Here is a 140231-nt window from a genome sequence, read left to right on the forward strand (position 1 = left end):
TGAAGAGCCCGTAGGACCAGGTGCGCAGGGCAAGGTCAGCAAGATCCTCTGTGTTTTGTGACTCCAGTCAGAGATCGGAGCACAAATAGCTAACAGCACCCAGATCTGGGTGGATGCACACTACCCAAAGCATCGGCCATGCTGGTGTACATGGCAAGGCTGCTTTATACCCATGTGTTTTTTTTGTTGTTGTTGTTGTTGTTGTTTTCTGCAGGCGTGTAAGATAGGAACAGCATACCCAAGTCCTTTTCCTGGGCCTGTAACTATAAGCTAACACAAACAGGATGCAATAGGTCACATGAAAAATTTACCAGCTATGACTGTCATATGGCAAACATGACCAATGGTCATATGGAGGGCAAACTGACAGGAGTCTTCTGTACAGTGGTGAATTTTACACTGTAAAATAGTGTAATCTTTAATATATAATTGTAATAAATATATACTTCTACAGTGTAATATTTAAGGTATGTTATACAGTCCTATACAAATGAAGTATTCTATATTATGCAGTGTACTTGTAAAGTATAATAGTCTTAAGGAAAGTCCTACCTAAACTCAGTACTTCAGATTACATGCCTGTGAATTTCTAGGAAAAAAATAATTAAATGAGATAACTCCAAAAGTGGTATACAATCTGATTAAATCACTTTTGTCCATTCTCCACTTGCATGGCACAAAACATTGACCTTGTCAATAAGCCATTCAAGACATCTAATTGCTATAAACATTTTCTTTCACTGAACTCTAAAAGACAGTAATGGTTTTGCTCTTACAGAAATTCTACATTTTCCTAATTAACTTATAAAAAATCTGCCAGTTATATGCCTTCAGCAGGTTTCTGCTCTGTTATTTTCAAGATCTGTACAAAAAAAATCATAGAAAATCTTTTTTTTTTTAAAAAAAAAAAAAAAGTCAAATAGCAGCAATACAGCCCCATCTAAGGGAAAGGAACTGCTTTTCTATAACTTTTTTTTTCCTCCCACACTGGACAATACGGGCAGGCTGAGATTTAACCAGAGATGGGCTCCTTTTACAAGATTGCTTATATAAAGAGAAGATAAGACCAGCTGGGTTCATTTGAAAGAGGACATCTTGGGAAGAGCCGACAACACAGCTACTGGAATAAGACCGCAATGAAAAGCTGAAATACTTAATTCCTTCCTCTTTCGTAGGTATTTTGCTTCATTTATCGTAGAATGCATAGCATTATAATTGGATGGAAGTGTCAATGAAATGTACTGTAAGAGCTTTTTATAAATATATATATTTAAAAGGCTGAGTGAAAATGTTGAAATTGATTCCTTTTGTTGGAAATATTTAAACAGAAAGACTTTTTCTTTTCTTTACCTAAATTATATTTGTTACATCTGGCACTCTGCTCAGTTATGTAGATATGAGGGCAGACACCGAAGAGTATCTACAAAGGGAAAATACAAGAGCTCCAGTCCCAAGCCCACAGGCTGCTCTATGCTGGAGCGTGCTTCTGCCTGTGGGAAACAGTTTGGAGGTCTGAGGCCTGCAGTGGAAGTGGAAATTACAGCTACAAATGATGATTCTGAAAATGCTAAGCTTAGCAGTAGAGGAGAAATTGCATCATTTACCAAAACTTATCTACATGAAGTTAAGATTATATACATCAGGATAGCCAACACATAATAGTTTCAGCATTACGTTATTAAGCACAGCATGTATATTTATGGCATCATATTTCTTTTAGTAATTTCTTCTTTTTTAAAAAAAATATATATATTTTTAAATCTCCCATTGTTTAAATTTAATTTAGTTATTCTAAAGCTTTGAGTTTAGAATCTACAAGAATAAAGTAATCCTGGAATAATTCAAAGCCAGCACTAAACTGAAATAGTAAAATTGTCACAGTTGTGACACAGTGATAATAGTGGCATTGGAGATGTATGCCCTGTTAATGCAATTAGGTTGGATGACAGAATACCAGCAATGTTATTTCTTTCTCTCTGTTTAAAAGTAGATAGTTTAACAGTTTCAGGTCTTCACTGAATGTATTTTTTTTTTCCCTTTTCAGATTTAAAGACAATTTCAGCTTTTATTCCCTGAGTCCTCAGATCATTACAAGAAATGGTGCCTGTTACTATTTATCTGCTGGTCATCTTGGCTCAAGCTCTTGCAGGACCCTGCACTCCGAATAAAGCAGGTAGAATAACTCAAGTCTCTTATGATCTTTCCTTGTATTTAAGCTGCCAAAAGGTCATTTTCTATTTAAAACTAGTTTTCTTCAGAGAGTTAAACTGTTGGTTCTGGAGAGCTAATCCTTGTACATCTTTTAACAATTTGTTTCCAATTAGCACAGTAAGGCAAGGTCCTAGCCCCACAGAGAATCAGGTATATGCTTAACTCTGCAATAACCAGTGTAAGAAGGTTAGGTGCGAGCAGAATTCAGGCAAAGAAAACAGCAGAAATCAGAAATTGGCGACAATGGCCTAGGCTGGATGCTGCAGATCTTCGCTGCCCAAGATGGGCTTTAGTCCTGCTGACTGCAATCAGATGACTCGTGCTGAATGAATGTGCTGGGCTGAACTTCGGAACGCCACTGCTATATTAAAATAAATATTATAATCATCATAATTGAAGCTAAGGCCCTAATTACATCCTGATTTCTGCCTTGAAACATGAACGTTCTGGTGCCAGACAGACCTTCAATGTAGAATTCACCAAAATTAACAAACATGCTTTTGAAATGTGTTGGAATATGCCTCAATACAGGGTCTTCGATTTGTGTGCGTGGCATGTGTTTGTAAAACAGACTGGTATATGCTACTGCCACTAATGTTGTGGCATCTTACGTATTTGGCCCTCTATCCATTTATTTCAGTGCCCTCGCTTACACAAGCAGTTTCTGTGAGCTGCAGGACTTTCCATAGCTGTGAAGTCACCAGCGATACAGATCTAACCACCAACACAAAGAGAACTAGCCTGGGTTTGTTGAACAGAAAGGAGCAAGTTGTTAAGGTCCCTATTTGACTTTCCCTGTGCATTTCCTAAGATTCTGCAGACAGAGAAAGACTGAAAAATAAGGCTGTTATCATAAAAATGAAAGTGTCAGAAACTTTAAAATACACAGTTGAATAATTCTGGACAGAGGTTCTCTTTTTTTTTTTTTTAAGGTAGTAATTAGTAGTCTTTCTCAATTTTCAGTTCACTAATGGTTAGTCAGTATTTGCCCTTTAAATTCACATAAAACCCTCAAATTCACACTGCCTGTTCCTTTGATAAAAGGCCCAACTCTTCTGCTATCACAAAGCGATCAGTGTAAGTTACGATGTTGAATATTTGTGGTTGCTCTAGCAATAACCGCATTACAAAACAAGTTGTGGTACCATTGTGCTATTAACTGCTGCTGTTAACAGTGCCAGGCTTTTCAGTTCATTTTTGGATCTTAGCTTTTAATGTGAAAATTGTAAAACTGTTTGCATTGGCAGTGCAATGCTAGTGCAAGGAAAGAGCAGAACATGCTGTGGCCTAGATCAAACACCACTACAAAAAGATGCAAATTACTGAAGGCTAACAAACTTCACCAATATTATTTCTACACAGTCAGTGGCATTACACCAACAGAAGTCATCTCTGCAGCATAAACTAACACGACAGATTTCAGTGCAGCAATTCTTCACATTTCTCAGCAGTCTCTTTGCTTCCTAATCAGCTATTCCAGAAAGATAAATGTACACGAAGTTCTGCATTGATTAGAAGGCAAAGGCAAAACTCCTTCAGGGAGGACTGAATTTAACAACCCCGAGGTCAGTTCTCTGTAGCTCATGCAGTCCCGATTCCCTTGCTCCTCACAACAGGGGACCTTCCAGCACACGTTCCTTCCCACAGGAACTTAATCCCCATGGAAAGCAGCTGTGCAGACCTGCTTCTTTGAAAGGAAAACACTCCTGAACGTCACTCCAGCTGTACTGTTTTCCTTTCAGATGTAATTCTGGTATACTGCTACCCTAGAACCATCATCACAAAAATTCCAGAGTGTCCTTATGGATGGGAAGTTAATCAGCTGGCACTTGGAGGCATTTGCTACAATGGGATCCACGATTCAGGATATTACCAATTCACAATCCCAGACCTGTCACCTAAAAATAAATCGTACTGTGGGACGCAGTCAGAGGTAAGACTATCAAGATCAACATTTCTGAAAGGTAGCAACACAGCACAGCCTGAGCTGGACTCAGCAGCTGTACTCACTGGAAAGAGCCCGTTTGCTTTGGCTTGGAGCAGGCTTTAAGTACTGAAAGAGAGACAAACTCCAGTATCAGGGCTTATTTAGGTTTGGAAGAAGGAAGAATCAAATAGTCATGCTTTGCATCTGCAGGCAAAATACTCACAGGCTTAGTGATAACCTCTGTGCTGGTCACCCATCTGCATGTGCCTTTACTACACAGAACACATATGTGTAGTAAGGTGCATATATATAGGAGGCACAGCACAGAAAGAGCTAAGAAAAAGTAATGTTTCCTTGGGGATAACGTTTTGTCACCAGATTGAATCTTCACATTTCAACATACCAGCTTGATCCTGATGCCTCAAATGCTCGCTATTGGTTACATTTCTGTTTTTCCATCTACAGTTTAAGAACCCTGTTTATCACTTCTACAACTCCATTGTCTCCAATGACACCTCGGTGATTGTGAAGAGCCAGCCTGTGAATTACTCATTCACCTGCACGTACAATGCCAACTACCTGGTGAACCAGGCTGCCTTTGACCAAAGGTAAGTCCTGCTCGAGGAGTGAGCATCACCCCTTTTTCAACACCACGGTTTGCTGTTACAGAGCTCTGTGTTTGTTATATCCCTAGGGTGGCCACCGTCCACGTGAAGAATGGGAGCTCTGGCTCCTTTGAAAGTCAGCTATCCCTCAACTTCTACTCTGTAAGTGCTCTTTGCCACCCAGCTTTTCACCTTTCACAAATTCCAGCCTAAGAGCTGGAAAAAAGGGCTGCTGCTCCTGACTTTCGTGTGTCATGGAGCACATTATTAGCCTCTAACAGATAATTACAGCAGGGTTTGTACAGGTTCTTGTTTCTACTGATTAACGGGGATATAACGTAAACTGAACAGAGCAGACACATGCCAACAGTTCTTTTAATCCCTCCACATGAGGCAGCTTTTTCTGCTGAGAAGTACATTTCTTACATGCTGACAGGTTTTATACAAAAAAAATAAAAACTTGTTTGTAGTCCCACTCAAAGAGCAGCATGCACCTACAGGCACCACTGCTATGACATTGTCTCTATAGATATAGAAAAGCTCCATGCATCTCTCTTGCAGTTTGCATCCTCTCATCTGACAGACATTTCATGTTCCCCCAAGATCTTTAGGTCACGCTGGAATTTTCTTCCCAGCATTTGTACCTGGATATCAAGCTGATCTTTTCAAACAGCCATCACCTCCCCACAGCTCTGTTGTGCTGCTGGAGCAGCCAGCTCATCATCCTTTGGTCTTTTTTCCACCAAAGCACACTCAAAAGCACCAAAGCAGCCTCTCTATTTTAGCACAGCTAGAAGAAGCACAGCTAGAAACATAATGAGTTAAATTGATAGGTCAGATGGATGGAGTATTGAGCACAAGGGGGATTGATGAGAGTTCCTCCCCTCACATGCGACATTTAGGGCACCAATTGATAGGGCACTAAATATTTTGGCAGCCCTTAGATGCTACATGAAAGCCCACGTGCTCTTGTTTTCTGACATATGGCATGCTGGTAGTATAGACTGGCAAGATCCCAGGAGGTGCCCCAATGTTCCTGTGAACTCCTGACAGAATGACTGCAAAAATATACAATAGGCAGTGAGCAATGAATCTCTGGTAGGTTTTTGTTGTTATTATTGTTTGCTTACTTGCTGTTGTTGCCGAATGATGGTTTTGTTCTAATGTCCATAGGACTCCCGGGAGTCAAGGAGGGAGCAGCTGAACTGTGCATAATACATTTTACCATTGAGAACAACAGCAGAACAAGCTCTGAAAGCCAATAGACCACTGTTTTGTTATTTTGTTCATATTTTGCTGGGGAGAAAATGTTAATTTCAGTGAAATGATCTTTTTCTTTCATGCACTATTCCAGCATCAACTCATTTTAATACAAGGACCAAGATGAGTTTTGTGACAAGATTTCTGTAATGACTCCTGTGCCAGCAGCTCAAATTGCAGGCTGAGTTTTATATACAACCTTGAGATTATTAAAAACTGTTTTAGGATTACAATACTCCTACTACTAAACACCCATTTTGGAGCTTGCAGGTAACAAAAATCCAGACTTCTGGGTCTGTCCGTCCAGAGCTGTCTGAAGCTGCCACATGCCTTCATTTTGCATGGTACTGATAGTGTCTGATGCCTTTTTCTTTTTCTCTTTCAAAGAACGCCAAGTTTTCAAGCATAAAAGAAGCCCCTTTTGTTGTCGAAACATCAGAAATTGGTTCTGACATATTTGCTGGAGTGGAAGCTAAGGGCTTAAGTGACAGGTAGGTAAGAAAGGAGAAACAATAAGTTGGCAATCAGGATGCTATGTGCTCATCTGATGCTTGTGCCTCCCCAGGTTCAAAGTTGTTCTCAACAACTGCTGGGCAACTCCCTCCTCAGAGTATTTCTACCAGATCCACTGGCCTCTCATCACCAAGGGGTAGGTGCTGGTGGGACCCAGGGAGCAGCTCTGCCCAGTCCTGCCCCAGGGACAACAGAAATGCGGGGGCCATGAGAGGGCAACCCCTGGTGCTCGAGGCAGCAAGGGAAGGGTCACGAATTGTAACTGGCACTGTGGGGAGCAGCCCCTTCCAGTGTTAGCCTTGTCCCTCTCCGCTACCTTCCTCTGCCCAGCAGCAGGCAGCACGGTGAGTTCTCAGGCTGCTGGCACAGCCCCATTTGCTCACTGGGGCCTGCTGCCCTTGGTGGCTGCCCGCAGGCATGAACCTGCAGCAGGCCCTGGGCCACCTGCAGTCACAAGAGGCGGAAAGGAAAGCAGGAGCTGGGACAACTTTGAGTGCTGGTTAAAAGGAGATGACTTGAGAATAGCTGGAAGGCTTTGCTGACCCTGCAATGCTTGTTAATCAGCCAGATGCCAAAAGGTCTTGATTTCTGCAGGCCCAAACCGTCACCTCACACAGTGTCCTATTGCTCCCCAAGTATCTGAAAGCTGAGCAAACGCCTCCACCAGACCATCACCTCAGGACATGGTTATTCACAGATCAGGGTCTGATACCGCTTCTTCACACACAACACAGGTGTGCCACGGACAACTCCATTCTTGTGCATGAGAATGGGAAGACAAGCCGGGCGACCTTCCAGTTTAACGCCTTCCGCTTCCAAAACATCCCCAAGCTGTCCAAGGTCTGGCTGCACTGCGAAACGCACGTCTGTGACAGCGAGAAGTTCTCCTGCCCGGTGGTAAGGCCTCCCTCTAAGATAAAATTTGCTAAATTTGGACAGGATGTCGAGAAGCTCCCAGGGGCACATCAGGTGGGGAGCCAGCAGCAGAGCTTGCATTAGATGGAGCCACCGCGAGGCATTAACCTGAGTGGTGGGCTGTGCACCCTGATCCCTGTCATGCCACAGGCACTGCATGCCATGTTGAGCAATCTGTTTAAACGTGTTGGGAAATAACACAGCCATTTAAAACTTGTTTTTTGTCAATATGCCAGATGACACTCCTGTTTGACAATTAGCTACAGCTAAACAAAAGCAGGAGGAAAAAAAAAGGAGAAAGTAGAACACTTCCCATTTTACCAAATACCTCAGTGCTGAGGCTCAAAGCTCACCTCAGCTCAAATAAAACCTCCTAGTCCTCCTTCCTGTAGAAGTCCCCTCAGCTATCCTGCAGCTCTGCAGTAAGCTCTGCCCTTGAAGCTGTTCTATTCTGCAGGAAATGTGCAAACTGTTACCGGAGCAGGAACTGAGATCGCAGAGAGGTTTCTGTGGCCTTAGGTGGGAATGAGGGGGGAGATGCTGTGCAGTTATTTAGCACGGGGAGGTGTGCACCAATTGCACCAACTGATGCAAGGGTAAGGGTTATTAAAGACTTCTCTGCCTCCTTCAGTAAGTCAGGGCTTCACTGTTCTTTCTCTCACTCAATGAATATGCCTTTACTCTGAAGTGAAGCTGAATGTTATTTAAGCTGAAATGAAAGCCCAAAATACTCCTTTGCCCATATCCTCTCATTTCAACAACAATTAATTCTTGCTGAAGAAGAGAAAATGTCACTCCTGGTCAAGCCAACTTTTCTTTATAAACCCCTTCTCAGTCCAGGAGCCCCTATAAGAGAGCAGTTTATTACCCAGCCTCAGCAGTAAGCAGGAGAGACCGATTTATGCAAAGCTGCAGACCTGATAGAAATGCATTATTAGAAATTTAAAAACAAACAAACAAAAGTATAAAAAATATATCTGCTTTTCTGACATTACTGCCAAACATTTACATCACCCTTACAAGCACAGGATGGAATTCCCTCCTTGCCCTCCAGGACAGGATAATTGCTCCATCAGGCCAACCTCCATGGAGTCCACTGCCAACCCAAAAATGCAGCTGGTGGTCTGCTGCAATTAAGGTTGAACCAAACAAGGCATAACTGGAATTATCACACACCAATTTTGTACAAAATGCTCACAGCTGGGGACTTGTAAAGGTCAGGGAATGGACAAGGACCTTTAAGCTAGAGCACTATGCCTCCAATACAGACCTTGTCAGCTGTGACAGGAGTCATTAGTGCTGGGTATATGATGATCTGCTTGGAAAGGTTTTGATGCTTCACGCTCATACCCAGTGGGCACCAATTACACTTAGCAATAAACAACAACAGAGGTCTTCACAGAGGTCATGGGTTAAACAGATGGAGCTCAGCTACCCCCTTGCTTCTTGACAGGAAGTTTGTGGCAGCATGCAAAGGGCAGCCCAGGAGGAGGTGTGATCAGCAAGTGGATGCCCATCTGCAATCCTGCCACTTGACAGCTGAAAAGGGCACTTAGACTGACAGCCACCATAAAAGCTGTGGCATACTAAAATTCTTATGAAATACACAGTAAAAGCTCTTGAACCTCTTCTGCACTAAGATGCCTCAATTAAAGAAAAAAAACAGTCCCTAGAAAATATGCAGAAAACATGACAGAGATTTTATTTACTTGACTGGAAATATGAGAATTGGGTTTGGATATGTATACATATATATTAATTTTGTATAATTCAACCATTATACATGGTTTTCTCTCTGATTTCTTGAGACATGCGACAAACGAAAACAGCGCATGGAACAAACCGGAGGTGTTTTGGTGGCAGAGATCTCCGTCCGCAGTAAGTGGCCGGGTTTCTGGGGTGTTTCTCCCTTTGGGAACCAGTGAACTGGGGAGAAGCCAGTGGCTGGCAGAGCAGGAGCAAGCACCGGGAGCAGAACTGCTCCCCCGTGAGAGCAGGAATCTCAAACAGAATTTGGTCTCCTCCATGTTCATAGCTCTGACAGAATAGCTCAGTAAAACTCTCCCCATTCACAAAATGAGTAACTGCACCCATTTGGCATTAAAGATAAATGGCCAAACCACTTACGCACCAAGTTAGCAATGTAAACCCTGTTCACCCGTGTTTGACCTCAGCAACAGCCCGGACAAGCTCTGATAGATTGCACGTGAATGGGAGAGAGGCCAGGCTTAGGAGCAGCAGGAAAGCTGCACCGAGGTTTTCGTTGCACAGCTAGCTGGTTCTTCAGCATAACTATAAATCTAGCTGATTAACCCCGCTTGCCTATTGCTCCTCCTACACAAATCTAACAGCCATCAGTTTTTCCCCTTACAAAGCAAAACCTTTTTCCTCTTAACTGCTGCCTCCTGGAGGCACCAGGAGTTTCTCCCTGAGCTAGTTTAATTCTGCAATCCAGCACATCTTTTGAAACAAGTCCTTGGAACAAGGTATACCTTAATCAATGCTTTCACTAAAGCTCTTTATGCTAGTGTATCAACCACATCTGCACCATCCTGCAAGCTAATTTAAAATTAAAAATACATGTAGAGCAGCATTATTACTATTCAGTATGTTACACCAGTAAAACTCCGTTAATTTAAAAAAAATAAAAGAATTGAGGATCCTTTTACAACTTCAGAGAGTAAAGCCAAGAGTAAGAAATACCCAGAATTTCAAAATGTTGCAAAAGTTAACTGTTCTGATTTTACAAAGCACACTGGTGCACTTTGCCCTATTTTAAACATGCCATTCAAGTGTTATCTTTTTCTTTTATTTTACACAGGCAAAGGTTTATCCAGATTTTACACACTCTCAGGTAAATAGCAAAATACAACAATGATTGTATCAATACCAAATAGGAATCCTGAGTGGCTCTGTCAACATCAAACCCATAGCTCAAAAAAAGACCTGGTAATTTTTATAAATTTAACAGAAAATAAAACATTTTAAAGTCTTGTATCTCAATGTTAGACATTTTGTTTTCCTCTTCTAGGCACATCCTTCACCCTGGACAATGAAATCATACCGATAACTTCCAATACTGAACATTAATTTATCTTAATTTTACATACACTTCCCAAAAAGGAACAAATGCATTCCACTGGGTTAACAGAGATGTTTGGAAAGCCCATTCAAAGCCTGTTTGCTAAAACTTGATATGGTGACAGACCCATGTTAAGGCGTGCAGTTACAATGGTAGGGATGGGAATAAAACAGGAAAGGTAAATAACAGTGAAGTACTCACATTTAGTCTTCATTTCTCTTGCAGATATCATCTTCCACCTCCTCTTCACAATTGGATTTTGTGCTGTTTTATTATAAAATGCAGCTTAGCTGGGTTTCTTAACTTTTCCCAATCCTGTTTGGACCTGGACTTCTTTACTGAAGATGCCTATTTTACAGAGAAGAAATGAAAGTCACAAAAAATCCTTGTGCACCGTTTCACCAGATAAATAAACCATTCCATTAGCTTTGTGCATCTAGTATCAGAGAACCCCAAAGCCAGTTCACCTCTCCCAGATCTCTGAAGTCATTTTACCTATTGAAAACCCCAGTTATGTATTTTACTCATGCCTTCTTTTAAAGAGCAGTGACTGCATTTGTTTTTATACAGAACAAAGAGATATTGAAACTCAGCACTTTCCAATGCCAAATTTCCCTTCAGGGTCCCCCTTTTCTGTCAGCCTCAATGTGGCACCAAACTCCCCTCCAGGTCTACTCTTGCAAGGTCCTGGACTATTCAGCTTGATCTATGGAACCTTTCAGTGCCACAAAAACTAACCTAACAGTTTGAGGATGCAAGAAAAGAGTGCCTTGTATGTAACAAGGTTGTATGTAACATGGTTGTTGGAAATACCTGACGTTTTGTTCCTGTTTCTCAGCAGTGTCTGTATGGATTGGTTGGGTGAAGTAGAGCTCAGCACGTGCTGCAGTAGGCACAACACCAACAGTACTAAGGTGTCTTGCTGACTGGACAGGCTTAGTGCTGAAGAGCTGCATGGTATGGATACAAGTTAAGCACATCCGAGGCTGGAAAACAAGGTAGTGAGCTTTAGGATACATCCTTGGAGATACAGCTAGTGTCAGGTATGACAGTTCTGTATCTGAAGTAACAAAAGCTATTAAATGCCATAAAGAACAAATCATCAGAAAGGGAAACTGTGACTTCTAAAGAGCAGGAAGTATCAGGACATAAAACAATTTCTCAGCAAGTCACGGTATGTGCCTTACTTCCAGTAACTACTAAAACAATATTCATCAAAACCTGAAAATGTCAGGTAAGAAATATTCCTAGATCATTTCCATGAAACTTTTGGGAGAGGTGACAAGAAGAAGAATGACTAAAGCTCTTACACTTAATTTTTTTTGGTCAACATTAACAAACGCAGTGGGTGTACACGTGTCCATACACACTGCAGCATAAGCACATTATAGAAATAGGCATCCAGGCACTGCTCAGCTGCATCCCACAGTTTTTTCTAGCCAGTTTCCTCCCTCCAATAGTCCAGACATGTCTAGAATGGCACAAATATCTCTGCAGCGAATGGGACAAAATGCCCAACACAAGAGGCTTACTCTGATGTAAAAAACTACAGATTGGCTTAATCCCTAACATTCCCTTCTGCCAGACCACTTTTCTGAAAGGTCCCCAAAACATTCATATCTTTTTCAAGCTGCTGTTGAGAAATGCTTATCTATTCTCCCCTCTCCCCAGTTCAGTTTTGAAAGATCTTGATACCTGGTGAACACAGTGATGCTGCCTCAGTCCCTCCCTGGCTTGAGGCAGTAAAGTCATGGTGTATCTCAGCATGTCAGCCTTCTCAGGAACGGGAACTAGGACCACAACCATTTTGAAGTGGCCTTGTTAGCTGCTCTTTTGCCTTCTTGGGTTTTCTATACTCCTGTTATCTCAGAGCAGAGTGGACTGTTTTGAAAAGAGGAATATCTGTAAATGTCATTCGACTACATGGAAACCACCAGCATATGAAACACATATTGCTATATGTTTTAGAGAGGAAACTTTCTAAATAATTATATCAAATTAAGGTTTTTCAGCTCACTGTTCTTTTCAAAAACTCATTATTATAAAGATAACGCGTTGCTAAGTTATGTTTGCATTATAGCCACACTTTTCAAATACACACAGATTTCCCTTACCAGGAACTTTATTTGCTCCACTAAGTGTAATCTCAATGTATTTTTAAAATATAGATGTATTTATAAGAAATGAAAAGAACAAGGCTGTTTAGAAATTGAAACTACAGCATCCACACTGACAGCCTACAGAACGGTCATTTCAGAAGTGCATTTAGTGGTTGCATACAACAGAGGGCACTCTCTTGACAGAATTGTATAATTTAGACCAGAGTATAAAGAACTAGATCTGTGACAAGCAATTCTGAGCAGCACAAGTGTCTACAGAAGAACAGAGCTGTTGAATGTTTTGATCGTCACCAATATTTTGATCAGAGATAATGACCCTTCAGGTGCTTCTCTGCCCTTTGCTGTTTTGCGTCTCTTTCTTCTCCCCACTAACACCCCAAATTTCAAAACAGCCTTCCTAGTGACTTTACCTTTTCAAATTCTTGGCCTTGCTGAATGATATTCACTCACTGGCTTCTTCTCCAAAGCTTGTTTCTTTGCAACAGTCACTGCTCTCCCCCATCACAGCTACATTGTGCAGAAAGTCTTGAGCTGAATTTCCTTGCCATGTTGATTAATTTTCTTCTTGATTATGCAATAAGTGTTTCTCTGGAACAAACCTTGCATGATTGCAGCAGCTGCGAAGTGTGCCTCCAGATTCCCAGGCTGCCTCCCTGCCCACCGTGGGATGAAGCCTCTGGGCATACATATCTCCCCATGCGTTATAGCACCGCACTGAATGTGGTTCATGTAGCCAGCTAGCTGTGGTTGCACGACGGGCAAAGCCCTATCACCAATCCAAATCTGGATCACTATGTCCCTACAAGAATGGTTTCTTGCTAGCAAATAAATCAATATAATAATGCAGCTCCCAGAAGTGACTGCTAAAAGATCCATCTGCCCCAGAAGACAACAACATGTGAACAGGCTTCACCTCTGGAAGTGAGCCACTTACTGTTCCTTAAGGTAGCTCAGACTGTTCATGCTAAAGAGCTCGCATAAAAAATATGGACTATCATTCCCCTCATTTTTCCTAACCAACATATAGATTTACACTATTTATTTAGCTAAATAATATGTATGTTGGCAGTATTTGAAAATGCAGTGGTTGTAAAAGATTTCAGTGGAAGCTAAAGCTTGACAAACTTCTTAATTTCAAATGCACTATAACACCGGATCTTTTTCATCTGGTGGGGCATGAAGACATTTGCCTTGATCTCTTCATCTGAAAAAGCAAATTTAGACTAATCACCAAGACGTAGGGAAAGGAAGGATAGTTACAGTGAACACAGACAATCTGTTTAGAACCTAGCATTTCTTTACCCAAAGATTGCAATTTGTTTTTGTCCTAAATCTTCCTCCTATTTGAATGACCTCTAATAGAACATAGGTTCTCACACGTTTTCTTTCTCACAGTTTGGGACTGTAATGCTGAAGCAGAAGGCCACCAAGGTCAATGCAGGAAGGAGAGCAATGAACACACACAGGTGTCAAGATAACAACACAGGTTGCAGCATGATAGCACTAGTACAGTGACACACATTTGCACAATACTTTGGTCATTAAAAATAGGTCACTCTTCCCACTTGTAAATGGTAAACACCATTAACTTAGATGGCCTTTGACAGGCACTGCGGATGCAAATAACCATTAAGAAGCTCCAACAGAAATTGTCAATGAAAGAATTGGCCATATTTAACAAACCAGCAAGCATGCTACCTCTGCAAGTTGGTACTGTCCAGCCTTGATGCTCTATGCTTGGTGTCTCCAAAAAACAGCACCACGGCATTACGATTGCTTCCACTCCTGCTACCCCAGGTCCTGCAAGGAGAAAGAAGGAACAATCTCCAAGACTGTCAAATCAGAATGGGTTATATTCAGGCATTATGCCTTATATCTCGTGCTGGGATCCCACAATTTCAAATCCAAATTTGCAAACGAATCTTCAGTAGGTGGTATCAGAGAGCATGTAAATGATTCTTGTGCAGATCAGAGATGCCAGACTAGGTCTGACCTGATATGCCCACATAGCACATCCCTTGCTAGCTTGGCCCTGAAAGGAGTGAAGCCCAACCAGGCCTGCAAGCCTTTCTGGTAAGGGATTTCAACAGCAGCACACTGAGGTAAACATTGCATACACTGCCTGAGCCACCAATACATTACACAATATAAAGACAGGTAACGCTTCAGATCCAGACAGCATGTGTAGATGTGTACAAACTCCCTGCTTTAATCCTAATTCAGACACTAACATCATCTCTTTATTCCATAAACCTATGACATTTTGTTTAAATGCTCCAGACAGGGACAAGGAAAAACCCTACTTATCTCATAACAGTATCATAAGAACCACGAATCAGTACATATAAAACATAGCCTAGAAGTTCATTGTGTGTCAATCTCCTCACCCTATCCTGAAGACCAAATCTGTCCAAGTTATCTCCATCCAAAGGGCAGCTGTCATTCACAGGTGCAGAGGAAAAAATGACTATTGATTGATTAGACCCTACAGCCATTTCACATAGCATAATATCGTGACCCTACAAAGATCAAGTCAAATGGCTTCAGAGAAAGAAATAAATCTTGCAGCCAGGCAGCTAGGCACTACAGGGAGAGACTGGGTTCCTGAGGTGCCAGAGCTGCACTGTACCCTAAAGCATGGAGATCAGCATGCTTTCCAATACACTTCCTTTTGCTATTGGAAGAAAAGCTAATATCCATCAATTCTTTTTACCCTGTTCTTCAAAAACAATTACATTAGACATTCTCCAGTTCTGAGAGAAATATTGTTAAATGTTCCCATCCAAAGCCCACCTGCAATGCAAACAGCTCTTCTGTGCTGCAACCAGTCTGCAGTCTTCCCAGACTGGTTCCCACACTGTGCCTGTGCCTCCTCTCCTGCTAAATTTTCTCTTCTCCTGGTTTCACCCACATTAACACCCTCCTCCCACAGGCTGGCTCCCTGTGGGGGTTTACAGACCGTGACAATAAACAGCACTGGCGGGGATCCCACCCTGCAAGTCAGTCTGCTTTCCTGCTTACGCTCACCTGCTCTACTATTTGGAAAATAACATTGATATTTTTCTTCCGGGAATGAACTCCATGACGTACATCAACACTCTTCAGACAGATATTCAGGACATGTATCATATTGCTCTAATTTTTAAAAGGACAATTAAGTCACAATAGGTAGCACGGACTTGTCATTAACACGGCCCTGAATTCTGTTTTAAGAAGATCTTGCAGGTTGACATCGCGCTGTGCTTTTCCGTAAGCACTTTCAGCAGCATCCAAATGATGAAGTACTGAGTGATGGGAATGGGGAATGTAGATCCTATTCATTGGTGAGTGCTAAAGCTGAGGCCTAAAGTGAGGCCTTATCACTGTGAACCGCTTGTACAGCACTATAAATTTACACAGGGCTTTAATAAGCCCTGATAAGGGCATTCTGAGTACTTCTCATTGCCTTTAACACCCAACACTTTCTATAGCACATTTTCATGAAAACCTCAAAGTACTCTAAAAACAGTAACTCATCTCAAAGTTTTATTTTTCCCTATACAAGCTGATAAAAAACTGAGGGAGAAGAAATGAAGCGAGCAGGTCACGCACAGCAGGATGACAAGTTCAATTCAAACTCATCCCAGCCAGGGGGAACATCAACTGAATAACAGAAATAGTCATCAAAGAAAGATATGTAGTCCGATCGGATGTCTGAGGTTGAATTACGAATTGAGAAAACTTGTCAATTTTGCATTCATTTTGTTTGTATTGGAAAGAGCAATTCCATTCATACAGAAAATCAAGACATCAAATGGAAAAATTCCAATGTACCATTTATGAGGTATCTGGTGATCCCCAGTAACTAACCACAAGGACCCATAGCAAACAAAAGGTAAAACTCGAAGGTTAACCACCTGGAAGGAAGTTCACCCCGACAGGTTTTACCTTGCACTTGCAATAGGTGTGTCCCCGTGCCTCAGCGGCAGCAATTGCTGCCCTGTGGTGTGCCCAGACCTCCGCCGCCAGCTCACCCCCAACCAGACTCGGGCTGTTTACCCGTGTGAAGGCCAATAATGCAGCCTCAGCTTCTCTCTGGGCACGGGGCCTATCTCAAAAGAAATCTCAGCAATCAGGAATTTCAAAGACATCATAGCTATTTCTTCACTGCAGCTGATCCCATTGTGGACGGGCTGGCTGCAAGCCACTGTATATAAGCATCACCATTTTCCCCCTTCAGCAACAAAACAAAAAAACAGCAACTATTCTTTCTAGATACACTACAGGTCAGGGTACAACTTCATTCAACTTTAGTGATTCATACTAGCAGACTAAGCATGAAACCAGGAATTAAGATGTCTTTTCTCCATTAGTTTCAGTGCTGTCTTCCTGAATGCTACTGGCCTTGGGGTCTGGAGTCAACACTGCATCCCATAGAGAGAAATGATTTTGTCAGCGTTTGGCTTTGACCCTTCCACAGGGCTTCTTCTGCCTATGCTTACCTTTGGGCTAAGTGAGGCTTGAAGGGGGAACTTTGTAAGGATTACTAAATGTGTACCAGCTTTTGAAAGTAAGTGCCATGAAATTCAGTAGGATTAGAACAATATTCTATGAACATACAACCCCATGTTTAGTCTTTGCTTTCATCATTACTGTGGAGATGTTGATTGTTTAAAACAAAAATCATTCTTCTAGTGGAAGAAATTAATTTTAACAAATTTATCAAATAAAACAGTTGAAAAAGCTTTATAATTTGATGAAACAAATTTTCAGTAGTTAAGTTAAAATATAAATAAAACTGAATCTTCACTCCCACATTGACCATCTTGCAAAATGTAAATAAAAATGGGCAAAAATAATGTTTTGAATGAACTTCTATAATGGCCTTTCATTGGTATAAACTGAAATTTTATTCAGGCTTATTCCTAGGGGAGATCATCACCCATGTCATAACTTTCTTTGGCAGATTCCTCCTCACATCCACTAACAGCCAAGCAACACAGCGTACTGTGTACACTGTCAGACTCCAGTAACTCCCTCCGGGTGGCTGGGCTTGATGGCAGGGGAAGGACTGAATTGTCTATTTTGTATTACAGGGCTTTTCGTGATTTCTCATAGTTTGATCAAACTTTGGTCCTTCTACTGGATGTTTCTGCAGAATTTAATATGTTGCTTATTACATAGTCATTTCTCACCCTAGTTTAGAGAGTAGTAAGGTAAGCTGATGGAAGAAATAACCTTGAAACACTGGTTCATCTAATTCAAAAGCCTCCCTCTGACAGTAACCACCAGCAGCTGCTTACAGAAAGCTTCAAAGCACCAGAGCATGTACAAGATGAATCTCACGGTCCCCTGTGACGATGGTGGTAACCACAGCTGTCTTGCAAGATGCAAAGCGGTAAGCTTGCAGCCTGGCCAAATTCTATCATAGATTTTTACATAATAAAATACTGAGATGTCAAAAGCAACATTTAATAACCTGAGAGGAGGGGATGGGGGGGGGGGAGGGGAGGAGGGACCATAGGAGTGTACTTTTTAGCAAGTACAGTTGCAACTCAAAAAGATGAGGTACTTTCATGCATTTTAACCTTTTATCTTTTTTCACATGTAGCAAGATTAATCTTCTCTATTTTGCTTCCAGAAGAGATTAGAAGAACATTTAGAATGAGAAGGGACAGTACTGATTAGAGGTACAGAGAACTTAACAGGAGGCACCCTGTCACCCATGGCAGCTGAAGTCTGTATAATAAAAATAATAAAATAATAATTTTAAAAAAAGGAAGAAGTCTCGTTTATTACCTGTCTAACCAACTTACCAACGTGACATCTAGTTTCAACTGTATATTACTCATCTCCATTTCCTGCTCTAAGCCACCTAACGCTGTCATGGTGGGCTGTTTAGCAGATATTATTTCCCTGCTCTAGAACAGCTGCATTTGAGTGGTGGACAAACTCCTGCATGGTCCACAGGTCTACAAAACTCTTGATACCTGTTAGGTGTAAGGTCCAGCCTATTTGTGGCAATAACATTCACAAGTGAGCAAAAAACCACCCTTCAGGGCTCGTCTTTCTCAACCATCAATAAGAAAATTAGTGTCTGTTCTGTATTTTCAACCCAACAAACTCTTGAAGTGGTGATGATCCTTTCATTGCACTTTTGCATACTGTCTGGGATGGCTCTAAGGGAATCATAGCAAATGAATCCTTTATTCTGCTGATAGTCCCTAATACAGCAGCATGATTCATCAGGATTCCAGGTCCCCATGCAGTTATTCTCATTTTAGTATTACTCAAATTTGATTGAAAAGGTGCATAAAAAGGCAGGTGTCCTTCCGATAAAGGACTGCAGCCCCTCACTTGGGAAGGTTTACAGGCTGAGGGCTGCATGCAACAGGGAACTGGTAACAATTAGAGCTGGAACTTATGGAAATAAAAATAGCAAATAAGGAGAAATTATCTTTTAAATAAAGAAACAAATGAGGAAATATCATGTCAGGGCTTTAGAGAAAATGCGGGGAAAAGGGAGACCATGGTTGCTGAATCACTTAAAAAATTGCCAAGTAGTTTTGCTGAGCTACTTGGAATTTTTGGGCAGTGGGAGGGACTCGGAGGGATGCTTGTGGTTAGGGCTCCGCTTGCAGGTTTTTGTTTGGTTGGTTGGCTGGTCTTTGTAACAGTTTATAATCAGTAATAGGGTCTCCATCTTGCATTAGAAATCCAACAAGGGACTTATTAGTAAGCTTAGTAAGTTCTATCTTCTTGTATAATATTAAAAGGTCAAAATCCATACAAGTATTCAAAGACCAAACTTCTCATCCTTAGTAACTAGACAGATACATTATTCTCTATCTACGCTTGTTTCAGGTTTCTGTGCTTTTGTGCAAGTAAGCACAGCTCCTTCAGGATGCCAATAATACACTTCCAAAAGCACTGTGTGAAAGTTCAAACCAAGCAATATTACATTCTGACAACACTGACAGCAGAAATCCCTGCTAGGTCACTTCTCCATCCTGCAATCTTCCTCTAGTGGAGAAATTCTTGTTTCCTGTCAAGCCTACACATCATCGTGGCTCTGCTACGGCTGCACAGCAGTACCCCCTCTACCTTCAGACATCTGCAAATGAGTTGGTGCCGAGGGGTACCTAAGAACACAGAGCCAGCCCTGACTTTGATGTGTAAAGAGAATAAAGAACACAAGTAGGAAACTAAAATGCTAGGAAAGATATAGGAATGACAACAGACCGCTGCAGAACTTTGTCTAAAAATAGGCTAAAGGACCTTAAATCTAAAGCTATGTTAATTTAAAATAATAATAATAATAAAATCAAGGACAAATAGAGTGTAGAGTCATGGGGAGAGCCTCTACAAAGAATGGATTTTCCACCCCAATGGCCAGAACTGAACACAAAAAAAACAAAACAAAACAAAACAAAGGAAGAAAACGGGTTCGGGTAACCACAGGCAAATAACCAGGTTAAACGTTCCCTCTGTTGACAACAGGATGACAATCCTCCTTGTGTAGTTCTGCTCTTGCAGCACTCTATTTGCGGTCAGATACCAGAAGTGACACTAACTCAGGCACTGAGCGTACATTCATGCACAGGTTTCCAGTTCAAGAGTGGAGTAAGTCCTTCACACTCCTTTGTAATTTCCACCTGAAGGCTGGGCATAAATCCCCAGGAGGCTGCCCAGCTGCTGGCATTTCCTAACATCTTGCAGTTTATAGAAGAAACGGGATTAAGATTTTTCTTACACCTCTCATTTCTAGGTACAGGGAACTGGAGAATGGCGCTATTGCAGCAAACCCCAACTAGTGCAGGAGAACACAGCCAGCTGGCTTCGCCGCCGTGTAGTCTTTGGCAGCCCTTCAGCAGATTTTCACCATCCCAGAAGCAGAGAGCAACCGTGGAACTGGTTGGATCGGCTTGTCGGGGATGGCGCGAGGTGTGGGGCAACGCTGGGCTCTGCCGCACTTGCGCTGGCTCTTCCTGACAGGGTTTCAGTGGCAGGTCTGCAAAGCCCTGCAAATCTGCCTCAACAATTTCCTGCTGGTGATCGTGGAGCTGGACCAGAGGACACCTTTAACGACACGGGCCTAATCTCTGGATTGATTTTGAACTTGCTAAAGGTTTAAAACATGCTCACAAACCTACACGCCCTAATTTTCAGGGCTCCTTGTTTCTTGAGCAGGGTTCAATTTTGGTGACTAACTCTGGAAGACAGACACTAATTTTAACCTAAGGCTTATTCCTTAAGTTCCCACTTCACTTCCTCTCCACCCCCCTGTTTTTTTTTTTTTTTTTAAATATTTTTGTAATGTGACTGTGCACGCCACAAGCTTCCGTTAGTTAACATTTATAAAAAGTCACTGTCATCTGCAAAAAGAGCAAGGCTTTCCTCACTCCCCTAAGTAGCTTGCAGTTCAGCTCTTCTGACTCTTAAACATACCCACTTGTGCCTGAAGTTTGGCAATATTCATTATAAAATCCAGTGACCTGTCTGTAGGAGGAAAGCCTCCTCACCAGCCAACAGAAGCAATTTCTTGTGTGGGACTGCAGATGCAGGCAGCTATTTAAGAATCCATTTTTAACGCCCTATAATTTTCTATAGAATTTCTATTGTAAAAAATCTATGTAAAATCTATAAAAATTCTATAAATTGTATTTTATTTTATAAACACAGGGAAAAAAAAACAAATTGCTTTTTCATCTGAAGCTCAAGACAAGTTGTTCAAAAACTAAATGTTTTCTTCCCCACAGAAATTTCAGAAAGTGGGAGACAAGCTACAGGTAAAAGAAAATATTTTGTAGATAAATATAAAAACCTGTTAAAATATAGTTCCTTTATGGATTTTTTTCTTTTTTGAGTGAAGAATACTGATAGTGAAAATTTTCCAGCAACCTATAAATTATAATTTCCTGAGACATGCTCCTCTCTCCCAGTTCAATGCACAGTGAGCCAGCAATCCCTAGGAAGACAAGGCATTTATCACACTACAGCAGAGGATAAGAGAAACACGGTCAGCCTCACATTCTCTCTGCTTTTGCTGCATGCTAAGCTGGATGTCCCCCCATTAATTTCACCTTTTTTCCTTGTAGAAATTAATCATGATCTGCAGAACAAATTCCAAACTACTTATCTGACCCTCTTCAGGTTTCTCAGGCACCATAAGAGTGAGCTGCTAATTACCGCCAGCTGAAGGACTGGTATTTTGTGGCAAGGGTTTTGGAGAAGTACATGATGGTAACAGCTCTGCTTGTGTTGAAACCAACTGGCCCAAGCCTGCCTGGAAAGAACTGATGCTGAATCAGAGTTCAGGTCCTAGTCACACCAAAGATCTTCCATGAGCTGCAGATGGATGAAGTAACTACGTGGCTTTTCAAGGGCACACTGTGCTTGTCCGTGTTCAAAACATAGGCATGTTCCAAGGGAGGCAAGCACCAAGAGCAGACTGCCTACGATGTGCAGCTTCTGTTCTCATGCCGTATAGTGCTTTGGTGAAAGCCTAACAAAAAGTACTCAAAAAGTACAAAACAGTACAGCACAAACATCAGACAGCGTAAAGGAGCCAGGAGAAAAAGCCTGCAGCTCAGTGGCCTTAGGATTTTCTTTAGGGCTTTTGCTTTCTCCTAGATTTTAGGAGCAGAGCACACCATAATCCTTGCATCCTTTCCCAGTTTGCTGCCCTGAAAGTGTAGGCAGTCCCAGTCCTGAGGCAGAAGAGTGGGACAGCATTTGGTCACCGTCTGTGTCACCTTGAGTCACACAACCCAATACGAGGGCCTGTCCCCATCGCTTTCCAAAGCCAGCACTGCAGCTGGGTTACCTGATCCATGACACGGTGAGGAGACCTGACAGGCAGATTGCCCTGCTCATGTGCTCCAAGACAAGAGAGATTGCATAAATGTTCTTTTTCTCTTCCTTATCTTGGTACCCTCCAAACAAGTAATGATCTTAGCAGAGATCATGGCTTGATCCCCAGGGCAGCTGGGCTAATGAAGCTGGTCAAAGCACAGCACCCATGTTCCCATTCCCGGGTCTGAGTAAACCTGGACACTCATCACCAAATCCTGCAGACTGCCAAGAGTCTTCCAGCAAGATTTGTAATTTGATATAAAAGGAGAGGACAGACAGATCCCTGGATAAGTTCCCCCACTTCTCAGTGGAGGCAAGGATCACAGACATTCAAAAATCATTTTCCTGGGATGCCAGGTGGGGACAGACTGCGTGCAGGTTGATGAACTGTCTGAACCACACAGGACTGGCACCAAGCCAGTTCAGCTGTAATCGGTGATGCTGCAGCTGGTCAGATTATAAAATGATTGTGCCTTACTCAGCTTCCTCTGCCTGCCTACCCTCAAGCAGAACCTCTCCCTAACCCAGCTCTCTCGTAATGACCTGGAGTTAAAAGGTAAACCAAAAGGTTATTTTGAGAAGTGTCTAAGGTAACCACATCATTTTGTCAGGACTACTGGGATCTGATTTGGAGGTACTGATCTCAGCCTCAGTTAGAGACAGCCAAAACAATACACTGGGCTACCAACTCAACATACAGCCTGCTGGTACGCGTTCACAGGTCCTGCAACCACCCCCATGGGTGCAACCCACGGGAGGATGCACGCTGGTTTAATACAATTGTACTCAACCAGGAAATTCTCATTGTATGCTTACCATACAAACAGATTTTACTGCCTTCTCGTACTGGCAATCAGTGCTCTTTGATCTCAGATGTCCTTCCTGTTGTTTAACATTTCCTTTACAGACACAGTCCCATCATTTCATATTTCCATTGCAGGCACAGCCCCAAGGTTTAACACTTACTGCGTCATGGGGGTACACAGAGTAAGAACTCACTTTAAACAACTAATCCAAACCAAAAGAGCAACAAAAACGTAGCAGTCCAGAGATATTTGATATTTGCAAATCATTTTCAGTTAAAAGTACATTTAATTGTCAATAAATTAATTCTTTTTTTTCTTTTTTTTTTTTTTTTTCCCCAAATGCAACTGTGATTCCAGACCATAATAAGTAACTGACGATCCTTATCTAAAACTAACCAGTATCATTCTTCACATACTAAGGAACAGAAATATGCCTAGAAATGCCCTATGTTATTCTCACATTGAGCTTGGGATTTCTTAGTCCCCAGGGACTGAAAAGCACGTGCAGAAACCTCAGGTGCACTTTGGCTGAGACAGCCTTATTCAGGCATGCAAATCTGGGGAAATGACAAACTGGGAAAAGGAAGAGGTTTACTTAGAAACTTAACACGTTAGGCAAGTGCTGTAAGCAGGGGGGCACAGTGTCAAACCTCTTCCTCTGAAGAAAGAGAACGCGAACGGGCTGTCCCTGTAGGCCTTTCCTAGCCTTCGTCTGTAAAATCTGAAAAGCAGTTTCCCAGGGGAACTGAGGGTGACACATGACATTTCCGAGGAGATGTCCTGAAAAACAGAAATGATGTCCCTCTTTTGGCATGCACTTAGCAACTCCAACTTTTAATCCAATCTTCTGGAAAGGGCTAGAAACTAAGGTTAGCTGACCAGTGGGTTGTGAGATTTTAATGCATTAGTTTATTTGTTGATTTTCTCCTATCGACCAGCAAGTACATAATGAAAAAGTTAAATAAAAAGTTAAGTTACTTACTGCATTGTTACAGACCTTAGACTGTTGGACAACAAAGAAAGCAATTTTTGATCAGATCTAACTTTTTAACTTCTTGCATAACAGACGACATCTGAAGAGCTGCAGATTGAAACAATGATTGCAAACGAGGGGGGAGGTGAAGAAGCACATATTGTCATTTCCCTTCCAATTTGTCATAGAACAAACAGAGCTAATATTACATTAATTGAATTAAACCGTTTGTCACCAGAGAGCAAACATTTATGTACAGAATTTAATCGCATACATGTCCCTGGAAAGGCCACTAGGCTACACAGTTATATTAGTAGGTAAACACGTATGGCTTGCTGAATACCAGTTGGCTGACAATTGGTTATGTTGATGGAAAATTAAGTACTTTGGCAGCAGCTGGAAACTGCCACCAATAATTTACTCATTACTCACTCCTGCAGGTACACCACCTGGAGGTAATGCAAGAAAAGTAGAGCATTTCATGCAAGAGATTGCCAGTTGCAGCCTTCTCTTTGCTGTACAGAAAAATAATTTCTCCCAAAATATCAAACCAAAGCAAGTGGTATTGGAAAAATAATAATAATAATAATAAAAAAAACTGCAAAAAACATTTTCTTGAGTGTTGGTGAACAGTAACCTAAATCAGCACAGGAACATCTGCAAACTATACAAAGACAGCAAGAAATAGCTTCATTCATGCTCTTGTCCTTTCTCCTCTCTCCTTTTGCATAGGAATAAATAAATAAATATTTCACTTAAAATTATAAAATATTTATTAAGACACATTTTTTTTTCTTTCAAATTTTGGCAATGTTATGTTAAAAGCTAAGAATTCCATCAATATCTTGGAATTTAACAGCTTCCAGTTTTGCAAGACAGGACTCTCTTATTTTAAAAATATGGAAGAGTGTAAGAGTGTATTTCTCCCCCTTGCAGAAGCGTGGGGATATTCAAGAAAACAGAAATTCAATTCCCTTTTTTTTTTTTTTTTTTCAAAAATTTGAGGAAAATAAAAATAATTTTCAATGGGTAAAACTAACAAGACCAAGAACAAAGTACCACCTCACACACATGCAACTGGTCAGGGAAAACATCCCAGTTTTCATGTCCAGAATTAGTGGGAATATCTATTAAAGGCCAGCACCTGATAGCCCTGGAGCAACTGCTACCTTCAGAGCCTTCCCAGGGAAGACACATCCTTAACAGGTCCAGGTTTTACTCCTGTAACTCCAGCATCTGGAGGAGCCAGGAGGGTGGAGAGATCACCTCATTACTGTGTCCATTAACTACTGCTGATAAGCAAGAATGGTCTGAGCCCTACACAGAGAGCTCAGCCGTGGTCAGCAGCCAAACAGCGTGTCCTGGAAAAGCCCAGGAGAAGCAGTGCAGCCTCCTTTCCTGCTCTGCTCTGGAAATGAGCAGGCTGGCAGGTATGCACACCTCACCCAGAACTCTTCACAGGCTCAGCCCCAGCACTGACAGCCTGTGGTTTGCTGACCACAACCCCCTTCACTTCAGCAACTCATACAGTGCACTTTCTGCCTTCTCCTCTGCCATTGATTTACTCTTGACTTGGCTCTAACCAGCCTGATGGGTGGACGAGCACACTATCAGAGTTTAGTTCCTTTTTTCCTATCTTTTTTGCTTTTACACGTGTTTTCTGACCTGTGTTCCTCTGGGGTTCAGGAAGGACAGAAAGTCACTGCTCCGATTTGCATTGTTCTTCTGAAGCGCCGAATGTGCAGTCACAATGTCATGTGTGGGAGTGACCTAGGTCAGAGATTATTTTATTCCAGCTTTCATATGCAAACACGGCTTTCCTCCCCTCCCCCAGGAAAAAGCAAAATGCTAATCTACAGCAAGTCGAACAAAGTCCTCTTCCTGCAGATTGTTCGGATGCAGCAAGGGGAAAGCAGCACATGCTATCAGCATGGTCTTGGGGCCAAGTACAATGCCAGCAAGAAGGCTGACAAAAGATCACTTTCTCGTGTACAATTTACCTAGCTATATTCAGTGGCCTGTGCTAAGTCATCTATTGCTCCAACATAGAATGACATGTCTTTCTGAGGTAGCACAGAAGAAGGCAATATATATGTATTTTAAAGAGGACATAGCAATGAGTTTGGAGACTAAGAAGCAGATTTTCAGTGATTAAAAACCTGTGCACTTGCAGGACACAAACAACAGCTTCCTACAGAGCTCAGATGCAGGCTGTTACGGAGCAGTCCTGAGCACAGACATCCTCACTAGGGTTATTCCAACAACTGCATCAGACAACCATTTAAATTCAAGAGTTTTGTGCTCTGTGGATGAATTGCCTTTTTAAGCTCTTGGATGTTCTGGATGGAGATCATAGAGAAAGCATAATGAAAAGCTCTTTATAGACTCAAAGATGGATAGAGGAATCATAGAATCATCTAGGTGGGAACTGCATCAGTATTTGGCACGCAGTGATCCTTGCTGAGCACTCTGACCTGCACGATGCTAGCAAAGCGTGTAAAGTAATGAAGAACGTACATCAAATTGCAAAGAGGTGGCTGCACTATTAATCACAATGGCACTTTTCAGCATTCACTAACAGCACAATACCTCAGCTGCATCCTAGCCTGGAGAGGAACATTTGCAGTTTATGAAGCCTCACACGTTTTCTGCAAGAGCTCGTGCTGTGGTTTGGCCCGGCTCAGCACCACACAGCCACTTGCTCACTCCCCCACAGTGGGATGGGGGAAAGAATCGGGAAAAAAAGGTAAAACCTTGTGGGTTGAGATAAAGACAACTTAATAGGACAGAAAAGGAAGTAAAAATAATAATCATGATAAAAGAATATACAAAACAAGTGATGCACGATGTAATCGCTCACTATCCACCAACTAATGCCCAGCCAGTCCCCGAGCAGTGGCCACCCCCTGGCATCGTGCCCCAGTTTTATTGTTTAGCATGACCCTGCAAGGTGTGGGATATCCCTCTGGCCTTTCTGGGCCAGCTGTCCTGGCTGTGTCCCCTCCCAGCTCCTGCTGCACCCCCAGCCTCCTCACTGGCAGGGCAGTGTGAGAAGTTGAAAAGCCCTTGACTTAGAGCTAGTACTGATAAATAAAAACTAAATATGCAGTAAGGAAACAAACACCAATTTCAACACTATCCCATTTCTACATCTCATAGCATGACAGACAAGTGCTGTGCATTACCCTCATTATTATTTTTTTTTACCTTCTCAGGTAAGAAAGGCTAAGAGTAACACTAATAAAACCGACCTGACTTGTCTTTACTGTGCTCCCTTAATGCCTTCCTGCTGAGGCTTTGTAAGAACACCACCAAGGGATTCACTGAAGAGATGAATTCAGTTTGGGAATGTGCAATCTCAGCTCCCCTTACAACCAGGGAGCTGCAGATCCTTTCACGAGGCAAACCAAGTGTTAGGCAGTTAACCTCTCTGTGCAGATGTCTGTTTCTTCCTGTTAATGACAAAGGAAACCTAGGGTGACTAAGCTTTCAGTTTAAGCAGCACAGTTAAGCACCTGCAGCTAATTGCACACGCACTGAGGCCTACAGAGCACCTGTAATTCAGCATCTTCCACCTGGAAAGACTGTTCAATTTCTCTTTGAAATGCTCATGTAACTGGGAGCAGAGATTATCCCACTTAGCTTAATAAAACAATACCAAATAGATACATCACACTCAATGGAATAACTGTTCAGTCGTTTTCCTACCTACCTTACTTAACAATGCTGTATATTTAGCAACCTGAAATCCAGGTGGCAAACAAAAATTGTATGTGAACTGGAACTTCTAGCAACAGATGATATGTACTTGATGCTCTCCTGCTGAAGGAATGCATCTTTTGTGTTATACCTGACCCTGGCAGCAAAGGTGATGTTAGCTGAGCTGATTTTCCATACAGACCTACAAATCACCTGCTTACTCCTATGCAGTAGCTTCAGGTGAGCTTCCAGGTAATGCAGCACAGGTCCAGCCAAACTACTCAAGACTTTTAGGTAATACTTTTTCTAACTATTGTACGGGAGACACAATTTTGACATAAGTGGCAGAGAAGGATATTGTCCAGCTTTGCTATCTGGTCACATCCAAACATAGGAATATGACAGTCAGAAGGCCAAAAAAGTACCATAGAGATGGTGACAAGACGACAGGTTTTTATTTTGTTTTGGAAAATAGAAAGCAAAAGTTATTCTGTTGTGCAGCTCTTAATTGTTCTATAATCCTCACTAATCCCAGTTGCCACTGGATTCTGCTTTTCATTTTACAGATTAGTTTGGCATTATTGGTTCCCAACAGTTTTCAGTTGTTTTTGTACTTCATAGCACTACGAGCAAGTTCCAAGAGAAATCTTAGACTGTTACCAATGCAGCTGTCTTACAGCTGAAAAATTACCAGATCTGTCCCCTGCTCAGGAAAGGAAAATTGCCAGCAAGCCATATACACAGATCAACCAATACAACTTGCTTTTAAATCCCATGACTCAATCATCCAGAGGCATGCTTGTACCTTCAGCAAGGAAGGTGAGCCAATATATTCAGTTGTTGGGCAAGTGGAATTGCTCACACCACCTTGTTCCCTCTGGCAGGTCTGAGCTCTACTGTTGTTATCCTTGGGCAGGGTACAGCAAGGAAATCACTCCAGAGCAGAAAAGAATAACAAAGCTTGGGGGCTTCTCAGACATAAAGATACAGACCTTCTCTTTGCTGGTTCACACAGGCTAAGTGTAAACACCCTGCAGTTTTATTCAATGGTTTATGCACTCTCCTTTTTCACCTATTGAGCAGGGTTATTTCCTATTGAATGTGTCTTTTTTGTAACATGACAATCAGCACTTTTCCCTACCTTTTTGACAGTAGAAAATGTAACTACTCTTCTATTTTGAAATCAAGAAAAAATGGATGCCTTCCTTCCCATGATGGTGTCAGGAGGATTTTCAAACAGCACTTGATAAGCTCTAGAAAAAGCTACAGTCATGGGTTTTGCCACACATAATTAACCTACACATATTGTTTATCCTCCTTCTCTTAAAATATTGCTGTTATTTATGTTATTGGAATAATACCCATATCAAAGACCAAACGTCAATGTCTTTGGCCTGACATTCATGCAGGAAGAGACCACACTGAAACCAAAGATCTTGCAGTGTAGTCAGAGGATGCAACAGATGACATTGACTAAAAACAGAGGACAAACAGAGGTAACAATACAGAATGATGTGGTACCTAGGTGACTCCCAAATAATCAGTAATAAATTTTCTCTTCCCTGCATGATATGTGTCTGTACCAAAATTTACATCCAGTACCATAAAGTGGTTGAATGAGTTTTGGCCCCTGATGGGGAAAAAAAAATGGCTTCGGAAAAAGTCAGTAAGAAATGAAAACAGTAATTAAGCAAACAAAAACTTTGCAAGTTGCAAGTTAACCATTCTTCCATAGAAGCACGACACCACTTGCAGCAACCTCATGTCGGCATTAGGAGAACAGCATATTGCTCCCTGCAGCCTGACTGGGAGCACAAGCAGGAAGAGCTGCCACATCAGTGGCTCTTGGGCATCATTTATATGGACTTATTACAGGCTCATTAAAACACTGCAACAAGACTCCCTCAGAGCAGAGCCACAGCCCACTGGCACCAACAATCACAAGAGCCCTTCTGATAAAAAAGCTATTTACTTTTGGCATTCAATTCTAAGTTGTAAACTCTAGGTACTAAACCTTCATGAGAAAAGTTTCAATGTCTGAAAAGGATACAGAAACTCTTTACTGTAAAAGTGGCTTCATTCAGAAAATCCTTTTCCAAATCACTGCAAATGTTTAATGGAAAACCACCACCAACAAAACGGAATGAAATTCTTCTCTACTTTGCTCTAGATCTTCGAAGCCATACCGGAGGTGATCTTGTAATCACATAAAACATTCTACTAACAGACTAGAGAGCCTGCTGGCAAGCAGTGTCCTGTTAACAGTGTTTTCTGGTTTGTAATCTTGTGAGTAGGCTGGGTAAATCACTAAGGTGAGTGCACTGCATAAAAACAAGTTGTTATTACGTGAGGGTGTAGCTGTCAGTATAAAAGATGGATGAGTAAGCAACCGAGTAACAAAGAGCGAGAAGCTAGCAGCAGTGCTAAGGAGGCTACAGAAACAAGAACCAACACTATACTGAAAGAGGTGAGTGACTCGGGGTGGGGGGTGGGAGGGGGGGGGAACTAAGTGATAAAAAAACGTTGCTTGCTTCGTGCACTTGGGCAAAGATTCCTAGCTGATGTTAACAGCTCCCTGCTACCACCAAATTTAGACGTGATATGGTTTATCTCTTTTGTTCTCTACTGCATGGTTTGGTCTTTTGTACTAAGCTCCTTAAAAGATGCTAAGAGTTTTATAGTTTTACATATGCTGAATATCTTTTCTAGACTATCTACTTCCACATACCATTGTTGACTAACAGCGACTATTATGTGATCACTTGCTTTGTGCATTTGCACTTTGGGGCTGGAGATGAGGCAAAGAAATGGGATGGAGAAGGGAAAAGAAGAAATGCTAACTCTCGTGAGAACTATTTTATACCTGGACATTTGTGTTGGGGAGAGCAGAAGTGAACAGATAAATGGCAACTAGGACATATGAAGAAATTCAGGTATGTGGCCTGGATAATTTGGTATATAAAGGGCTAAGGGAGATAACAAAATAATTTATACTGGTGTGTATTTTTGAAGAGTATGTTGATGTAGTGCAAGACTAGAAGAAAGCAAATAGCACTGGACCCAAATGAAAAAAAAAGGAGGACCCCAGCAACAGCATGGATACTAGTTTTTGTTTTTGTTTTTCCCTAAATAACGACATAGTAAAGTAGTACTAACAAAATAAACCATGCCAGGGACCACACAGAACTAAGTGAAGCTATTGACTGTACTACCTGGGTACACCTCACCTTTCCAGACAAACATTGTAGGTTTTTTTGTTGTTGTTTTTTGTTAAAATCAAACACATATTGCAAAATTAAGAGATAAAGAGAATGCAAATGAGGTGAAATCTAGCTGAGTGTTGCAGAAGTGTTTCATAATGTGACTTCTTGCAAAAACTTATGCTGAAAAAAAATCATTCAAAAGCACCAGTGTGCATCAGTTTTGAGTGAAAAAGAAGAGATGGAAACTAAAGAAAGATTCACCATTTCCAGCACCTGTCAGGATCTCCAGAGCTCTGGCTTCTCCCTCCAGCTTTGTTGAGAGGCTGAGGTCAATGACCTTTTACAATTCCTTTACATGTGGGACCACCTCTCATTATGTTTGGGCAACAAGGTGGCATCTGGAAGTATTACTCTCATCTGAAATAATTAGTGATATTACTTACACCAAAGGTATTACAATATGTGGGTGTTCAAAATGAAGTGTGGCATGTGACTGCATATCAAGAGGAAGTCTAACTATCATCTGTGCTCAATACCAAGGACTGAAAGACGAGTAAGCTCGGGATCTCAGCATCCAAAGGAGGACACAGCAGAAGATGTTACTACAGTACAACCTCCCCCCCCCCTTTTTTTTTTATGGCGTATATGCAGCATACGGTAATGCTTACTTTTTAGTCTTTACAAATTGGCTGAAGCACTCTGCCAAGTAATCATCAATATAATTAATGATTCATTTGTCACTGATGATGTTTTGATGTTTATAGAATTTATAGCATTTATGGCATGCTCCTCCAACCAGAGAACAGATTACATCCTATGATACAGACATGGGCTCTGCTTGGATGCCATAACTGCCTCCAGGAAGGTTTCAAGTTGGATGTTACCAGCTGTAAACAGTGATGTTAAGGAATATTTTCAAGCATTCATCTTCCCATTGAATACTTCTACCAGCAAGCACCTTCTTTGGATTGCTACAGACTGAACCAAAATGCTGTGATTGCAATCACAGGAGATTTATTTAAAGCTACAGACAGTCAGAGAAGCAAAGCTCAAGTCATAATCTTGGGACAAACCATAGCATGGCTGGTGTAGGTGGGAAAGGTTAAGAAAAAGCAGGCTGCATGCCAAAGGGCAAGCAACACTCAGGAGCTCGGAGAGGCCTTGAAGACAGAAAGGTCCCACAGTGCAGGGATGAATCTTAGCAGCACACACTTGTGTGGGTGAAATGGCTGCCTCACACTTCAAAGGTACCTGAGGCAGCATGAGGAGAGCCTCAAGTGCCATCCCTCTTTGTATGTGACCAGAGCGGAAGACACAGCCTGCTGCTGGCCAATTAAAGCACTTTTCACCTTCGTGTCAACTGTGAAAAATCATTTTGCAAAAAAGACCAAACTCAGCTGGAGAGCACCAAGACACTGTGCTTCAGCATTCTGGAAATAAAATAATGCATTTCTGCTCAGCAATATCTGTCCTCTTGCTTAATTGGTTTGAAAGATCCTTAAAGTAAACTAGAGCTCATTCAGATTTCAGCAACTGCAAGAGACAAAAGAAACCTTCTCCCCAAGCTGCTCTAGCATTGATTGCTTCTAGAAAGCACTTTGTAGGAAACACCCTGAAGAGAAATCAGCTGCTCTTTAGAGAATATGATGTATCTGACTGCAAAAAGCCTTGGCAGCGAGCACTGAGGGCTCAAGAGCTGAGCACAGCTGAAGATCACAACCTGCCTGGATTTGCTAAGTGCTTTCCTGTCTGTTAGATGTTACAATTAACAGACAAACAAATCCCCTTCCCTCCCACTTCCTAACAGAAAATACCAAACTTCACAGCACGAGCAATATGCTTTGAGACCTGGCACAGGCACAAAGCAACCCACATCAAAGGCTGGCCCCACCACGGCCAGCAAGAAGTTGCAAAAACACCGTGTTAGCACCGTGCTAACTAATGCCCAACACTTACACAGAAACATAGGCCCAGTGTCCACGTCTTACCCCCACCCAATTCCCTGCTCATTTTAGCAGCTCCTGGCAGGAGCACAGGGATCTCTTTAGCAATGACAGATGAGCAGCCAATCCTCAAGGGGAATTTGGAGCCACTTGTTTCCATTTCCAGTAAAAACGAGGCACACAAACTGCAGCCCAGATAAAATTTCAGCCTATGTTGCGAGAAACTGCACTGTGATGAGAACAAACTTATACCAACGTTTTACTTCGTTGCACAAAAAGCCTGAACAATAGGACAGCAATTAACATTTGGAGGTGGAAACATCACAGACCAGAACATTTCACCCTAAATGCTAACATGCTAAAAAAGAAGTGAAAAGCTTTTGAGAGGAAAGATCGTTTCCCTTCCCTCTTTTTTTTTTTTTTTTTTTTTTTTTTTTTTCTCTCTTTTTCATTTTCAGTACAATTCGGTCTTCCTGCTATCCTTATTCAAGAGTCTTTTCTCATTGACTTGGAAACAGATCAGGAACTTAGCTCCAAAATCTTGTTTAATTTCATTTAAAAATCATTTAACTTGCTTTAAACCTTGTTTAACTTCATTTAGTTTTCTTTTTGTATGTGCAAAATTTACTAAAAAGCCAGAAAGTTTAAGAGCTTTGAAAAGGTTAAACCTTTGAAAGGTTTTTAAAAAGCAATCTAATTTAGACCACAATATTTTAGATTTTAAAATACAGTTAATTTTTTAATGGCTGCATATGGAAATTTGACATAATTTCAGCAACCGAAAACTTTGCAGTTCAGAACACATTGATATCAAAGTTTAACACTAGGAAAGGACTTGTTCACTTTATATATGTGATTTCAAAGTCAGAGGAAAATAAGTTGTTATAATCAACAGCAAAAGACTTAACAGCGGAAGAATGTCAGTATTTTTTACTGAGGGAGAAAGTATTTGAGTATCATGCTCCGGGATGTGCACTGCACTAGTAGGTGAGTTCAGTGGCAGAAGAAATATGTCAGAGCGGATAGACCACCCTCATAAAATCCTCCTGGCTCCTCAGGACAATGTTTTGTTGTTGTTATTTTTTCTCTGATACATCCCTCCATAAAAGCCTGAAAAGGGAACCCAATATTTTAGCATGTTGACTGAAGAGCAGTGGTCAAACTGCATCTTGCCAAGGGTGATGGGCAGAACTGAGTCAGATATTAGGCAAAATCTTCCCCCATTCCAGCACTTCCCACCGAGATTGGGAAGCCATTGGTCTAAGCACCATGCTCAAGTAAAAGAACCCCAGAATCAGAGGACAGGAGAAAAAAAGCAAACCACATGAAGACATACTACATCTCAGCTGCCTCTGAACAATCTGGCATAAAAGGGATTAAATATTTGCCTGCCTAAACTGATGGATGAGGGCATTAAGAGACTTCTTGGCATCACAAACACAATCAGCACAAACAAAAGCCAGGATAAAGTTACTTAAGACCAACTGGTCTGAAAGAACTGTTGATGGTAACCACCTGCTGGCTGCTGTGTGGGCAGGAAGAATTCAAGGTGCCTGAAACACCACAGACTGGAAGGTGTCTGGCTCTTTAACCAAGACATTCAGAAAATTCAGAAGAGCAAGAGCTACGGCAGCACTGTCACAGATGGGAGTCCTTCCTTGGTACTGAAGACCTGAGACCACGACGTTACCGAGTGGCCATACATCCAAACTTCAGACATGGCACTTTGCTCTTATTCCTCTTTTTATTCTGCTGGCTCCCACTTCTTTGCCTGTCAGCAAAATTTAATTAAATAATCATAATTAAGTCGAGGATTTGGTTTTACTTTTTTCAATGACATTTTCGGTTTGGACTGAATAGATACCACAAGTCAGGGCAGGTCAGATTTTACAGATAGTCACATATCGTTTATCACACTCCGGTTGGAAAGAAAGCAAATGGATAGACATTATGTGGGATAACACTAACTGAGGGATGGGGGAAGTACTGCTAGCTGTGGAAGCATGAGATCGCCTCAGTGTTACTGTTCCTTATCTCTCTCCATCCAACAAAATATTTTGCATCATGTTTCATGGGCAGGGTGCAAATTCTCTTCTTGGACAGAAAAGTCTGGCAGGTAATGGGGGAGAATGAAGGCAATATATATATATATATTTATTTTTCCCAAGTATTTACCTTGGTTCTCCAGTGAGTACTGAATGAATAAACACACGGGGTCTGATAAATCAATGGACATTCTCCCCTAACTCAGCTTTTATCAGACACCACATGCATTCACATTTTAGGTAGGATGGTGGCTGGCTTTATTTGCTGTGAAAATGAATGCAACCAGAGCAGCCAAGGAAGTTCCAGATCCCCAGTAACCTAAGCACACACCTCCAGATACCAGCAAAAGGTCCAGGAGAAGCAGTTGGTGGCACTCAGTGTTGTGACCCGCAGAAAGGGGCTACCAATAGCTCCTGCAAACATCTACTGGATTTTTTTTTCTACCCAAATCTTTTTATCTTTTTTAAAATCTTTAAACTTCCAATGAAAAATTTACAGGTAGTCCAATACCACTGGAGACAAAAGTCACAAAACTACCAAGGTGGAATAGGCTGCTGTTCTTCTGTTCTTCTTACAGCTAACATGCATTTATTTTCTCTTCTCTTGCATTCTGCTTATTTTGTACTTTCCATCCCCTTTTTTGTTGTTGTTGTGCTTTTTTTTTTGTTCCTTTTGTTTTTTAAACATTGTTTTTAGCACTCCCTGTCTTTCATTGGACCTCAGGAGCAAATCCAGCATGGATTACTGGTTGTGACTGAGTCTCATTCTATCATGGTTCACATGCAATAGTCCACATGGCCTAAAACAAAAGATGGAACCCAAATAATGTGTGATTTAGCTTGCCCTGAATATGCAGCTGAAAACAAACAAACAAAAAAACATAGGCATCTGGCCCAGTTATGGTCTGAAATCTTCTAAGAAAAAATTAACAAGAAAAGTCAACTGCAGTGACTGCAGTGTAAATGCCACAGACATACATTAAACATGTTGCACACTCATGCATCATACACTGATTAATCAGTTAGTCAAGGGCATTTACTTACCTCATTCCAAACCCTTACTAAACATGACCCAGGGGTTACAACTTAGCCACAGGAAGTACTTGATTGCCTGAATTTGAATATCACTGATTTTTTTTTTCTTGATGTACTTCCCTGAACTGCATTTTTTTTCTTTCAAGCAAACTGCTTTTTCAAGATTAATAGCTTCAATTGGCATAAAATTGAATTTGACTATTCTTTATCTGCACAACCCTGAAAAACCACGTTCTATTAAAACCATCTCAATGTCCCTAAATATCCGACCCTAATTTTAGGCATCAAAATACAAGTACTTTTATCAGTAATAAGGACTTTCAAAAAGAGAGGCTTAGTAAAATTGAAATACACAGTTTAAAGAAATGTCTTGTTTTATAATTTTGCACTAAAAGGATTCAAAAGCCTTCTAAAATTTAGCTCCAATGACCTGTTTCAACAGAGTTCTAAAGAAATACGTACAAATACTTTGGAAATTAAAGGCCATGCCAGTACTCATCAGACAGTCTTTTAAATGCATGGGCGTAATGAACTCCATTGAATTAAATCACAAAAGCATCAGACACCTTATGTCATAACAAGCCACCTCTTATACGCAACCTGGTCTTTAGCTAGGACAAAATTAACTCAGTCAACGCTTGAGATGAAGCACAGGTAGAAAGAACAGATTTTAGAAAATTATAGGCAATCTGCATTGTTCTAATGACTGTGCTTATGCAGAAGGTCTGCTGTATATGAAAGGTTGGATGTTAGAGACAACGCTGTACTGTTTTATAACGGCACCTTATCAACATGGATAAAATTACCTCTAGATTAAAAGGAAGAACTTATTTGTTATAGAATTCCTAAATTAGATATGGACCTCCTCTGAATATCAGAACAAGAAATGAACTCCAAGGCTTATCCTTTGTGTTAAGCAAAGGTGAACAGAAGAGGTCCAAGGCACAACACATGAAGAACTGTAACAGGAATATTAGCAATTCCAATGTATTTATTCCTCTGCCATCACTAGCAAGGTATCTTAAAAAAAATCATTGCTAGCTCTCTTGTTCAGCTAAATTAATCAAATAAAAAGATTTGATAAATCAAATCTTCATGTCTACCTATACTATAAATGGAAATTGGTTGATTCAACAAATTACAGCACTGCGATAACACCTACAAGCATTCCAAACGGTCTTTAAACTTTCCTCATCTAAATATTACACGTCAGATATTGCTCCCTTTGAACATTAGCTCTTTCCTCTTTTATTAGTCCATAGATCCAAAGTCTAAAGTCACTAAGACAGATTTGCTGCTCCTTTTTTTTTTTTTTTTTTTTTTTCCTCCACTTCCAGTTTGAATGGTCAATAACCAAAGTCTCTGTTCATGAATTGTCATGACTGGTTCTCCTGCCCATATTTTACCCTGGCAGTAAGGGAGGTTAAATGCAGGAATTCTGGGGGGATAAATGTATAGGTAGAGCCAAACTATGAAAACTGCTGAACAAATTAATTTGAAGCTTCAGTTCTTGGATTATGTCTCAAGATTGAATTTGGAAGTCCAAAGAAGTTGAGGCCAAGCTCTGCGTGGACAAAACAAACTTGGGTTGAGCTTCATAAGGTCATCAGAACGTCAGCTTTAGTAGGTGCTTCTCATTTTCATCAAGAGTTAAATACCATGAAATCCTCACTGATTGCTGCCAGCTGGATCTGAGCTCTTCTGTATCCATACTGTTTGCCCATCTTGCCCGCTGTTTGAGCAGCCTCCATTATATTATTAACCTTTAAAGAAAGAAAAGGCCTGATAATTTAATCTGTCCACAGAATTTCATTACATCCTTGCTGTCACAGACATGCGGCTAGGCAGGATGTGTGCTGGATGGTCTCCGGAGTTAACATGCAATACCCAGCATTTACAGCTTTTGAGATAGGAATGGCTTTACTTTGATGGAGAGAGAACTGCAGAGACAGCTTCCGTTATTTTTCATCTATGATACTCATCAGATGGAATAAAAGTGATCAATACCAAATAGTTTTTGTGTCAGAGCTCAGAAGAACTAATCTTTTTTGGGGAAAAAATCTAATCCCAAATAGACTAATGTAAAATCCTCAGTCTGCAAGTCAAGATATAAATCCGATGCTTCCATTTCCTGCATAATGATTTGCGCCAATTCATACTTCTGCAGATTTCATTAACATCTACAGTTATCTTAAAAGTATGATTGGTCTGGCTTTGAAACTATTGGAAGTTCTGGGGACATGCCATTGATTTTCAACAGAAAAAAAATACAAAATAAAAAATCAGTTAGATACTTCAATTTCATAGAGCAGCAATACCAGAAAATAAAACAAGGGTGCAGCTGCTCTTGGGCACCACAGAGCCACTGTAAATATACAGACAGGAGCAGTCTCATTAACTCATCCAAACAGTTTAATTAAACATCCATCCCTTTTATTCAGAAGCATTAACCCAGTAAGAATGACATAAAATCCTGGCACCAAACTTTACTACTGTCGTGGCCATTATTTAGGCTAAAGGGTTAGAGTTTGTTTCATGTTTATCACTCGACAGCCTATTGCGTTTGAGTAGATTTCACAAGACCAATAAAGAAAAGGCTTCTTATATGTTACCTAGAAGAGTGATTAAACTCCAGCTTTGGGTGGTAATGACCTTTAACTCCACTCTTTACAGCTTGGACTGGTTGCACAACCTCAGCAAGAATCGCTTTTAATCAGCATTCAGGGATACCCCACGGTTATATGTTCACTGGCAGGCAAGGGAAACATGCCCAAAAATCCCACTGTCAGTAACGAAGATGGAAGTGAGCGGGAAGACACACCCCTTGCAATTTCTTGTTCCCTTTTGATGAATGCTCATCATTCAAGTGTCAAGTCTGTACAAAGGGTAAACGCTTAAATGGTTTGTGTGATATTTGAGAGGGGAGTTAAGGTGACTGGTCGTACTTCACATAAGCACAGAAAATGGATCTAATCAGAAAAAAGAAACGAGCTTTCTGTCAGCTATAAAAACTAGCTAAAGAAAATCCGGACTATCACATGCTTAAAAACCACACTAAATGCAGATGCTTCTGTCAAAAATTTATAATTCTGAATATTTTATATCATACCCCGCTCAGAGATTTCCAATTAAATTGGAATATCATTTTTTCAAGAAATTTTGAACCTGACACGGTTCATATGATCTTAGCTAGTTTACAGAGAATTTTTCATGTCATTTGTCTTCTATTTTCTCCAAAATTTAGTCCTGAGGAAAAAGATTACCAATGTTTTTATGAACTGGAAGTTGAATGATTTATCCCAGTCTCCTGGAAAACGGCTTTTGTTAATTCTGACTAGTTTTCCCTTGAGCCCCTCCTTTTCAAAACTGGGACATAGGTGATGTTTCCACAGCCTTTTTAGTCTCTCTTATGTCACTGGTTGTGTGTTTTAGTTACTGAGATCACCAACTACGGCATCACTCATTCAGAAACAACAAGGAACACAGATAACGTACACAGACAAGCCTGCATTACAGAACGTAACCCCATGGGTCTTCTGGGGCTTGTGAACCTGTTTTCTCACACCTGCTTTCAAAACAAACTGAAAAAGGTTCACCACCATTATCAATTCAGCAAGACTTTTGCTCTAGTGCCCAACCTGCGCAACTCAGAGATGAGACACTGACCACTCAGAGTTGCTTAGGACTCCCAGCTCTCTTCTTAGCAGTAAACTAATCAATAGTCTTCACTCATCAGGAAGCAACTTTAGAGGTGAAAGGTGTACAATTTACATTAATTTGTTGTTCTAAAGAGGTAAAAAGCCATGTACTTTACATACCAGGGAGAAACAGTGGAGAAGAAAATGTCGTTACCATTTAACACATACAAGTTAGCCTAGGTAATTTGCTTTGTCTCAAGTCTCCTTGCTACTCTTCTACCACATGTCTGAGATAAAAACGTATCTAGAGACAAATCCACAGCTGATGTCAATAATTCTAGCTCTTCTGAGGCAGTGAGGCAACACCCACTTACAAAAAAAAAAAAAAAAAAAAGTAGTTGGGAGGAATCTAGTGCATACCTCATACCTGCATTAAATTGACGGCTTTGTTTCCCACATGCAAGGTGCTCCTCAGACCAGGGCCAAGAGACTTGCACACTGGTAGCAAACAAACTCTCTACACCAAGTTTGGAACCGCCCCACTCATTCTTTCATCCTCCCCAAACCGACACTTTCTAAAACTTAGAGGAGATTACAGATCAGAAGGTCTAGGATGATGGTTACTGCTGCCATAGGTACTTCCAGTTTTACTAATCTGTGCTGATAGAGGCAGATTCCCAATCAAATATACTTAAGATTATAAGTGAAAAGCATTAATATTGTAGAATTCAAATATTAAATCGAAGCCAATTTACAGCACCAGTCAAACCCAGCCTGAATCAACAAAAGCTTCATGATTTTGACCCGTCCAAACAGTATGAAATGTGCAGTAAGAACTTTCATTTTATCTTTGTGAATTGGATCCTGAGGAGCAAAGTTCTTCCAGAGCTCACACCCACAACCTTCAGAAGTGAAGCAAAGGAGCTCCACCTCACAGCTGGGTCCCAGTACGTCACTGCACAGCCAAGCCTGTTCTCAATCAGCATTGAGCACAGCAGCAGGTACTCCCACTCTATAGAAGGAGGGAAACAAATAAATCCTGCTTGAAACAATGCAAATTGGTGATGGAACAGGTTTTGTCTGCTCTTGCCAGTCCAGCACACACCTTCAAGGGAAAGATGTATAATGGTAAGATGACCAATCCCCTATATATCCTAACTGCACTTAGAGCTCCTGCCATAAAGGAATGTGCTCCTTCATAGACCCCTTAAGCTGCAAAGAAAACCTATTCCTCAGCAGTCAGACATGCTTAAGGAGAGGAAAATATAGGAATATGTTTGCAAGCTCTAAGTGCAATTAAGAGGTACCTCATCTCAGTGAAACGATGCTTATTTGGTGTCCCATGCACACTCAGAATAAATAGAGCCCTGCTGAAAATCCCAGTGTGCAGCTTTTGCAGGGCTGGGGTTCACTTTCACAGTGCGCTGCTCTCTTCTGAAGCTGTTGCGCAAGAGTTGTATGTTTAACATTTCTAACCAGCCAAAATTGCTCTTTATATTTGATCAAGAATAATTTTTACCTTTGAACCTGTTGCAACGCAGGTTCAAGGGTTACCTGGGTGCAGTATCGCCTGTTTATTAAAGCCACACGCCGATGATTCGGGGCTCAGTCCTGCCGCAGGAGCCGGGGAAGCATCAGCCCTCGAGCTCCCACTTGGAGTTGTAAAGCAGAGAAGTGAAGCAGCTGTGCCAGCCTCCCCATCCCGGGTAGACAGAAGGTAAGCAAATCCCTCCTGGTCTGAGCCAGGCTTTCCAAAGCACTAGGCTTCCTGCTCCTGCACAGGAGTACTGCAAGGGGGACAACAGCCCAAATTTGCAGTGATGTATGTGCTGGGTGCTGTTAAAGGTGACAACCGAGTAGCTGGCTGCTCAAGGAGAGGGTCTGGGCTCACAGAGGCATATAAAGAAATCACGGCCAGAGGAAGTGCCTGAGTGAGAGCAACCACCTCAGTGTTCCCTGTTGATATAGCCTGGCTGGAATGGGAAACCTGACTGCTGGCCAGGCTGAAGCCATTTTCTTATCAGCATGCTGGTTTTGTCTGTTTAAAGATCCAGTGCATGGGGTGCTAGTGCCAGCTCCCATTCAGGTTCCTCGTGAAAACAGAGATCCGCAAAAGGAGCTGTCATTTGGTTCTGCAGCACCAGAGGCAGGCTTTGAAATGTTGTCAGTAAAAAACTGGATTGTTTACACACACAAGGGTATCAGCAAACCTTAGTACAATAGGAGCTTAATCCCTAACTAAAAACACAGAAGCCAGCTACAATAATTTTTTAGTAAATAAATAAAAGCACAATCTTCAGAGCTATAGAGATGGAGCCTTCTTCAAGTTTCTGCTTGTGCATGGAGCTGCAGCTGTAACCAAGGAAAGGACAGCAGAAAGAAAGGGTAACCAGAAACCAAGCTGCAAGTAAGCTGGCTAAATGTGTGCTCCTCTTCTAAGTCCCAGCCCATCATCCTGCTCATGCTGCATTCTCTGAGGAACCCACTTATGCTCTGAGATCACTTATGTCCCTGTACAGTTCGTTTTACAAAAGCCAGAAGGCTGTCCTCAAAGAAAAAAAAAAAATAGCAGGTCACTACAGAATTATTAATTGTATAGCTTTCAGAAAACAAACAGGAATTGAAAACCCCTTCGGATAGAGTAAGCCCATCCTTCCCACAGACTCACAAAATCTTGAAGTGACAACAGAGAGAACTATGCACTGAGCTAGCGCTTCTCCTTCATTTATTTACAACCGATTCTATTTGCTCTAGATAGATGGGATATTTGGGCATCTTTGGATGGCTAATGCTTGTGTTGTGCATGACCTTAGCATTTGTTATAAAAGCTCACCTTACCGCTCCTTTTGTGTCAGTGGCAATAGGAAGGAAACAAACTCTCTATATACATTCTCTACTGTGCTGATCTTAACTTACTAGTAGGTATGAAAGACGCAGGTATACATTTTATATCCATGTACAAAAAGAAACAAAGGTTGGGTTATTCATGACTCTGCTCTGCTTTATCTTTTGACAAAGAATTACTGGCAACAAAAAGATTTGTGCCTTCTTTAAAAAGCCGGGGTTTATTCAGATCAAATAATAACCCTCAACATTTTTGTGTTATTTCTTATGCATACTGGGGAAAGAGAATCAGCTCTATTTTAATTTATGAGTGTTAAAAAGTATAAATCATTAAGGAAAAGCTATCCTTCACATGGATTTTGTGAAGTTCTCTTGCCTGCCTGTGCATCTGACTGAGACGTACAGCATTGCCACCCAACAGCCAATCACACACAGACAGGGCAGATTCACTACTTTTCCTCCCCCCAAAAATAACAGCCTGAGGTCAGATATCTGAAGGGAGAAATCCTCAGAGAACTCACAGAAGTTGTTAATGCAGCTGGCTGGGCTGGGAGCCTGTCTTTCCCTTCCATTCTGTGTAAGAGGCATTGCCTTTCTCTAAGCATAATTGAACCACAATTGGTACTATTAGAGCTCAAAGTCACAACTTCACTTAAATGCCACAGGAGCAGCTCTGGGTAGGCAAAGGAGCTTTGTGCAGTACAAGCTATTTCTTTTTCACATTCATCCAAAGCTCATGACAAAATCAGTGATTTAACCCTCAGCTTCCCTACAGGTGTGCCTTGTTGAATAATGCCAAAATTGCAGAGTAAGCTAGCTTTACTTCAATAACACAAAGCTTGCAGCAGCAATGAAGACATAATAGCAATTAGCAGAAACTTAAGTTTTAGCAAGCCAAGGTCCAGGACAAGTAGAACTCTTTATGCAAGTACAAGCTGTGTAACTTCTTAGCTTTATTTTAATTTATTCTGGCTAGGTAAATTATTCTGAAGTCATACAGCATAGAAAAGCTTCCAGGTGGGCAAACTGTTAAGCAGGAAAACATTTCCAAAATCTGAGGTCAAGACACTAAAGAAGCAATTTAGGTGAAGCTACTGCCTTCCTACCTCTCTAAGCTTGCTACAGCAGAAAGCAATTTAGAATGGACTAGGCAGCTTTTTTTTTTTTTTTTTTTGGCGGGCCGCCCCCAGGAATCAGCAGAAACCTTGATGCAGCCTACCAATGAGTATGTTAGAGCAGTAGATAAGAAATACTATACTCAAACTATTTTGTTAGCACTGCAGGCTGCAAAGCTCTGCTCACCTTAAAGTACAGCACAGTTATAGGGAGATAATCCCTGGTATTGAAAGTGCAGCTTTATACATAGAGAAAAAAACAAGCAAATGGATTATAAATGGTAAATTACAAATATAAATCCAAAAGATCTCAGAATACTTCTCATCTCCTTCAGAAACGTTTAAATTTCAACCTCCTTGCTTCACCAAATAATAAAAAAAGAAAAACTTCCTCTGTAGTTTTTTTCTAACCACTGAGGTTCCTCCCTTTCATAACTTCTGCTCCCAGCATGCTTTTCTGCTTGCTGATTTATTTAAACTGGGGAGAGGGAACTAGCCGTAGTTTTAACACGATTACTATCTAATTGGTTTTGGTTTGCTATTATGCCCGTAAGGCTCCCTGTATTTAAGGAAAAGAGGTTGGCTTCCTGCCTTGTCTACAGCATGGTATGTGCTTTTGATTGCTGCTTCTCTCCTCTGTAGTTGCTCTGAGGCACTGTTAGGACAGGTAATAAAGTTCCACTTTTGTTTTATTGCTAATGGCCCTGCTGATGGTTATTCACTTCAGTTTTAGTACAAACCATGTGCAAATGTAGTGCTTAGCTATGAGGTTCAAGATAACGCGGTTATCAGGAGCCTGCTAGGAAAGCTCTGGTAGCATGCCATCAGATGCTAATCTTGAACTTAGTTAAATTCAGATATACGCTTGCTCTTTGCTCTTGGTAATACGACTGCTGTAATATGTTGTGATAAAAGACATCCATACTTAAAATTTCTCAATGCTGCCTGTTCTTTGTGTGGCTATGTAAGCTGTTAACTGATCATTTTCTAGTTTTCTGGGGGGCTCTCTATGGATTTCTAAGTTGAGCTCTAGTTTTAGGTGTTTCAGCTGTTCTGTTTTTCTGTGAGACCAATATACTTCCTGAATAGGTAGCTTTCAAGGAGAAAACCTGATATAAATTACCCCTGAAAGCTTGGCTTCAGCAGCTATCTGACAAAGCCCTAGCACTAAGCAGTGTCATGGTGTCACTGTGCTCCTGATGGAGGGGCGGTAATATAAGCGAAGTTCTTTATAAAAACGTTCTTTCTATTTTAGAATACTGAGAGCTTGAGTTCAATAGAGGAAGACCCAGAAATAGTCTGTAACATCTAGTCTGAAACCACAAGTGCTGTACTTCCTGAAAGTAAACTACAGAGGCCCTGTGCTTTCCCATGGCAGAGCGCTTCTCAGGCAAGATCAAAGGACACTTGAACTGTTTGGCCGTAGCTCTTGTAAGAAGTACTCTGAAAGCAAAGTGCATCTCAGGCTTAATGCAAGTTACTGTGGGTTTTGCTTTAGATATAAATCCGTCTGCCTCTAAACACGGTTCTGAGAAAAGCCATTGCAGCTAGCTCTGGGATCTTACTTCTCTTTACATAACTGAGTTTGTGAAGTGAGCTGTCTCCAGAGCCCCAAATCTCCCAGGTGATGTGGTTTGTGCGTGGCTCTGTTCAGCAGTTGCTGTTGAGATCTTGCACTTTAGCTTCCCTCTGGATGCTAAACCCTGCAGAACACCAGCTTTCCTTGCTGCAGCTGGAGGAAGATGGGACATAATGCTTCTAAGTATGAACTGGAACATGGCTCACATCTGCAGGAGACAGGCAAGAGCTGCACTATGAGTAAGCAAATGCAAAGGGTGAGCTAATGGTGGTTAGTTAACAAACTAGGGTAGGACCAACTACACTGGGGCTGCTACTTACTCCTGCTCAGAGTCAGTATGTTACACTACAATAAAATCTCACAGGCAGTGCTTGACCCATGCCTGTGAAATGGTGCAAGTATGAGAGACTTGCTGTCTGTAAAGAACTGCTGTGAGATAGGTAAGTTTCTTTCTTCAAACCTCTGTGCTTGAAACCACGGAGCTCAGTTACTTTCCGATGATTGCTGACTTGCAGAGAATAGAGAACAACTTTAATGCATTCCTCTAACTAATGAAGGAATCATGCTGGAGATTATGGGGGGGGGGGGGGGACACTAGAAATGAGAACACGCAGTCCTGAACTTCAGGCTGTAGCTGGAATCACTGTAATCTCTTTTGATAAAAAGGGGGTGGTGGAGGGGAGCCTAAGCCTTTGCACTCCTGATCCTGGTGCACCTTATCCCTGACCATTGATCAGGTCAGACAACCTAAGTACACTTTAACCATCTAGCATCTTATTGCACAAGAGGACTAACAGAGGTGGCTTGAGACATCCTGTGCATTTCCCATCTTTCTGGTCACAGGGGGCTAAGTCCCTCAAAACCCTGGGGTTTTAAGCACTCCAGCCTCTCTGCATGCTTAAGAAAGCCCTTAATGCTCACTCACCCTACAGTCAAAATGCCCTGGCACTGTTGCATGTTGCACCAAGCTGAGTTTTCACTCAGCCCATATAGATCAGGTATCATCTATGTAAAAGGTACCCGACTTGTGTGTTAAACTCAGGTTGTGGTTACTCTGTGGCACATATCAAGGATGGAGTGCATGGACAGAAGACTCAATAAAAAAAAGTTCCTGTCCTCTCTGCTGGCTCTTCTGCTTTCAGGGCAGATGGATTAAGTGGCATTTGAAGGATGCCAGAGGTGGTTAATTAGCAGTGCCTTGGATTTCACAGGTATTTACAGTAAGCTCCAGGAATAGCAGACAACTGGCTTAGATCTGGAAGTTGAGATAAATTTACTTATGGTTTCTTGTCACAGCCTGAATAACACACCCTGTGTACTTTGACAGTAGGGGCTAAAGCCAACTAAGCAAACACAGTTGGAAAGTAAAAGCAAAACACTGTAATAAGTAAAGGGAATTTAAAATAGCCTTTCAGGTAAGAAAAGCATATTTTTCATGTAATGTAAACAAGATCTAGGTATTTGTACTTTTGACACAACAATAACTTCTGTGGTTTTAAAGGATGTTAGGTTTTGCCTCTTGCATATACAGACATATTCAGTATTGTAAGTGGGCTAGAGATGATGCTTACTAGAAAAAAATAATTAGAAGCAAGTGAACACATGATACTTTCCAGGTTTTGGACATGAGCTTGTCATAGGATGTTTCTTTAAATTTAAAATTGTTTTGGTTGGGCTTGTAACTAGTCAAGAATAATTTTCAGTTATAGGAATCCTGGTTAGGTCACACTGGGGTAAGACTACTGCCTGCTTTCTCTTCTCTATGGAAGAGACTTGTGGAATCAATTCAACCTGAAGGCAAAAGCTTTGCTGCATTCAATCACCTTCAGGCTTCTCTCACACTTGATCAGGTGTTATCCCTAGACTTCTCTGCGCTCTCTGCTCTGAGCATCATTATCTTTCAGAGCTCAATGGTCAGCTTGTGCCAAGACATCTAGGAAGATTGCCTTGCATGTGAGCCAGCAAGATGAGAATGCCATGACTGAAAGCTTTTAGTGCCCTACCTACTGCTGCATGGAGCATTTGGGGTTAGGAATCCTTACCACAGCAAGGTTAGACAAGTGTCTTCTATTAATTTTCTGTCAAATAAGGCTATTTAAGAGACAGTAGTTCTTTGTGACAACTGCACCAATCTGCCTGATTAGGCTAATTAACACTGCTAATCAGTTACAGAAAAGAACTGTGCTACAGATATGATGAACAGTTCTCCTTATTACCTCTAGCATGATATTCTAAAGGCAACCAATCCTTCCTGGTTTCTAGGAAATAGTCCTTAAACTGCTATTAAAATGAGCACGAGAACACAACTCAGCCATTAACCCTGGTACAGCTACGCAGGCATGTGCTCCCTTCAGCTGCCTGCACATAGCTCCCTTCTCTTACTGCTCGCTGGGAGAATTTTACATCCAGGGAGGAGTCATATAAAACACATTGAGTGAAAACTTCTTTTGACCCATCTGGGGATGGAAAAAAGACTGCAGAAACTGATTGCTATGAATGAAAATCCAGGGTAACCGGACATGAGCACTCTGGTATCCCTCTAACAGGATGGGAGGATAGGTGTGCTGAGCTCTAGATTTGCCATCTTCCCACAGGCTAAGCTTCTGACATACAAGTGGTTCAAATGTGATTTGCTCTGCCATATGGATATAGCAATGGGCTCTGAGTTAAAAGGAGACCTGGTTTTAGGAGACTTGGAGACTTTTTTTTTTTTCTCTCCCCAGAGTCAGTTGATAAAAGCCAAAGGAAGGGTAGGAAGGGTATGGGGATGGGCAGTATTCTGTACTGAGGAAAAATAGGTTGACATTTCCTAGGTGTGGTATGTCCAGTGACGAGAGGTGTCATTCAATGCTGTCATAAGGCAGTAGCTCAGGCTGTTCTTGATGTAGCCCAATTTTTTGGGTGGCAGTTCTCTCAATGCATGAGATCTAGGTCAGGGATTTGAAGGGCACATTGTAACTGAAAATGAGTAGGTCTAGGGAGTTGATACTTGTCAGATACATGGGTGATGTGCTTTTGGCAGCTTGGACTTGACAAGGCTCCACATTACCTGTTCTTATCCAGATGGTGAGCATGCAAAACATCATACTTTTCTCTCACCAGAGAACATATTAGGGTTGCCAATTAACATAGCCACTGGAAACTGAGAAGTATAAACCCATAAACCTCATGTGGGTGATCTAACTCTGATCAGTCTGGGTGCAGAGACCCAAATTCTGACTTTGGGACCTGGCTGAATTTACTGTTTGAAAAATAACTTCATCTTTCTCAAGTTATTCTAATTAAAGGGTACCTGGAGCCCATTGTTCCAGAATACTTGGTATTATTCTTGTACAAGGAGTCACTTAGTTGCTAGTTGACATATCTACTGATTGGGTCCCCTCAATTGTGCATGAAGGAATTTGAAAGGGTGGGGTTACTGACCTTGCAAAGCATGACATGTCATGTCCTGCATACTTGTTTAGATATTAGCGAAGATAAATTAGTGAGATCTGAGTTCATTTTGAATAAATGCAGTCACCTGTGCTAGATCTGCCTTGGCTATTCAATCTGAAAAATACCAGAGCATTTTGGAAATTAAAATACTTCTTCCTAAGAGAGGAGAAGGAACTAAATGTCTCTTTGCATCTCTTGTGAGGAAATCCTGTATTCTCAGTTTTTGCTTCCCTTCTTGCAGGAAGATACTGCAAGATGCAAGCAGCAAAACTGCTTCTGTATCTCCCAGCCAGACTTCCGATGCACACGGTGACTTCCAGGTCACCATTTCTTTGTGCAAAATTATCTTTCAGAGTTTTGACTCGAGCTGTATCTTATGCTGAGGACACTGCCAGCATCAGAAGCACTTTCCTGGTATAGACTCAGATCTCCAGTAGGAGCAGCTGATCATGAGGACATTGCTTTTCCTGCAGACTGTTACAAGTTCATTACATCTGCGTAAGCTTCAGCAATACCTGCTCCTGTTGGACTCTAGCTGTCTTGAGGTGTTTTCTTCCACTGTTCACATCTCTGAACTATATGCGTTATAATTTTATATATACTTGAGAAATTATATACTGGCAGATTTTTACTCTTGAACAGGAAAAAAAAAATGTCATCTGTTCCTTGCTTGACATCATTGGACTTCAGCTTTTTGTGGAGGTGGATGCAGAATGGATTAAGATTTATGGGGACAGGTGACTTTAGATCTCTTAAGAGGCTTAAAGCATTGCATAAGTATGCCTTATTGTACCAGGAGTCTTTAGGGGCAAACAGCTGAAACAATCTGTAGTATTGCTTAACGAACTACTTAAGTAACCCTGGCTTACAGGTAGTGAGTGCTTCTAACGTATACCTACTAAACCTCCTGTGTGTTTCAGGTTCAACTCCGACTGCACTGATCCAGCACAATGATCTGGATACTTCAAGTCTTGTTCTCACCGCTCCCAACACCGGCATTGATAACTCTTATTGTATTTGGGGTTGTCATCTCCCTGTGGGTGATAAGCAGGCCAAAACCTGTTTTTCCTCCTGTTGACTTGAACAAGCAGTCGATAGGAATTGAGGTAATGCTTATTCTGCGTTTGGGGATGGAGCATTTTGAGAAGCTTGCCCTGAATACCAATTCATTTTGACTCTTGGCATCTGTGGGAACTCTCTTGTCTGAGATACAAAACCTGCTGTACAGCTCAGCAGTGTTGTGGGGAGAAGGGAAGTGTTAAGACAACAGGAGTAAGAAACTGCAGCTCTTGCCAACAGGGTTAGGTGTGCTTCATACCCTTGGCTGTCACTGACTTTTTTGTATGTACTATAAATGATTTGCATCTGTTTTGAGGTTGATGCTAGACTGAGACGTAGGACTTCATGTAACCATGTAAGTGGTAGCGCTTGATTTTAGTCAAGGTCTCTCCAATAACCTACAATTGAATATTAGTCTAGGCCATATACAAAATTCCTCTGCATGTGACTAGTGACTGAAAAATCAAAACCAGGAAGGAAAATGAGACTTCCCTGACAATCCAATGGCATTGAAATGCTTTAAAGGGGATGGCTGGCAGACTGGCTGAGGAACAAATGGCATTGCATCTGTTCTGAACTGGATTCATAACTGTGCTTGCTCTGTTCCTAGGGAGGAGCCAGAAGAGCTGCAATCTTGACAGATAATAACCTGATTTCTTATTACTTTGAAGATGCTAAAACCTTGTACGAAGTTTTCCAGAGAGGACTGCATGCTTCTGGTAAGCTTTGCAGATGCCAGTTAGTACTTACACATCACAAGTAAAAAAAAAAAGAAAATGGTTCCAAGCTTTTTTGCATCATTTCTTGTCTGTAGTAACAGTTAAGGTTTCCTAGACTTCTGTGGGGTGGAGTGACAAGTGACCATATTTCCCCCCCTCGATTTGGAAGCAGTAGCAGTTGGTAGATTGGGCAAGAGCAAACATTGGGAGCTTAAGGTAACAGAGTCCTGTGAAGACTTAGCAATACCAAGTGTTTGGGGGGGGAAGAGGGTGTGTGCAAATAAAACTCTGTTTTGTCCTATGAAGTGGGTGAGTTTTTTTCAGTGTAAGATTACTGCCTGCTCATAAGAATGAGTCTGTCTGTATGACTTCAGGGGTCCCAGACATGAAAATGTGATAGATCTCAAATTATTTCAAACTCAGCTGAGTTGTGAAATGGGAAAATATCACTAGATCCTGGAAGTATTGCTTATAAAGATGAAGCCATCAGTCTTAGAATCCTTGTTTGTGCAATGTACTTAACTGTGGACACTGCACACTTCCATGCCTCACACAGTTAGGTAGATGTCTGAAAATACTTCCCACTTACCAATGTTGCACTGAAGTGTGATGCAGCTTCAGTATTGAGCTCTACAGCTGCTTTTCTGAACTGTTCCATTAGGAAACGGCAGCTGTTTAGGCTACAGAAAACCCAACCAACCTTATCAGTGGCTGACGTACAAACAGGTGAGTGTTGTACATCATGGATGACTTAATTTGGGGTGCTGTTTTGTAGCACTAAAACAGGAGGAAACTTTCTTACAGGTTTTGGATAGAGCTGAATACCTGGGATCAGGGCTTCTGCAGAAAGGATGTACACCATCATCAGACCAATTTATTGGCATTTTTGCTCAGAATAGGCCAGAGGTAAGTGACAAATTGAATGTTATTTACCAGAATATTCTGACATCTTGGGGAGAAGAGGGTCTGTTCAGCTTGCTATTTAAATAGTTTGAGGTCACGTGAGGAACAACCACAACTGGCTTTTCCCCTCCTAGTTCCCTTACTACCCACTGGGCACATACTATGCTGGGCATGTTATACAAAAGATAATGATCTTGAACCCTTGATACTGTAAGAACCTCATAGACATGCTCCTTACACAAACACCACTATTAACGTGTGCATGAGCTAGTCAAGCTATATGAAGTCACTAGGTAATCCTGTCTTGTGAGCTACTATTTTTCTCTAGCTCTGTTTTCTCTCTTCAGTGGATCATTTCAGAGTATGCCTGCTACACTTACTCAATGGTTGCTGTTCCACTCTATGACACTCTGGGGCCAGAGGCTATTGTATATATTGTCAACAGAGGTAAATATTGACTTCAACTACTTCATAGTAATGATTTCTATAGGAAAATTTATTTTGAGAAGTTTAAAGTGCAAAGGAATTTGATGCAAAAAATTAGAGTAGCTTTAACCTATAGTTTTATAGAAAGTGCTTCTGTAAAGTTGCTTTGCAGGATAAGAGATTCAATGCTTAGAAGAAGGCAGTGGGTTTGGATGTCTCCTAGTGTCTTGGGGGCAAGTCCAGTGACAACCTGTTAGATTCTGTGGACCATGCTGCAATCAGAGGGGTCAACAACTGTTAGCTCTTTGAGGTTTGGCAATCTTGAACTCCCACACTGTTTGCCAAACAGACAATGCAGACAGATTTGCATGCAAATTAAGACTAGATGCGTGTCTCTGATTTAAATAGTTCTAGGAGACGAAGAGCAGAGGAGGGAAGGAGTAGAGATAAGCCTAAATCTATCTGTTTAGTTCTACAGAATGAACAGCTAGCATGCCATCATGAAAGAAACTGGAGAGGGAGCTTGAATGCATCTTCAAAATTTCTTTCCCTCGTCTGGGGGTGATTGAGGGCAAGAAGGAAATAAAAATCAACTGCTGTCACAACTATGTAGGATCCAACCTATAAACAGGATTTGCCAAACAAAAGCACTTCAACAATCATGGTGGTGAATCTTGCCAACAGTAGTTGAATCTTGCCTTAGTAGTACACAGCTGTGAGTTACTAGGTTAATGGGGAACCAGCATGTTCAGACAAATCCAATTCCTCTGCTGTCTTACTGGTAAATGATTTTGTAATTGAATAAAGCTTTCTTGCACTTACAGGGAAGTAGAGGCATTAACTCAAATTATAGCTACCTCTTTCAAACAGGCCTAAATTCCTTAGATTTAAGGAAAATTGTTTGAAGTTAACCATCAGTGAGCTTTTAGGGCAATACCAAAAGAATAAATACTTGTCTTGCCTAAGACTGAAGATATTTGTCCTTGATTCTTCAGTGTAAAGGCTTCACATTGAGTAAAACTGAGATTCTAGCTATAAAGTCAGTTGGCCCTAGTAGGAAAGAACTTTCTTAGCACTGTCAAGCCAGCCAACGAATCCATGTGAACCAAATGCAAATGGCTTTGGAGCATAACCAATATTACATTCTAAGTATATGTTCTACAGAGGTGTCACTCACTGGTGTCCCATGTCCTCAGAACAGACCTGTGATTTCTTTTCTGTAGCTGACATAAGCGTAGTGATTTGTGACAAGCCGGAGAAAGCACAGATCTTGCTAGAAAACTGTGAACAAGGAAAGACCCCATGTATGAAGACTATAATTCTTATGGATCTCTTCGATAAAGAGCTCAAGGACAGAGCAGCTAAAGTGGGAGTTGAAATTCTAGCACTACAGGAGGTTGAGGTAGGTGACTAAAGACTTCTTGATCTTGCAGAGGAATCCCTTACTAACTAGAGAACTGCACCTTCTCTGGCAACAATGACACTTTAATATAAGAATCATCCAGTCGTCACACCTGTATCAGAGATCTTAATGAGCAGTCATTTTGAAACTTGATATATTTAGCCAAGTAGACTTGCAGAGTTCAAACGATTGACTAGAGTTGTGCTCATATGCTGTGGACGCTACACATGAACCTGAAGACTTCCTTAGCATTCTCATGGTACAGTTGTAACAGGATTTACCAGGCTTCTATGCTGCCAGTTGATTCTAAATAAAACTTTAAGTGTAAATTACTGGCTGTTTTGACACCCCAATACTAGGCTTAATTTCCAGATCCGAGGTGTAAATGTGGAGTGTAAGAGATGTGGCCCATATTAAAAAAAAAAAAAAAAAAAATGAACTACCTCTATTCAGGACTTCCAAATCCCTTAAGCAGCTATACTCACTTTCTACACATTCATGCTTTTCATGGTTTCAGGAGTCAGCTTTTCCAAGTTACAAGTACTAAATGCATGAAGACCAACTTCTCTCACTGAATGAGATAATTTCAAGAGTCCAACTATAACATTACATTTGAAACCCAATTACCTATTCATTTGCTATTGCTGCACTTCTTTCTGTTGCAATTGTTAAGCTGCATTTTCTCTATTACAGGAGCTGGGAAGAAACAACATCAGAAAACCAAATGTAAGTATTTCTGTGGAATAGTTCTAAACTTGTGAAACTAGTCTCCGAAAAGACCTCTTGCCATGCTGCTAGGAAAGGAGGCTGGCAGGATTTTTTGTATATCTTGTCTTGATGTTTCCAAACAACTCCTAGTTCTGTCACCTTCAGGAAGTGTATGTAAATACTGATAACTAACATAATAATCCTTACACTGTTGACCTAATGTGGCTTTTTCCCTCTAGCCTCCTAAGCCTGAAGATCTTTGCATTGTATGTTTTACTAGTGGTACAACAGGTAAGAGAATGCATATTGTTGCTTCCATATTAAAACAATTGCTGTACTAAAAACACTAACTTTCCAGTGCAAAAAAGGGAAATACTAACAACATAAAAGAATAAGTTAGAACCAGCTCCAAGCCACTACTGAGGACACTCAGTATATCGGGACATTGTCACTACAAGTCAAGTGCACAAAGACAAAGCTTCTTAGAGCTGGGTGAGGGGAGACTAACCAAATATATGTTGTCCTACCTTGTGAAAAATACAGGGTCTTAGGGCCATAGCTGAAAGTGCTCAAGATGAGATGTATTTATGATCTCCTAAAATAATGCAAGCTATGACTGAGCCTATTACCAAGGCAGCTCAAAGTGACTGAGCCAAAGAAGACATAGGGAACTGACTGCAGCAGCAGTCACTCACAGTTGACTTTGTTTGATCTCTCCAAAGGTAACCCTAAAGGAGCCATGCTGACACATGAGAATGTTGTTGCAAATGCTGCTGCCTTCCTTAGAAGCATAGAGGTAAGCTACAGTTAACGGTGATCTCTAGGCTATGTGACTGAGTGGTGAAAATGACTTTACTGTGGGCATCTTCTGCAAACAACTCATTCCCTGTAGGCACTATCCCTTGTTTCCATGGGATAATGGTATGGTAAATAACTTGGTTTGACTTTGAATAAGAACTACTTAGAAGTTATTCTAGAATGAGTCAGACCTACATGCCAAGTGTACTAAACTACCATATTGCAAGTTCTGCTGAAATGTGAAACTAATCCTGATCCAGTGTCCTGTCTCAAACTTGACTGAGTCAGTTACAGCTGCAAGTTTTGAAGAGATGGTGGATGAGCCTAAATTGCTTCAGTCTCTTTAAAAGCATGTATTTCAAAGTACTCAAATTGATCCAAACTTACTCACTTTCTACTCAAGCAGGCATAGAGAGTGCTGACATACTTGTTTCTTTCTCCTGTAGAACACAGTTGAATGTATGCCTTCAGATATCAGCATATCCTATCTCCCCTTGGCTCACATGTTTGAGAGAGTTGTACAGGTAAGTAGACTGTGTGCATGCTACTAAGGTTCCATAGAAGACATAGGATGTATAAACTAATTGACTGTAACACCTGGTAGAAGCCATACCTAAATGGCTAAGCCCACCTACCTAAGGTAAACCTTTAAACAGGCTAAATAATGCCTAGTTACTTCTCCAACATATGGCTACCAACTTCCTGTAAGGAAGCTTTGTTCTTCAGTCCAGCTTCACTGAATCTGTGACAGCAATCTGCAAATCTGCAGGATAAATTAGTGACATCAAGCCATTAGTCATCTATAAATCAAATTATAGCAAAAACTGCTGGCTCTTATATTTCCTCAAAGTCTATTTACACATCAACAACACTATGCTTGAGTATTGGAAATCATGCTGCTTTCCACAGAAAATTATTATGGCTAACAAAGCTATGAATTATCCTTGACTGACATTTGGTTGATTTTCAGACTGTGGTCTACAGCTGTGGAGCAAAAGTAGGCTTCTTCCAAGGAGACATCAAATTGCTGACCGATGACATGAAAACCTTGAAGCCAACACTATTTCCAGTTGTACCAAGACTACTCAATAGAATATATGACAAGGTATGTGAGCAATTTTTAGCTAAATTGTCTTAACGTTCATGTATCTAAGCAAGTATGCACATTCAAATTGAAGTTGAATGCATCATAATATCATGAGGTTAATTAGTCCTTAGCAGAAGGAATTCTTTAAAATCCTTTCCCAGAAGATGGAAGATCCCTGAGACCTGGACTATAAGAACAGTGTATGCGGTCATGGCTGAGATAGGTCTGTTGCTGTTCTGAGGCAAAGATCTTGCTCACTTTCCGTATGAAAGTCAAGCAAGTGCAAAGCTAGAAGGATCGCTAGCCCTCAGAGTTGTAACTGATGTATGACTGCAGCGACACAAAACATTATTGCCCCTTGGTTCATCTCCTAGATCATGGCAGTAGTGAAGACAAGTCCTAGAACACCAAAGTCATGCATGGTGTCTCCTAATAAAGAACTGGAGGTACAGATGTGAGTTGAAACCTGAGGGTCTGATACTCTTCCTTACAGATACAAAGTGGTGCAAATACCCCAGTGAAAAAAATAATGTTAAATATTGCTATGACTGTGAAGATGGCTGAAGTAAAACAAGGCATAATGAGAAATGACAGCATTTTGGATTGGATAATCTTCAAAAAAGTTCAGGTAAGCTCTTACACTTGTAAGTACCTCAAGCAATGTAATGCTAAGAGTTTGATCTGATGGCTTCTAATTCACTTGTAGGAGACAATGGGTGGAAGAGTGCGTATAATGGTAACGGGTGCAGCCCCTATATCTCCTTCTGTCCTGACATTTCTCAGAGCAGCACTGGGCTGTCAGGTAAGCTGATTCTTTTTACTGAATGCCTATTTGATGGTCACTTGGGTGTAATCAGTGATGCAGCTGTGGTCTAGCTCAGCTTGTTCCTGGACGCACTGCTGTCACGGTCTTCAGTATTTACAGGCTGCTTGATGAGGCTTAACTGCAACAGAACAACATTTTGCAGAGCTAATTGACATCAAACTACAGTACTGGGAAACCTCCTGTATGTCCTGGGAGGAAGAATAGAGCAGCAGAAATAGAAACATGCAGTTGCCTCTGAGTTTTGTGGCTTATCTTGATAGTCAGCAAGCTCCTACTGCGGTACATCTGAGAACAGAGTACAGAGAATGAGGTAACCAAAGCAAGGTTTGGATAGCTGAACTTGAAGAGCATCCATTCACACCAGTAAGACCAGGAAATTTGAAATAGGATAATACTGTCTTGGTTTCCTCCTTAAGAGGAGATCTGTGCATGGGCATAGTGGAAACCGTGAGGTCTTTTACACCAAGGGCTTGTGTTCAAAGGATGTTTATGCTTTCTCACACAGATCTTTGAAGCGTATGGCCAGACTGAATGTTCAGCTGGATGCACTTTCTCAATGCCTGGAGACTGGACAACAGGTGTGGTAGCTGAGACTTGGAAACTCTTGCACAACTGTCAATAGAAAGTGGCACTCAAGCTATTAGTTAAATGACAGACAAATTCTGAGTGCTTAACCTCAAAATGATTCTTGGTAGCAAGTCACCTGTATGGTTAACAGGATACCAAAATATTCAGCTCAAATAAGTGAGCATCTCTTGTGTAATATGACCTAGCTCAGCCTATCTGCTATCCCATGGTGCAGGAGTGTCCGTACAGAGCTGAGCAAACTGACGAGAACTTCCCAAATGGCTTTAAGAAAACTAATTTTAGCTTGCAAATAATTTGTTTACCTCAGAGAATTGATTATAATGCCAGATAGGAATATTTTCCTGAAAGGCGACACTAACTTGGAGTTTTAAGTTTCATCTTAGGAGGGGTGTTTTTAGTACTGAGCATTCTAAATTCAAGCTTAGTTCACCATCCTCCTGCACCATAACTCCAGATCATAATGAGGATGAAATGAAAATAAACACCAGGGTTAGTGGGGGAGTTCTGTGGAGGCAAGGGTGGCACATGGTTGGTAGGATTGATTAGACCAATAAATGGCTCTAAACATTGAGACTTAACTGCTACTTATCCTGCATTAAGTGTCTGAAAAATGATTTATAATAAATAATGTTCTTGAACTTTTGGTATCAAACAGTACTGTTTCTTACTAAAGTAGCGAATAGACCCATTAGGTATCTACTATCACTAAAGTCATATGTAGGGGGACCTAGTCTTTCTAGTTTTATATTAAATAGGTCCAACTCCTAGCAGAATCAATAAGTCGACTATCTCTTTTTTTTTTTTTTTTCCTTAGGCCATGTTGGACCTCCTCTGGCTTGTAACATCATAAAATTAGATGATGTGGAAGAAATGAACTACTACTCTTCCAATAATGAAGGCGAGGTAGGTACAATCTCCTGTGTGTATCAGGAAATACTGAAACATAAGGCTTGTGACTAACAATATTCTGTGCCTGCTGTAGGTCTGCATTAAAGGACCAAATGTGTTCAAGGGTTATCTGAAAGACCCTGAGAAGACAGCAGAAGCAATTGACAAAGATGGCTGGCTTCACACTGGAGATATAGGGAAATGGATGCCCGTGAGTAATTGCTTAATACAAACCATCCCCTGGATGTGAATTCCATATTAGTTTACAACATAATGCAAAGCTGCAGAAATAAATTCTAGGATAGAAGCTTACAAAATATTTTGTTAAATTGTTCGCCATGTAACTCCAGGCAAAGGCCAGTCAGGTTATAAGATCTTGCATAGCGCCTGCTAAGTGCAGTAGTTAAGAATATGAATCTTCTACAATGAAGACAAAGTCTCTTATCTTTGTCACAGGAGAACACAGGAACTGTCTAATCATGTCTGCAGTTATTGGAGAAATTGGACAATGTGCCCTTTTAGAGAGCAAAAACTAGTTCCAGATTATCATGTGCCTTTCATTTAAAAAACAAACCATTATCTTCTGCTGCCTATAAAAGGGAGACAGGCACTTGAAACTAATGGCTTCCACCTTTAACTTCTAGAATGGAACACTGAAGATCATCGATAGGAAGAAGAATATATTTAAACTTGCACAAGGAGAATACATTGCTCCAGAGAAGATAGAAAATGTCTATGTCAGAAGTGCTCCTGTAGCCCAAGTCTTTGTACATGGGGAAAGTTTGAGGGTAAGTGATATTACAAGTGAGCATCCTGCAAGATTCCTCCCACAATGAGTTCTGGAATATCAGGACACAAACTTTAACATATACTACAGCACTTGAACAAGACCTGTTCTCAAGGGCACGTTTATAGGCATATCCTCTCTACAGCCTTCCCTCTTGACACCAAAGAAAAGGAGATCTTGGTATCAAGTTGCAAGTTGGGTAAAGGTTAATTATGTACTTGTATGGAGTTAGTATGTCAGGTGAGTTCTGTACAGTGTCTCCACTGCTTTGCCATAAAGGTGTCAGTTGCTGGAGTGGTTAGCACATAACAGACGTGCTGCATGAGCACTTGGACTGCTGCTGTCAGAACTCAGATAAGTGGCTTCAAAGTCCGTGTAGCTGCTTTCCAAATTCTGCAGATTGGGATGTAGATGGGACTTAGTACAGAGGTATTCTTGACTATCAAGTTCTCACGTAGACAATCCAAGTAACTCGAAATGCTTTGTCTTGGTATAATCATGACTCCTCCTACTTGTTTTCAGTCTTGTCTAATAGGTATAGTGGTTCCTGATCATGAGACACTTCCAGAATTTGCAGCAAAACTGGGAATAAAGGGTTCCTATGAAGATATCTGCAAAAACCCAGTGAGTGGTCTTACCTTCTTAGTGGGTTATAGGTAGATTTTTAATTCTGAAGTCCAATCTTGCATTGCTTTGACTTCATTTTTTACCCACCTTTTTGTAACTTAAATTGGCTTAATACTGGGTGACTGCGTGACTTTCAGTGACTATCATTGTTTCTCTTCCAATGAGATGATAGGCATGACCTTGTAGTGGTCATGTCACCATATGTCACCATGTTTCTTAACATGAGAAATGCTGAATGCTGAAATATATACATGTATTCTTGCCATCTCAGTTCTTATTGACTGGGCAGTGGTTGTGGTCCTGAGCCAATTACAGTATGGCAGCTTTACCCACATTGCTTCTGCTGTCTCTTCTAGGCAGTGAAGAAAGCTATTTTAGAAGATATGGTCAGACTGGGGAAACAGGCTGGTCTTAAATCCTTTGAACAAGTGAGTACTTCCAAATCCTGCTTGTCCCATGTACCTGTATTGCTAATACAATGGCTGGGAAGTCTGTTCCTGCTGTAAAACTGATTGCAGTAGGCAGGGAAGCATTACCTGGTTACCTGTCTTTTGACTGAGAGGCAGGTAGGTGTACAGGGCAACCATTGCAATTGCTATGGAATGGAGTGGAGGTTCCCCATCGGCTGCAGGAGCTGTACTGTAGTTCCAGCCTATCTTTCTCTGTCAGAAGGAGTTTGATTTGCACCAAAGAAACAGTTTAGTTACTAGAGACTGAGTTCTTGGACTAAGCTCAAGGAAGCTGGGGAGAACTGTTGTTTGTCCTCTAAGTAACTCTGTGTCATGTGCTAAATTATTTTCTTTTAATAGGTTAAAGACCTTTACATCCACACAGAGCTGTTCTCTGTAGAAAATGGACTCTTGACACCAACACTGAAGGCAAAGAGAGCAGAACTTGTTAAACTCTTCCAGCAGCAGATTGAGGCCCTCTATTCAAATATGCAGGAATAAGTGGCTAATTTAAATTAAACTGAATGGAGTATCCAAACAAATCTGTAACACTACATGACTTATGGAGAACACAAGCATGAGTGGAGGGGAGCAAGGAGAACTTAAATATATTTGTTTCTGGCATCCTGGGAAAAAGGACTTTCAGATGAAGATGGCTACTCCATGACTGGTGACTGGCAGTATAGAATCTCACGGGACTGTGCATCAGATGTCTAGACAAAGCCAGAACTTCCCTCTTCCTTGGGCTGTGAATGAAGCACACAAATACTGAAGAGCCTCAACCTTTTCCAAGTATGCAATTTCTACTGTTGTAAAAAGAGAATATAATTTTCTTGCTCCGAGTATGAACTCCATTCTGAACCTGTGGCTCGATCTGCAATCAGACTGAACTTTCGTGCAGTTGTGTTGTAGGTTCGGGGGCGAGGTAGTTCAAAGATAAAATGTGGGAAGATAACACTTCAGTTTCCACTCAGGATGATATAACCTTCTCAACACACCTGTCTCAATTTAAGCTGTCACAATATAAATAGGGGCTTAACATCTGTTCAGCAACTACAAAATGAACTTCCTGCTCCTAGCCTTGGACTGCATACTGTATGTTGTTTTTAATGAGTGATTAGTTGGGCATAAACTGGTTTATGAAATGCATGTGTGTAAAGCAAACATGTTTCAAGCTTTACTATGGGAGACACTGGATCGTTTGTTTGTTTTGCACATGTTCTCAAATGCAATGGCAATTATAAAGCCAATACACTTATGAACTTACGAGCCTAGTAACTCAAACTCTTAAGTGTCCTTCTTAAGGATATAAAATGCAATAAATTGTGACTACAAACTCAGACCAAAGCCTGTGGTTTTTTTTTTGTTTTTTTTTTCTTCTCTGCTGCAACCAGGCATCCACCTGTAGACTTATTGCTGCTTGGTTATGGATAGTTTTCTTCAGAGGCTGTGCTGTAGCTGTCTGTAACCTCATTTCCTGTGCTGTCAGGGCCTAGCTGCAGTTCAAGCCATGAGGCAATAAGCTAGCGTGAAACAAGATATTGCTCCTCTAATCAGCTTTGCTCTTCTTATAGTACGACAATATATGTCAAAGTCTGCCGCATAGTCATTCCTCTTACTCAGCTTGTCCCATGGAAAATTAAAAGTGATGTCTTATTTTAGGGCAAAAAAATGATTAGGTTCTTTAGGAAAACTATTTAGGCAAAAGAGTGCTGTCCTCCTCAATCTTTAGAAAGGGTTACAGCGCTCTGAAGAGAGAGTTAAGCCAAGTTGCTGACAATTTTTACCTGTTCCTGTAATAGTTTGAATTGGCATGTGTTTGTTTCTGTTAAAGGCAATGCAGCTCTAAGAAGGATGTAAGATAGGAGAGGAGTATATGTAGCTTTACTATATCAACTCCCCTTGTCGGTGACAGATTCTTACAGCCAGTGGCCATTTATCTTTTTATGTAATGTTCATGGTCAGACACTCCAAACTGAAACCAACCAGTTGGTCAGGAAATATTCAGCCCTTGCTGTGAGGCATCTCTAGCTTTAACTAGCTAAGAACAACCTGCTTCTGTTTGAGAAGTCTAAACCCAGTTCTGTTTCAGGTCTAGGTCCAAAGACCTTCATGCCTTTAGGTAATTTAGGTAACTATCACTTATTTTATAATTAACTGAGATACTTTGTTTTATCAACAAGTGAAATTATTCTACCACGACCTGTTTGGAAGTTGTAACCTGGCACTCCAAGGTGGGCCTTTTGAGTAGAATTATACAGGTATCCATCACCATGCTTCAATCAGTTTACAGGGATCTCTTCTTTTTGTAGTGAATGGGGAATGCCTGCATTTCTGCACTATGTCTCAAAAAGTAGTAACTCCATACAGGTCACTTTCAAACATAGTATTGATGCTTTCTCTTTTGGTACAGGAAACATCTCACTTGCTGAACTTGGTCTGCTCTTAGAGGAAATTAAGCTTGTTCTCACAGTCTACAGACTTTTAGATTTTTCATGTTTGTGGCATCTGCTAATAGCTTTTACAAAGAGTGATTTGGATGGGTAATGGCATTGTCCGAATAATAAATCAAACATAGCAATTCAAGTGTAAATTGGTCTGGTCTCCTGATGATGATTTTGCCAAACGAACTGCTTCTAGATTAAAGTGGAAACAGGAGTGCTCTAGGAGTGTTGGCATTGAAATAATGCAAAAATGATTTCAGGATATTGTTTGTGAATTAAAGAAAACTAAAGATGGCTTGAAGCACTATTACACAGAATGAACAAAGATTTGATGTATGGACAGCTACAGGTACAGTTAAGTTCAATCAGGTAACTGCAGTTTTCTTCCACTGATAAAGAGATTGGAGGTAAAAAGAGAGCTAACTACTTCCACAGTTGTAGATTGCCAGATTTAGACTCTCCAAATCATGCAAGAATTGTATATAACAATACACCTGGTTAGGCATCTTTTCTTTCCATCTCAGTGGAATGCCACCTATGCCTGCAATTCACTTAATAATAACTAGTTAGTCTCTTTCCTCTCTATCCAGAGAGGAAGCTTGGACAGAAGTATTGACTCCTAATTCATCATTTCACTTTAATGAGGTCCTTATTTAAATCAGTGCTCTCAAGGCAGCTCTAGCATCATTCTCTAATGCAGGAGCTAGGACAGTCAATTGTAAAGACCAGATAACCTGCATGTCCCTGGCTTCCTAGCTTGGTAACTTATCTTCTCCTCCTGGCCCCTGCTTCGCATGTAAAAAGCTAACTATAGGGGAGATGCTAAACCTGTTAAAAGCAGCAGCTTTTTGTTCAGGACTACTGAGGAGGAAATAACTCCTTCATCGTTGATTTCTTTTACTATTGGTAACCACGAGCGTTCTGTACAGGTTTGTCTTTAAATTTCATTCTCTGACACAGTTGTTTCCGGCACTGAAAAGACAGCTTGCATTTTTTTTCCACTGCAGGACCTCTGAACACCTTCAGGAGGTAGGCAATTTTGTTTTGGCTGATTCTTTGTAGGAAAGCACTGGCTGAGTGAAGGTGCTAGAATGGTAAGTAGAAACAACAGTTATCTGTGCTACAAAAGGGACAAGGTAGGACTGAAGCTATAGCCATGAGGAAAGAAGTTGAAAGCATTAAAAAAAAAAAAAAAAATCACATATACTTTAGAGTTCATTTCAGACTCTGAGTGTGCTTCTGAAGCAAAGCTCCTGGGCATTTTGTGGTGCAGTATGGGGTGATCTTGGTGTGCAAAATTCTGCTCAGGTAAAAGCTGAAATCCAGTTGAAGATGTTCTTCAAACACAAAAAGACATTCAGTCCCTATAAGCAGACCAGTACACATAAATTCCACTCCTGCCCCCCCACCCCTTCTCCAAATAGCTAACACTCAACAGTGGTCAGCAGTGCTGATTTGTTCAAATCATTGTTAATTCCTGCCTGTCAATATAGATAGCAGCTATTTAATCAGTGCATAGTCAACACTGACAGCTCCTCAGATGGAAGACAAGCTTATTTTGTCATCTTTCTTTGGCTCTAGACCCAACAAACACCAAACCAAAAACACTCCAGTCAAGACTAAGACTTTACACCATACAGTTCGGAGGCCTTCATATTCACTTCTAATCACATTACAAAATAGCGCAGAATTAACCCTTTTGTTATATTCTGCTGAGTTATGGCCTTTCAGCTCTTGCTAGCAGGCAAAGTAGAAGTATGATATCTTCCTATACTTCTAAAGCAGCCTGTTTCTAGAAAATAAAAGTGCATTGACTTTAAGAGGTGAAAGCAGCCTGCTTTCAAACTACTGAAACTGAATGCTAGCTTCACATTATCACGGCTCAGAAACATAGCCTAAGACTTTGGCTCACCATCAGCAGTAATGTACAGCAGGCTGAAGTAATAAAAAGTCGCTGGTGCTGGAGGTGAAGATTCTGCACAGCAGCATATAGTTGCAATGCTGGTTTGTCTGTTATGTGGTTATTTCTGTATACACTTAATATTGTCTAAGACATGCTTATCTGCCTGAGACAACTCATGCCGGTGGAAATAAACAAGGTATTAGTTTAGAACAATCATTTGCAAAAACTCTCACCTTGTGATACAGAACTAGTCTACCAGAGAACAAAACCACCTGCACAACTTAGGGTACACTTAGGAAGTTTTTAGCTGGTACAAGTTACTTTGCTTTAAGGTCTTCTTTCTAATAATCCACACTAGATGCTCAATACAAAATGCTTTAGGTAAGATATTAATCACTTAGCAGTGACTACACTTACAAAGGTTTTCACTCTAGAAGGTAGTGTTTCTTTCCAATCTAAGAAGGATCAACAACTCCAGTCCCTTGGATAAATGCTCATATATCAGAAGTATAAGAGATTAACTGGCTATAATGTTTTGCCATTAAAAACACAAAATATTTATATAGTAAGAGCTGAAGTCTTTCTAACCTAGAAAAAACACAGGTGAAATCTGTACTTCTCAATCAGTTTACATTTCCGTGCCTGTAAGTCCTTGTAGCTCTAAGAACAATTAAATCCACAATTGAATATGAATGTATTATTTATTTGAGGTGGACAATTCACATCATTAAAAGTCACAGGTAACAAATCTTATCTTGAATTTGAATCAGAGGTTTATTCTGTATTTTTCAGGGGCAGTTTCAAAGAAAGTAAAATACAAGAGATACGCATCACGCATCACAACAGATGCACTTGTGGAAAAAAAAACTAAAAGATGATTCCTCAGAATGCAATTCAAATGGCAAAAAGAAAAGAAACCTGACTTGGAATGAAAAGAGATGCATCTTGAAGGCAATCCACTGAATGGCTTCCTCATTTAGCATTTTAAAAGAATGTGAAACATGGCACAGGCATATCCAACACTTTCAGCCGTGAAGAAAAGAAAATCTTGTCCTAACATATTCATTGCATAAGTAATATACAGAAAAATTCAAGTAAAGGATCGTGGTCTGAAGTAAAAATTCCATTTTTTATTAAAAAAAAATGAGAAGGCTATCTGTTTTTCTTCTCTCCATCCACTGGTTGATCCGTTTCTGAGTCATATTGGCATTTTTCCACACATTTCCTAGGGAACCAGCCTCGTTCTCTTATTCCACCTTAAGATACGAAAAGTTACATTAACTTGGAACAGAATGTGATCCACTATTTAGGAAAAACACAGGACTGGAAGAGACATCAAGAGGTTACCTAATGTATTTTCTTCTCCAAGGCAGAACAACTGAGTCATTGTTAATGTATTTGCCTGGGGATGCATAGATTCTCTCCCACTGCCTAACCTGTTTTCAGAGATCTCCAGTATTTCCCAGTGCTCAACTCTCCTTACTATTAGAAAGTTTTTCCTAGTACCTAATGGGAATCTTTCTCTCTACAATCCAAGTTCACAACTCTCTTCTATGCACCAGGAACACAGGAAGCAGCTAACAATCTTCTCTACAACAATGGCTATTTGCACATTCATTGGCTTTTTACTTTTCTTCTCCAGCTGAGAATTCTTTCAGCTTTTCCATTTAGGTCTATTTTCAGTACTGCGATTATTCTCATTGTGTTCCTCTCAACCCTCTTCAGCTGATCATACTCTTTCTGGAGATACAGTAAACAGTTTTACTTCTGTCAGTATTTCAGACAAGCCTCTGACAATATTGAGTGGGATGGAAGGATTACTTCATACATTTGTCAAGCTAGACGCTTTCTTTTTTGCAAATGTTGACTCATCGTAAGATTATGATTGCCTACTTTTTCCCCATCAGAAGAACTGCTACTTAATCATTTTTTTTTCTATCTTGTTTTAGTACAGCTAGGTATTCCCATTTATAGAATTTTGCTATACATACATTCCTAACAAATTTCATCCTATTTTTGAAGTCCAGTTCTCCAAAATGTGTTAGTCCTCAGTCAGACCTCACTTTGAATACAACGTTCAAAAAAACCATGACAGTCTATTTAGCACAGATATCATCTCCTAATCTTCAAAATGAACACCACAATACAAGCCATTACCATACTCAATTCATTGACTTGTTTAGGTTTGGTGTTTGAAAGCACTTCTAGCTCATTGAGGTCTCCAACTTCCCATGAAAAGCAAGGATGCTTTCTAAGTAGTCACTGTTGGCTGCCTCTCTTATGTCAACAATAAATGTTCATGCAATTAATTCACAATTGTTTTTAAGAGACAACAAAATGCAATGCACCATCAATGGAAAATCTGTCAGGTAATGTTTTAGCTTAGACCTCAGCAGGAGAAATGTGAAAATTTCAGTGCAGGTGGCTACAATACTGTCTCTCTATAGATTACCAGGAGTTTTTAACTGTCTTTGATAGCTGTGTTTTCTAATTATGTAATACTTGTTGAAGTCCCTAGAATTGATCCTAAATCTAACATCTCATTTTTAAGACAAAGAGTAAGCCTAACCTTTATACTCACATATTGAGTATAGATTAGGGTATTGAGGTAGGAAGTCTGAATGTGTTTAAGAATAACCAATACTCAAATCTCAGTATTTCTCTGAATATGAAGACATATTCCCTTTGCTACTCAACCTTCAAAACCCACTACATGAATGTTATTTCAGTCTGACAAATTCACTTAATGTTTATCATTTATCAAAACTGACAGACCTACCAGATATAAATAGTAAAACCTGTGGATGTGGTTTTAAAGAGTAGAGAAACTAACATCAGTAAAGTAAGTCATTCTACACCTTGAGAAGTGAACACGTAACGACATCCACATTTCTAACAGCAGTTAGACAGCTATACAACTGATTTGCAACTTTTAAACAACGTAAGTGAAAATAACTGTTTCATACCATCAGCAGCTGAGTCAAGAATCTTCTCACCATACATCCAGTGTCTGGGGAAGAAAGTGTAACAGGTAATTAGATGCCAGAACTCATCTCAATATTTCTTTTAACCAAACAAAGTTGTGGAGCCACTAACTTTAAGCCTCTTGTGGCTAAAATCAGATCCCCTTTACTCAGTGCAATTCTAGGTTCTTCAGTACATGGTGTCGTGAAGAATGTTTTAACACCTTTAGTCACAGGGCAGCAGACACCACTGTAGTCTTCTATTGCTCGATACCGCACCTACAAATTTGAACAAAACATGGCAATATATTATTGCAAGGAGTTATGGCCCTGCTTACAGTCTCATACCAAAAATCATTTCATGAATCCCATTAGATTTGAGAATTACAACTGGCTGTCAAAGAGACTAAATTCTAAATTAGCTGCTTAACAATGAAGCACAGAGTTGTCTTTATTATCACATTTCTTATCGGGAAACTAGGGAGCAAATGCCAATAAAGCTAAATTTAAAGTTTAATTAAGCAGAAGTTGCAGTACAGTTTATGTGGAAACACAAAGTCTTTATTTAATTGCCAGGTATAAAATCACAAAAAGGAACAGCATCAGTAATTAGTTACATTTATTTAATATGGAAATTTCAAAGTGACATTTCAGATCACAAACACCCCAGATACTTACACTTCTTACTCGCTTGTCTGCTTTCTGTTTCAGTTGCTCTATCTATAAATTACAAATAGAAATTTAGGCAGTGTTTAGTTTAAGACAACTTGTGTATTCAGCACAGTGAAGTTAGGTACTGAAACCACTGAAGTCAGAGAAATATATTTAGCATTCAAAAACACTCACAGAAGTGTAACTTCTTAGTCTACCAAAAATGGCAGAAGACTTGACAGAATTCCCATTTTGTAGTCTATTTTAGTTATTTAAAAGTCTGGTACATTACTGCAGAGGAAAGCAGACAACTGGATAGTAGGGAGGATTAACTTGAGATAACACCGAAGATCAGTTACCGTCAAACTGTACTGATGACAGCCGTCTCTTACGGGCCAGTCCAGGCCATCTCCCTCAGGAATCCCAGACCATGTAAACACTTGCTTGAAGTTCTTCCATTTACTTCCCGTGTCATAAGGAAAAATAAAGGTCTCACCCGTTTGGTAGTACTGGATTCTGTCTTTGGCCTAGAAATAATAAATACAGTAAATAAAAAATATCCTACAAATTACAGCTGAGCAGCAAATATTAGGAAGGCCAGGCCATATGCCCTGTATGGGTCTGTGAACCCTACAGGTTGAGGGAAAGAGCAATAAACTCCTGCCATACTAACCCAGGCTTTTAAAACTACTTGTCATTAAATGCAACTATCATGGCATTTAGAAGTGTATCTGATTTTGTTTGTTTTCCCCATTTACTCTTCAAAAACTAAGTCAGTTGGCTATACCACTGATTAATCCACTCCATGCCTTAATTTTACTTTATGCCTTTTTTAAAGACTCATTATTCACTATTGCTCAGTTACATACAAAGACTTCCACAACTCAGGATTCTTTGTTTAATGATCACAAACGTAATTCAGTACTGTTAGCGTTTATTCCGCCTGAAAGAAATGCATATACAGGCATGCTTTAAATATCCCACTTTCTGCATTTGTGACCATTTCATTCTTTCAGTAACAGTGACATCTAGTGGAACAGTCAAAGAAAAATTTGTTCTCTGGTGCAGCAACGTTTATTAAACGTGTATTACTGTCTGTGTTCAGTCTTCAAAGGGACATATTAGTAGTATACATTTGACAATAAAAATTACAACAGATTATTCCACATTTAATTAGGTAGCTGTAAGAGTTGTGCTAATACTCAAAGGTCTAACAGGACGATGATCCAGTTAAGCTACATTCAGTGCAAAGAAAAGGCATTACAATATCTAGGTACTCGTAGGGGTTCAAGATCTTCCTGTTAAATTTGGCGCACAACAAGACAAAAAGATAGTAATGAAATGTTTGTGGCATTACACAAAATATCCCGGTGGCACTGAACTATTTTCTAAACATTAAGTCAGCTTTTGCTTCCACTAAACTTAGCTTCTGTTACTTTTGAAAACCTTTGGAAAACCTCTGAAGATACACAAATTGACAAGAAATTTAAAGAGATGGGAGTAAGTATCTTGATGTTTTCTAGGACTTTTTCAAAATGAAGGAAAATACTCCTAAGATTAATTTGAGAACTAATAAGTGAGGAACATCCCAAGAGAAGACAGACTATCTAGAATGGGTAAGGAAACTGGACAGTTAAAGACATAGACAGGCATAACTAGAAGCAAAGACAACTTAGGTTTCAGATGAAATCTGCTGATATCCCAAATAGGTATGCAAAGACTCCTGCAAGTAGGTTTTAGGGCCTCTCTGGATTTCTCATGAAAAAGAAAACAAAACAAAACAAAAAATACTATGTAGTTAAAGGCTTTCTCCTTTACTTCGGTGAATTTCAGAGACAACAAGGGAAAAGCTGGTTGTAGGTGTTAACTGAGTGCTGAATTGAAATAACACCATTGGTTTAAATCCAGACGGGTGAAACACGAAATAGACAATTTTGTAGCAATACAGAACAAGAATAGTGTAATAGAAGCTTACCTTTTCTTCAATCCAGGACTCGATTGAAGTTTTATTTGTCAGAATGACTTTCATCTAAAATAGATAAAAGCATTAGATGAAAATAGCACTGGTTTCTGCAGAGATAAATCAGCTAGGCAAAGAAAACTTCATTTAACTAACTAAATTTACTTGAAAGAAAGCAACTCTTACATGCTCAACTGAAACATGTAAAATAGTCAAATTTAAGAGTCAGCATAGATGCATGTTAGTGCTATCGTCTACAATTATACACTTAGAGGGATAACATATTTCTGTTTATGCATATTTTTCTTTCCCTCCAAAGACTTCAGACATTTGAAATAATTTATCAGGCATGGCTATTCCTGTTTTCACAGATAGGGACATAACTCCCCAAAATACCAAGTATTTTTCCTTTTCCAGAACGGAAGTGCTTTAAGCACTTTTTTTTTCATTAAATTTTCACTTATAAGTTCTCCCATGCAGTGGGCAAGAGAAAAGACAGAGAAAAGAAAATTTAAAAAGTGTGGTAACAACAGAGGAGGTGGGAGGAAATAGCAACTTAAAAACCTTGAGAAGTCATGCGGCTACATTAGCTCTAAACAAGTGCTCCTATCTCAATTCAATTCTGTTTCTGCCCTGACATCAGCAACAAGACAGGAAAAACTCACAGCACTTAATTTCCTTGTAACAGACCCCATAAGCTTACCTGGATAATAAACAGCATACCAACGGCAATAGTTGTTCCTAATGCCAGTCCTAAGGCAAATAAAGATGCAGCAAAGGCGGACAGTCCAAAAGGAATAATGGTTCGAGGATCTCTTTTGGCTGCACTCATGTCAATCTTTACAGAACTCCACCCAAAAGATATCTGCAAAAGGAAAACAGCATCGTTCAGTTCTACAACACACCAACTGCTGAAACAAAACTAGTTACCTGTAAGAAACTTGGACCTGAATGTACATCCTCAAATTCTAACGGGTTTATAATGCAAGCAGAGTAGTTACAAAATAAATACATATATAATTATATATAGCATATGTTTTATATTACACATTCAAAAAATTTTTCCTGTTCCAATTTTTCCTCTTCATATATACATTCTTTGCTATGTGTAGGCCTTTGCTAAATGGAAAGCTAAAATCAAAATCACTACCTTCCAAACATCACTAGCCTGACCTAAAATCTGTAGCTAAACCTATATTCTGGAACACTAACAAAACACATTCAACAGTTTTGGGTAAAATGTGTGTGTAGCACAGTACCCATTTTGAATGGAAATGCTACAGGTTTCCTCCGAAAGCTTTTGCAAGCATTAGTTCTCAACATTACTGCCATGCAACCAGAGCATACAACCTTCACCTGTTATGCTCCTCTGATGTTTTCAGCTTTTCATTGCAATTGCAAAAGCTGAAATCAAAGCTCAGAATCTTAACCATGGATCTGGAATGAGGGATGTATTCCAGAACAAGCTTTGTTCATTGTGACTTTGGTTTTCTCATTTTAAAATAAATTCAACATAAATTGTTTGCGGTTCCAAAATCAAAGTAGGTTAGTTTTTCCTGGAAGAAAGTGATACAGTTCTAAAAAAAGCAGCAAGCAAAAAGAAAATAAATAACATCTAACTTGTGTGTTGGAAATAAATAGCAGATACTTTCTGTGCCAGCCAAAATGCATCTTGTATGTATATAAAGAGTGCTACTCAGTATCAGTCTTCAGTGAATACAAAGCTCTAGGAAACTCCCTGTGATTATGACAAGCAACTTAAAAAAAAAAAAGTATTTTTCTGATTCCTTCAACAATTAATGAACATTGTGGTGCTCTCTGCAGTTTGAAAAGTACGTACATGATGAAACAATAGCAAGGAATTCCACATACATCTTTTCAGGAAACCCAACTGTCCCATACTCCCAGGAACAAATTAGCCATCCAACTTAAATAATATTTTCAGCACTTAACTATGTTTTCTTACTCTGTTGTAAAGCTGAGTGTACATAGTCATTATGAATATGAAAGAAGCGTGAATACATCCCAGTGGTGCTAAGAAGAGAAACAGCGTAAAAGATGCATGATTCTGGTATCCACAACAGTTGTTGATCCAAGGACAATGGTGATCCATCTTCATGACACATCTGTGAATAATAAATTCTGATTAATATAAAGGACACAAATGAGTTTTGTTTTTTTTTTTAGAAAGCTTAAAGAAAAGGACAGCTATCTTTCTACAATCTTCATTAATTAATTTAAACCCTTCAATTTCTGACAGATCAACACAGTAGCGTCCTTTGTTGTTGTTATTCAAAATAATATTTCATGTTGTAGAATGAAAGAAAACAAAACAACAACTACGTGCAGGTCCTACTCTTCCTGATCATCTGCCCTCCACCTTATTCAAACTTTCTAGGTGTTAATAAACACCATAATTCAGAATCAACAGGCATGGGAATTTTAAGAACCGTGAACATCATAATTAACCACTAACATTATTGCCATTTTTTTTTAAATAAGCACACAAGAAAATAAAATCAACATCAAATCCCATGTGGACTTCTTGCTTAAAGAAGTGTGATTTCTCATTAAACATCTCCTGGTTTTGGTAGAAGATCCTCTGAAAATTTCATTAATTGCTTTGTATTGACCTCACACCACTCTAAGTCCTTTCCTAAATCTATTTATCAGCGTAAACACCCTGGAGACACCCTTGTATCCAATATTAAGCCTGTTATTTTGCTTCAGCTTACAGATGAAAAAACAGAAACGATAAAAGATTTGTCCACATAGCAAATTGCCTAGATTTAACTGAGCAGGTATAAAACTCGCTAATTGCAATTTTTAATTAAAACTGCAGACCAAAGGTAAGTGATATACAAAGGGTTGGCTTAAAAAATATCCAGTTCCTCTGAAATTAAAAGTTAATTGTTTTGGAACTACCAATATTGTTTATCTTTTAAGATAGTCCACTCCCACCAGGGAGTTCAGTTTCTCCCTTTGAAAAAGTTAACACTTTGTTAGCGTATGCTCAGCTCTCACTGTACAAGTTTTTGAATATGCAGTCACAATCATCAGTACAAGTGTTACTGAAGAAGTTCCTGGGTCTTGGCTAGAAATCTCACTCCATTCATGAGGGTCACAGGAATTGAATCCATTCAAACTTGCCAGCACATAGAAGACTTTGCAGTGCAATGAGGTATTTAACATAAATCACCTCAACAGTCTAGAAATACATGCAGAGTGAGTTATTTTGGCCAGAGCTGAGGGGGCACGAACTTCTTAAAATAGTCTCAGATTATTTTGCTGATACGTGATTCAGTTTCTTGTTTTATTTCACTAACGATAAATTACTAAAATAACTTGCTTTTGCAGAGACAATCATCAGAATCTGCTGCTATTTCTAAACAACTCCTCAGCATACGGACTGTCACTCAGAGAAAGACTAATTTTAAAACCTGGGATGATGCAGCTAAATGACAGCCCTGGTCTGTGGTTTCAGTCTCTACTTCCTGAAAGAACAGTGATTGGGTAACTTGTATTTATAGAAATAACAAATGAATGTGCATGTTACCATACCCTTTTACCATGATCTCTAGTTAGTCCTTCAGGGAGGACCTGCCCAGTAAAGGTTAAAGGCATCTGCAAACAGTGCAAATGTCTTGCTTATTTTTCAAGCTGCACTAAATTTCAGTGCAGCTATTTATAATAAAAACATACAACCAGTAGCTCTAAACAGACCTGTTGGAAGATTAACGCATTAAAAAGGCAGAAATATTTTAAGTTAACCACAAAGGCTTATGACTTGACTTAACAAGAAGACTCCCCCGAAAGAAAACAACTTCATCAAAAGGTAAAGAACAGACCAAAATTTCCACTCAGATCAACATTTTAACAGGTAAGATAATAGAACAGGCTTTTCTAGTGCCTGAACAGGAGGATGCTTGGGCTCAGAACTTAAAAAGGACTAAAAGATTTTTAGGTATTTACACAGGCTCACCTCCCTGAAACAGTACTGAAATATTCTGCTAATACTGTCAAATTCTTAAGAGAAACGGATTTTTAACAAAGAAGAAAATGTTAAAGGCAGATATACTTCTTTATCTTTCTTTAACTAGAACACTGTAAGAACACACAGAAGTCATACAAGCGGAAATACTTGCCAACAGTGTTCATCGGGAAATCTTTTAAAAATATATAAGACTTGAAAGAATGAATGATATTAATAGCTCATCACTAGCACAAGAGTTGCTTTCAGTACAAACATAAAGCAATTTTAAAGAGACAATACCTGTTACATTTTCGACAGTGGTGTGAACGTGGTGCCTTGTAAGACTGACATACTTTACAGTATTGGAGATACATACAATCCTGAGAATTTTCCTTTAAACAGAAGAATGGGCATATTAGACAGAATATATAATTCTACTGGCAATGCACATCTTGGCACTTGCACAGCCTAATGCATCCTTGCTTTCTTCTGACAGGGTGTGTTCCATAACCCAACCCTATTTAATGGTAGGTGGTGGGAGGGGGGAAAAAGAAGAAAAAAAATCTCCTCGCTATCAACACAACCATCTCTCACTGTTGAGTGCTGCTAGCTAAAACAAATAAACAATTCTTCTCGCAGGATTAGCAACTCTGCAAGTGGGGTTTCAGAGTGAACTGAGAGTATAAAAGAGCATGGGGCCTGTATCACTAAAAAAAACTATAAAAAATGTTTGTATGCCTTGTCTCTTTTTTTAAACTATGAGCCAGTGTAGGCAAGCTACTAGAAACAGTGCTACTGAACGTTAATGTTGAGCTGGCTCTCATCATGCTCTTGTCTCCTTGTCTTACAGACACGCTTGTGTATGATAGCTAGAGACAGAGAAACTTGTAGAGAGCAAGTAGTAATGCTGGGCAAAGCCCTGCCACCACAAAGCGTAATACACAGTCATCCCGCTGGGACTACCTTTGCATACTCTTCTCACTCTTTGGTATTGAGATCTAGCTCTTGAGTAGAAGCGTGATTACTCTTAATGTTGGTGTAACTGGAGCACAAGCTTTGGCCAGCTGCCTTGAGATACTGAGCCTGCATCATGCTGGTCCTTGACTACTGCTATTCAGAGAGGTTACCGAAGGAAAGGAAATGAGGATTTCCACCTTGTACAAACAGGGTGGTGAGGCACTGGCACAGGCCGCTCAGAGAAGCTGTGGCTGCCCCATCCCTGGAGGTGCTCAAGGCCAGACTGGATGGGGCTTTCGGCAGCCTGGTCTGGTGGGGCTGGCACTGGGTGCCCTGTGAGGTCCCTTCTGACCCAGGCCATTCTGTGATCATAAGCCCGTGTTGAACATTAGCTAACCACGTAATTTGCTGGCTCACGTTACATTTACTGAATGAAGTCCGTATTTCTGTGTGAAGTCTGCACCACCCCAACGCCTGCATGAGTGTGCAGAGAACCCTGAAGCTCCAGCTCCTGCGACAAGTCGCGACAAAGGCGCGACATGGGGCTTCCCCAGCCCTCTCCCCCTCATCCCTCCCTTCCTTTTCCCCTCCCTGCCCTTCCCCTCCTTGCCCCCCGTCCCCAGCCCCGCAGCGAGGCAGCTCTTACCGGCGTCCACCCCAGCGGGACGTACCCGGGGCCGACGAACATGGCGCTGAAGTAGTTGTAGAGGATCATGACGGTCCAGTTGAGGAGCACGACGAAGTTGACGCTTCCCCCGGCGGTGTCCAGGGGCCAGTACCACAGCGCGGCGTCCGCCATGGCGGTGGCGGAGCACACGGCCACCACGGCCAGGGCCACCAGCGGCCCCCAGTGGCACAGCCGCCGCGCCTGCCGCAGCCCCCCCGGGCCGCCCATGGCCGCTACCGCCGCCCGCCCGCCGCCACCGCCGCCGCCGCCCCGCCGCCCATGGCCCCGGCGGCCGCTGAGGGAGATGGAGGGGAGGGAAAGGAAAGGGAAGCGCCGGGCCGCGGCTCCGCCCCGCACGGCCTCAGGAGCCTGGCAGTCCGCCGCTATCGGGGCCCTCTGGGAAACGGAGTCCCGGCCCTTGGCCCGGGTGGTGGGGTGGGCTGGAATCACAGAATCATGGAACCATTAGGGTTGGAAAAGCCCTCCAAGATCATCTGGTCCAACCAGCCCTACACTGCCAATGTCACCCACTAAACCATGTCCCTAAGCACCAGGTCCAACCTCTCCTTGAACACCCCAAGGGACGGTGACACCACCACCTCCCTGGGCAACCCGTCCCTCTAGTCCCATCTGTGAGAAGAGGCCGACCCCCAGCTCCCCACACCTTCCTTTCAGGCAGTTGCAGAGAGCAACGAGGTCTCCCCTGAGCCTCCTCTTCCCCAGGCCAAACACCCCCAGTTCCCTCAGCCGCTCCTCACAGGACTTGCGCTCCAGACCCTTCACCAGCCCCGTAGCCCTTCTCTGGGCACACTCCAGGGCCTCGATGTCTTTCCTGTAGTGAGGGGCCCAAAGCTGAACACAGCACTCGAGGTGCGGCCTCACCAGAGCAGAGCACAGGGGAACCATCACCTCCCTGGCACTGCTGGCTGCACTATTCCTGACACAACCAGGATGCCGTTGGCCTTCTGGGCCACCTGGGCACACTGCCGGCTCGTGTTCAGGTGAGCATCAGCCAGCACCCCCAGATCCTTTCCTCCGCACAGCTTTCCAGCCGCTCAGCCCCAAGCCTGCAGCGCTGCATAGGGTTTTCAACAAGCGGGGTTGCAGCGGACGGGCCGACCGCCACCTCCCGAGCGTTGGGGCTGCAGCTGGAGCCCTGACGGCTCACTGCGAGGCAAAGAGGCCGCGAGGGGCTGGGTGACACTGCAGAAAGCCCCCATGTGGGGTGGGGAGCAGGAGGAGAATTGCGGCGGAACCCTGTGCGAAGCGCCGCGCGGGCGGCGGGGAGGCGTTTTGCGGGGAGCAGAACGCGGAAGCGGCCGTGCGAGGAGCGGCGCCCCCCCGCCGCCGCCATGTCCTCCGACTTCGAGAGCTACGAGCAGGACTTCGCCGTGCTGACGGCCGACATCACGGGCCGCATCGGCAAGGTGCCCAAGCTGCTCGGAGGTGAGCGCGGCGGGGAGAGGGGGCTCGGCGAGGAGCCCGGCGGCGTCGGCCGGGCAGCGGGCAGGACAGGGCAGGGCGGAGCGGGGGCTTCGGCTCCCATCACGGGGAGCGGAGCAGCCTCCCGCCGGCTGCCTCGCGGAACTCGCTGCAGGTCCCTGGCAGGGCTCTGCCGGCCTGCCGGAGGGGGCTGCGGTCCTGTGCTTCTGGCTGGGGGGGCAGGAGGTGGGCCCGCACAGGAGGAGGGCTGGGGTGGTCGCTGCACCTGCTTGGTGCTGAGCGCTCGCTGTTAGCAGCCTGCCACACGGTAAATCAGGAAAACCGAGCCTTTTTCTCGTGGCGTAGGTAATACCGGAGTTGGGTAGTTGCGGTGACTCACGTGGAGCAGCAGATTCAAGGAAATCAGTGTTCGTTTATTTAACGTGTTGGTCACTAGCCTGCAGCATTCGTGGGCTGGTTCGTGATGTATCCCTGTGGTACAGGCAGTACAGTCTGCCAAGGGCGGAAAGCTGAACACGACCATCTGTGTAACCAGGCAGCTGAACCTTCTAACACGTGTGAATCAGTGCTCTGATGGGGTGCTCCCAGAATGAGGCAAAGAAAAGCTGAAATGGGGTTTCTCGTGCAACTCACCTTATTCTTCTGTGTCCAGGCTACTAAGGACTTCTGCCTCTGATTCCTATGCAGGTTTCGCAAAGCTTTGGGATGTTTAACTGGTGGAAGTGGTTATCTTAGAAAGAGGCAAACAAAGTAATGATTGCACCACGCAGTAATGGTACACCTGTCTGTATGACTGAAGGGAAAAAAGTCATATATCCAGGACCAAATAATAACTTCTTACTTTTAGGGTGAGAAGTGCATCATGAAGTGAGGAAGTAGTGACTAAAGAGGATTTGAGGTAGGTGGTTAACTAAAACGTGTAATCTCAGTGCATTGTTAAGTCAGAGGTCCAAAGTACACCTGAAATGAATAAATGGGGATTTTCAGTAAAAGTCTTTTTGATTATGGGAAGTTATGTCTAATTCTAATGTTAGGAAGTTAGAAAGTCTTCTAATAAATCAGGGATCAGTGACCAACCACACGCATAAGTGAAAGACAGGAAACTCTCTTCTCCTTCGCTTAACGAAGCTGCTGGGCTTAATAAAAAAGGAATTTGGCATTAATTCAATCACAGTCCGCAGGTACTTATGAGGTAGTGTTCTTGTGATTGAGATTAGGAACGGGTATAATTTAGATTGCCCAGAAACAATATTTAACCTGTAAATAGCCACTGAAACAATTTACAGAGGAGAGACAATGAATTCTCTGTTGTGAAGTTTCTAATCGAGACATTATTTCTTTTTCTACTGCCTCAGAAAGAGTTGTTCACTTTTATAACAGTAAATATAAGGAGCCCTTTCAAGTAAAGGAAGACATTGTAAATACACCGATGTCTTCTGTCCTGAAAAATGGTAGTGCTACAAAGTCGGCATGCTTATTGAAGAGGAGCAGAGACTTCACTTCTTAATTGCATGGATTATGGAAGTCATCGGAGTCTGTTTAGCAGCTGAAGAATGTTCTGCTTCACAGTAGTGGATTTCCATAATCAGCTCCTTAAAGTCAGCCCCCCTCATTCTCTCTAGGGAGACTTTGGAGCTTAAACATGAAATGAATGAAGAGTATTGTCTTTACAGTGACATAGCTTGGGAGCAACAGGCTTTGAAATCATCATTCTTTTGAATAGCCATTAGAAGAGTGGTTTTGTATTTATTTTTTTTTTTAGAACTTACTGTCCTCTTAGAGGAGATAGAACGTATGTTCCCTGTGGGATTGATAGCGTGGTATTGGGCCAAATGGCCTCAAGATAATACAACAACTAATTTATTTTTCCTAGAAGTGGCTTTTCCATGCTAGGATTTGAGGCTGGTCTTACATGGTTTGGGCTGGCTTCCTTTATAGCTACTTTCTGTTCTGTACATCTATGAATGGAGTACTTCAATTTTCAGAACTTTTCTGTCTTTCATCAGCAAAAAGTTCACGTATGACTTTAAGCCAAATTGCAATCTTAGCTAATAGAGGCACTTTTGCACCTGGGGAAATAAAAAAACAACTCTGACTGTGCTGCACACTTTAAACAGAAATATTTTAAATACACATTTTTCCCTTGTTTCTTACTAGGAATATTTGCAAGATCTTTGCTTCTTCATCACCAGAAGTTCCAGTTAGTTCTTGTGGAGATGGCTGGGAGAGCCTCAAAAAGAGGATTATGATTCAAGGTGGGAGGGGGACGTGAGGACAGATGCACGTGAGGTGGCATTTTTCAGAAGCAGTGATATGAGAGAGATTGCTGATGGCCTTCTTCCTCCACGCTGGAAGAAGCAAGATGAAAGGTGTAAGGACTTGAGCTACTTCTGCATAATACAGAGAGATCTACTGAAGTCTAGTGACTGGTTTGTTTCCTTCTGCTTCCCGAGATGGACCTGCTGTAAGCTTCATGTTCAGTTGAATCGGAGAAATACCGGTTAATTGCTTTTCTAATGTTCCTGCATTCAGAGTTTGACAGGATTTGATACAGCCTCGTTCTAGGAGGAGGATGGTTCAACAAACAATCTTATTGTCACAAAGGCATAAATAGTTCAGCAAGAAATGTAACAAAGACAGTCTGATACTACAGAAACAATAAGCATCAGGGACAGTAGAACGTCTGGGGAAGAAATATCTTCTGTTGAGGCAAACGTCATCTGGAGAATTAAAGAAAGTGTTCTAAATTCAGAAATGTCTTTTAAGTAGATTTTCTGTGATGCTGCTGCAGGTCTTTGGAGAATGAAGATCGTTGACTGATGTGTTTAATTAATATTCCCTGTTGTTTAGAGAAAGATCTGTCTTGTTATTTGACCAAATACTTATATAAATTTTGATTACTTGATTTGAAAGAGAATGTTATCTAACTGTGATATTTAGCCTTTTTCCCGCATGGTAGCCTCTGTGTGGTGATGTTTTTTAACTGGAGTACTCCAATTCTTCTGATACTTGATGCCTGCATCTTCTACTGGGCAATCAAAGCAGTGTATTTCAGTTTCCAACAGATCTAACTAAAGAAAGTTCTACCTTTAATTTTCTTTTATATCTCTGTAATCGAGTTTACTGTCTTCATTTCAGTCCTGGCTCATTATGTTGTGCCTCTGGAACTCAGTTTGATAAGACAAAGGAAAAAGCATGTGCTGTTCCGTTTGCTTTTGCTGTTGGACAATAACTTCTGGCAAAGGGGTGTTAGGTGAACATGTAAAACACCTCCGCCAGTGTAGTGAAATCTACAAGTGGTCTACAAACTGAAGTTCTTTGTCACTCAGTCTCGTCCTCACTGTGTACTAATAAAAAGAAGCAACTCCACAAGTAATGAGACTTAATAGTCTTGGCCTAGATTTTTAATCTCTTCCTTGGTTGTGAGCTCAAGCCAGTGCTGTGTTACCTTTCTATACTTGTAGGCAGCCATCTGCCTTTCTGTAACTGCTCCGCGTTGGGGGACAAACCACTGACTAATGCAAGGGCAAAAAAAGCTGAACGAACAGAGAAAAATGTAGTAAAGTTTATTTCATTTAAGAAAGTGATAGAACCATGTGTACAGACAAAAAATTGATTTCTTTGCAAACCTTACTCAGATTCTGTACTTTTGTTTCCAGTGTTTATGCTTATCCATGCTTTGCCAATTTGACCAGTTCAGTTATGCAAGCTAAGTGCCTCATTTTCTTTAGGACATTTTGTCTGGCAGTGTGGAAACACAAATTGCATTCCAAATTTAGATATATTTGAGAGAACATTGTTTTTTTATTTTCTCTAAAGGATATTGCCTGTTCTGAATTAAGAAAAACGTTCTAAAAAAGCACTTGCCAATATTTTATCTAATGGAAATGTACTTAAAGAAATCACTAAGTGGGCAGATTAAAAACTAAGACATGACTAAGTGGAGTAAAACGCTATTAATATGAGAATATTTAATTGGATCCCAACTTGTTTGTCCTGATCTACTAGATTAGTGGCAAGCTTTGCTTACTCAGAGCTCACCTGCAGTCTCTGAGCAAGTCATCCTTTGGATGTTGTGTCCTCTCTGCGGGCATTCTGACTGCGAAAGAAGTGGTTGCTTCCATAGCTTGGGCATGGCACTGAGACTGAAGCGAAACCACCTGCACACCACTCCAGCAAGTGCTTTCTGATACTGTTGTAGCATTTCGTTGCTTCTGTTGCTGGTATCAGCAACAGGTCTTGATGTATCAGCACTCTTGCAGGCAAGTGGCTCCCGCATGCTCCCACCTGGATTTATTTATGTGGATCCTGCTGGAGGAAGGACGCAAATGGAAACAAGTGGGTACTTTTACTGACACTTCATTAAGTTGACTTTTTCCTCACCGAAGTGTGCTTTTGGGACTCTGCCACCCCTTCTTGCTCTGGGGAGCATATGATACCATGTGCCTTAGAGGATCAGCAGTTGCAAAAGAAGATCAGCTGCTTTCCTGGAAATCTATGGAGATACTGCTCCAAAGCTGCAGTGCCAGGATATTGCCGTGTGCCTGCTCACACACCTGTGTTCAAAGGACACACTACCCTGTGATGGGTAGGCCTCCCTCCCTGCAATTGTTTTGGTCACCAGCTGGATGATTATGTGTACATAAATCTGAGAGGATCTTAAAATGCTGCTCTCGAGTTTGGTTAAATTTTAGTATTAGCTAAGGTACTGAAGATGAATTGAATACCTCCTCAATTTTACATGATCAGTTATAGCTGGACCTCCTAGTATACTGATGAGTTTTCCCTATCATGGTCTGTAGGCTACTATCTCTGGGGGTGTGTAAGATCTTACTGGTTATCACAGCTGGTTTGTACCTGCCCTGTATGATGGTAGAGGAAGACTCAGTGTGACAAGGTCTTTAAATGCTTAGCTTGTTTCATACAGGGAATGGGACACCTCTCAAAGCCACCACATACAACAGTCTGAGTGCAATTGCTAAACCTCAGCTTCCCAGAATAATTTTGATATTACTGGCAAATATAGCTGCTGGACAGATGAGTTCCTTGAATATCCACAGAGGAGATGCAGGTAACCGGATTATGCATTCGGAGGACTGGAAAAAGAGCAGGGGGAAGTTATAGGTCTGGAGTTCAACACCGAATGAACATTGTTACAGGTTCCTTGCAACATTTGTGTACCAGCAAAGAAAACATCATCATTGTCCAAATAGCAGAGAGAATCAGAAACTTATTAATGGAATTGCACCAATAGGAGCTGAGCTGGGACAAGCATTTGTATTTTTGCTTGACAGAAATCATCTGGATTAGCAATGTAAGTGACTGCATTGGGCTTTACTGAGTTCAGCAATAGTGTGGGTAACTGAGTATTCAGTGCAGTGCAAGGTAGCTGTTGTAGTCACAAATGCACCCAGAATTTGAACAGTTTGAAATATCTTCAAAAACTAAACAACAACAACAAAACTTTATCCCTAGATTTCAGGTTATTTATTTCAATGAGTATGAAAATTGTAATCCAGTAAAACTCAGGGAAATCGCTGTAGTACATTTATTTTCTGCTGCTGTATTTTTAATCTTATTTCAGTTTCAATAAAATGATATTGTGCATTTCCTCTCATGTTGTTTTTCCTTTGGCCCATTGTTATCTTGCTTCCGAGTGAAGGGAGGAGCAGAGATGTTTTGGGATGCTGGGTAGGGGAACTGAAATGTGTGGGCGAAGAAGGGGCAGATTCTCTTGGGGCAGGGAGGCGGGTAAGTTATGTTCAGAAAATAAATCACTAGCCACTACATTTTCTGGCTTGGGTGCTGTCATGAGAACCTGGTGGGAAATTCCAGAAAGCCATTGTTAGCATGCATCTGCTGTAGTAGCATTGACCAGGCATGGCAGTGCAAGTTCAAGATTTGCAAGGAAGGTGCTCTTTTTCCATGGCTTCAGCTTTGTAGGGAGGATTACTTGGTGAAATCCTGGGCCTCTTTCAAGAGTAAGAAGGGAAGGTCTATTTGTGAGGATTTAAAGGTGAGCTGTAACTTTTTATTTGTGAGAGGATTCATCTGCCTCTTTCTCACTTGCATCACTGACAGAGTTCCCATTACTCTGCATCAGTGTTTGACAATATTTTATTCAAGACATACTGTTCTTACTGCTGTCACCCAGAAACGTCTTGATTTGCTTGTATAGGATGTGATGGAGTCCAAATTGATCCTCTTAGCTTCTGGTGAGCCTCATTGGCACGGGACCACTCGCTTATGCAGTCCAACTTCAGAAGTAGTCTTTACTGACTCCAATTGGCTGTAACACATTCATCAGAAGTCCACAAGAGTAACTTTCTCTTAGTTCAGGACCTCAGATAATAGTCTCATTTTGGGATTAGAGTTGAGTTGCCCACTGAGTCCACAATACTATAGCAGCTTCTTAGGGCGTATGCTTTGTTCTTGAGAATCTGCCATGTGCAGGATAGTGTATCTTCAGAAGACAGTTTTTCTAGTCCTTGCCTATTTGCAAAATCTCTGCATTATATTCAAGGTGCAAAGATGATCCTGAACCTGATCGTCCCTGCAGGCAGAGCTCCAATGTACGTAACTGATGGAGGGCAGATCATGTTAGCGTGTCCCTCAATGAGCGTAGTGTATCTTATGTAAATGGGAGAAGTAGAAGAGATTGCAGAGACTAGTTCTGCTCAAGTTGAAGATAGATGGATAGGCCCATGCAAATGTAATGCAGGACACTAACACCAACGGGAGGACTCAGCTGGAACTCAACCTGCTTTTACTGGGGATGCTTCACCAAAATCTCTGTAGCAATTTAGTCCTTTCAGGAGTAGGTCTGTTGTTTTTAAGGAAGGTTGGTTCAAGGGCGCATTTTACTTTATGTAGCAGGACTTCTGGTTTTTATTGCTATCTTGGCATCCACTGCTCCTTGCCTACAGCACTGGGGAGCAGTGGCTGGTGATACTGTTGTGTGTGTGCTTTATCTACTTCATCAGGCAAATCACCAGCACAGATGATGCTATTAGTTTCAAGCAAACATTGGTATAAAAAGTGGCATCTTCAGAACTTTATTGTTAAATTTGTTGAAGCAATGGGTGGATTTACAGTCGGGAGGATGGAAGATGTGGCCATGCAAGGGGCACAAGGCAGTACAAATTGCAGTGTTACAGCCCCTTGATGCCTGCACTAGTTAAGCAATCAAGATCACAATCATACTGGTATCTTCACCATTCTTTTTCAGATGAGAAGAAGCAGATGGTTGCAAATGTTGAGAAACAGCTTGAAGAAGCAAGGGAACTGGTATGTTGTGACTTTTCATAGCCTAACCACGAACTGCTGGGGAAAATAATGGTATTATTAGAGGCTTAACATGTGATGCTTAATTTGTGATGTCCTAGAAGTATTTAATATATTGGAATATTAAATAGTATTTTTGAAATACTTAATATTTGAGAATATGAAATACCCAAGAGAAGTGTATCAGACATTTTAATCTTGTGTTAAGTGATTTAAGGTTTGTATTACTACTGCAAGCTATTACAGGTTACTACAGGCTTTGATTTATGGGTTAGGTTTTATACTTTAAGAATTGAATTAAATATTTTTACACCTGGAATATTTTTTTCTTCTAGGATCCATTCATCTACTTGATTTAATCTGTCTGGTTGTCTTGTAGGGTAATAGGTCTTGTTTTCTCTTTCAGCAAGTGAAGGAAAAAATATTTAGCTGTCTGAGGTCAAGGAGGTAATAGCAGTGTGAGTTCTTCATCTGGGAAGACCATATATGTTAACTGCGCATTAGTGGTCTGCGCTGCCAGAAGAAAGCAGTATAGATAAAGCATCTATGACTTTTTCTATTTTTGTTTCCAGCAACCTGTCATGTACTCCATCTGGAAGGAGTATAAAAATAGAGTTTGTAGATGTGGACTAACTGAGCAAAAGTGTAGGTGACAATTGAGATTGACTTTATTCCACATAGCCAATAGTTCTTACCCTGAAGCAGCTTTTGTTTATTGCTTTCAAATGAGTTTGGTCTATCTAGTGTCAGAAATGTAATCTGATTCTTGGGATAGGGAAATGAAATCAGTTCTGCTAGACTAAAAGCTGTTCAAATTGAGCAACTCAAATCAATGATTTGTTTATTAACGGAATGGTAATATTGAAACTCACTGTTTTAAGATTGTGGCATAGAAAGAAAAAGGGTTGCTGTGTATTTGTTGACATACCTTGTGCTTTTAGTCTAAGGATTGAATTAGTCTTGCAGGCAGAGCATGTAGCAGCACAGGGAAATTGCAGCCTGGGTGTTCTGCTGAAAAATAATTCAAATTTCGTTCTCTATTCAAAGTAAGATTGGAAGGAGCAGAAATTGAGTTAATGGTTCATTGCTTTTCTTCTTATGTCAGAAAAGAGATCATCTGAATTTGTATTTATTGTGAGAGTAAGAATTAAATTATTGTATCTGCATTTTCATCCTAATGATGATCTTGATTTCATGTACTGACTTCTTTCACGCTTTTGTTTTAGATCTTGTTGCTAATGCTGCTAGACAGGTGCTTAATTCAATTACTGGCTTTAAGCAATTACCTTACGTGTTTGTGATTAATGTCAAGGCTTGGGTTTAAAAATCAATTTGAACAAACCTGCTAATAACAGAACTGATTAAAAAGATCCCCTTTTAAACTAAAGGCTACACTAGAAAACCAAAATAAACCTAATTCCTTGCCACTGATAGTTTTCATACATTGGTTTGCTTCTTTGTCTTGTCTGATAAAAGATTTGTTTAGCAGATTTTATTTCCTAATTGGTTAGAAAATAACTCTCATGTGTTATAAATATAATTGTAGAGACATTTAATTTACATTGACTAATCACTGATTGTTTCAAATCACTGTCTGCTTTGTTTGGGTAAAATCACTGGTGTAGCTGACTTGAGCTATATGCAGAATTGACACCGAAATTTTTAAGATCCTCAGGCTGCCTTTTAAAACTGTAGCTGCCAAGTAAGAGATTTCTGGAGAGTAATTGTGTCATTCTTACACGCCTTGCAGAGTGTGATGGAGTCATTGAATGTCCCTTCCAACTCAGGTTATTCTGTGATTCTATGAATCCCTGAGTTGGAAGGGACCTATGAGGATCACCAAGTCCAACTCCTGGCTCCACACAGGACCACCCAAAAATCAGAGTGTATGTCTGAGAGTGTTGTCCAAACGCTTCTTGAACTCGCTCAGTCTCAGTGCTGTGACCACTGCCCTGGGGAGCCTGTCCCAGTGCCCGACCGCCCTCTGGGTACAGAACCTTTCCCTAATACCCAGCCTGACCCTCCCCTGTCCCAGCTCCATGCCGTTCCCTCGGGTCCTGTCGCTGTCCCCAGAGAGCAGAGCTCAGCGTCTGCCCCTCCGCTCCCCTCGTGAGGGAGCTGCAGGCCGCCATGAGGCCTCCCCTCGGCCTGCTCTGCTCGGGGCTGAACAAACCAAGGGACCTCAGCTGTTCCTCACATGTCTTGCCCTCTAGACCCTTCACCGTTTTCGTAGCCCTCCCTTGGGCACTCTCTGTTAGTTTTATGTCCTTCTTATATCTTGGTGCCCAAACCTGCACATAGTGCTTGAAGTGAGGCCACATCAGTACACCTGAAAGTTATGTTTGCTGGGTTTTAAGAAAGGTGAGTGATAAACTTAGATTCAATGAGTATCTAGAATGTGCTAGAAGAACTAGAATTAACAAAATTAAATAAATACAATTTGGCTACGTGTTATCTGTCTTTATGCATTATGATGATGTGCATACCACAAACTCATTGCAGCTATTTAAGTTTAGTGTTGCAAATGGTAGGTTATTCTTACTTAGACACTTTTTTTTTTTTTTTTTTTTTAATGTAAATCTCTATTTTAGCTCAAGGACTTCAGAATCAGAATACAATAGTGAAGCTTTACCAAGTTTCATAAAATGCTAACTGTCCAGAGCAATTTCCGTGTGGGATAGCCCCTGAAAGTCCCTACTGGAGGGGGAGATTTATTCTAGAGTCTCAATACACAGCAGCAGCAGCACTACCTTACCCTGTTGTGGTTTTGAGTAGAAATACCAGTGGCTGCTCTGCTTTATGCTGTACTCAGTGCTGGGAGTGTACTGGGTGTTGTGAGGAGCAAACCCACTAGTTTGAACCCCTGAGGAGACTTAGGGATGGGGCCTGGTTAATGAATCTTTGCAGGAGTCAGGTGCCAAAATGCTCAGCTTCACTCACCACAGGGGTGACATGTTCGAACATGAGCAGTAAATGTAGTTTGGATTATAAGGTTTTCTGAAGGAAACTTCAGTTTCTATGGATGTTTTGAGATTTAAGTGCCAGGTTATTTTTAGTTTTTTGTAGGATCTAGCCCTATTTTTGCTTATGCATGAAAAATACTATTTTGACAAATAAAGTGAAAGTGAAGGTGCATGAAATGAGGTTGCATTTAGGTTGACACCTGCTTGGATCACTATCTTCTGCATGAGTTGGCATGGAAATTTATCACCCCAGGCACAAAATGTACCTGTTTAAACGCATGATGACACACAAAAGCAAACAAACAAACAACAGGTGTGAAACTTCAGTCAGTTCAAATGTGAATTCTTCATCATTACCTGTAACATTTCCAGGAATATAATGGGTGTGTTCCTAGGGCCTTACACTCTCTGATACTGACTTTTGGAATGAAAATTTTGGATTTTATAGACCATGGTCTGATCCTTGCTGCAAATTCTTTATTCGTATGACAAATTGTTTCATTTTTATTTAATAGATAAGAATTAAGACTTCATTAAAATATCCTGATCTTGCCCACATAACTCTATACACGTAAGAGGAATGTTTTCTATGCTTATGGAACATTTGAGATCAAATATATTGATATGAAATGATAAGAAATAAACCATTAACTCCAGCTATCAGTTTAATTTATAGTACCCCTTTGGAAAGTTATGCCTGAGTGAAAGAACTGGGTAGAACTAGAAATAGCTTTGTACATTTTAATTCATTACTGACTATTTCATTAAAGTCTGCTTTACAGTTAATTATAAAAAACCATTTTGTATAATCAGAATAGATCAGGCTGAATGACTTTTGAGTATCTGGTAATTCAATTGATTACATTCAGATGCTTTTCTCATGATACAAGGATGAAATTTCAAAGCATAAGCAAGTGATTACATAGGAATAAACCATAACTGTCCCTTGTGAAGACCCTTAAACAGCAGCTTGGGACCCTAATTGACAGACATTTCTGTTCTGGTGCTGTATTGCTCAGCTGAGCTCAGTAGGAGGTGAGTAAATATTTTTCAGGTACCTACAGCAACCAAGGAGAGGTATTCTTTTGTCTTTTTAAAGTAAGTCAGAAAGATTTTTAAAAGCAAGTAAGGTATTCTTCAGCTATACAAAACAAAATTCCTGAACAGCTAGCATGGTGTAAAGGAGGTTCCTTGACCCAGCAGTCAGGTAATTAGTAGGCTGGTTTATAACTCCTGATTTTCTGTAATTCTGTGCCATATTCTTTTGTTTCAGGCCCCTTAAATTGGAAAGAACAAATAGCAAAAATGTTTGAAAAATAAATTCTCTGATGTTTTATGCATTCAACTGTATTTAACAATATTTTCATTATCATTCTAAAATTCAATTATATAATACACATTCTATAATACACATCTGTGTGCATATATAATGCACACAGATTTGGGATGTAGATTTAAGCAGCCAGTTGAGAAAGCTCAGGCTATTTAATAATTCTGCTGACTAAGCATAGAAATACAAGAATTATTTTATTAAACAAAGAATCTATTGGTAAATACAATTTTAGCATTTACGTATGTTATATATACGTGTGTTTATATATATACACATATGTGTGTAATATACATGTATTTACAAACTGTGTGTGTATACACACACACGTTTTATATATATGTTTGTGTTTATCCAAAAATAAATAAAATACCTTTGCATCCAAAGGTTTACAAAACCACACAGCAATGTGGAGGTAGGCTATCTTCTGAATAATGTACTTAAAAGTATTCATCACATCTGGCACTGAAATCCAAAAAGGTTTGAACAAGGTTTTCTAAGCATTAATAATATTAATTTTGTCTTTTGTTTGTTGACTTCAGGCTGTGCAAAGATTTTGATAACTTGTTCCTATATTAGAGGATATACAACATTTCTTGATAAAGAAACAATATTTCTTGGTATTTGTGAACATCTAGGTAAATCATAGAATCATAGAATGGTTTGGGTTGGAAGGGATCTTAAAGGTCATCTAGTTCCAACCTGCCTGCCATGGGCAGGGTCAACTCCCACTAGAAATTTATCCTTGCTTTAATTATCCCTTTGATTTACATATCCCTTCCTTATTTTTACTTGCTAGCTTGAGCAGATGGAGCTTGAAGTTCGAGAGATCCCGCCTCAAAGTCGGGGAATGTACAGCAGTCGAATGAGAAGCTACAAACAAGAAATGGGAAAACTTGAAGCTGATTTCGTGAGTTTTTAACATATCACATGTTCAAATAAGATGGCATCCGTGAGATATTTTTTTAAAATGTAATCAGTTATTCAGGCAACTGAGTGGGTGTTTTTGATTAGTGTGTGAGTGAAGTTCTGCATGTATTTTTCTGTATTTTTGGTCAGATAAAAACTTAACTGGGGAAGGGAAACTTTTATTTTTGTAGCATTCTCAACTAGAGTTGGTAGCCTTCTGCCCCTTTGTCCCAGATCTGATTTATTTCTGTGACGTTAAACATCGGGAGTGTTTATGCTGTTGGAATAACAGCTTGTAACCTTATTTCTCAAGGAAAGATTGGTAGAATGTTAGAATTAAAACTTAAAATGTAACATAAGTATACTCTTCATGGTAAATAACAATTCATTTAATTCAGCTTGTTGTAATGTGAGCAGTAACATGAAAAGTGGTGTAATCTCCAGTCCATGGAATTTTTGAATATAATTTAACTCCTATGCACTGCATTTCTTAGTCTCTGCTATTTCTTTTCCATTGCACCTAGAGTTTTCTTGCTTTTGGAGAAACCTGCTATAAATACTGCATTTTTCAAGTAACGGACACAAACTAACAAGATTCCCTTGTCTAGTTCTTTCTGCTACAATTATCAGTCCTTTTTTGTGACTGGGATTTGCTTTGAATAGATTTACATAGAGACAAAACCGTTTCCTCTAAAGTCCTGAAAAGTTCAAAGAGATTGCAAAGTGTAGGAAAATGCTTTGTTAATTGGCAGCAGCTCAGTTCCTCCAGGGTGGAGAGAAAGAAATAACTGTTGGCAGTATTTTCCATTCACTAGAGAACTGTGAATTTTCTCGGGTTGCTGGCAGCAGTTTATCCCTACAGGGGAGGGGAGTCAATGTTTGTACCTGCAGCCAGGAAATCCAGCTGACTGTCACTCCTCTGTGCTTCTGCCAAGTTGAAGAGTTGCACAAAAATGTATTAGCAGGAAGATGTCTGCAATTCTGTAAAGTTTAAGGAATTTTAGGATAAAAAGACTTGCATCAAAATTTTAGATGATTTCATGCTGTTCTCCTCTAGGAAGTGTATATGGTCTTATTGGGTAAGCAGTGGCTTCCAAAAGAGAGCAATTTCTAGTCAAGGAGTGAGTGCTGTTTACCTCCTCAGGTGTAGGAGAATTCCCTGTCAGCATATTTGTTGCTGGCCAATTTCTCCGTGCAGCTAGAAGAAAGGAGCTGGCACTTCTGTACTCCCAGGCAATAGGGAATGGGGGAATTCAGAACTGGACCCTCTTTATGGAAGAGGAGAAATGAGCATGTGTGGAAGAAATGTGTCAGAACACTAGGACCTGTGATCGGAAGAAGGTAAGTATTTGCTCAGAGTGAGGGAGCGAAAAATGGCACGAGAAAGAGGAAGGAATAAATTATAAGAATGGGAAAAGTGTCTCGAAATCCAAGGATGACATTCAGCAAAAGATCAAGGGAAGAAAGTGGAGTGAATAATGAAGTAAAATAATGGGGAGGAGGGGACAAGCCAATGGTTGTGCTTGGAAAAAAAATCAGTTGTATAGAAAATAGAATGTTGTTATGATTAAATTTCCTGTATAATCCCACTTTCTAAGAACTAACACATTTTCTAAGTTTGTATCTGTGGGTTTGAGAATCTTTTTGTCTTACTGTCCAGTCACATAACAACTTGTTGGAAACAGTATAACAAAATGACTCAGTTGTGAGTTCAAAGAAGAGGAGGAAGGAAAAGAAATGTTATTTTGACTCTTTAAACTGCTCTGGCTGAAGGGCCACTGAAGGCAGGAAGTTGAAAATGTTTGCTGAAATTAAAGTGCTCTGTGTGTTCTGTCTGAATGTTGTCCTGAGTGAGTTGGGACCTGTTTGATTGTAAGATATTTTTTAAGAGCTTTAGCAGACCTTTAGAGAAAGCAGATTGTAGTGTTTCTAAAATGAATTTGCTTTTATAGATGAAGGGAAATCTTTAACTGGAAAGATTCTGGCAGTTTCGGGTTAGGATCAGCTTACAGGTTTGCTGCTCAGAGTTCTCAGCTCTTCCAAAAGGCATGCAGATGTGAGTTTGCAAAGCTATGTGACGTTCTTTATAAACGGGTTGGAATCTCAGCTGGATCGCATTGTATTTGGCTTGGCCTTTCTTCCTGTGCAAAGCACATGTGTGCTGAAGAGAGGACATTTCTCAATCACCGTGAAGTGTGTGTTTTATTTATAGAAATAATCTCTGTGAAATGAATTGCAAAAATTACATAAATCAGTATATACTCTTTTAAAACAAGTTCTATGTTTCAGACAAGAAGTGAATGTAGATCTGGAACTGGAACTTTTATATTCATCATAATGACTTCTGTTTTTGTGGTTCTTTGTATGCCTTTAACATCTTGCAAATTTGCCATTACCCAAGCAGTTATGGAGAACAGCAGCACAGCAACATATTTGAAAGTTAGGAGAAGTAAATGAGAGGTATGTAGACTGTCCACTGTTTACTTGAATGATGTGGTTAGTTTCATGCACGTTACCATGCCAGAAGTATATTCTGAAAAATATGGATTTGAGCTGAGTTGAGCTACGCTTTGAAAAGATAGTCCAAAAATCACTCATCTGTCTCTATTTAGTTTTCTGATCAAGTAGGAACAAGTTGCAAATAGAAATTTATTTCCCCTCATTGCTAAGCCTCATTATCTTGACTCATGCACACAATTACTCATCAGTGGTCTGCAGTCCAGAGGTATGTCTGGAGGCAATGACTCCATGCACCGTATCCCACATGGGTAACTGGTTACAAATGGTATTAGAAGAGAAAAAAAACTACCTTACTCCATCTTGTTCTTCCGTGTTGGAGAGGAACAGTGGTAATGAATAAAAGGATAGCTCAATTTTGTCATTAAAAGTACTCAGATACCAGAGCACTGTGATTATGTAGGGGGAAAAATTAACAATGAATGCACTGCACCTCAGCTGAAGCTAGACAGTTATGATTCTTGCATCTGGGCAGTGCAGCCTTCCTTGGGAAGGATCCGTGCATGTAGCAAGCAGTTCTGATTTGGCTGTGCCAGGTCACACCAAATTGCTGCCTGGCACAGTTCCAGCAGCAGATGCCTTGGAAGAAGCATAAGAAGAGGGCAAGAATGAAGTGATGCTTTGCAAAACAGAACAAAACAACAACAAAAAAAACTGTATACATATCAAAAGGCCAAGTTTCAGAATTGCTTACTATGCCTGATTAACATGTATCAAAACGGAATTAAACTGTTTGTTAAAGCTTATGTGTTTTTTGTTGTTGTTGTTTGTTTGTTTGTTTGTTTGTTTTAACCTTGATTTTATTATCTTATTTTCAATAATATATATCAGCACCGTGGGTACTGATAGGTATTGAGAAGGGTAGTCGCAAACCTTTGGTGGCTGCCGGGCTTGTGCCCAGCGCAGGTATGCCGGACTGCGGAGGCTGCGGTAATAGCTCTATCTTGTGGCCCCAAGTGGAGTTGCAGACCACGTACTTATGCTTTCTGGATTCATTAAATTTTGGGACCACCTACTAGAGTTTCTGAAATTCAGGCCAAGCTTCCTATGAGCAGCTTTTTAGCGTTATTATTATTATTATTATTATTATTATTACTTTCTGCACTTGAAAAGGCATCATCATTGTGAAATGTGTCATTTATCACAATCATGTAATTTAAGCTTGTAAATATTTTTTTTTCTCAATTATTCCACATGTAGAATGTCCATGGTGACTGACTGCATGATGTAAGTTATAAATGCAAACAAATGCCTATATTTTATTGTAACCTTTTAACTAAATGGATTTATTTTTCAAATAGGCATTGACCCCCAAAATAGCCAGTGATCTTTAAACATTGGAAATACACGGTGGTTAAAAGGCTGTCCAGATTTTGTAAATGCATTTTGATCTGAATTTATCCCAATTTGCCTGAAAGTGTAACTATTTGAACAGCAAATGTATGGTTATCTGAAGCTCAGAGTTGATGTATGAGGCATTCAAATAGATAGGTAATATAAATACACAGTAAGACCATATTATGTAGTAATGTATGTATTATAAAACATGAGTACCACACAATCAGTGCTGAAAGTAGGATAGGATATTCCGTAAGAAAAATGGCCATCAAACAGAGGAGGCGTAAGAACTGTTCTATTCTATCATGGTAGCCCAAAGGTAAAATTTGAGGGTAGCATTTGTTATCAGTCTATGAAGCAGAACTTCTTCCTGATAAAGACTTAGAGTTGCTACTGGTTTTGGTAATTTTGACCTTCAATTTAGGATCAAAAAAGGGAAAAGCCACAAATATACTGTACTAAACTGAACAAATTTGATACGGTTTTGGCATTTAGTTTCAGTTCAGTCAGGAGTGAAGATACATATTCATATTGCATAAATCCCACAGGTTCTGTTTAATAAAATAGTTAAAATGACAGCTACTGTTAAACTTTCAAAACATTTAAGGAGATAAGCAATGGAATTTCATTAGATAAAGCTAGGTCTTTTGTGGGGCTCTGAGTTACCACCTGAGTCCAGGAGCTGACCTGAACAGCTACAATTGTGCCAGTCATATGCTGGTTGCTTTCTGCCAACACCACCACCCTTATTTCAGGTTCTGTCACCTACCCAGACAAATAATCATAAGGCTATGAGCTTAATGAAAGACACTTGTCAAAACATGATTCAGAGACCTGCATCTTTATCACCAGCATCTTCCTTAGCGTTCCAGTTTGAGCTGCTTTGCCTACTTGGCTGTTGCTGAACTTTGCGCTAACTTCTCTGTAGAGGAAAATTCCACGTTGTATTCAGTTTGTTTTCACTTCTGTTCCCCACCTTGGCAGGTTTGTGGTGGAAGAAGGTGGAAGCATTATTTGACAATTTGCTATTACTTACACTACTGCTGCTTTAAATGGGAAAAAGTCGAGGCAGGATAGAATATATATACATATATTAACTTTCAAGGCTTAATCTGAGCTTTTAATGAAAGATTAGGAGATGCAATAAATTAGACTCCATGAAGAAAACTTACCCTCATTTATTTACACCTTCAGAATATTTTTTAGTTTTGTGTGGAAGTGCAGAGAGGGAAGGAATTTTATTTCAGCTTGAAATTTACTCGTGATGACATGCTTTTCCTTAGAGGAAAACGTGAAAGACAGGAGTTAACATGCTTGATTTATAATTAACCTAAGGGGTTAGATCAATTTACCTGAGATTCCTGAGAGGCCAGACGGGTGAAGCACACCTTACTTCCTGGGTTTTTAATACAATACCTGTAGGTATGGTTCACAAAGAACCCTCCCATGTTTGACCAGTAAGGTACATCTCAGAAGATGATTTGTGAAGATATTATATTACTGGATAAGGTCAACCAAGCAGCAGATTTTAATTGTCTATGAAGTTAATTCCTTAACCAGATTCTTCTCTCAACCAACTTCCCTCGATGCTCTTAGGAACTTTTGCACAGCTCTCTCCAGAGATGTTGCTTCTTGGTTTATGTGTAGGGACGAGACTGGCGAGTTTTGTGGTATGTAGTTTGTTGGTCCTTCAGCAACTTAGTGACTATCATGGTGGAGATAATGCACCTGATTTTATGAAAAAGCAGTTTGTGGAACAATAGTGTTGGCCCAGTGCGTACAAAAAAAGGCATTTTTAGCAAATAGTTTGGTGAGTCTGGTAATTCTTGTGTTTGGCTGGGGGCGCTGTATGAAGGGTATATTGACCCACAGTGCACTGTAGGCATTCATGCCTTTCTTTCCTTTCTCCTATCTCACACAAAAAAGTGTTTCTTTAATAAAAGAAGCCAAAAAGTGGACTACAGCAGAATGAAATCTTTCTGTAAAATATGTTTTAATGCAAGTAATATAAATTCAGGATGATGTCAGCTCTGGTATAGTAACACATGCCTTTTTCACTAAGCACACTTTCTCACCTGGCAGTTTTTAGACATGTCTGGGTGCCAACTCTCATCAGCCTTCCCCAGGTAGAGCAGGATTGTTTCTCTGTTTACCACATAATTTGTTCTTATGTTAGAAATTCCACTTCTCAAAGTAGTAGTATTAAATCTGAGTGCCAGTCTTCCTTGCCAATGTTGGAAGGAGCAATATATCTGCTCAAAATTACTTATAGCCAGCTGAAGAGCGAGGTGAGTTCTTATACAGAAGAGGATGAATTGTGCTTTTTGGGTGGGGAAAGGGAGGAAGGCTTTAATGTTACCCTCTAAGTGATTTTATATATTAGTCAAGTGATACTCCCCTACCTGCCATCTAAAAAGCAGCAAGCTGTCGTTGTCCTGCTTTTGATAGCAGCAGTAATAAAGACTCTGCAATTGGAACACAGCGGGCGGTTGTGATGATGAATAAAGCAGCAGAGAGCATATCTCACTCTCCTGTCATCATATTGCCTCACCTGCACTCATATAAATAGAATTTTCTTTGGTTGCTATCATGAGTTAAACATAAAGATTTCAGGAAAAACCAGCAGATAAGCTGAGCAAAAAAAACCATCATTTTAACATGCTTACTTTTTGGTTTAGAACTACACTCAAGTTCCTTATTGTGATTCTTTTATTATTATTATTATTTTATTTTGTCTGGCTACAGAGAGGCTAATTTGTGTTTGACTGCAAAGTGGGGAAAGACGTGCTACTGATAAAGGAAAAAAAATAGGGAGAAGGTATCGTTTTGACACTGGATTAGTAGTTACTGACCTCGGATTTCTTGGTTTGTTTGTTCAAGGACTAACACTAGATGGCACTGTTTGTTTGCAAAGCAACTGCTTTTTTTTTTTTTTTCTTTGGTAGTAACTGAAATTACTGTTTCATGAATAAAATATTTCTGGTGGGATTTGCATTTCTATATTGGCTGAAGATACTGTGTTGAATGTTTTATTAACCAGCCCAGTGCAACTGTCAGCCTATTAAAGAGATCCAATGGACCCTGTTTAGCTAAATAAACTAAATAAATCCAATTCGTCAAATTGTGTTCCTGGCTGTTTATTTTCCATTCTTTTGATGTACAGTTTATTTTAAGTTAAAGCCACATAGTTTTAAAAATTAATGTGAAAATAGAATTTAGTGTTTGAAACATGAGGAGACTAATTGCCATGGTCAAACCCAGCTTTCCTTTATGGTGAAGTAGCAGTCTGGTAAATGGCGAACTTTCTGTTGGTAACTGATTAGCTGTCCTATGTCAAAAATTAGTTTGGTTAACAGATGGCTAATGGCTATTTTTTTTTAATTTATATTTTTGGCTGCATGCTGGGTTCTGTTGCTTTCATAAAATGAAACTTGAAACATAGGCAGTGCTGTTAAAAGTAGCTATTTCTACCCAACTTCAAGAGGTTTGTTCTTCATTTTGATATTTTCTCAATCGGAATTCAAGGGGAAATTTTTATATGATCGTTACATATTGAATGCTTGTTGAAATTCCTATTGCATCATAGGCAAATATTAGAGTATGAAAAAATCTCTTTGCATAACCAAATATATTGTATGTCCGGATGTCAAACAGCTGTCAAACATTACAAATAGTGGCATTCATTATATCCTGCTAGTACAAATAATATTTTAGTTACCTTATTTTTTGCTGAAAACCTTCACCATAGAATATCAGATTTATGATAATACATAGTAAAAATTCTTCTGTGACAGTTAACAATTGCTGTAAACGCAAACGTATTCTATATTTCTTAATAAGGGGAATGAAGAAAGTGGTAGATGTGTTCTCCCATTCTTTCTGATGATTTACAGGGTGCTGCTTTAGTGATGTTGTGTGTTAACTTTTGTGCATTTTACAAGAAATTGAAGTTGCCACATGTTAGGTAGTTTTATTTTGCTAATCTCGGGTTTCCAAAAATGGCACATAAAGTTCAATGTGATAGAAAGACATTTAAGTTACATTGCTTTGGTTTTGTATTTGTATTTTGTTTGTTTTGTTTTGCTCTCAAGAAATCCGCTCTAGTGGATTGAAAAGCATTTCTGAAATATAAACATATCGGTGTGAACTTCACAGTGTCAGGGATACTTAGGGACAATGATGCAGTCCATTCATTCCGTCGTTATTTTCCTGCAACTTACAGATGAATTTAACTGAAATTGAAAATTTTGCTTCCACCCTCTCCCAGACTCTAACCCAAGAACAAAGTAGGTGTTTGTGCTAATGCCTTCAGTGTTCAATAGAATCTTACTTCCTTATGTAGGTAGAATTTCATTTGTCCAGAAAAAAAAAAAAAATTAACTTCTTAAATATTTACATTTTAATATTTACAAGTTGCAAATATTTAAAAAAGTCATTTAATAACCAGGACATGCAATGTTAAACTCTTTTCTCCCAGATAAAACCTTCCCATTTTGTGCTCTGCACTGGTGCTTTTTAACGCAACAGCATTGAGCACAGAAGGAACTTTATGGTTCTTTAAAACTGGCTAGTGCAGGTACACAGAGATGGAGTTTTACAACAGTGGAGTGGCCTTGTTTCTGGCGTAAGGCTTGGTGAGGAAGGAATATAAAGCAAAAAATGCAGCTGGAAGTGGAATAGAATTTTTTTATTTTTTATTTTTTTTTTCTCTTGTAATGTTCTTTACTATCTGAAGCATATGGACGAAGTGTGAATATCTCTGTTCTTTTGTTTGGTAACTTTTTATTTGTATTCTGCAATCATTTAGTAGTCAGTCCCAACTACAGTCAGTTTCCCTTCGCAAGCTGCTGTACAAACCACAACAAAAAGTGATTCTTGGCCACAAAGTCTGTTTAAGCTTGCTGTTCTTACATACTTAAAGGAGAAATCCCTGCAAAGACTACTTAAGAATAAGTTGCGCATTTGACAACGTAATGCTTGTCTCCATTTACAACAGGTGGATCAAGTACAGCACCTCCCTTACTTTTCATCCGATTTTTATAAACTGCCATTAGAGTGCCCGTGCCAGGACAATAAGCCTTTTCCAATATGTAATAATTACTGCAGAGGTTTCACTCCTTAAAGATTTGATCAATGAGCATTAGAGTAGAAATAAAAAGAGCAGACAGTAATAAAAGGATGTAAGAGGTATAAGAGGTGAGTTCTGGGATCAGTAATAGAATAGAGTAATATTCCCCTGCTAGAGTACAATTTAACCATTTCTGACGGGTTTTATGAGGGGGAAAAAAAGAGGTGGGGGGGGGACACAGCCTTTTTGCTAACTTTCTGGGTTTGGCGCTTAAAAAAAAGGAAATTGGGGGTTGTACCTGAACTTTGTATATTCCCTATTGAGTGGCATGTCAAACATGTTTTTTTTTTTTTTTTTTTTGCTTTGTTTTTTTTTTCCAGAGAAGTTAAGATCAGAATGAGTAAGGATAGTGTTTGCCAACTTACCCTGGAAGCATGTTGGGTAGGACTTTGGAAAAGACCAAAATAACTTCGGATCTGCTCAACAGGGACTCATGTGCAAAGCCTGGCAAGTCAAAGGAAAGACTCCCCCTGTTTGGTGTTGGACCTTAGATAGAAAATGCGCCTATGTTATAAAGTTAGCACCTTCCTCTCCATTGATTCATGAGTTCCTAGCACCTTCCTCTTCACTGATTCAATGGCTTTGAGTCACAGTCAGACTGTATCCTTTGTTATGGCATATCACCGACCAGGAAAAAAGTGCTACTTAATATTTGATGTAAGAGAGAATAATGACATTAATACCAAACCAACTTCTCTTATCTGAAAACTTGAAAAGTAATTTATTAAATCTATAATGATGGCTGGTATTTTAGAAAATGTAACTGCAAGCATCTTGACCGAGGCATGCCTGTTTTGTAGAGCACCTAGCACAAGAGCACTTCTCATCCACAAGTACAGCTCTTTGGCACTCTCAAAATGAGTATTAAATAGAAAGAACTGTGCAAAGAACTGAGTTGGTATGTTGATATGTTTCTTATAATTATTTCTGTTTGCGTTGTTTAGGAAATATAGGTTAGTTTCAATATTATTCATTATTCTATTAACATCTGTCTTTGAAACTAGAGGTTTTATTTATTTTTTATAGTATTTAGCATCCTTAAAAAAACACTGCTATTTACTGAAAATTATGATGTGAGTAAAACTAGTAGAGGTAAGCTTCACTATAATTTTTAAAGTTTTTTATTTAAAAAGTATTTGACTTGTCATGACTGCATTTGTGTATTGTTTTGTAATTCAGTGTTATTAATACCCCAAGTGACCATGTGATTTCCTCTTCTTTCTGCCCAGCCTTCAGGAGACATCAGACTCTGCGGTTCAGCTGTATAAGCTTCCCACAAAGTTAGTTCAGTCAACTAAATCAAAACAAAAAGTTATAGAAAGGTCAGGATTAAGTTAGAGGTTGCTAACCTGAATCGCTTTCCTAGCCTTTTTAAGCCCTTAGTGCTCCTTTTGTCTTTTCCTCACCTTCTATCACGTTGTCCTCCTGTTAGATCTTTATTTCAGTGGAAGGCACCTGGGCTGCATCTTTCTTCCAACCCATACTTGGAGTCAGTTTCAAACGTGTTTTTAAGGGCCCCTTTTTCCGTTCATGGGCTACACATACTGTGTTCAGCAGCGCAGATCGGTGGCTCAGCATTTATGCCCTGTAGAGATCTCAGTTTAAAATGCATGAACTTTAGAATAAGGAAAATTTGTTCCTCTCCCACCACAGTTTCACTTTTCTTTTTCTGCTTCATTTTCTGGGACAAACTTGAAGAGTTTTCTCTTTTAATTCATAGCCACAAAGTACTGGGTTGCTAAGGTCACTTGCTGAGTTTCCTTCTCGGCAATCTAGCACCAGTTCTCAAGCTGTTTGTATCTTTAAAAAGTCTCTGAGCTGGGGCCTTTTCACCCACATGGGGCTTCATGTACAGGGGTGTTTGGTTTGGCAGTGCTATGATATTGAAGTGAATCCCCCAGTTCTCCTCACTTACTGCATGTGAGCATGGATGGGGTTGCTTTTGGAGAAAACAAACTGGAAACTCTGTTTTGGGTGTGTACCAAACATCCTCCAGCCCCAGTGGGGAAATAAGGGTCAGAACCAAAGCCTGGTGTTTCAGGCAGCTTTGAACCATATGTAAAATGAGGATGTTTGGTCAAGAACTAAGCTAAATCTCCACAGCAGAGAAACTGTAGTGGAAAAACACCAAGATACTATCTTTTCTGCTGTAGTTAGATGTACCATTTTGGAGCAAGAATGTCTTTTAAGGTCCTTCCTTCTTTAGTAGAAGTTTCAGGGCCTTTGTAAATTTCCATTCCCTTTCTCATATATTTCAAACAAAAGAAACCAGGGTACGAGGTCTTACAGCCTGAAGTCTGGTTATTAGCATGTTTGGACTGCTTTCATTTTTGGAAGTTTTCATTTCAATTACTATGGAAAGATCACTTGTGATGGTTCATGTGTCAATTCTTTCATTTGAAAAACAAAGCCTCTTATTTTCCATTATATCCAATGCATTTTAAAGGTCCTCAGCACTGAATTTATGCTATCAACAAATAATTAGTGGCTGATCCTTATGATATTCTGTATCCAAGTCCCCAGCCTTACTCCCTGACATTTTGATTTTGATGCAAAAGTGACATGCATTAGTGAAATCCCTGTTATCTAAGCAGTAGGAAATCCAAATCAAGTATTGAAAACTATGTTCAGCAAGTCTGGCATATTCTAAGAAATTATTATCCTTTTCTCTGCCTTGTAAATTTAATGGGATAGTTAAGAGACTATGGCATGCAATAGTCCTCAATGTCCATATTATCAAATCGTAGTATCAGCTTGGTTATCTACTTGCTAAAGAATTACATGTCCTGTTTCTTGCAAGGAGATAAACTGTCAATTACCAGCCCACTTTCTGTACCCCCCACACCCTTTAATCTCTTTTGTAGTATTTGGTGAAATTTGGAATGGGTTTGGCTTGGGTGTTTGAACTCATCTATGCAATGGAGTTTATCCTTGTTTTCAGATAAATAAGATTTATTTATTTATTTATTTATTTCCTGTATTGTGAGCTGTGAAAATCTGGCTGGAGTGCCTCACCGATGAGTTGTTTGGCTGCGTGCTTATGGTGGGAAATTCTTGAAATCTGACCAGGCTGCCCTTTGTTACATTTTTGAGGGCAATATCTAGAAAGAAGTGAGAGAAGGTTGTCCTTCTGACATGATAAACAAAAAAGGGGGAACATGACAGTAGCATTCTTCCCGAAGCAACTGAATCAAATGCCTACTGCGGGACGTGGAAATAAATGTATTGCTTTGCTGAACTGCGGAGCTGTACTGAAAGTTTCTTGTGCCTTCTCGTATCTTGTGTGCAGGCTTCATATACTCTAGATAACTTAGAAGAAGAAATCTTTGGTTTATGTTTAAATACAGGTGAACAAGTCTGTGGTGTTTTTGTTTTGGTTTGGTTTGGTTGTTTTGTTTTGTTTTTAATATAAAGCAAAACCCTCTCCCCTGCCCAAAACAGTCAAAATGAATTTCGCATTCTCCAAGAATTATGATCTGTCTGTAGACTTCGCTGTTGGACACATCGCTTAAAAAATAGCCACATGGAGAAAAATGCTTGATGCACTTATTGGCAGAGAAAAGCCAATAAGCCCAATTTGATTCAGGAAGCTGAGAAACATTTTAATAACTTTTTGACGTTTTCGTAGTCCTTATTTACCTTATCAATAGTTATGGTGACATATGATTGTCAACTTTTTATATTAAACCAAACTAATAAATTAAACATGTTGTGTTTATACCTGATGAAAGCTGACGTTTTGGAAAGGTGCTAAAATATACTGACAGGTCTTGTTCATAAACTCCTTTGGTATAAATATGTAGATGACATCTTTAGATATTGTTTGTACATAGGCTGATAGGCAGGAAACGTTGACAACGTAACAAATGCAAATGTCAACCCCACAATTTAACCTTTCTGTGTAGGAAAAGATGTTAGTTTTAAGTTACATGTATCTTTTAACTTTATTTTCAAAGTTTTTTTTTTGAGCCTGTTATCATTGCCGTTTCATGTGCCACTGAAAGTAACGCTGCAATAAGAAAGATTTGCACTTAAGAGCTTTTCTCTGTGGTGTTCCTACTTAAATGACTGCAGCTGAGAGGGTTGTTTTTTCTTCTGATTCTTTTTATTTTTCATGTTCGTCTGGTATCTTTGGAGTCTCGCTGTTACATCACCTGTTCATTCCTGACTTGCCAATGGCTCAGGGCTTGTAAGGGTGACTCCAGGGCAGTAAAACAGTAAAACTATTTTTAAAACATTGGAGCAGTTTATTATTACAACAGACACGTGGCCTTGGCTTTAACCCGGATTGGGGTTGCTTTGTATGCAAAATATTTCTAACCTGTGTCCCCGGTCTCCTCGGTGGTGACGTGAAGCCACTGTGTGTTGTTTGTTTGATTCCTTGGGCAACCTCTGCAAGCTACGGTTAGGATTGTGCCGTGCTGAGGATAGCCATAGCTTTAGGTGTAAGGGCCTGAAGGGCACCAATAACCAACCCTTCATGGCCCCAGGTGGCCAATGCTGGGACCCCATTTCATCCCCAGGAAGGTTCTGCTCGTGACCCAGGACCCCATTTCAACCCCAGAGCCATCAGTCCCTGCCCCAGGAATGCTGTAGGATGTCTGCAGCTCCCATTGCCTGGCCCTGCTCAGCTGTGGACCCATGCCCTGATAAATTGCTGACCTGAGCCTGCTGGTGCTGGGAGCCATGCAGCTGGGCCAGGTGTCTCAAGTGACCTTTAAGTTGTCTGCCCTCTGTCTTTCTGAGTCCTAAAACTGCCTGATCCAAACCGTTGGAGTAATGTTTTTATACCACACACCTAGGCTCGCCCACCCCTTGTCTGGTGCCTGGGCGAGCAGTACGTGGTCATTTGTGCACCAGCATCGGGGGCCTCTCTTGGGATTCTGTAGCGCCGACTCAGAGCATGCGCTGAAAGATGGACTATCTTGCACTGCTACCAGCATGGCAGTGATGACTTGAATCCTCACAGATGTGAGCAGAGTTCTCACTGAAGTCTGTAACCTGTCTCAGCTGTCTCCCACTCTCACATTTCAGGCTCGTGAGGGGCTTGAGGAAGAAAATCTTACTGCACTTCACATTACCCTCTCTGTAAGAGGTTTTTGTTCTGTCTTTTGGTGATTTCACAACTGAGATGAACTTCTCCATAATGTTCCTGCTGTTTCTTCCTGCGGTTCTTCCTTTATCACTATTGGAAAAGGGCTGGTAGGTTGGAATTGCTCTGGTAGATATCTTGGGAAGTTACACCCAGCTCTCAGGAGCGAGGGATTCAGGGTGCTTTGGATATTGGCTCAATATTGAAAACAGCTAAAGCTGTATCCGCAAGGATGGTCCACCCTTTTCTTGCACCTTGTTGAATGTCCTGACCCTCTGTGTGTGTGCATGTGAGGCAGAGAGGTTAAGGAGAAGCTTGGACGTGGAGGGTGGTGTTAATTGCCTTGTGACACGGAGCTGGTGGAGTTAAAGGTGTTGCTGCTGTGGCAGGGATTAGAACTTGATATGTCTTACTAGTGGTGGAGGAAGTTACTAACACTTTTTTTGTTGTTGTTTGTTTGTTTTTCCTTTGTTTTAAATGAGTTAAAGGATGTCCACGGTCACAATTGGCCCTCTGTGTTATAAAGAAAAACAAAGCTACACCAACAGTTTTGGTTTCTCTAAGTGCCTACAGAGGAAATTAATGAAACTCAAAGTAATGGGAAGCTGGTGAAGGCATATAAAATTTAATAGATTTGGAAGGCTTCAGGTGTATTAAAAATAACTCCTTTCCAGAATAATTAACTACTCTAACTTCGTATTGAATCAATCAGCCAATTAATACAGACCTATTTTGTGTTGTGGAAACTTTGGTAGCATATTAATGAACACCAGCCTTTTGAGCAGAAAGATTTCTGCAGTTAGACTGACTTATATATTATGTATTACTTAAGGGTAGTTCACAAGACAGTTTTCTGCTGTATAGTGTTTTCTTTTTGTAAGTTAGATGGACAGATTTGGGATGTACATCTGTGATATCGCATAATTGACAGAAAACCCTCTGGTATTTGACTGTCCAAAGAACATGAAAGGTATACTCTACTTTGCAACAATCGTATTCTGTCAGATGGTTGCATTGACTTTTTAAAGCAGTTGGAGAAAATTGATAAGATTTAATGTAAATGAAACTGTTATATTTGGTGCTTACCTTGTGTTACCTCCCTGTGATACTAAGCCGTTCCCAATCGGGCAGTAAGCATGTTTTACGTGGGTCTTATTCCAAATCTTTCCCTGGGGAAATCAGGGAAAGTTGTGGGACGAAGCTCTTTCATGTGCTCTTTAACCACCACTGACTGAGTTTCCTGAGTTATCTAACTAGGTGGGTTCATTTAATCCACTTCCTTTATATTGTCTATAAATTGCCACCTTGCATCAATCAGCAGAACTGAATGTTTTGTTCTGAAAATAATATGCACCTTTCATTTCTAAACCATTATTTGGGAACACAGTTTTGAGATTCCCCATAACTCTTCAGGGTCTAGGTGGGATAACTACAGCGTACTGGAAATTTCCATTCTGGCTCCTTATTTTTATTTAGCAGCTTTTCTGCTCGGTGTAATAATCCCAGCTCTCTTTTTCTTCCCTTAGGATAGTTGTTGTTGTTGTTGTGCGTTTCCCTCTTAACAGCATGTTTGTTTAAGTAAACATAAATGCAGTGAGTTTCCTGAAAGTTACTCATTGGGGAAATTGAAATGAAATTTTAAAATATCATTAGGAATGCAAACAATAAATTCTTTCATTTGCTGTAGGCGTCTTTAGGTTGGAATGACTAGAAAAGGTTCTGGTTAATTAGAAGTAATTTGTTAGAAACCTGAATCTTTCAATCTTTCTTTTTTTTTTTTTTAATTTATTTTTTATTTCCTAGATTAAAACTCAGTTCCCAGCTGGATGCTTATAAGTGCACGAAATGTAATTGTGAGATGATTAATTGCAAAAAGATGGATAATTGGAGTTCATATGATATGTCAAATATGGCTAAACCGAAAGGTTTTCTGCATGTTGAAAGAGATTGGCTGAAGTCTAGATTGCAGAATATTGAGCAAGGAGTGTTTTTAGAGATTAATAATCACAGATTGCTGCAAAAGGACTGGGCAGAGCCTGGCTGTGAAGAGCTATCCCCTCCCAGCCCTTTCCTATTACTTCAGTTTTTAATTAGCATGGTTTGGGTTTTGTCCTCATGCCTTTATTGCTGTTATGTGAATTGGAGATTAGGAAGCGCAGTAAACATCATACATCTAACGCCAGTGCTTAGAGACAAAGATATCTCCTCCTCTCTGCTAGGAGAGGCTCAGCCTCCTGTAGGATAACAGCTGAACAGTCCTAGCAGACTTGTGAATTTGAGTCTCTTGTGTCATTCCCTTCCTAGTGTCTCGCCTCAAAATCAGTGTGTTTTTTCTATAAATTGTTTTAATGTTTCTAACATTTGCTTTGAGTCCCCCCCCCCCCTTTTTTTAACTGTACTGTAATAATAATTTAAAAGGTGATGCATGCAGTAAAAACTACATTTTGCTTTCATTATCCCTTAGATATTTAGCAAAACACTGCCTGGTGTTTTAAATTACTTCTGTTTTACTTTAAAATGGGAACTTTTGCTTGAATACCCTATTGTTCTGTTAGCTACTACAATGCACTTCAAACCACACAGTGTTATTCTATTCGCTGTATATTGGGATCATATGAAATATTTGTTCCCCCCCACCCCCAGCCTATAACTTCCTATCTCGATAAGGAGTTTCTAACCCTTGGAAATACTGCTTTACAAATTCAGCTAATGACCCAAATACAGCTTGTTTGTTGTGTATGAGTTGTATTAAAATAACGCACTGTATGTGTATTGTCATTAATGATATGCTCATTTTGATAATGGAGCTGCAGTCTCTTAGTATGTAGTCCTTGGGGAGATGCTGCATTTTTTTAACTAAGTATTGTTCTGGCTCCTTTCCTTGATTGGCCCAGAAATAGCAATCAGCTGGGGAGCAGGATGACATGCCTCTTAGCGATCCCTTTTATCTTTGAGATGAGTATCAACATTGTATGCTTCCTAATGGAAGTGTAATTTAATGAAATCTATTGGGTAAACATACTTCAGATGTTCAAAGGAGGTGACAAAATTTTTGCTGGCAGCCAGGACCTGGCTGGTTTCCAGCTTGCCTTTAGCTGCTATGCATATAGCATTGAGAGAGGCACTTAAAATAGGAACACAAAGTGTTGTTTCTATTGTGTTTTGGGTTGTGGATTTTTTTTTTGTTTTATTTTCCATAGTTTTATTTTTGTGGTATTTGTACTAGTGCCCTCTGACATCTAGGCTTTCCCAGGAAAATGCTGCGTGAGGTCAGCTTTCCCCTCTCCCCCCCCTGAACATAGATAACAGTGTTAAAATCGGGGGAGATCACCGGCACAAAACATGCTGCGTATTGGGGAAAAGGTTGAGGGGGGGGCTGACCTGAGGAATGCAGATTGCTCTGGGTCTGTAGTTCTGAGAAAGAGTAAGTTCCTCTGTAGACTGATAAAATTAGGCATCCTGTTTTAGAGATTGCGGCAGAGCACTTTGGTTTCATCAATCGTAATTGCTGATGCAGACCTGTCCTTTATTATGTTTTATAACAGATGGCTGGGAGTGGAAGGAAAGCTGCTCAGACTTCCACCTCCTCAGCTAGAAACAAGACTGTTAAAAGGAGACAGTTGTCCCTCTTACCATTGCTCCCTCCTCGTTACAGAGCACGGTGCTCCCCCCCGTGCTGGTAGCAAACTTGGCAGAAAGTCTGGCGAGGTTTGACAGCGGCGTTGGCCCTTTGAGTGGGTGCTCAACTGGACAGCGGATGGATCTTATTGCTCGGATCATAATGGGCTGGCAAACTGTAGGAAAGTGTTTGAGAGGAAATACGTTAATGTTTAGAGACGTTTGAAAGTAGTCAATGCGTATCTGAAACATGGATCTTACTTCTTTACACGTGAGGTCTAAGGCAGGTAGTTTTTCTTTGAAGACTTTCACAGTGGACAGAACTTGGAGACAAAGAACATGCCTTGGAAAAGGACAGTGGCATCTGGTGCCCTTAGCTGTTCTTTCAGGTGTTTGTGGCCAAGTCACAGCTTTTCATTCTGGCCTGATTTCTTTCCTGCTTGATCCCGCCAGGAAGGCTCATTCCGAAGCCTATGTTGTCCCTGTCCTGTGAATGTGTGACATGACATATTTGTTCATCATGGTTTTATTGCTGTAACAAGTGAGTTCTTAGGGCTGGTCAAAGTCATGGTACGCCAAAAGGGGGTTTAATTCCGAAAGTTTGGACTTTGGGAACAAAGGCTAAGGTCTCATTTTGTAGTTTTATTAGGCTTGTGTTCCATCTGGGGACAGTAACTAAGGGTATAAGTAAAATAAGAGGTAAAATGGAGCAAAATACATCATTTGTTTAAAAAAAAAAAAAAAAGTGAAAGATTGAGAAGGAAAATTTAGGATATGTCAATATATCTGCTATATAGCTGTAGGCTACAATGATGATACAAAGTAAATTGTAATTGTATTGAACTGCCTTTACTCAAAGTGTCTTTGATTCCTCAGCCAAACTGCTTATTACTTTAATGCTTCCTGCATTTTACAAACTTGCCCCAAGTTTGTGCAAGACCCAGTTATATACTCCTTTATGTGTCTGTGGATGCACATACAATATTATTCTATATATGGAATGCACTGATGCCAACTTGGCTTGTGGCAGCGGTGGGGTGGTTAAATCTATATATAATTTAAGACTATTTAATATATAAACATGTTTTATTTAATTTTGTCCTTGCATTGCTTCTGGAGTATGGTGAGGAGAGGCAGGAAATAGATAAAATTACAGGCAGCAGCAGCAGCGTTTATGACTTTTTAGTTTGTGAACCCAAAATAATTAAAAGGTTCAGCAAGCTTTTGACTCAACAAAATGAATTCACCTATGGTTCGGACAAAAATACTTTCAAATAAGGATGGCAAAAAATGTGGAATGTCCTGGCTTGGATCTGCTTCTTTGAAACTATCCTTCATATGAAATCTTCCTCTCTAAAATGAAAGGTTTCTCTACAATTTCTGTGGACCAGTTAGCATTGTAAATCAGGATCTTAGTGATCGCTTTAGTGAAAATATCTCAAAGTGATGTTTTGGTATCTTAATGTGTAGTTTTTGTTCTGTGATGCTTTCTTTAGGTACAATTAAATGCAGTGGTGTAGCAAGTGGAGTGGTTGTTTTGTATAACCTACCTGGATGTGCATGCAACTTTTAAAATCAGGTTTCAGGAAAACCGTGCTAATAGAGTATACCAAATCTGAAGTGTTGTGATTATACTTGTTGTATCTATTGCACAGTGAAATTAAGCTTGAAGGAAGCCAAGCATTGGGTCTTTCAGTTTGGTTCCCCTTCACCTAATTATCAAGTGGGAGTCCAAGGGAAGGGAGCTACTGCTGTAGGTTGGTAAGGCAACATTTATTAGCTTCCTATCCCTTCTTTGCATTTAGGGGAAGGTGCTGATTCAAAACTCTTTTCATATTGATATTTTCCTGAGTTTCTCTTTCACCAAGGACATGATTAGGTGCTAGTCTGCTTTTGCTATCTCCTTTTCTTCACCTTTTTCCTCCTGATCTGTTTCCCCCCTTTGTCAGTCCACGCTGCAGCTGCTTCATGCCCCAGTGCAGGAGACTGAGCTGCTTCTGAGGCTGTCATCAAAAGCTGCTTTCTCGCTAGGTCTGTAGGAAGATGCTAAAGTGTTACCTCTGATTACTGCCATTGCCATCTTTGTCTTCTTTTTTCTCCATTGTCAAGCTACCGTTTGTAGCTTCTGTAAGCTTTTACCTGTGGAAGCTTAAAAGATAAAGGTTGGTATTTTTCAGAAGGGACCCTGAAGAAGTCAGTGCTCAATCCTCAATGGCTTCCAGAGCTGAGCAGCTTAGACCTCTCTTAAAAATCCTAGTCTTAAGTCTTTTCAGGTGGAATTTTCAAATTTTTATGGGCAACCTGTAAAAGGAAGATACATTGAAACTCCAGGGAAGATGAGTACCTCATTTTGTGGTTCAGGAGGACTTGGGTTTCTTTTTTAAATTATGTAAGTGCTTTTGAAATTTCCTCCTTTGACAGGGTCTTGTCTCAAGAAACATGTTTCAGTCTTAGCAAGACAGCGTTTGAACAGCTGTGAATTCAGAGTCTCTTGCCATTTGGACAATGTCCCTTACAAATTTTCTTTCGTATGAAGTTCTGGTATGGTTGAGCAACCAATATACCCAGAGGCTTTTCGGGTCTGTGGACCTACCAGCTAAAGCAATAAAAATGGAAACTTGTAGCAGAGTTAATTCTGAAGTTATTGGAGGAAGGAGCAGAAGTGGCATTGAAGGTTCTGAAGTGTTGTAAGTTACAAAGAATGAGGAATTCATGAATTTCTAGAATTTTCTAGACCTTGCAAAAGTCTTTGCAAAGCGATGATTTTCTGGGGCTTGATTCAAGATGACTCTTCAATTTCACAAGCTGTTTGTCCTTATACAACCCTAATTGTGGAAAAAAAAAATCTTAATCCATTTTTCCAAAAAGGGATAAATTCTCCTATTTTAACATGATGCAGGGTAGATTGATGAGAAGATTGAAGTGGAACTGGAATTATAGCCAACAGAAAGATACACTTTCAGAATTATAAGGGATATTGAAAATAGTATTATAGAGGTATTATATACTGGAGGTGGTCCCGTTAGTGAAGTATAGTTCTTGTCCAATTTTCCTATAGCAAGGTATTGATTAAGTTCAGAGAGCTGGAATATCTTAGCAAGTCAATGCAGCAGTACATCACGTTTGAAACCTCTATCAAACACTTGACGTAGTAGTTTGAGGGCAGCCAACAGCCGTAAGAACGGCTGCATTAGATTAGACCAAAAAACTGTATATCTTCATGTTCCTTCTCTGTAAGAGATCACTGGGGAAGAGTGCAATGGTAAAACGGATGTGTATCGATGCTACTCGTACACTGTCCCAGTCTTTCTCAGTTGTGACTGAGATTCCTGAGTCTGAAGTGGTATCTCCAACCTGGGGCTGTATCACTGGAATGAGAATTAGTTCTCACAGTTGTGGCTCAGGAGTTAAAGATCAGAGGAAGAAAAAAATGAGGAGAGCTTCTGCAGACAGTGAGTCAGCTGTGTTTTTTCCTAATCTCAGAAAATGGTAAGAATAAGGAAGTGGGATGCAAATGAGTAAATGGTACATTTCTCACTTTTCCATTAATATTTTGCTTGGAGATGGCTGAGTCTCTACAGCTCATTGCTCTAGGGGAGTGAAAGTTTGAAATTTGAACTGAAGTTAAGGCCTGTGGTGGCAAAAAAGTGTCAGGGCCAGGCCTGAAGGTGAGAGAAAAGGGGTGATTCTGCTATGAGCAGCCTTATGCTTTGGAGCTGTTCCTGACTCCTTGTGGAGCTTGGGAAGGAGCAGGGGTAAAAACTACATAGAAACTGACATTGCAGCAAATGAGACTATGTCGGTTTGGTTCATATTAACAGATTCCTTCACTTGGTTTAATTTGTTTCGTCTTATGTCATCAGACCCTATTATTTTATGGGTAGAGGGATGTGCTTCTCTAGTACCGTTCACAGTAATACCTCCGGTTTAGTAATCAGGGCTCTGAAGTTATATGGGGTTCTCTGTGTTTATTTATTTATCTATTTATGTCTTAAAGCTATTATCTGCTTAGATTTGAGCAGATGTTTGGAATTATACAACAGATGAACATGTCTGTACCCAAAGAAAATGATTTTAGGAAATACGTCATTATGGTTGTAACTTGCACTTTTGTTTAGTTGCAAATGTGCCTGAGTTTTTTATGTATATCACTTCAGGCTCAAAAATATCTCCTGTAGGGCTTCCATAAAGATGCTAAGAAGTGCAATTAATCATTTATCTGCTAGGTGTCAGCAAAGGTTCTCTTTAAGATAAATAAATTAAAAATTGTATGCATTCATACAACAGATCTTGAGGCCGTGTGTCTCAAATCTGTTTAGAGGGTGAGAAGGAATTTCTAAGGATATATTCAGGGAAATAAATACTACTCAGTGTCTAGAAGATACAGCTGCACTTCATACCCTTCATTTAATTAATTCACTCCATTGCATTTTTCTTGATGTATGTAACTTTGAACCTCTCTTTAATTAAGCAAAATTAACAAGTTTAGTGTGTTTGGAGAAGATTTTTATTCAGCAAAGATTCTTCAAAAAATGAAATTATTGTGGCATATGAGAGAAAGCACTTTCATGGACCAGGTCAAAAAATAGGTAATAAAGGATAAGAAGAAATGATCAATTTTCACAGTGGAGGAAGCACGTCGGTGGAGCCCCACAGTTTCCTGTTCTTGTTGTATTTGTAGATGGTCTTAACACAAAGAGGAGCTAGTTGACAGTTACTGGTGATACTGAAATATGCAAGGTGGTAAAAGAGAAAGCTTCATGAATTGTTTCAGAAGTATCTTGGGGTACTAAGTGATTGAGTGTTGAATGCATAGATGAAGCTCAGTGTTGATGATTATAAAGTCATGCACCTGGGAGAAAAAAAAATGACATTTTATTCACAAAGTAGAGAAGTGTTATGGTTTGGTAAAAAAAAAATAAAAAATAAAAAAATAAAAAAAATCATATGAAGTCTGGAGTCAGTAGTCACCAGAAAAGTAAATCAGAGTTAAGCAATCACTGGGAAAATAAGAGACTGAGAAATCATCCCTCTACCTGCATATGTGTATGAGTTCAGTTTTGTGTGTGATTAGTATTTGCTGTTCCCCCAAAGTGCAATAGAACTAGAAAATAGTTCTAGTAATGAAAGCTCTGGAGCAACTGAATGCAAAGAACTGGGTAACGGACAGAAGTTCTTCAGCTAGGAAAAAAGGCACCTGGAAGGGATATGTAGAGATATGTAAAATAAAGAGAAGTGAATTCACTGTTCATAATACACATCAGGTGTCATCAAATGAATTTATTGAATAAGATATTACAAAGCAAGGGAGAGTTTCTTCACGCAAGGTCTTATTGGACCTTGGAAGTCATTGCTGCAGAATATTGTAGAAGCCAAAAGATGACTTAGTTTGAAGAAATATTTGCAAATTCAAGGGCAAATTATCTTTGGTTTTCTTAAAAAAAAACGGAGAGCGTCAAAGTTGAGAATTGCCTGATAAGTAGACCATGATAAAGCGACAGAGTGAGTGAGGAGAGTATACCAAGCAGATGTCATTTACTTTTACTACTTCCCTGGGCAGCAAATACCGGTTCTTACTGGATACTGCACGTTAGACCTGATAGACCTTTGATCTCAATTAGTATGGTCAGTCAGCTCTATGTCCTGACCACGTGTGACATAGAGGAGGATGCCATCCCCTTTGTAGGTTTGTACCTAGGGGAGATATAAACAATGGATGTATCTGGACTTTTTGGCTCTGGGAACAGAGAATTTTTCCCTTGGAAAAGTAGGGATCGTAATTCCAGACTAAAAACATGGGATCACAGCAGGCACGTGTTGCTTTATATGAGTTGATAGATGCATATATTTAGATTCATCCTGTACAGAAAATACATAAAACTTCTTCTGTTCTGGAGTGATGACTGGTTCTAGAAATAGTATAACTTCAGTGGGTACAACACTGCAAATAATTACTGTGAATATAAACAAATTTCATCTGTTTCCATGGTTCTGTCGTATTCACTTTGCAGGAACATTCTTAAGAAATGCTCTGTAAATGGAAGAATTTTGAAGTTTTTTCATTTTCAGTTTATATGACCACTGAAAGGTAATGCAAATATTAGGCTGTACTTTTGTCATATATTTGTTATACATCAGTCATCCAGCTGGGCACCAGACTGTTACCATATGAACGTTGTTTTTAAAAAGTAGCACTTAAAATACATACAGGAAGCAACTATCAAACTTGCAGGAAATGAAAAGTTTGTGTTGAAAGAATTCCTTAGATTTCTTTTTAACTTGATTGGACAAGTTTGAACAGAGAACCCCAATTAAAGAAAGAGATGCACACTTCTTAAGTGTTGTATAAAGTCTCATTTTTTTACTATTAAATATTATGAACAAATTGAGAATCCATACTACCCATTGAGATAATTATTGCGATAATTCTGTTCTTTTCCTGTATCTAAGTTGTTTGAAAGTGCTGTGTCAGAAGTACTACTACGTTATTTTTGTCTGAAGTAATATTTAGACAACTATTGAGTGTAACAGTTCACTCAGACTTTTTTTTTTTTTTTTTGGTATTACTATGTAACTGCACAATAAGCCTTATATCTTCCACATAGCTCTTTTATTAATGAAAAACTCTTCTGCAATATTCCTGTGCTACTTGTAAGTCAGTAGAGCCCAAATCTTTCTCTCAGGCTTGGTGGCCATGCTGCAGCAGGTGCTTCAAATGTGGAAAGGTGTCCTCTGCCCAAAGAACTTAAGTATCTGACCTTCACATCAGCTTGTTTTGTGAAGAAAAAAGCCACTTCGGAGCTTTCACTTTTATGCAAAAAAACAGTGTTTGGCTTGTTTTAAAACAAGCCAGTATTTTATTTTCCAAAGTTATGCTCCTAATAATGATATAAAAAGTTAAAAACGAAGCACTTGATCTCTAGACTTCAAGCCACGTTCCTCTATTAATTGTTGTGTCAAAGAGCTTATTGATGCTACCACATAGTTGGTGTTCATATATTCCCTGCTCATTCATTAGGAAAATATGATAGGAATGCTGTCGCTGTGCAGTGGGAATAGTTTGTTTTCCCCAAATCAAGTCCAATTAGAAAGAACTTTAGCTGTTAAAATTTGGAGAGGTATGTTTTATTAGATTTTATCATGGCAGAGAAGTCACTTTCTTGCATTCACTGCTCAAAAAGTAAGAGCTGGTCAATCTCTTCCCATTTCCCTTACACGCTCCTCCACCAAAAGATTTCCCTCTTATACGAGGGAAAATTCTTATTTGAGAAGACAATGACCCCAGGAAGTAGGTAGTCGAGCGCTTGTGTATATTGCATAACTTCTATCCAATACAGCAGATATATTCTTCCACTGCTTTTAATCTAAAGACATTAGGGCGGGGTGTATGTTTGTTGTTTTTTTTTTTTTTTGAAATTCATGTCTTAATTGTAAACCACATAGGTATTGATTGAACAGCAAATAATCACTGTCACAAGAACAATTTTAAACCAATTATAATACCTTGAAAAAATGTTGCACTGCCTTATTAATGTCTTATTAGTATCACAGGAAATAATGAAATTGTCATTTAAAATTAAATTAGTTTTACTTTTCTTCTTTTTCTTTTTGGTAAGCAGAACTAGAATGAAGTAGGTGTATAACTGTGCAGGTATATAGCCAGCATTACGTATGATGCCCTTCATTTTGCTCTTTAGATACACAGTTCCCTTTCTAGACTTACTCTCTGATGTGGCCTTGAAGAGAGGATACTCTCTAATACAAGCAGTGGCGAGGGTTAGCATCACATCTTTCTGCTGGCTATCATGGTAATTTCTCAAAATGTACCTAGGATTTGAAGAGCAAAGGGAAAGAGTGGAATAGAGGGAAGGAGACCATCTTACATTTATGTGTACCCCTGTAAGATACGTAAAGTGACTATCAAGATTTGCTTAGGTTAATCATGGTAGAATTCAATAAAAAGCATCTTGATTGTGCTGTATTAGGGCTGAAGTGAAGATGCTGAGTATTTGCAACTGCTGTTGAACTCTAGGCTCAATGAAACCTATTTATCACCTATATATTGTTTGAGAAGTAATTTTGAAAGTGACAGGGCTATTCTGTATTTTGTGCAAAGCCAGGTTTTCACCATTTTTGTTGCTATTAATTATTTTACTAATGCCTTATATTTATACTATTTATATGCAAATTATTTAATTAAGATAGAGGTTGAGCTCTGGGCCCTTAGTGTTCTACTGCTCTTTCCTTTGTTCTGATTCCTCAAACTGAAACAATTCCAGGCAGTGAATGCGTAGCCAAGGCCTTCTTTCATGCTCTGTACTAGAAGAATGGCATGTTTTGCATTTATAAACCTGGAAATACAAGTTGATGTGCCAGTTCCCTTATAGTATGACATTTTTCTGTATAACCCAAAATGGGAAAATGAGAATCTTGAGTTCTGTTGTGAAGATTGAGGATGCTCTCCTGGGGCTAAATAGCTTAGAGAAAATATTAATGCCATTATGGGAGACTCCCTTTTCCATCGTCTTATAATGTCATTTATATCTTGAATGTGCTTTAAAAAAAAAAAAGTTAACATACTGTGGTGAAGACTGGTTTTATTTCATGCTTGTGAAGTGAGAAGTCTCTTGACTGTAGAAATGTTTTGAATAAAACATGGTAATGGGGCATCTGAAATTTATTTGAAGGTCTTAAGTTTGGAAGCCATCGCTGAAGATGTTTCAGATGATTGAGAAGGGGGGAAAAAAATAAAAGAAACTGGTGAAGAGTCATAGGAAAAGGCAGATACTGATCTACAGTCTGAACTGGAGAAAACATAGAAGTGGAAAAAAAATTCCTGGGTTCACAGAAGCTTAACCAAGATGCTTTGTAAAAACAATCTTTTATCTTTGAAGAGGGCATGCTATTTATCAGGATTTCTGGGTTTTGAGATAATAGAAGACAATACCCTATGCTTCTGCAGAAGGACCGGCCTTACCATAGCACGACCCTTTGAGAGTCAACCAGGACAAGCGGTGTGTCATTCTATTTAAAGGTTGAGGAAACTATGCAGCCAGTACATAACCACTGAAATATACTGAGTGAAGGTTAGTAAGTTGCCAGCACTGAGGAGAACTTAAGCAAAGAGGCAGCAAATATATATGTGTGTGTGTGTGTGTGTATATGTGTGTGTGTGTATATATATATATAAGTATATATATATGTATGTATATATATATTTAAAGAATGCTCAACTGCATTCAGCAAACTGAATGAAACTCCAATGCAGATTTGCATTTCCTTACCTTGGTCTTGTGATGACTGGGATAAAATATGGTGCAAGAATCTTATGGAGCCAGTATAACAAGGACATACGTTGACGTAAAATAATTTGTTTGGAAAAAAATCTACCTTTGGCAAACATGCAGAAGTCAGATTATATAAATATATCTTTGTCTTTTTAGACCTCATGAGGTTTTTAATTCTTTCCCTGTGTTGAAATACCACAGGGGGCATGTGGTTCTTTTTTTTTTTTTTTTTTTTTTCCCCCATAAGAAAATAACACTGCAAAAATTGCAATGCAGAAATTAAAGGTAGTTGTTTCCCTCATAACTAGTGAAGCAATGGAGATATTGGACATAAAGTTCAAGATGATTTTTGCAGACAACATTTTCTTGAACCATTTGTCTTTTTAATCTACAATATATTTACACTTTGGATACATCAGTGGCGGAGTTATTTTCTGTTTAAAGATTCACTGGAAAGTCTTAAAGTGAGGGAAGGAAGATGTTTGGATTCTGACCTATGGATTCTCTATGTACATAACTTACTGGAACGACCCAACACAAATTAACTTAAAAATATGCCTGCTTGCAGGTTGACTTTTCTAATATTATGTATCTACTGAGAGTGTATTAGAAAATCTTTTTCTATGAATTTTGACGAGATCTTTCAAGTATCTTTCAAGTAGATAAAAGATTTTTTAACCTGATTTTGTGCACTCTTTCCATCATCTTAGTTATTGGTGGTATTTGTTTTTCATCCAAGTGGTCCATTTTTTTTAGATTATTTTATCTTCATGAACACTCAATTTGGCATTATTATTTCAAGTTGCTTTTATATTATTGTAATAGTTTTCTAATGTTATACCTTAGAAATTGTGAAGACAGAATTGAAGCTTCCTTTTTTTTTGTCAGAGAAGGAGCTGGGAAATAAGTGAACAAGCTGAGTTTTTTTGTTGTTGTTTGTTTTTTACAGAGCTTTTAAAAAAAGGAAAAAGAAAAGAATATTGAAAACAGCAGAGAAGAGAAACAGAAAAAATTTAGACCGATTTCATTCTAATTAGCTTGCAGATGAAAGTTACTTTTTAAAGTGCTATAATCCATAAAAGAGAAACAACTCCTAGTTCAAATGGTAAGGTCTGTAGAGTACTACCAGGTTTCAGAGGGAAAGTGTTTTCAAGGTCTTTTCATGAATGGTATGTTATGGAATGGGGTCACTCAAAAAGGAATAATTACAGAGTGATCAGAAGATTTCTTTGAAAAGACAGTGCTAGACCTTCTGTGTGGTTTGTGGAAGAACAGAAATCAGTTTTGCTCCTAGGGTGGGCTAACAAAATGTATTGTGTTTTTGCAGCTACTTCTATCTCTGCCCCAAAAGATGCACGCATCACCTCACGGTGCACTCAGCCTCTTGAAGGTCATTGCCTAGAAACCAGATCTTGGAGTTGTTAGAAGTACAATGTGCTGCTGCACTGTTTGACCAATTGCAAAAGTTTTGTTTTGAACTCTAATGAGTCTTTGCTTATCTCCTTTCTTAGCACTACCCATTGTTAATTAATTCATCTTTGACAGTACCTCTGTATGTGCTTTTATAAACTCACTTGTATTATTTTATATTGCATTTTATTTGTACTCAGTCTGTTCTTTGTTTCAGAGCATGGAGTTGCCATAAAGAATTAATTTGAGGAATACTTTTTCACCCTTTACATAGTGTTCACACTGAGGATCTGTGATCTACAGTAATTCTTATTCATTTGGAATATAGTAATTTGTTCTTGTCAGCACAGGGGCTGGTTTGTTGTTTTAAATTGCTGACTTCTGTTTTTGTTGGCGTGCTCCCCAATACAAATTGAACATCTAACAAAAATCTATTTGTATGACAGTTGAGTCTAGATAGGTGCTCGTACAATTTGGGGTCCCCAAGATAAAAGTTGACTGAATGCCAAGATTTTAGCAGTGCTTGTATGTGCAGATAACGGAGGTAATCCATATTCCTCAGGTCTGTAAATCAAACAAAGAAGAAATACGTATGCACACCATTCTCTTTGAGATAGTGGGCTTGTATTTTCTTCTTAATAACAATGGGGAATATCTAACCTCTGAGAACAATGGAAAGCAGACACAAGGGATGTTCCTATGTAAAATTAGACAGATTAGAAGATTCTTAGAAAAATATAGAATGTGTCTCTCCACCCTTAGCAGATAATGCCCAAATAAATTATTCGGTGGATCTGGTTTGTGTCTCTTTTTGGCAATTTCTGCTCTTAGGGAATTTTGTTTGTTTTAGAACCTAATTAAGATTATTATAGATCTGAAAGTTGATACATATTAAAATACTATAGTGGAATAGGAAATCCAGCCTCTAGGTCTTGGCTGTATTTTTCAGGCTGATAGAGCCCAGCGTGACCTCTTTAGTGGCCATCTATGGAACTGTCATTTAGGAAAACACGTATTGGTTTCTAATGACCTTCTGCAAAGATTTTTCTGGGATAAAATTACATACTAAAATATTTTCTTCCTGATGAGGTTATCATATCAATAATGTGAAATCCAAACTAAGAATCTTAGTGGCCTCCCAACCATCTTTGGCAGTTTTTAAGGTGCAATAACTGCTTTTCATCCTCAGCCAGCTATATGCAACTATGCATCCCATTTTTGCTTTTTAGCTTTGGAATCTCCTACATTTTGGAGTTAAGACCCTGGTGTTGCTCTTCTAGTTAAATGTAGGACAAGGTTTTCCCAGGTTGACAGCCATTCAAGCCATGAATTTAGTCTTGAAAACTTCTTGTCAGTCACAATGCGTTACTCCAAGGGCTTCTTTATGGGCAATTGGTTTACACTTGGAAATTTTCAGGATATCTTTGATTGTGAAATCACTTTTTTATAGACAAATGTGTTAGTTAATTTCTTACCCATTTAATTACAAGCATCTCCTGAAAGACCTTAGTTCCTGCTTTTTTCTCTCAACTCTGTAGATTTCTAATCTGTTTGATTCAAATGCTGTGATCATGCAATTTTTATGCCTTGCAAAATCTAGGTAAATAATTTAAAAAAACAAACAACCAAAAAACATTGATAGTTCATCATACAGTGTATCTAAGATCAGATGGGACTATGTTTTGCATTTTTTCCTTGGTCTTTCAGAATGGAATGTATCTTACCTGTCTAATTCTTTCTTGGAATTGAGATTCCTCTTTTGCAGAAAAATTGTAATGAAATACTTCCATATGCAAACTGATGTTCAGTAAATTTTAAAACAAGAGTATGCTGATAGATTTTCATAATCCTGCTACCAGGAAATGGTCTTTTGTGGTCAGTGTCATCAATTCTTGTTGTGTTTTATGTCATGCATTATCAAATCTACATATCTCAGCTTAATGGCGAAAAATAGTGAAAGATGTCATCTAACAGTCACCTAAGCTTTTTCCCTGGGGCCACTACTACAGATTTTTTTTTTTAAAGATCTTGAGATCCTGCTTTTAATGATTGCTATTCTCCTATTGGACCATGAAGTCACCTGTGATAGCTGTGAGTAATGTAGTTTAGAGTCCAGTGACGACAAATAACGGAATGGCCAAATGAGTGGTGGTAAAGGAAACACAAGATGATGTTTCATTACAGTTCGTGATGCGAGAAGTATGATTGCACTGGAGAAATCATGATGAATTGGGGGGAAGGTCCAAACTGTGAAAGGTGTAAGGCTGATGAATGACAGAGGGGAAAGAATGATGGGTACATCACCTGAGAGTTTAGTAGAAGTGCTTGTTATCATTCCCTCTATCTTTGTGTGAGTTTTGAAGTTGAAATTTTGACCTGAAATTTTAAAATAAATTTGGACCTGTCCCTGAGTGCTTAGGAGTCAAAAATGTGGATGTACTACATGCTAGTTTTTTTGTTTTGTTTTGTTTTTTGTTTTTCTTTCCCTTCTGTTTCTTCCATTCTTTCTGTGTTAGTTTTACATGTCTGGTTCAGGAATTGGAGTTGGAAATACAATGTTTGCCATATGCTACCTAACTTTGTTTTTCTTTGTATTGGATCATCTTTATTTGATGCTGACAGCTTTGTTATACTAGAAGATTCAAAATTGTGCCACACAGGAACAGCTGGTGGGGCGGAGGGACAGATGTTTGGTCAAATGGTATTGGGGCTTTCTTGCAGTTCAAAGGAGCTGAGCGGATATATAATATGACTGTAGAGTATAGTTCTGTTTTCTGATCTGTGTAACTTGAATATTTGCCATAGTTTATTAAGAGATTGGGAGAGCAAATGACCTGTATGAGCAAGAACTGGAAATTGATTCATTTGATAATCTTTCTCTTACATTCAATAATCTTTCTCTTATTGTGGAATTTACCCTATAACGTAATTTGAAAACCTCTGAATTAAATTTGTATAGCCAAGATGTGCCCAAAGGAAGAGATGTTACAACATTCTGTTATATATATATTTTATATATAAATTAATTGCTTTTCATATTTGAAATGTTACCTTCTTTCTTTGGAGCTTCACTTCAGTTTTGTCCAAGTGAAAATTAAGAGAGCTTTGGAATTTAATCTTTGCCCTAATTTTGAGTTCCGAAAGTCTTTAACCTGATGCATGTATACGTGTTCGGTTGCTATATAAATAAAAGAAGTATTATGTGTAAGCATCAACCATCAAGCTTTATTAAGTATGAGGATCTAGATGTACTTTACACTCATGAAGTCCCTAAACTGCTGATCATCAGGAACTGGCAGCAACTACTGAAGTGAGAATCATGCCATACCTGCTCTGTTCCTTAAGATTTCCCCTTGTTATCCATTAATGGCCACTATAGGAGGCAGTACAAGTTCTGGACTAATTGAAGCTCTGACTGATATAGCAGTCTTTATGCAGTCTATACTCACTGTAAAGTGAGGTTTTCCTTAAGGTTCACACTGCATTGTCTTGACAGTGAAAATCCAGGCAGCTACAAACAAGATCAATAGAAATGTGTAAGCGTTGCTGGTGACAACATAGGAACAGGGACAAAAACAGAACTACTCACTGAATTTTTTGAGTTTGGACATCAATATTTACTGGGAAATGAGCTACTGCCAGTAACAGTGTTTCTCATTATTCTTTTTGTTCTATGTTGGTCCACTCAGAGGCAGAATTTCTGACTACAGTACAGGTAAAGGAAAAAATACCAAGTTAGCTGAAGCGTGTCTATCAGAAAGATGCTTTAAATGCCAAATATTTTGTAAATAGCAATGTTTTGTGTAAATACACTGTCTTTTTGCTATGCTGTGTTGAATGGCTTAAGGCTTAGGATCTGAAGAAATAGGAAATAAAGCAAGTATGGCTGGAGTTTAGATTGGATTTTTTGATACAGATATGTGCATCACAGTAGTATTTTTTCCTCCATTTTGTGCACTTGAAGAAATGAATATCGGTGATTTGTGTATTTTGACTGTGTGTGGGAGACTGGAGCACAAATAGAGGCAGTATAAAAAGGAGGAGGACTTCAGTTAGATATATTTATAGGTAGTGGATTAGTTACTGACTTTTATCTCAGGTAGTGTAAAGCAAGAACTGCTAATCATCGCTTGTGATAAAACTCGAAAATGCCATGTCTGAACATTGGGCTAGTATTTTATCATATTAACTATTGATTTAACACAGCATGAAACAACTGGTTCTGTCCCAGTAGTGCTTGGTGGGGAGTTGTGAAGGTGCAGATTTACTTCTCCTTCAATCTGCTGCAAACATCAAAGCCTAATTGTGACTGCTTAACTACTAAAATTATTAAGCTCAGACATTTTTTTCTTTTTAAAACAAGGCAGTGTGTCTGTGTGTACGTACTAGAAGGAAGAAAAGGAACCCTGGCTAAATCATGTCAGTGCAAAAATAGTGAAGTCAGGAAACATGCAAAGTAGGATCCAAAATCAATTTTGACTAGGCCATGTTATACACAAATTACTTTTAATTTTCCTTTTTATTAATCTATAGTTTGAGCCAATGTATTTATGGTCCAGAATGCTTGTACTGAAGTACACAAAATGAGCAACATGTAGGTATATCAGTATGCCACCTTAATTATGCTGTTTTTCTATTTTATTATTCTTTACATCAAGCATTATTTTATTTTGTATTTAATGCTGAAGTCAGTAATTAAACTCTGCTACTCTCATTGATAGTTGTTGTTGTTTTTTTGTTTGTTTTTGTTTTTTGAGATTCATTGACACTAAGAGATTCATTGATACTGCGCAGAAATTTTCTCATTCCATATATTAGTTTCTGGAATTATAAATGTGCATACTGGTATACATTTACTGGTAGATATCTTAGAGAGAGCATATGCTCAGTAAAAAAGGACAGTACCTAAAAATAGCTTTTTATGCAATAAAAAGTATTTTTGGAAAGGCCAGCTTAAGTTTCTTAAGTTTAAAATAGATCCCATCAGAGTGGCACAAATTTAGGTGGGACAATTCAGCTTCCTTGGAAGCAGTTCATTCATCTGCCTTGCCCTCATTCCAAGTGTACGAGTCTTTGTGGTTTCCTTTTTTTTTTTTTTTTTTTCCCCACAGTGGACAAAATACATACTTTATTAATAGAACTGAGTTCTGTAGCAAAATTATACTTTTAAATGGAAAGCCTATAAGCATAAAACACACCAGCTGTCAGAGGCTTTACCTACTGCTAGACATCCAAGGGGCGCGAGAGCAGAGAATGATGGCATTCAAGAATGGCAACTTGCCCCATTACAGGTTTTCTTTACAGTTGCCAGACTCTTTAGTATCTGACCAGAAAGTGCAGATACAGGCTGGTAAAGCCAATGAAGTACCAAATGGAGGAAGTAACACGTGAATACTTCTTTTTGGAAAAGAACGGAACTGGTGGGAAGTACCAGCAGATGTCCTGTTACTGTTGTCAACAGGAACCTAGGCCCAAGGTGTTTCTTTTGCTTTATCTGAGATGTTTATCATGCTTTATCATTTGTTGGATAAATGATTCAATGAAATTGCACGGTATCAAGCATTAAAATAAATTTTAAAAAAAGCTTGTAGTAAAAAGAAAACATTAATATACAGTTTTCATCATTATAAGGAAGAGATGAGTTAAGATGACCAATGAAGATTTCATTAAAACAAACAAACAAAAAAAAACCAACATACTGCTGTACTGGAAAAGGGCACTAAGAGATCTCTGTCCCACCATCATATTTAATTTTCCCTGAAAGGTAATTTTGCAATGAAATTTGTAGCTATTTGCATGCACACTTATTATATACGTATGCCAGTTTTAAGGGCAAAGATCTGCTAAAGAGACTCAAAACAGGCTTATTTTTGTAGCCTAGTTTTGTTGATATTTGTATTGGAGTTATTCATATCTATAGAGAATTCAGGAGAAGAATAGCAGCCTAGTGATGCTAGTGACTGTCTTCCACTATATGACTTTAAAATCTGTTTTGGGAGTGAGTGTCTTCTGGGGTGTGATGTAGAGACTAAATTATCCTAAATGATGCTACTGACACCCTTAAACATTTCTTCAAATTAGCCTGACCATGAGTTGAAGACCAATTTACCTGTCAACAATTCTGGCTTAATTTTGGTTGTTCCCATTCTTTGCAAATTTCTTGTTGATGCCTCAGTCTGGACCCTTCCCTTTTGCCTCCATGTCCAAGAGCGGACCAGTGTTATAAACGACAGAATTTAACCCTCTTAGACCTCCTAGACCCAAACAACTAGTCAAATTCTGCATTACTTTGAACCTGATCAGCTTAGTATCTAGCTCACTGTGCGGTCCCACAGGCACTTGGGAGTGCGGAGTGGCCACAGTGGCTAGTGACAAAGAACCAGGTAGGAGCCCTTTTTAATATGGTCTTCCTGCGGAGATATTTAAACTTTCAAACCACTGAGCTGGGGAGAGAAGGTGTTCCCCCCTCTGCAACCTCTTTATTTTTTTCCTAGTGTTGCTGGTTGAAATGACTGTGGTAAATAAGGCTCTGCAGCTACGAAATCTTTGTCAACAAACTAGGTGAATATATGTCAGTGTTTACTATACATATCAAGGCAAAGTGCAATAACAGCACTTTGGCAATAGCCAAATTTAGGCACCTAATTGGGCAAGCAAGATTTTCTGAGTGGCCTTTGAACACATGCAGGGTAGTTAGAAGGAAGCACTAGGCTTTATGGGAAGGTGAATCTCAGCTGGAATGAACTCAAGTGATCCTGTACTCCATTTAGAGGAATTTCCGTTGACTAAATAACCAAGTTAGCTAACTTAGCCAGCTACGTTGATGTGTAGAGATGGTTCTTATAATGAAATATGATAGTTTAATAATGGTCATTTGAAGTAATCAATGTAAAGGACTTGTATGAAATACTGAAATTAGAGTACTGAAAAGTATATTACAAGAACAGACTAGCAAATGTAGGTAATAATAGATAACAGATTAGGTGCGAGTTGGCAATGCAAAAGGCAGATGTCAATATGTTGACCTACAGAGAGGTTACACTTAAACTTGCAGTAGTATTCAGTCACTTTTAGTGTGTTAGCCAATGCCTGGCTCATGTTCTTTGAGATTATGGCACACAAATGAAAAGGCAGCAAACTGTTATGCGCAACAGCCCAAAGATGAAAGCACCTTGGAGAAATTTGATTCTGATTAAAGAATAAGGTAGTGTACATGTAGGGACCAAGGTTTGGTAATAGAATGTGGTCAATCAAACAAGCCAAAAGATTGTTTTAATTAAAAAAATATGTCTTAATATGAACACCAGGCCAAGGGGTTATTCATTGTTATATATGGAGAGTGTTATCCAAACCCAAGCAATGCTTATCTGAAGTTTTCCATGCTTGGATTTGTAACTCCAGTATTTCATCATGTTGGATCATTTCATATCACTTTTCTATAGACGTGGTCTGGTTAAATTGGAAGTGGTAGTAGTGAATTTTTGAGCATTATCTGAAAAATAGAAGGGTGGCAGGGCCATTTAGTTCCAGAGTTTCAAAAAATCTTTCCTTGTTTATGTTTTGAAGTTTAAAAGGCAGAGGTCAACTAAATATTAGCTGTTTTTGTCAATATAAATGCCTTTTCACAACAGAAATCATCCGCTGTTCCTCCTTAATCTAACACGAACAATGAGCTACAGTTCTCTCCCAGGTCACCTGTTTTCTTCGCTAACCACAGCACAGGCAGTCTCACGGGTTTAAGGACCAGCCCTGTTGGTGACATACACGGTCCACTGGCCATGAGTTTGAGATACAAATAGTTTTGTGGGCAGAAGCTTCATTTTTTCTCTACCAACATTATACAGTGTCTTGTGTCCTCATGGGGATTTCCTTGACCTTCCTCTCTGCCCTCACCCCATAATGAAACTAAAAGTGTATTTGATGATGATTATTGAGAACAAGATTATAGGCCTGTGAATCCCATTTAATGTGGGTGATGGTATCTCTGTACTAATTTCACATTAGCACTTGAAGTTTGATTCATCTTTCTTGTAGGAAGCCAACAGCATTTGTCAGAGTGGCAGAATACAGGTTTTAAGTTGTGCATTTTCGCTTTCACAGGTGTTTAAAATCTTTTCTGTGTGCATTAGGAGAGAGAAGGCAAGACTGAGAGTGCCATAGACATTGGCTTTAGCCAGCTGACAGGTACTGTTGAATTGATTCTTTCAGTCAGAATTTTCACAGCTTTTGTAGAATAGCTTATTTCCTTTCAGACAGAAATATATCTTCTTCATTGTTGGATTTTCATAAGGAAATGCTTGAAAGTCCAGCATTGCATCATGTCATATATTAACACTATGTAATCAGTTTCCCACTTAGCCACAAACTGAGCTATTTAGGAACAGGAAAACGCGTTTCTAATGGCAGTCTGAAGTATCTGATCTGTTGCTCCTGCATCACCTTTACAGAGAAATGAGGAAGTTTTGTAAACTAGTTTGAACACAATTGTTTAATCAATTTCAGTTATTTCCTGAAGAAGTGTTGTGTTGCTGTTAGATAAGGTCACTTATTTCTCTTCTAAATTTGCTGAACTCTCTTTTCCATTTCTGCTCAGCAAAATACTTAAGGCATCTATTCGGAAAAGCATAGGTGAAAGTCTACAATCTGTAGTACTTAGTCTGTTTGAAGATCAGATCACTTTTTTACCTTGTTTTAACGCTAGCAATGGTAAAATTGAGTACTCTTGAAGAACGCAAAATAAAATGTAATTTATTCCTAGAAATTATTTCTGGTTATGCTAATCTCGTGTATTTATTTGCATGTAGAGCAGGGCCAAACTCTGAAACAGATGCATGAAGATGTTTTTTTAAACCATTTATAAATACTAGGAAATTCTAATGAAAACAGATGTTTGTGAATAAATAAGCCATTTTGTTTGTTTACAAATTTTACGGAAAAAAAATCTGTTTAATCCATTCTTAAAACATTGAGGCTGAAAAATTGAGAGGTTGAGACAAAAGGATTTGCTTGGCCCTTTGTCTGAAATGTATCTAGACATGGTCGTCTGTTCAGGGGGCTGCTTAGCATTTAGGAGGAAAGCTATTCTTTAGTTCAGGTATGAAAATATGTGATACTTTCTAGCAATTATTTGGCTGATTGCTGAAAGTGTGTTGGAATGAGGGGGCATTGGCTAGTTGTGGCCTTCACTAATGGGAACATTTCAGAATGTGGATGAGTAATTAAAGTATAGAATGCGGAAAATTAGGCCAAAATTGAATAGAAATGAATAAGTATGCGTTCTGTTGTACAGATGTTGGAAACAGATTATTTTGGATACCTCTTTCCATCTACATCTTATTTGGTTACCTTGTAAAAATCAGTCATACACCATGTAGATTGTTTCTCTTCCCATTGCCTTTTCTGTTTTTATGTTGTGATGCATCTATATAGGTAGTAATTTAGCAAAATACCCTGTCTGCCAGGTGTGGGAACTAGCTGATTGTATTGTAATACCAGATCATTACTTAATTCATATGCAACCTAGCCTAGCACATGGAAAGCATTATAAATCTATTTACAGTGTGGCTGGTCTGATGATAACATTGTATTAAATTCCCAGGTGAGGCAATTTAAGCAATTGCTTTGCCATGTGTAGGCCGTGGAAATTAACTTCTCATATGCTTTAGTAATAGACGAACTTCATTGTTATGCTCAGATTAGTAGTGTAGCAGAATTCTTACAGTCTGGTTACATGTACCCTGCTTCACATGTAGAATCATACAGGGGGGTGGTACTGCAGATCACAGATCTTAATTAGTTTAAGCTGAGTTAATTCATTTCAATTCTAATTTAGCTGTGCTTGCCCATGAACACATTCAGTTCTATTGGGAAATGTTAAGGCTTGGGTCAAGTAGACAGATTGTTTAAAGCCAAATTGCCAGACAGAACTGAGCAAGTGTATCTGTTTGAACAGGGCTTTAAGAAAATCACCCAATCAGTATGCAAAAATCCTGTTCATAAACCAAGAGAGATCTGCCTGGAATCAGAAATTCTTCCTTGTCAGACGGTCTGGATACTGTAGTACATTTAAAACAGCCGCTGAAACTTTCTCTGTCTTGAAGTTTTGTAGAAAGTAGCTTAACCCTTCTGTGTAGTGGTGTGTTCGTGTGCATGCTGCATTTGAATGGAAACGTGTAAAATGAGGTAAAAACTCTTGGGTGCTTAGACTTTTTGTGCATGTATACACAAGAAAAATACAAAATACAAGAGAAACTTATCTGTATGACAGACCTTTACAGACAAAAAAAAAACTGCACATAGAAGCTCTTAAACTTATACTGAGCTGCCCAGAAATGCCTTGGATTACGAACTCTGTAAAGCTTCTGTCTTTTCTAGAAACATACATATAAAGTACCAGTAGACAGTGGTAACTGACAACTAAGACTAAAAATGTTGACAATTTCTTGATTTGCCTGGTTAGCTTATGTATAGAAGTCATTAACTATTTATAAAATGCATTATGAATTGGGTTCCTTCAAACTGTAGCGGAGTGTGTGACATTTCCAGCTCAAACTATCATTCTTGCATTTGGCTAAAGTATATATTTATAAACAGCTGATAGTTATGAACTAAAAAAAAATCTAAAACTTGTTTTATTGCTGAGTTCGGATGAACCATTTCATTTTCACTACTTTTGTTAGCCACGCTTGAATGTGTTGGCACTTTTACTTTAATAAAAGTAAGAATAGTAATTGAAGATATGAATGTATTGATATTTTGGACAAATCCTGGAAGAACAAACGAACACTTTAGTTCAAAGGCCTTTCCTTTTATATTATTGATTCATTTGGTAGTGGAACTGTGATCAAAAGTAGTATCAAATTATTTATTGATTATGGCAAAGAGTTACACCTAATTGTAGTCAGAGGGTTATTTCTTTTAATAAAATTGCTGACTTTCATATCATGACAGATTATTACAATGAAAGAACAATGATACAAATATATTTATTAAACTCAGTGGTGATGATATAAAGGATTATAAAGAGCCTTTAAAAACTGCATTGCTGTTAACATTTATTTCTTTCCCATGAAGAACATTCTTCTTCCTTTCTTTCATGCAGTCTCCTGTAAATGAGAATATCAACCAGTTAAATCTTTCAAATAAAGCATATGTAACCAAGGCCCACCTCAGTTTCCACATATTATTAGGCAACTTGTTCACTGGAGAACAAGCTCATGAAGCATCATGCTCCCCATCCCAGCCTAATAATGACAAATACATTTAACACTGACAGTGTTAAATCAATGGGGCTGAGTCATTTTGTGCAAGTGGGAGAGACTGTACAGTTGAAGTACAGGACCTCAAGTGGGGAGATTGAATCTTAATCAAAAAAGAAGTCTAGATATTTATTGGTATATATTTGTAATTTCCTTCCTTGTTTGATGTGTATCAAATAAAAATAGGAAAATAATGTAATTGAGCAATCTATGCCAATTTGTTGGCTTTTCGGTGAAAAAAGGGAAAAACAAAACCTATCTCCATATGATATTCTTGCATACTGTGGAGTGTTTTAGTCCCCCATAGTGATGAAATGAATAATTTAAACAGGCAGCTCTGATACCACAGCCTGTTTAAAGGTTCTCATTTCCTTTAATGCGGTAGAGTACTTTTAGCTTGGTTAGTATGAAACTGTGACAGCTGAGATCTCCAAAAGATTTGGCACAACTCAGCTCTTGTAGTAGGACTATGGTATGCTTTGTCCTTGCGATGTACATCTGTAGCCTTAGTATATAGTCTAGATCTGAACACTAGCAACTGAATCACAAATTGGTAAGCATTGCAATGACAATGGTATAATAAAGGGTGAACTGCACAAGATAAAGAGCTAAAATCTGTTGCTCTGAGATGACCAGTGCAAAGCCTACTCAACTGCTAGTTTCCTAGTGGAAGGTGAACAGGGTATGAATTTCTCTATGCTCGGTATGATTTCTAATGGATTTTTTCCTGTGTTCCAGTCTCAAGAACATTTTGGGGGGGCACAATTCTCTGATTAGGGAAGGTTTGAGGAGGGAGTTTTTTATGCTGAGTTCCTACTGGTAGTAACTACATGGTGGAGTGGGAGGGAAGCTCCCAAATTTTATTTATTTATTTATTTATTTATTTATTAAAAAAGGGGGGGGGGGGGCAGGGGTTCTTCCTCTGATGGAGAGTGGAACTGGTCATAGCCATGCTCAAATATACAAAATGCATAACTTTAGGCAATATGTTAAAAAATCCTTTCTCTCTTTTCATGGTTAATGTGGGAGTGTTAACAACTTATACTGTTACCACTGTGGCCAACAAAGAAATTGAAAGCTGGACTAATATTCTTATTATGGACTTCCCCGTTGTTCCAGTGAATGCTGTGCTACCTTGGTAATCTTCAGTCATTTGCTTTCAGTTGTTTGCCACTTGATCTAGTTAAGAGTCAATATAGTGATCAGCTCATGAGAAAATCCGGTGCTCATCAACTGTGAGTAATGCCTATCAGTTGTAATAGTCTAATGAATGACTCTCAGGTTTGTGGTGTTTCCATGAACTGCTGTAAACTAGAGTTCCCTTGTACTGCAGTTTTCTCTTTTCTTTTGGTATTTGATTTCTGGTCTTTTCTCTGGAAGCCTTCATAGCCTTAGCAACAAAGGAAAAACTTGTTAATTTTCTACATATGTAAATTCAATCAATTATGTCAAATGCCCATTGCTCTTTTTTATTTTTCTTATTCTTTTTTCCTATCTTTTTGATAAGGAAAAAGGTCAGTCTTCCTATTTAATAGCATCGCTGCAGTGTTACTCTGAGTTCTGTGTCCAACTAATAAGTGTTCAGAATAATGCATTTTTTTCCTACACATGCATTTCTTCAGCACTTCTGGTATTAGTTTATATTGCCACTCAAGGTTACCTGATTATTAGAACCAATCGCCCATGACTTGGCTTGAGCTTTGCTTAAGCTCCTTTAATTGATGAAATATTGAGGATGTGACTCTTAGAAATGCTAAGATTTTGCCATGCAGATTTGTCAAAATATAGCAGTTGAAGAACTTTTTAATAACTTTAACTTGCAGATTTTTAATTTATTTTTTTATCAAATAGGTATCCATTAGGGGGCTCTCGAGGTTTAAGATGATCAGCCTTGATGCCAATGGCTTTGGAGCTTTACTTCCTAACCCTTTTTTCTTTTTGTTTTACAGAAAAGGTCACGGATCGCCTACAGTGATGAGGTGCGGAATGAGCTCCTAGGGGATGACGGGAATTCCTCAGAGAACCAGGTAGGATGCTAATCAAGAAGCCCTAGTGGGTGGCTGGAGGGTGAAGGAGGTCACTGGCACACTGGGCTTCTCAAGCTGCTCCTTAACAGCATTAGCAACAACTCATGTGGAAGTGATACTGTTTAATGCAAAGCTGGGGTCTTAATCAACTTCAAAATGTTTCTTGGAGATCTTACATTTAACCCTTTAACTTGTGATCACTGTCTGCTATCTTAAAAAAAAATCTTTTCTTCTCTTTTCTTTATTATTTAGTACTTAAGAAATAACTTGAAACGCGCTGTTTGCCGACAAAGCCAAGGTCTTCACCTCAAACACATGTAAAAGGAATAAAAAAGTACATAATGCTGCTTTGATAATAATGCAGTATAATTAAATCAACACTGGCAGGGAAAACAAATGAAAGTGCACTCTCAGAATTAGCCTGTACCCCACTCAGTTTCCTTGTGTGATTCCTTCCCTAAACAGATTTTCTCTCCTTGTACCAAAAACACAAGTTGTACTAATGAAAGCACGCTTTCATGATGTATGTTGTACTAGAATGCAGAGTGCTATCCAACTCTTTTAATGAAGGAAAGCTTGATAATTCTGAGGCTTTTTAAAAATCTTGTACCCATATTGTTGTTCTGGACACTGCAGTGAGGATCCTACTAGACTGCTGAAAATTCTAAAGGGAACATTATATTCAAGGGACTTTTACCCACATGTTAATGTTTCTTTTGGTGCTGAAACCTCTTTGACAATCTCTTTGTAAAAGCTGAATTTTTCTTTTTCTCTCTGAAAGTCAGTTCAGTTTTAAATCCAAGTTGTAGACTTTTAGAAGTCTGCTGGAAGTTTCCTTAAATATCAGATTTTCCCTTCTGAAGGTACAGAATTTAAATTATTTTGGTACTGCAAGTGAAGCTTGTTTAAATGTTTACTTGATAAATGCAATATTAATTAAGGAAACAGAATCACATTCTAAAATTTTTAGTATCTTCTACCCTCAGTATAAGTTCACTATGGGTAGAAAAAAGTAAGTCTTGGAGGCTCATCCCAGTAAAATGAATTTTAACACACAGATCCCATTAAGCACTAATATTATAAAGTGTTTTAAATGTGCTATGTAAATTTTAATCTCTGATAGACTGTAATACATATATAAGTGGAATTATGCACAGCGTACAGTTTATCTGTAGACTTCAGTGTATAGCAGCAGTAATATCAATATGTAATGTTGAAAGTAAAAGATATTAATCTTTAAATTTAGATATTATAGCAGGGGAGGGTGTCCAAAATTTGAATAAAAGGAAAAGGTTTTTGTTTGTTTGTTTGTTTGTTTTTTTTATCCCTAAGTAATGAATTTGCAGAAAGGATGATTTCAGGGAGAAGAATTTCCCAGGATGTGTGTCATGGAAGTAAACTCAGTCCTGTAAAAGTGTTAAGATTCTTGTTTTATTTCTTTTAAGATGCTGCTATTTTTATATTTTAAGAAAAAATATGTGAATTCAGACATAAAAGGACAATTGTGATAAGAAGCTTTACATATAACAAAATATCTTATATTTGGGATGAAATAAAATATTTTCACTTTCTAAAGAAAGGTTAAATAACTGGTTCACTTACACTTTTTGCAAGTTGTGATCTCTTTTCAAAACCTGATGGAAGACACATGGTCAAATTAAGGAACCAGATGATACTTCCATGCATTTGTCAATGTTTTTTGTTGTTGTTGTTGTTTTCTTTTTTTTTTATTTTCTTTTCTTTTTTTTTCTTTTTTTTTTTCTTTCAAATGGCCATTTCTTAAATGGTATGACATTTGGGGGGAAGGGGGGGGGGTAGGGATTTTTAGTCTTCTCAGGAAATAAGTCCTTTTTTATAACTGAACTTTAAATTTTAACCATAATTTTTGGAATTTCTGATTTTTTGTTTTCTTTCTTGAAGTATGCTACAAAATATCAATGTACAGGAGACACCCATCTTTCTTTTAAAAACTTAAAGGCCGATATTTCAAAAAAAAATGTTTATTGTGTTATTCCAGTAATCAACCACAATCTTTTTCTTATGTGATATCATGATCCATATTTGTATTTATCTTTTATGCTTTTAGTTGCGTCAACAAGCAGTTAGTGTGCAAGCTTCGGTCTTTTGTTGAGCTTATCAGGATGTGCAGCTCAATCCAAATAAAGTGCAAGGTTTGGGTATATACCATACAATCAATGCGTTAACACATGTGTCTCAGTAACTCCAGATCTACCCCATATTTTCTCCTACACATTATTATATCAATATAGAACTTGAACTAGATGAAGAAAGTATGATCAAGTATAGCTTGTAGGCATATCAAATGTTTGAAGATGTTTCAAATTCTTGCTTTAATTTTGTCTGTCAAGAATACAGATGGATAGACTGACCTTCACAGTACTGTTACAGGACTCAATTCTTAATCAGTTTTGGTTAGGTTAAATTAGTTAAACCAAAAGATGATGTTTTTCTTTCCCAGTTCAGTCGCCAAACTGAGGAGAGTGGACAAGAAGAGGGATTCCTCTGATGATGAAGGAATTTGTGTCAAAAACAAAAAGAATTTCCAGCTCAGAATTGCTTCTATAGCAATCTTGAGATATTGGTAAAATCTGCCAGTAGAAATGCTGAATAGCTGGTTAGAGTTGGACATTACACAAGGGAACCAAAGTTATAAGCAGTACATTTAAGGTATGGTCTTCGTCATCATGATGAATGTTTGCATAATGTTTTTGGTGCAGTGAAGAGACAAAAGGAACTTAATGTATATTGGTTAGTGTGAATATATCAAGTTTCTAGAAGTAAATGGGGCACTGCTGGAAAAATAAACAATTTGAATCTTTTCTTTATTCAACTTCTGTTTTTTTTAGTTAAGTTTCAAAGGTGGAGTTCCAGCAAAACACAGCCAAGTTAAAGGCTGTACTGAACAGGGTAGAACACATAGTTATGAGTTTCCAGTTTTTCTCCCAAGAAGACAGATTTAAGTACAAGAACAGAGCGAAGAATTACCACATGATGATTGGCCTTTCCTCTTCTTTATTTGTTCCCCTACATGTCTTCCATGGGTAGCTGTCATCATGTGTAGATGACATTTTAGAATATGGTTGCCTTATCATGATTATATCAATAGTTAACTAATTTTATTAGATAAAGCATACAGAAACTTCTTATAAGAGGTTGTAAAAATCATACAACTTTGCTAATCAAAACTTCTTTTAAAGTAAATGCATCATTGTTTAATAAGCGATATAAACCTCTTAATGCTTTTAGTGTTTAATGAAGTCATTGCTTAGTGTACATTAATTTCCTCTGAAATATAACTGGTGGATGTGGTCAGGTGAGGCATGTGCAGAGGTGCAGAATCAGGAGACATCCCTTCTATCAAAAACAAACAAAAAGAACAACTCCAAAAACGCGCGTGCATTGGCTTGTTACTTATTTTCTGGAAGTGGTCTTAAATGGGCTCAGTTACTTTGCTGGCCAGAATGACAAATAAGACTTCAATGATTATCAAATCCCGTGAAAGTTGTTGAGCTTTTCAGTGAGGTGATACGCTACTTAAAGTTGTGGCTTCAGTTCAATACTCACAGAGCTGTTTTCATGTGGTGATTTCTATGTGTTTTAGAAAGTATGCATTGGGTTAAATCGGAAACCCCCCTCTACCAAAATAGTGTCAGGTACCCTGTTACCAACTTTCTTGAAACATTATACTGTTCCTTTCTCTTTCACAACTATGTTAATTAATAAGCTTAAGTAAATTTGCATTAGGTAAAATTGCGTGTCTATATGTGCATACACTGCATATGTGATTTGTGGTGAACAAATATTTTTTGGCTACTTAATTTCTGACTACAAAGTTCTGGTAATATTAGATTTGGGCTTGCTGTGCATAAAGTGTGTCAAACTTCAGCTACAGACCAGGGGGTGAAGTTGGTCAATTTAATTCCCCAAGATCTAAAGAAGGTCGGTATCATTTCATATAGCCCTGGCAGAGCAGATCATTACCAGACACAAATCTGTTCGTTACATGCCGAGGGTTTATAGCAAAATAAATAGACTGTCATCATAAGTTCAGAAAATTGTGTGTTCGACCCACGATAATGTGTAAAGGGCGTTTAATAGAGTTCAGCATTTATTCGTTATCTATATGCGGACAGAGACGGCAGTAGCGTTATCAGCTTTTTTTTAAAAAAAAATTCGGTAGTTTTCTGCATCACGTGGTGTGCCTCACAGACACGGGCACACACACACGCACATACACACACACACACACACACACACACAATCTCGCTCGCTCTCTGCGGCGCAGTTTTGATTTTAGTCACAGCAGAAGGCTTAGCCACAAGAGATTCCACTGGTTCAAACCAGCGTAAACCAGATTTTTTTTTAGCCTACAAAGGAACAGATTACCTCTTGTATCGAATTCTGTATTGAAAAAAAAAAAAAAAATCTTTGTTTCAAAAATATGCTGATTATCATAACCTAAAATGGTGGCTGCTCACAGCTTAGTGCTGTTTACAGTTGAGCGGCGAGCACGATTAAAAATACCAGAAAATGTTTAAAAATAGAAAAATAAGGGTAGCACATTTTCATTAAGTGCATTGTTAAATGGGGGAAAAATACATCTTTTGTTAATTTGAATGAGTATCTTTCAGCCAATGTAAAAATCAAAAAAAAAAAAAGGAAAGAAAAAGAAAACCTTCTCCCATTACTTAGCTTAGCTTCAAATCCCATGCAGAGCTTAAATTCAGCCATGCAGCACAAACAAGATAGAACATTTTTGTTTGGGACCTATTGAAAAAACAAATGTGCAGCATTTTCAGACTCTCACTGATTATAGCAGGGTGGCATGCCCAAATGGACTCTATTGCGGGAGAGTAGTTTTAAACTTTGGCCCTTTAAGTATCATAGCCAACTGAAGAATGGTGGCCTCAGAAAGAAAAGATAGCTATGCGATCAACTCCCAGATCGTCTCTTTCTAAAGAGCCTTAATGTTTGCCTTTTGGGGGAAAAAAGGGGGGGAAGAACTGGAGAAAGAGACCAAGTTATGATAGGCCAAGCACTTGAATTTAAGAACTGGTTTGGTGGACAGTGCTGTTTTCTTTATACCAAATTCTAGCAAAGTTCCTTTAGCTGGGTGCTGAAGAGCCGTCTCAGCTCGACTTGGTGCAGTAGTAGCCCTCCCAGTTACACGTAGTTAGAGGCTTTTTGTCTGTTTCGGGGTGAGGGGGGTGTTTGGTTCAGGCGAGCTATATGAAACAATAGAGAATCGTGGAAATGTTTTTGTTTCCTCCCGGCTGGCGAGACTTTATAAGTAGTAAACATTCTCAGCTTGTACACGTGTTGAAAATTAGGGTTATGAAACTGTAGGTGAAATATCAGCATAAAATGAGATAATGATGTAGCTGTTGTAATTTCGAATTCAACTGGAATCGGTGAGAGAATTGTAATTTTTTCATAAAGAGCCACTCTTACGCAGACATTTGTTGTGAGTAATTGTACTTTTTGTTCCAGTACCAATAATTTATCTCTGTAAATGGAGAGGATGTTACAACATAGCTTGATATTCACACTGGTTTTTATTTGGTTTTATAGCAAACCTGTCAGAGCAATATTATTAGTAGAATTAGACTGCACTGATTTACAAGCATAAATTGATAAACATGAATGTGTTATATACATAGTGTATATAAGACATAACACTGTGTGTGTATTCATACACTGTATAGTGGTCTAGGATTAAGAGCCTGCAATGGGTCTTTTCTGCGGGAAATCTGTTTCATCTTGTTCCCCGTTCCTTTGTCTATTATTAAATATGCTGTGCAATAAAACATAATTCTGAGTCATTTAACTAAGCTGTTTTTTTGTTTTTTTTTTTTTTAACCTGAAAAAGTGTTTCCATTTGAGGTTCAATAATAAAAATAGATAATATAGTCAGATTCAAAGTAAGGTATATAAAAATTGGAGTACTAGTGACATGCTATAAAGATGCAGTCATCTATTAATAAGTTAGATCTGCTAGTAAAATAAGAAATCAGTTGTCACAACTGAAATATACAGAAAACATTCTGAAAACTTGTATATACAAAACCACTTCAGCTGTACAGTCTTCGAGGAGAGGAATAGTAAACTTGTTTTTTTCTTTATAATATAGACTTCTATGAAGTCATTCCCCTTTATTTCATGATGGTGTCTTAGATGTGGTTTAAAAGAGAATTTCACACTATTCTCTTTGTTTAATGTGACAGTGTGAGAAAGTGATCTTTATTCGTTCAAAAAACTCTGCATGTAGTCTATGTTTAGGTTCTTTTAATGTGTTTGTCTGTGATTTTTAAATGCTAAACATGTAAACAGATAAATTGTCAATGTTAATTCTGTATCCTGTCACACAACTGATCTTTCTTTCCTGCCATTTCTTTCCTTTTTATCTTTTTTGTGCGTTCATGTTGCAGTTGATAAAATTACGTGAAGAGGTGAGTACTTTCTTGCTTTTTGTTGTCTAGCTTTCCCTTTAAAGCTGAGTTTCTAAATCTGAAGTAGATCTTTTTGTTCATTGTTGCAGGGAAATCTACACAAAGCAAAAATATTGATTACATTGCTTTAAAATATTCACTGTTGTGCCTCTTTTTTCCTAATAATTGTATACTTACATAGGAATCTCTAGATCAAACCTTAGAAATTAACATTCTTTGATAGCAGATTTTTTTAAAGGCACTAGAAAAAGAAAGAAAAAAAAAAAAGGAAAACCTATTATTTGATCTCAGTTATAATACCATGATCAAATCAGGTACAGTAATAATCTTGTTTGCATCACAAAAATCTTTGATAGAATAAATACATTTGTACACTGGTATTGAAAGTGAAAGCATTGCTTTGGTTAAAACCTGTGCTGAAACACAGTAAGAATTACACCGCATTTTGTAATGTTTGGTGTGAGGTATTGAAGCATCTTGTGTCTTATAGTGGATATTGTACACCCACTGAAAATACAGTACAGGTAGACCTACGCACACATATCAATATTTATTATTTATTTGTGCATGCTGTAGATCTGTAGGTGTAACACTAGAGATCAGTATTCCAGAACACCTTTCTTCCAGTTATAAAATGACTCATAAATATTTAGAGAGAGAAGTCTGTTTTAATGGTCAGTTCCTCAAATGTTTCAGTGTATTTTCTGAAATTAATATCCTCTGTTACTTACTGCTGTAGCAAAGCAGGTATCTGAACTGCCTTTTTATTATTTCCTGATAGCTGCCAAAGCCAAGGTCTCAGTAAAGTCAGGATTACTTATGGGTCAGATTTTTGAAGGATTTCATATGGGGAGTTTGAACCAGTGAAGTATTTGAATAAATATATTTAGAAGCACAACTATTTTAACATCACATATTTGTCTGGTATCATCTTTTTGAAACGGTAATGAATTCTGAGCTCTGGAGAAAAGGATTTGTAAGTTTTAGAAATGGGGATGACAAAGAATTGTAAAGTAACCAGATTAAGGGCAATTACAGGGAGTTCTTAGAAACAGTAAGATATTTGTGATATAAAGATTCTTTCACCAGTCCCCTGAATGCTTTATTTTTCCTTCTTCTTTCGGAGCTGATATTAATATGCTAAAGCTACAGAGTAAAACAGTGGAAAAAAAAAAAAATTTAAACAAAATAAACATGTAACCACATGAAAGCCCTCCCACCACTGCTGAGTTCCCCTCCCCAATAGTCCCAGTATTTAAACAGATGACAATATTGTTGCAAGGGTTTGTACAGCCTGATTTCCGAGATTACTTTCAGAAGAACAAGATTCATTTGTCCAACCCTTTAACAACACCTGCACGTCTGCTTCTGTGCTTTTGTAAAATAATATACTAAGATCATTTTTGCTTGCAAACAGTGATTATAGTTTTATAAACGCACAGATTCCTAATTTGTAAATTACTCTGAAAATTTAATCAGATATGAAGAACAAAGCTGCTACTTAACTACTCTTCTTTTTAAAATAGCTATGCAGGCAAATAAGAAAATTCAGATTGTTATTGCACAGGGCTTGGACTTGGGAGCTATACTGAACTCAGACATACATTTAGGAGCTTACAATTACTCTGTCATTTTTTGACATTGCTTCTAGTAATTTTCTTTTTTTACTTTTCCTTGTTAGCCTCAGAAGTTACTTTCTCTCTCTGTATATTGGGAGAGCTAAAGATCTAAATAAAGCAAAGAGCTAAATAAATGGATTTATTTTATCTAGATCAAAACTGAACAGGTAGAGAAAAATAATTTAGAAAGCAATTGTTAGCATTCTGCTCTCTTGTACTGAAGGACCCGCTATGTGTTGGATAGGTTGTAATTGCAATGGTGTTTTTCACTGAGTGCAAAATGCACATTCAAGTTTAAATGAAGGCTAGTGTGGTGACTCAGGCATAATTCTTAACTCATCGCATCGTGAAACATCAAGGCATCCCCAATTATAGTGCTCCTAAGGAGGTATGAACAGATCTTAAAAGAAATTGTGGTTTGCCATACTGTTTGTTAATAAAACCTACGCTTCCTCTCATTACTGGGCTCTATTCTGGCACGCACGCAGTACACGGGATTGCACGGAGGCTGTGCCATTCTGTCTTTTGAGCTCCTGAGATCTCAGTTTGAACCCAGCCCACATGGAATGACAAAATCTCTAGTGATAGCATGCCGCTTTGCAAAACTTCCTTCTGTAACTCCAGATAGAGGCTGTTTCTGAAGCTGCAAGACGCACTGAATCACCTCACTACCCACCTCTCTGGGAGCACGGGATACCGTGGGAGAAGGAGTCTGGGGAGGGGTGGGGAACAGTTGAAAGCATCAGCTGCTACTGCAGGGCACTCGTTTCCTGACCAAAGGGCTGTGTGCCTCCAAAACCAAACCATGTAAATAACACCGTCATTTGTAATAAAAATTAGGTTTCATTATAGTATGGCTTTGGTGGAAAGGTTCTGAAATCAGGTAAGAAACTGCTCTGAGTTAACGTTAGCACCGAGTTCACAGTCCTTTAGTATTCTAATTGCTCGCAGTAGGGCTGAACTGTGGGCTT

The 140231-nt window shown here is 39.4% G+C and overlaps 4 protein-coding genes and 2 long non-coding RNA genes across 15 annotated transcripts in view; 4 read left to right on the forward strand and 2 right to left on the reverse strand.

Moving 5' to 3' along the window:
* The first annotated feature begins 999 nt into the window (after positions 1 to 999).
* TECTB (tectorin beta) lies at positions 1000 to 10955 on the forward strand. Of its 4 annotated transcripts, none has more exons than XM_035329396.1 (11): positions 1000 to 1175; positions 2085 to 2173; positions 3954 to 4144; positions 4604 to 4746; positions 4833 to 4905; positions 6391 to 6494; positions 6569 to 6652; positions 7251 to 7413; positions 9240 to 9309; positions 10253 to 10285; positions 10739 to 10955. In XM_035329396.1, exons 2-11 carry the CDS (start codon positions 2098 to 2100, stop codon positions 10789 to 10791), a joined length of 990 nt encoding a protein of 329 aa, XP_035185287.1. In that variant the 5' UTR covers positions 1000 to 1175; positions 2085 to 2097; the 3' UTR covers positions 10792 to 10955. The 4 variants fall into 4 exon arrangements, with proteins under 4 accessions (XP_035185287.1, XP_035185286.1, XP_035185284.1 ...); XM_035329395.1 differs by having other exon boundaries at positions 1001 to 1175; positions 2045 to 2173; XM_035329393.1 differs by having other exon boundaries at positions 1001 to 1171; positions 2045 to 2173.
* On the reverse strand, positions 7421 to 40105 carry LOC118168798. The gene is made up of 4 exons (XR_004751802.1): positions 39990 to 40105; positions 11327 to 11499; positions 10715 to 10861; positions 7421 to 7882 (listed from the first exon to the last, which is right to left on the reverse strand). It is a non-coding gene; the product is annotated as an uncharacterized LOC118168798 (long non-coding RNA).
* A 1265-nt stretch (positions 40106 to 41370) lies between these two features.
* ACSL5 (acyl-CoA synthetase long chain family member 5) lies at positions 41371 to 61391 on the forward strand. 2 transcript variants are annotated; one of them, XM_035330454.1, is made up of 22 exons: positions 41389 to 41526; positions 46490 to 46558; positions 49703 to 49888; positions 50452 to 50560; positions 51222 to 51286; positions 51365 to 51466; positions 51811 to 51910; positions 53113 to 53291; positions 53985 to 54017; positions 54239 to 54290; positions 54722 to 54795; positions 55244 to 55321; positions 55768 to 55902; positions 56378 to 56512; positions 56591 to 56686; positions 57216 to 57288; positions 58113 to 58201; positions 58281 to 58397; positions 58831 to 58974; positions 59496 to 59597; positions 59957 to 60028; positions 60410 to 61391. In XM_035330454.1, the coding sequence occupies exons 3-22, from the start codon at positions 49733 to 49735 to the stop codon at positions 60548 to 60550; spliced, it is 2052 nt and encodes a 683-aa protein (XP_035186345.1). In that variant the 5' UTR covers positions 41389 to 41526; positions 46490 to 46558; positions 49703 to 49732; the 3' UTR covers positions 60551 to 61391. The 2 variants fall into 2 exon arrangements, with proteins under 2 accessions (XP_035186344.1, XP_035186345.1); XM_035330453.1 differs by lacking the exon at positions 46490 to 46558 and having other exon boundaries at positions 41371 to 41526.
* Positions 61392 to 65078: 3687 nt separating this feature from the next.
* Positions 65079 to 75891, reverse strand: ZDHHC6 (zinc finger DHHC-type palmitoyltransferase 6). Its single transcript, XM_035330464.1, has 10 exons — positions 75547 to 75891; positions 74244 to 74335; positions 71937 to 72096; positions 70674 to 70835; positions 69986 to 70039; positions 68370 to 68537; positions 68038 to 68079; positions 67493 to 67638; positions 67363 to 67406; positions 65079 to 65652 (listed from the first exon to the last, which is right to left on the reverse strand). The coding sequence occupies exons 1-10, from the start codon at positions 75793 to 75795 to the stop codon at positions 65549 to 65551; spliced, it is 1221 nt and encodes a 406-aa protein (XP_035186355.1). The 5' UTR covers positions 75796 to 75891; the 3' UTR covers positions 65079 to 65548.
* Positions 75892 to 76817: 926 nt separating this feature from the next.
* The window catches only part of VTI1A (vesicle transport through interaction with t-SNAREs 1A), a 276546-nt gene continuing 213132 nt past the window's right edge, over positions 76818 to 140231 (forward strand). The window contains exons 1-5 of one of the 6 annotated variants that reach the window (XM_035330467.1): positions 76818 to 77013; positions 84239 to 84297; positions 89387 to 89497; positions 131094 to 131171; positions 137621 to 137641. In XM_035330467.1, the coding sequence (XP_035186358.1) occupies positions 76920 to 77013; positions 84239 to 84297; positions 89387 to 89497; positions 131094 to 131171; positions 137621 to 137641 (363 nt within the window). In that variant the 5' untranslated portion in view covers positions 76818 to 76919. The remainder of the gene's footprint in view (positions 77014 to 84238; positions 84298 to 89386; positions 89498 to 131093; positions 131172 to 137620; positions 137642 to 140231) is intronic. The other 5 variants (XM_035330470.1, XM_035330465.1, XM_035330469.1 and 2 more) reach the window with 5 other exon arrangements.
* LOC118169307 lies at positions 103443 to 119494 on the forward strand. Its single transcript, XR_004752016.1, has 2 exons — positions 103443 to 103681; positions 117804 to 119494. It is a non-coding gene; the product is annotated as an uncharacterized LOC118169307 (long non-coding RNA).

The sequence above is a fragment of the Oxyura jamaicensis genome, chromosome 6 (genome assembly GCF_011077185.1).
Source record: "Oxyura jamaicensis isolate SHBP4307 breed ruddy duck chromosome 6, BPBGC_Ojam_1.0, whole genome shotgun sequence".
Taxonomy (NCBI): domain Eukaryota; kingdom Metazoa; phylum Chordata; class Aves; order Anseriformes; family Anatidae; genus Oxyura; species Oxyura jamaicensis.

Excerpts from the sequence above, each read along its gene's own strand:
- TECTB (XM_035329396.1), top strand. The coding sequence starts at position 2,098 with ATGGTGCCTGTTACTATTTATCTGCTGGTCATCTTGGCTCAAGCTCTT. Across the intron at positions 4,145-4,603 it reads ACTGTGGGACGCAGTCAGAG|TTTAAGAACCCTGTTTATCA; the intron begins GTAAGACTATCA and ends TTCCATCTACAG. Across the intron at positions 7,414-9,239 it reads AGAAGTTCTCCTGCCCGGTG|ACATGCGACAAACGAAAACA; the intron begins GTAAGGCCTCCC and ends TGATTTCTTGAG.
- ACSL5 (XM_035330453.1), top strand. The coding sequence starts at position 49,733 with ATGATCTGGATACTTCAAGTCTTGTTCTCACCGCTCCCAACACCGGCA. Across the intron at positions 54,291-54,721 it reads TTTTACTAGTGGTACAACAG|GTAACCCTAAAGGAGCCATG; the intron begins GTAAGAGAATGC and ends ATCTCTCCAAAG. Across the intron at positions 60,029-60,409 it reads GTCTTAAATCCTTTGAACAA|GTTAAAGACCTTTACATCCA; the intron begins GTGAGTACTTCC and ends TTCTTTTAATAG.
- ZDHHC6 (XM_035330464.1), bottom strand. The coding sequence starts at position 75,795 with ATGGGCGGCCCGGGGGGGCTGCGGCAGGCGCGGCGGCTGTGCCACTGG. Across the intron at positions 72,097-74,243 it reads CACTGTCGAAAATGTAACAG|ATGTGTCATGAAGATGGATC; the intron begins GTATTGTCTCTT and ends TATTATTCACAG. Across the intron at positions 68,538-69,985 it reads AGTCCTGGATTGAAGAAAAG|GCCAAAGACAGAATCCAGTA; the intron begins GTAAGCTTCTAT and ends TATTATTTCTAG.